This window comes from Pseudoliparis swirei, chromosome 23 (assembly GCF_029220125.1).
Source record: "Pseudoliparis swirei isolate HS2019 ecotype Mariana Trench chromosome 23, NWPU_hadal_v1, whole genome shotgun sequence".
NCBI lineage: Eukaryota > Metazoa > Chordata > Actinopteri > Perciformes > Liparidae > Pseudoliparis > Pseudoliparis swirei.
Genome location: NC_079410.1, coordinates 3,021,197 through 3,165,375, shown reverse-complemented (window position 1 = coordinate 3,165,375; position 144,179 = coordinate 3,021,197). Strand labels below are relative to the sequence as shown.

At 44.4% G+C, this 144,179-nt stretch overlaps 1 protein-coding gene and 1 long non-coding RNA gene across 9 annotated transcripts; one reads left to right on the top strand and one right to left on the bottom strand.

Annotated features, from left to right (window-relative positions):
* Window positions 1–42,768: 42,768 nt before the first annotated feature.
* LOC130188411 (uncharacterized) lies at window positions 42,769–46,391 on the bottom strand. 3 transcript variants are annotated; one of them, XR_008830615.1, is made up of 3 exons: window positions 46,288–46,391; window positions 44,825–44,916; window positions 42,769–43,560 (listed from the first exon to the last, which is right to left on the bottom strand). It is a non-coding gene; the product is annotated as an uncharacterized LOC130188411 (long non-coding RNA). The 3 variants fall into 3 exon arrangements; XR_008830614.1 differs by lacking the exon at window positions 46,288–46,391 and adding an exon at window positions 45,557–45,578; XR_008830613.1 differs by lacking the exon at window positions 46,288–46,391 and adding an exon at window positions 45,163–45,343.
* Window positions 46,392–54,326: 7,935 nt separating this feature from the next.
* Window positions 54,327–122,633, top strand: LOC130188379 (protein shisa-6). Of its 6 annotated transcripts, none has more exons than XM_056406719.1 (8): window positions 54,327–54,889; window positions 59,073–59,230; window positions 78,533–78,571; window positions 78,649–78,674; window positions 111,792–111,939; window positions 119,038–119,126; window positions 119,157–119,269; window positions 119,303–122,633. In XM_056406719.1, the coding sequence occupies exons 1-8, from the start codon at window positions 54,327–54,329 to the stop codon at window positions 119,661–119,663; spliced, it is 1,497 nt and encodes a 498-aa protein (XP_056262694.1). In that variant the 3' UTR covers window positions 119,664–122,633. The 6 variants fall into 6 exon arrangements, with proteins under 6 accessions (XP_056262694.1, XP_056262688.1, XP_056262690.1 ...); XM_056406713.1 differs by lacking the exons at window positions 78,533–78,571; window positions 78,649–78,674 and adding exons at window positions 66,485–66,580; window positions 66,935–67,003; window positions 109,332–109,394; window positions 110,445–110,465 and having other exon boundaries at window positions 111,781–111,939; window positions 119,038–122,633; XM_056406715.1 differs by lacking the exons at window positions 78,533–78,571; window positions 78,649–78,674 and adding exons at window positions 66,485–66,591; window positions 90,391–90,405; window positions 104,152–104,187 and having other exon boundaries at window positions 119,157–122,633.
* Window positions 122,634–144,179: the final 21,546 nt, after the last annotated feature.

Genomic DNA, 144,179 nt, shown 5'->3' with positions numbered 1-144,179 from the left:
CAGCTTGAAATCAGTTAAAAAGTTGTTAATATTTCTGACTCCGCCCCCAATAACTCTAAATGCGTAAGAGTTAAAGCCAAAATATCTGCAGTGGAAAAATACAGCACACACATTTTTGCCTTGAGGATGTGTGTGTGTGTGTGTGTGTGTGCATGTGTGGGTCTGTGTGCATGTGTGTGCCTGTGTGTGTGTGCATGTGTGGGTCTGTGTGCATGTCTGTTTGTGTTTGAATGTGTGTGTGTGTGTGTGCATGCATGTGCGTGTCTGTTTGGGTGTGTATGCATGTGTGTGTGTTAAAATGTGCATGGGTGTATGTGTGTGTAATCATGTGTGTATCTGTGTGCATGTGTGAGCGTGTGTGTGTATGCATGTGTGTGAGAGTGTCTGTGTGTGTGTGTATGCATGTGTGTGTGTGTGTAATCATGTGTGTATCTGTGTGCATGTGTGAGCGTGTGTGTGTATGCATGTGTGTGAGAGTGTCTGTGTGTGTGTGTGTGCATGTGTGTGTGTTTGTGTGTGTGCGTGCAACAGGTCAAATAACCTCAGAAATGAGGTGAAGGACAACTTGTGGCTTGTGATTCATGGCTCGCCCTCACTTCATCCCTTCTTTGAGCCGGCAGAAGAAGTTTAAACCACACACACACACACACCTACAGACACATAGCTACACACACACACACACACACTCACAGACACTCAAAGCTCCACTGCCTTCCTTTGAGGAGCTCGTGTCCTACTTAGAATTCCCCGTCAGCAGCGCCGGCGTCGGGGCTCCGTGTGCAGTCGGCCGCCGCCGCCGCCGATCCGCCGCGTCAAACACACACAGTGCTGGTCATTAGTGGAACAACGGCCGGACCACTCCGCCGAGCGGAGATCTGCACTGGAAGAGGGAGAGGGAGAGAGAGAGAGAGAGAGAGAGAGAGAGAGAGAGAGAGTTTCTTTGCGTATGTTTTCAGAGAGGTGATTAAACCGCTCCAGTGGCTAACGTCAACCGCTGCAGAGCTGATTGTGATTTCTTTTTTATCTGAACTTCGACGCAGGCCGCCAGGTTCAGAGGGCGGATTTAACCATTTAAAGACTGCAGGAAACGATCACGCAAAATAAGAATAACGCAAAAATAGGAATACTGCTAAAATATTAGAATAACGGAAAAATATAAGAATAACGCAAAAATAAGAATAATGCAAAAATATACAAAGAACGCAAAAATATATGAATAACACAAAAATATGAATAACGCAAAAATATAAGAATAACGCAAAGATATGAATAACGCAAAATAAGAATAACGCACAAATATTAATAACGCAAAAAATATTAGAATAACGCAAAAATAGGAATAACGCAAGAATAGGACTCGTAACTTTCCTGTTTTTTTCTCACTGCAGCTGTTTTTAGAAAAGTGAAACACACACACCTGTACTGGAGACCGACTCCGTTAGAGACTCGCCCGGTGAACAGAGGGAGCGTTTAGCCCGATGTTTCCCTCGGGAGGTGGAGGAGACCAAAAACAGAGAGAAAGGAGAGAAAATATCGGATGATAAGCAAACACAAAAGACTCTTAACGAATTAAAACCGTGCTCCGTAACTTCAACATATCAACTCACGGTGAGAGTATGTCACGATTGTGTTTTACTTAAAAAAGTAAATAAATCAGAGATTTTGAATGTAATGTCTAACAATGCAAAATACTAAAATGGGTGTCCTCATTTTTTAACTTATTTCATTTAACAACTAATTTTAAATGCAAGAACTAAATCAACTGTTGTTGGAAGTTTATTTTGAAAAGACGCCTTAATGCATAAATTCAGATATTTCACTCTGACATGAAAATATTAAGAAGCAACCACTAGACAAACCTCAGAACTGTATTAAAGTATTTTATTTACCAAATACGGTCGTTATTCTCCTTTATATTTACAGCATCTGAGAAGAGAAGGTGACATTAAATGTGTGTTATATATATATAAATAAAAAGGCTTGAATATTTTTAGCTAAATTCCACCGCTGAGCTTATTATTCCGACAGGACAGAGAGGAGTCAGGGAGCGACTAAACTCCTTTGCGCCTCCTCCTGAGGTCTGGCCATATGTCTCCGACGCAACAATACCATGACATTTGCATCTGAGCTTCAACACACACATATACACACACACACACAATTAATTACGGTAAATTCCAGGTCTGCAGAAAAGGAGTGACTCCTAAATCGGTCTTTTCACCTCCTCAGACCTTCCTGTCGGAGAGAGCCCCCGTCCCCAGAAGTGTCAAAAGTTTTCCCAGCCGAGGAACATTAAGAACCAAACTCAGCGCTCGCCGTCTACCCGTTAGCCGGAGGAACGTCTTTGACTCCGTTGACCCTCCGGGAGGCGGAGCAGCTCCCCCTAATTAAGAAAAGGATCGCACGGCGAGGTGAAAGGAAGCAGCCGAGCGGACACACGGAAACTTTGACTTGAAAAAATTAAAGATTGCGCAGCGGAAGCATTTTTTATTCTTTATGAAACCCCAGGGGGGGGGGGGGGGGGTCGTGAGTTTACGTTTGACGGCAGAGCGTTCGGAGGACCATTAACAGACGATTAACTCCAATTGAGGACTCATTAACGTTCCTGCCGGATCATCAGATGCACCGAGTGTTGACGTAAATCAGGACTGACGGCTCCATGATTACAACAGGACACGTGTGAAATCGGTCCAGGTGACCCGAGTCCCTTTTCAGGACCGGACTCCCTCTGCAGGACCCGAGTCCCTCTGCAGGACCCGACTCCCTCTGCAGGACCCGAGTCCCTCTGCAGGACCGGACTCCCTCTGCAGGACCCGAGTCCCTCTTCAGGATGAGGATGAACAGAATAAAACTTGAGAGAAAAAGAGAGAGGACAACAACAAAAAAGACATTTGCAAACTTAGGCTCATTGATTGCTTCGTCAACATGTGGGGGATGTAAAGTGATGATGGCGTCGCAGTGGAGGGAACCTCTCTCTTCTCCTTTCCTCTCTCCTCGTCGTCTTCCTCCAGTGCCCCCCCCCCCCACACCTCAGCATGTCCCACTTTCACAATGGGCAAGATTTACCACTTTGCAGACGGAGGAGAGCACACTTTCACGGCTATTTATTCCCCCCCCCCTCCCCCAGAGCCCCGCCTCCTCCTCCCTTCCTTCCAGTGGCAGATTGAGAGCTTGATATACAGGTTATCACTGGTGTATCTAGGCTTCCTCCGCTGGGGATCGCACTCACAGCCACATACTGTACTCTAGCCCAGTTCTATGGGGGGGTGGGGGGGGGGGGCTTTGTTCTGGTGGATGTGGAGCCGGAGAAGAGAAGGAACATGGCAGATGATGAAGCCTTGAGTCACGGTGGCGGTGGGAGCGCTCCGGAGTGAGGAGGAGGAGGAGGTTTTGTTGGTTTTGGGTGAACAGATGTTTCTGGAGTCGACAGATGCCGCGGACGTCCTGATCGAATCTCGCCTCCGCTAATCGAACGCCGCACGGCGACGCCGACGGCGCCCGACACCGCTGTTAACCGCGTTCCCCAGGCGGGGGGAACACTTTGTTTACCCCGACAGAGGAACATTTAAATACATTAAAATACAGGCTGAAAAGATACGTGGATGGAACACGACTACTGTCTTCTGTCGAGGCCTTCAGGGACATCAGGCCTGAAGGAGCCATCTGGAGCTGAACACGGTTCTTCAGAGTGATGCCATAGAAGAACCATTAGGGGTTCCACAAGGAACCTTTCAAACCAGGGTTCTTTAAAGAACCTTTTCCTTAAAAAGTTCTTCAAAGAACCTATAAAGGTGTCTTAAAGAACCTTCAAAATTGGTTCTTTAAGGCACCATTTCTGGTTCCACAAAGAACCCTTCAAACCAGGGTTCTTTAAAGAACCTTTTCCTTAAATAGTTCTTCAAAGAACCTATAAAGGTGTCTTAAAGAACCTTCAAAATTTATTCTTTAAGGCACCATTTCTGGTTCCACAAAGAACCTTTCAAACCAGGGTTCTTTAAAGAACCATTTCCTGAAAGAGTTCTTTAAAGAACCTATAAAGCTGCCTTAAACTAATTAAAGTGTCCCTCAGTAGGTGATGGTTCTTCGTAGAACCACAAAGCCTTTTAAAGAACCATTTAAGAACCATAATTTTTCTGTGTGCAGGTCCTATAAATTATAAAAGATATTCATATCCTTTATATTCACTTGATTATGTTTTACACACATCTATGACACAGATCTCTGTCCTCAGTATTTCCCCAACAAAGAGTTCTTTAAAAAAAACATATTATACATTTTTGTACATATAAATATAATTAACTTGACTTTAAAGTCCTAGTCCGATCTCGTCGTATAAGTATAAATAGACATTTAACATATTGAATAAACAGGATGTGTTTTAAGTAACCACAGAGCGTCTGCATTCATCAGGGCCTCCCTGACTTCAGAGGGAATATTCTTGCTGGTTGTGTTTTCCTCCGTAACACCACTTAACAAGCAGAGGACATCGGTTTGCATGTCAAACGTAAACCTTCGGTTCAAACACCCCTGCTGGCGACACGTGGCACTGCACACGTCTGTTAACGCTTCAATTCGTGACTTTCCATCACAGTTAAGGTAGAAATGTGGAGAGGAACCCCGGGAGTGACAACGGGGAGCTCAACGTTTTTTATGGCGGCACCAGTGGCGGTCGGAAATATAAACATCGTGGTCACGTCGGCGTTGGTCGTGCAGCAGATCGCGTCAATAAAACCGCCTCCATGCATCATCCCCCCGCTCCGGGCCCTCTGGCCTGGACCGCTGCCCAGAACAAAGAGATTGAAAGTCATTTGAATCGAGGGTAGAGGGGGGGAACTTACACGGAATGAGAGCCGGCGAGCGAACCGCCGGTGAATACCAATCAGGCGGCGGAGGCCATCAGAGCGATTGGCTGGAGGCGACGGGAGGCGACTCACTCAGGTCTTTAGAAAAGAAGACGACACGCGAGTCGTCCTCCAGGTTGCTTTACGCAGAATGTTTGAATCCGGCGATCTTTAAATGCACGTTTACTTCACAGAATTCTTCTCTTTCGCGACCTTTAGGAGACGATAGTAACTCATAACATGATGCTATAGATCCGAGTTGAGTGCAGATCTACGCCAATGTCTGCAACGACCATTGCTGTATTGTGTTATTGAATTCTCCCCCCACCAGACTTCTGCACCGACTCTCAGGAGAGCGTGTCGCCGAGATCTATCGTTTTGACCAGTGGTCCCCAAACTACGGCCCGCGGGCCGAATCCGGCCCGCCTCCCCTTTTGGACCAGAGACGCGTTCCGATTTATAATTTTTTTCACCTGGCCCGCTGCCGTTGAGATTGCAGTGAGACGCGGAAAAAATGTGAAGTGGTGCTCTTCGCAATAAAACATCTTTGATGGACGTGTCGCGTCTCGGCCAATCAGCGTTCAGATAACCACAGCGTTTGGGGAGTTAGGTTAGCTTGAATGTTAGTCCGCTACATCTGCTGCTGTCACGCTGCACGGTGTAGCGATACTAACAAAGTACCCGTACGTTAAAAACGATGTGATTTAGCATATTTTTAGTATCGATACTTCATTAAAAGAGCGATCAGAGCGCACGCGCTGCTCCGCTCCGTTAAATGCTGTCTGCACGAGCAGCACTTACAGCGAGTGGCGCGCGCATCGCTCAGCCGTGATGCGCGCACACAGGTGAGCACATTCTTACTAGCCCCCCCCCCCCCCACCCCCGGCTGGCCCTCCAGCAGACAAGGCAAACGTTATGTGACCCTCTCAGGAAAAAGTTTGGGGACCCCTGGTTTTGACCCTTGGGAAGAGTGCGCTGTCTCTTTAAGAAAATAGTAAGAAAGACTTTGTGCTCGTTTTAAAACCGTGAACTGAGTTTAATGAAAGTTGCAAAAGGAAGACGGACACGTGTTTGATAAAAGCCCAAACTCACCACCTAAAATAGTGTGTGGACGGACAGCGAGGTGCACACTCACTAACACACGATGCCATTGATTCTCCTGGCAGAGACAGTAATATCGTTGACCCCCCCCCCCCCCCCCACATCTAGATTTAGTCTTATCTCTTTTTCCTGACACAATGCATGTAAACGTGAGATCGATGCTCAAAAATGTCTCATAATTTACTTTAAATGTGTGTTTGAGTTTATTCATATTACATGTAGTAACTGTGAAGAGTGCGCTGTCGCTTTAAGATAATTTCTAAGTGTGCTGTCGCTTTAAGATAACTTAAAAACGATTGTGTGCTCGTCTTAAACTGTAGATTTAGTTTAATTAAAGTTGCAAAAGGAAGACGGACGTGTTTGTGGACAGTTCATGTTTAATAAAAGCCGTAACCCCAAAATAGTGTGCGATGTGGACCGATACTCACTCACACACGAGTGACGGCATCGATTCTCCCGACAGATATTAATACGGCCGGCTCACTGGAATGACTGTCGCACTAAACAGAACACAACTGTAATTAATTTCAGAAATTGCTCTTGTGTTTACCTTCATGTTCGGTGGAAAGGGACTGCGGTCGCATGAGTGTGCAGAATACAAATAAAAATAAAAATAATTAAAAGCGTCAAATCGTCTACTGGGCACTTTTAAGTGATTCATTGATACAATCTTTTTTTATGATCTCTCTGCTTCATCGAGAGACATTTAAAGGGCCAGTGCAGCCTTTAAGTTTATTTATAAAGTCAAACATACAGTGTCACATGAGCCTGGAGACCAGTGGATTTCCATGACTTCAAACCAAATTTCCATGACCAAACATTACGTGAAATATCGTGGGAACATCTAGTATTTAAACTAACAATGACAATTTGAAAGCACACAGTATAAAACGTGTGAATCAACATTCGAATATAAACCATTACCAGGACTTTTCCAAAACTTTTTGTGGATTTTTAAATATTTTTTTGTCTTTTTCAGCCCTGGAAATCAATTTTTTTGTTTAACTCCATGACTTTTCCAGGTTTTCCATGACCGTACGCCTCCTGCGTAGATTAAGTGACTCAAATAGAAATAGAATTCAAATCCAGGGAAACAGGTTAAAAACAATGAACAGCTGTGGACCTCTAAGAAGCATCTCCCAACAGACTGAGAGCAAACCAGAGATGATGTCACCTCGCAGATCCTTCAAAAATCAAGTTATTCTTTCCTGTATACATTTTTTTATTTTATTTGGGTTTTGAATGGCTTGTGTTGAACTCTGAGTACAGTTCTTATCACCAACGACATGTGGACTCGAGATGATCCAGAGGCACCTGAGGCGAGTAAATCCTTATCAATCGTACAGGACTGTCTCAGAAAATTAGAATATTGTGATGAAGTTCTTTATTTTCTGTAAAAAACAAAATTTATTCTGATTTATAAGAAAACTCAAATATCCTAAATATTAGAATATCATGAAAAGTATTATTAAACAAATCACTTGAATTGTTAACTTAAAAACACCTGCAAGGGTTTCCTGAGCCTTGACAAACACTCAGCTGTTATAAATTTTTTTTACTTGGTCTGAGGAAATATTAAAATTTTATGAGATAGGATTTTAGAGTTTTCTTAAGCTGTAAGCCATAATCAGCAATATTAAAAGAATAAAAGGCTTGCAATATTTCAGTTGATTTGTAATGAATCCAGAATGCATGACACTTTTGTTTTTTATGCATTATAAACTTTATCACAATATTCTAATTTTCTGAGACAGTCCTGTATATTTCAGTTTTTTTCCATTTTTAATAAACTTGCAAAAAGATAATCACAACTTTGCCTTAATGGTGCCTTTACGTGTAGATGGACGAAGAGAATCCTTCATTTAAATATCTGCGACATAACGACACTTGAGAATACTTGAAGGCTCTATATACATGCTCTCATGCTTTAAAGAGCTCTTTATTGACCACTTATTCATGTCTAAATGTATGAAACACGGTTTATGGGTTTTTCAAACTAAATCGCTATTCTTGTCCCAATTAACTCAGTTTTTAAAAATCTTCTGCAGCTCTTCTCAGACTTCTACAACACACCAGTGGAGAAGATGAAGTGCACCGGTGACGGGTTTATAATCCACGAGCTCGCTGAAGAGTAAGTAAGTAAAGTCTGTGGAGCTAATTGCTCCACGAGGTCCAACCCGGATGCTAACAGCCCGTCTAGACAGAAACAAACACGCATTACTGTAGTTCCGCTTCACGGAGGTGATGAATGTGCAAGTTTTTGTCTTTTTATCCCCAAAAAAATTCCTTATTATTTTGTGTATGATTTACTTTTCGCCACCACATTTTAAAAAGTCTGCAGGTTCTTGCAGCCGCATATTTAATTTAGCAGGAAAAAACCCCTCAAAGGAGCCGTTTAAAAAGAAGAGAAACGGTGTTTGTTTAAATCTTCAGGGGGGGAGCCGACCTCGCTCGAATAAAATAAAAGAAGCAAATCACGGCGTAACGTCGATAGCTGCGCCGCTCTTCTTCAATAAGACGAGCCGCCATTTAAAAGAAAATGGAATAAAGATCAAACTAAATGAGCTTTTTTGTAACGGCCGTTCGTCACGGAGTTTAATTAGCAGACATCACATCCGCCGTTTAACAATTCATTATCAAATGATTCAATCCGCTGAAATTAAACAGACAAAAAGGAGCTCGTGCTCTCAGATATAAAAAAATAAAAAACGTTAGCATGAAACTAGAGTTTACTCGTCGGTTCCAGAGTCACGAAAACACGTTTCCGTGCAGTTAAAATGCTTCTTTTCATTTCTCTGTGCAGCCCTTCAGTTGATTGCATCTCAGTGGTTTTTGGGATGGTTTCCCGATGTCTAAGGCCGCCGCTGTGCACGCCGCTCTGATTCCTCTGAGAGAGAGAGGATCCCCAAATTACAGCTTATTCATTTATTAATCCAGCCCCTTCTTCCACACCGTTGCTTTCGGTTTTTTCTCCAAACTGATAAACGTATTACAGCTAATCGAATACGACCCGCTGAAAGCCGTGTGAAATAATGAACCCTCTTACGCCACCACCCTCACAACACTCGCATGGCCTCTCACTCCGGCACTTCAGTCCACATCAGAGTACCTCATCAGTGTGGAATCTGCAGGCTGAAGGAATTATTGATCCCACTGAGAGCCCGGGCCTCCATTTTACTGCTTCTTCTAGTGGGGGAGAGGCGGTATTACGGAGCCAGAAGCCACGCTTTCAGTCCGGAGACAATGGTTGGACACTGTGGGTTTTTGGGGGGGGGGGGGGTAATTCTACCAAAACATCAGGGTGAGTGAAAGGGTCTCTAAATGCAGCCGAAAGTGTGTGAGCGGTAATAAGATCTATTTGTGGTGCGATACGTTGGATTATCTTTAAAGTAGGCCTATAGCCCAGAGACGGGTCCCAATGTACTTCAAATTGTCTGAGTTGATTTTTAATTCGGATGAAAATTACCTGTAATCTCATTTATATAGTTATTTATTTTGGAGACTAAAGACAGCGTTCTCACCGAGTCACGCATCGACGACTCGGAGTCACTTTCCAACACGCTAGCTAGTAGTTAAAACAAAACCACGTATTTAGGTTCATAAGAACCGTTGTGTTTCAGGTGAACATTTTTATTTAAACTAAGTAGGACGTAAACAACATAACATTAAAGAAAACTTGTCTCAAACATCACCCAAAAAAAAGAAGTGATTATTCGTGATTTCCGAAGGATTATTTATTATATTTGTGTATATGCGTCTCTGCTCTCTCTCTCTTCCGTCCATCCAGCTCCTTTAAAGACCAAGCCTCACAGATACACAAAACACAGATTGTCATCAGCTGGACTAATTACCCATCAGACCAGCTGATGACAATCAGACACCGTTCCCTGAACCACTAACCCGCTCCACCACTCTGCAGCCACCTCCACGCCCGACCTTTAAATTAAAAGGCTGTAAGCCAGATACCACAGTGATTGGTATCTTTCATGCGGTGGAGCCATTCCAGAGGGTGAATGAGCGTCCCAGGAGGTAGGATGGCGAGGCACTCCTTCTCCACGGCTGATGTACAGCAGCGGTCAAACCCTCTACCTGCTGGGACAACGGCCCCAGCCCTCTGTTCATCAGTCTGCAGAGTAAAGGGAGAGATTAGGTGTGTGAGTTTCACAGAGAGCTTTTACCTCCTCAAACACCAACTGGCACCGCTCCGTCCACTGGACGGATCTGAGCAGGTCAGTCATGGGGCTGGTCAGCTCTGCAAAGTTCGGGATGAACCGCCTGTAATAGCCCTGCCTCACCTCTTAGTCTTGGGCGGGCAGGCTGCGATGGCGCCTGAGGCGCACCTGCCCGGCGCCTACCCCAGACCTCCACTGCACACTTCCGGGTTGCCCGCCTGCCTCAGGGACTGCCCACCCTCCGCCCAGGTGGTGCTGTCATCATCCAGGTATGAGGCGTTGAAGGTGGCGGGCCCGTGGTGAAACCCTGGCGACAGAGGAATCTGCCAGTAGCCTTTGGTTAAATCCAGTGGAAACACGCGGTGCCCAGTCGGTCCAGGTGACACATCGTTCACCCTGCGATAGTCGAATAGACCCATCCTTCTTGACCACAAGAACAATGTGGGACTCTTCTATTACCCCCATCTCCAGCATTGCCGCTAATTCCGCTGAACCACCTTTCTCTTGTTCAGGTAACCTGTACCGCCACGCCTGGGCGTCTCAATCTGGTGCTCTATGAGGTTTGTGCGTCCTGGAAGGAGAAAAACACATCAGCAAACTGTTTTTACCGGGCAATGTCTGTTTCTGGGTCCGGAGAGATCTTCACAAAGGAGCGAGGCGGATTGGTGGATTTTGGGACCTCAGGCCCCAGCTCCTCTCTCTCAGATACGAGGACACCAGAGAAACAGACTCCGCCTCCCTCCATGCTTTTAGGAGGTTGAGGTGGTAAATCTGTAGCTCGCCCTATCAGAACGCACCACCTCATAGTCAACATCCCCACTGTGACCACACCCTTGCCACTTGGCGAGGGAAGGAAGGTACCTTCTCTTGTCTCAGCCTGGCACCTCTGTTGTACAGCATGTTGACGCTCCTGGGCCTGGAGCAAATTCTCACGTGACAGCTGACCCAGTTTTGCGGTCCAGGACGTGTTGGATCTCGTTTTACTGGTGCTCCCAGTTTTCTTTAATGAGCACCACAAAAGGGAGAAAATCGGAGGCCTGGGGAACCTCCCGTACTGCAAACAACAGAATTATGGACTTCAAAGTTTTATTCAGGCGCTCACCAGACTGTGGGTGTCGAATAGACTTGATGCCCAGTAACCCGTAAAGTTCTCTCAGTGTTCTTGACATGAACTGGGTGCCCTGTCAGAAATTCCGACTCGGGAGATGACCTGCAGAAATGTTGCACCGCCTCCGGGTATCGTGTTCGAAGACTAACACAAAGCGATATCCGCGTGCACTTGGCCGATGAGGTCCATAGCGATCGCTCAAATGGAACCTCCATTAATGGCAGAGGGCGGTGCCTCGGAATGGCGGAGGTTACAATTGACAGTCCGGGCAGGGTTTTATCATATCCCATGTGACCAGCCATCGGGTTATAGTAAACCATTTCCAACAACTGGGTGCTTTCTGCCCTGTGTGATCAATGTGAAGTGCGGATAGGTCCTGACCACCGAGACTGGTGGAAAATCTTCCATGGAGTGAAACTCCCGTCTGCAGTGGCTGAGGCACACCCGCATGACCCTGTCTGCCGTGAACGCACGCCCCCATTAACGATTAACCTTCACGTTATGCTTTTTCCCCGTATCTAATCTCCGCTGACACTATGGATACTGTGAATGTCCCCATGCACCCACAATGCCTCCACCAATGCCCTGGTCGAACCAGGCTCTGGTGGATCATAGACTGAATCCACCATTGCCTGATGTGGAGGGTGTTGGATGTGTCCGGAACACACCTGCCCTGGTTTGAGGGACTACCCGCTGTCCACCTGCCCCCTCTGCTGTTCGGTCGGCAGCCCCTCCACGAACTGCTCACCTTCTCCACCGCCGCTAGCCATCTGGTGGCGGCGTCCTTCAGCTGGTCCCAGCGTTGCTCCGAACCTCCGCTGGTGGTCCCAGCGCCCGCTGGCCAGCCACCGCCTCCGCCGTCACCTCAAATGTCTCCAGAAATGATTGGACGTCGTCTGCCGTTGTCATACCTCCACCCGCCAAGGGGAGGGTTCTCTGCCTGGTCAAAAATTTTTTTTTTAAAAGGCTTCACGTTTGGCTCAGTGTGACAAGTTGCGTCACCAGTAGGTTCTCCCCACAGACCACTCTCTGCTCTCTCCTCTTCCGTCCATCCAGCTCCTTTAAAGACCAAGCCTCACAGATACACAAAGATTGTCATCAGCTGGACTACCCATCAGACCAGCTGATGACAATCAGCACCCCGCTCCACCCACTCTGCAGCCGAGCCTACACACCCCCCACGGCCACATTGTGTTATCAGCCTGAGGTTTTCTCCCCGTTCAGCATCTGTAACAACAATCAAAATATATCAAAATAAAAACAGACAAACCGTGACGAGGTTTACCGAACACGTGCATGCTCCCCAGAGGATGAAACCTTTCCTTTGGGAACAAAATGATACCTTTTTAAACGTGATTTTAATTTGAACAATGTGTAATCGGGGAAATGAAATTAATGTAACATACGAAGCAGTTTTATGGAGCTGTGGTCTGAGTTTAAATCTATATTGTGACCCATAATGCACCAGGTTTAAACACTGATGTGGTTCAAGGTCTCCAGTTGAACCACAGCTTCGGCTCTGTGGTTCCCCGGTATATTTATGACGATGGCTGACTGACGTTTCCATGCGTGGCGGATTCATGCGGCCCGGTGTCATTTGTTTGTAAGTGGAGATTGGCAGAAGAGGCTCTTGACATCTCACACGGTAATGAAAATGTAAATCTGCAGATGATTAGCCGTACCGCCGGCTGACAGGGTATTATAATGGCCTTCAGATTATAATGAGGTTACAGTATGTTAATAGACTGCAGCACGGCAGTGATATACCGAGTGAGGTGTATTATGTTATGGTGATATTAGACATATGCTGCAAAATATTCGAACAGCTGATGCCTCCAACAAGACCACCAGCGAGATGATTGGCTGTTTCCATGTTCTGGTCATCGGGTCCGACATCGACATCGAGGGAAATATTTTATGGCGTGCGGGTTCTTGTTTAAGATCTATTCAACATATAAGCGTGTAGGCATTACTGTTGTTATCAAACTGTTATTTTAGGTTATTTCTTCAACAATCAGGCATTACAAAAATGAACCAACATGTCAAAAGAATGCTAGCCCATAAATGTGTGAACATTTTAGACTCATTAATCAAATCACCGGTGGCTATTAAAAAAAAATTTGATTTGCATGAAACCACATTTCTGGACAAAATAACCATAAATCACATCACAGTACATAATTATAATAGTTCAGGTATGAATGTTGTCCGAGCGTGAGAGAAAACCCCTCTGCTATGTGTGCATGGCTAAGAAGCAGGGTTGGTAACAGAGAGGGTTCTGGGTAATAATAAAAAAAGCAAATAATCTCATCTCTAAAAAAGGAAGAAACTTCTGGTCAACATGATGAACATTTTGTTTCCCTGTTAATTTCATGGAAGTATTAATTAGGAAATTCAAATTTAAATGATTGCTTTCGACGTAATTATGACACGAAATTCCGCATTTCTATAAGAATAAAGGTTTTTGTGGGTTTTCTTTATCTTAATTCTTTATTATATATTCCTTTGACCTTTCGCCATCAGAATTTAATGCGAGCGGAAAAATCTCTTCCAACCCAAGGACTCGCTTTTCTTTCTCTCACTTTCTGTGGACAGAACATGTATTTGCATTTTATAATGTACATACCGACTGTTCACACAGAATTCAGGAACACTTTGGCTCTCCTACTTTCACAGTCCCAGATGTCTTTGCCCACATACTGTGTCTTTTAAGAAGGGATGAGCCCCACATTGGAAACTATGACTTCAAACCTCGGAAGCCTTGTATCGTAAAAACGCCCCAATGTCTTTAAAATCGATCCAGACAATGTCACACACCTCCTCTTACCCCCTCCTTCTATTGTGTGGAGGTGTGTTATTTATAGGCACTCTGGGCCAGAGAGAAGAAATACAACCCCATTCATTAATTGTAGATCTTGAGAAATCCCCCGAGCGGCGTCAGGATGAACGCCTTCTCAAAGCACCGCATCTTATTCCATCAATTTACAAGACGACAAATCATCAGGCAATCGACGCAACTTTCGGACGACGCCCGGACGATCCGCTCACGAATCCAGACGAACTCCAGTCCGATGAGGGGAACACGCTCTCACCGCGACACGACTGATTTCCATCTCCTTGTCTGCAAAAAACGTGTCACGGAACTTTGAAAAGTAATTTATTCAGCAGACAAGGGAAGCTGAGAAAGATTGATGTTCATATTTCATCCATCGACGGCTTTCGTGATTCACCGCCGTGGCGGACGGCTGCTCGTCGGAGCTCGTCACGGGATAGCCGCGGCGAGTACATTCTCGACTCGCCGGGCTGGTTGATAATCAAATATCGGAAGGCGAGCGTCTTCGTGGCGGAGACGGGACCGTGACCAGACGGTCTGAAGCTCCACGGACCTCGACGAACGTCTCCAGTGATCAGCCAGAAGTATAATTTGACTACGTAAATAAATAACACAGTTGGTTAAATTATTCAAATTCATGTTAAAATTTCCTAATTTTATGTCCCAGTTGCTTATATGATAATGAGAAGTTTCCAAGTGAATAAGAAGGTTTCTGATTCATCGTCGGATAATATTTGGTGAGTTCATTCACGGGTTCTTTTAATTATAAAGGTGGACTCACAGAGATTAAAAATGCTCTGCAAGAGAGGAGGTTAGACGGGGTCGAAGAAAACTCAGAACTTTAACCCAGGAGACCATTGTTCATGTCCTGGGAATCCAAGTTCACTTACTTCAGGCGTATCTAAGTTCTTTTGTTGCATATTTCTTTTATTAAATTGATAATGACGCCCAGGGACTGATTATATATTTAATATATACATCAAATATTTATATTATAATTATTATATATATATATATATATTTAAGATATGGGGCGAATGCCCTGTGCTTGGTTATGGAGATGGTGGGGACCAAAAATGGAGCTAAAAGGAGATAAATTGGACTTAAATAAAAAAGAACTCAAAATGAATAAAAGTGTTGACATTGACGCAAACTACAATAATTTAAACACACTTAAGCATTTCTCATCATTATCGTGAACAGAGAAAAAAAAATGATTTCAAAAATGTTGGTGTTTACGTAGCACATCAATTATTAAATTCCCTCTTATTACTTATTCATTTGACTATTTATTCGTCCAATTATAAGCTTGACTAATCAGACTATTAGAGTCACCTCTGGGGCGACCTCCAGAGACCAGTCATCCCCCTCGTCTCGTGGAGGTTAAGCATCGTTCTGGCTTCAGATGTAACTTTTGAGTCATAAAATCATTAATTTCAGGTAAATCATTCAGAAAAAACCATTTAATGGGTTCTTTACTTGCTTCTTTTCTCTCAATTTGCTTCAATTGAAAGGTCTTATTGACAATCTTAAGCCGCCAGACATAAATATATATATATCTTTTTAAACGATAATCAAAATACAAGCGAGCTCAGGCCTGTCAGTTAATATTTAATGAGCAATATGCAGTTTGTGAAGAGGAAAATGGAATTACTGATGGAATTGTTAACCCCCCCCCCCCCCGACCCCCTTTCTCTTAATTTCCTAAAGGGCAAAGAGTTAGGAGACGACTCTCTCCTCAGCCAAACCTGGAAGTGGAGAAAATTAGAAAACCTTGCAGGCGAAGAGGTCGACGTACATTTCATCTGTTGTTTTTATGTTCTTACTTTCCTTTACAAAAATATGTAAAAATAATATATATAAATAGTTGTTTTGCCTTATGTGAATAATTATATTATCAGATTTGAAGTATTTTTCTGTTTTTTTACTCTTTACTGTTGCTAGTTTAGTCCAGTGGCTCCCAATCTAGGAGTCGGGCCCCTCAAAAGGGTCCCCGTATAACTCCGAGGGGCCATGAGTGAGGAAAGAAAAGAAGAAGAAGAAGAAAATTCTGATGCAAATATATTAGGAATTTCATTTTGAGGGCAAATGTCTCCAACAAGTGAAATATAACATGAGGCCTCAACTAGACCATGTTTTTAAACAGAGGTCACAGACATGTTGGGAACAGCTGGTTTAATCTTTAACAAAGCATTATATTCATCTTAATATCAAATATAGTGCAGTTTAAAGGACACATTTCCCCCATGAAATGTAGAGTATAGCTAAAAATGGAATTACAAGCACCTCAAACATGTACTAAAGTGTAGTATTAAAGTAAAAATACTAATAGTCAGTGGTAAGAATGTAAGTAAAGTAATTGGTAAATAGTTATTTCACATCCGAAAGTCTTACAGACAATTGCGTGAGACGCACGGATAGATCGGAAACGTCAGAAATAAAAGGGGCGTGAAATGTTTATTTTTTACTCAAATTAAAATGCTACATTCCTCATATCTTGTCTTTTCCTGATTTCCATTTGATAACGATTTGATCAACAACAATAACACCAAGTTAAACAGTGTGTGTTGCGATAAAGGCATTTATTTAGTTAGCCGGAATCTTCTAAAGTCCTCGAAAGGTGTGATCGTCCTCTGTTACAAAGAACCCAAGACCACACTGCATCAGACCTGTGAAGGAGGCCTACAGCCACTTCTCCAAGCTTAATTTGCACATTTATTCTTGCTGACAAGCGTACAGATAGCCGGCGTGAAACGGCTCAGAAAATTAACCCAGCTGAATTTTCCTAATAGGCCCCTAGCATTTTAAAAATAATTCAAGTTAATGGAACAACGCTGCACAGCATTTGTCTCCTTCGGGCATCCTGAAACCACTTTAGTGCAAATATTAGGACACAGGTAATAGCTGTTCGTGAGTGAATGTGGAAATGGGCGCTCTAATTGTGTTTTTGTGACATAATGGACATTTGCAGGCAATCGTGTCGAGTCGACTGTGATTATAAGTTTTTAAAGGCACAAAAAAAAAAACCTGTGTTGTGGTTTAGTTTGAAAGACTCTTTGCTGAACCACAGACTGTTTGAGACCTGTCAATCACCTGTAGCCCCGCCCCTAAAGCGTCCCCTGCTTTATGGTCTGTGTGACTCTAAATTACCATAAAGTCCTAAATTATGACATCATGCTGTATAGAAGAAGACTTGAAACTAGAGACTGAGATATAAACTCATGTTTACAATGTTTACTGAGGGAATACATCAAGAGAAGTAGAGTCACTATATAGACTTCTATACAACCAGAGTCGCCCCCTGGTGGTCAGGAGAGAGAATGCAGCTTTAACACATGAAGCATAGACTTCTATACAACCAGAGTCGCCCCCTGGTGGTCAGGAGAGAGAATGCAGCTTTAACACATGAAGCATAGACTTCTTTACAACCAGAGCCGTCGCCCCTGGTGGTCAGGAGAGAGAATGCAGCTTTAACACATGAAGCATAGACTTCTTTACAACCAGAGCCGTCGCCCCTGGTGGTCAGGAGAGAGAATGCAGCTTTAACACATGAAGCGTAGCGCTTCACTCGACCCTTCTCACACATCCTTACGGTGCAATTAAGTTACTTCAAAGTCTTTTTTTCAAGTGTCTTCATTATTTTGTCCACCCGAGGTTCTGGAGCGGCGTGCCGAGTGTTTTTTTTCTCTCTGGATCTCATCTGCTCCCACGCTGAGGCCGTTCTGGTGAAAGAAAGCCCCTGAACTGGGTCACAGCTGCACACAGCGGCACCGTGGCACATTTCTCTGTGAGTGAGGACTATCTGAAGGCCTGGGGGGGGGGCTAAACTGCATCCCCCCCTCCAAGATGAGAAGAGCGAGAAGCCAGAGAATCATTAATCCACCTTAAAGGAAAGGAAGCATCGTCTCTCGGTCTTTAAATGCAGCTCGTAGCTCCGCCTCCTCGGCCCTCTGGAGATAAACAAGAGAACTCGTTCTCCAAACGAGAAAACTCGTTCTTCAAATGAGAAAGTACGTCCCCGTCAAGAGAACCCAACATAAAGTAAACCCGTCTCTCGGACCCGGCTGCAATCAGAACTCTCACGATTATGATTTGAGCTTCAATGTTAAAGTGAAACACGACAAAGTGATTCAATGTTAATCAGATGTGAAAGGTGTTAATGAGGAGTTCTAAAGGTCTTACAAAGGTCTGACCCCGCGAGGTCGTTCGTGACGCCGCGAGGTCGTTCGTGACACCGCAAGGTCGTTCGTGACAGGTCGTTCATGACACCGCGAGGTCGTTCATGACACCGCAAGGTCGTTCCCGTGGAGACCTCCAGATGTCGGCGGCTTCTTTGTGTTCACAACTTGGGTCGTCTGCGTTTTACATTTGTAAACAAGATAATCCTTAAAGACGCTTCCTCTCCGTCCTCTGCCGGCAATCGATTGCCAGCTAATTGTTGCGCAACCTCGCCCAGCTATTAGCCGTCTGCGCCATTAGCTGATTACTGCACACACACACACACACACACACACACACAGGCTTATTATTGTAAATCCCCGAGAAAGAAGAAGAAGAAAAGACATGTATTTGTGCTGCGGTGCTTTATGGAGTTTTTTTTAATGAGTCTTAACCCAACGCCAAAGACGAGGGTTTACTTTCCCACCCCGCCGCCCGAGTGGAAACAAATAAGCAAATAAATAAGATAAGAGAGAGAGAGAGGAATGTTTTCACCTCGCCTGCCGAGGTGAAGAAATGCTGCATTTTAATTTAGCGCTGGGGGAACGGAGGTAATCCATCTGCGTTCTCAACCAACACACCGCCGACCCCGTGACGTACGACCCTCTCCCCGTTGTTGACTCCTTTTTGTCGTGAATTAATCTGAGCGATCGTCCCATCTCTCATCGCCGGGCGATATTGTCTCGCCGCCACTAGACTGCGTGCTTAGCAAAATCCAAAATGATAGTTGATGGCGGGTCACCGTTACGGATGTGTACAGAAGAAGAGACAGCCGGGGACGTGTTTATACGCGTCCCTGTTTATCATTTGTGTTTCTATGAAGGCGACGCGGTCATTAATCTGCAGCGATGCAGCCACGGCAACAACCGGCAAGAATGTCTTCACCGGAGATGCGAGGCATGCGTGGGAGCCCGCCAGTACCACCAGTACCACCAGTAGGTACAGTAGGTCCAATAAAACTAGTGCGACCAGTAGGTCCAGTAGGTCCAGTTGGTCCAGTAGGTCCATTGCGTCCAGTAGGTCCAGTTGGTCCAGTACGTCCAGTAGGTCCAGTAGGTCCATTACGTCCAGTAGGTCCAGTTGGTCCAGTATGACCAGTAGGTCCAGTTGGTCCAGTACGTCCAGTAGGTCCAGTAGGTCCAGTACGACCAGTAGGTCCAGTAGGTCCATTACGTCCAGTAGGTCCAGTTGGTCCAGTACGACCAGTAGGTCCAGTAGGTCCATTACGTCCAGTAGGTCCAGTTGGTCCAGTACGACCAGTAGGTCCAGTAGATCCAGTACGTCCAGTAGGTCCAGTTGGTCCAGTACGACCAGTAGGTCCAGTAGATCCAGTACGTCCAGTAGGTCCAGTTGGTCCAGTACGACCAGTAGGTCCAGTTGGTCCAGTACGTCCACTAGGTTCAGTAGATCCAGTACGTCCAGTAGGTCCAGTTGGTCCAGTACGACCAGTAGGTCCAGTAGATCCAGTACGTTCAGTAGGTCCAGTTGGTCCAGTACGACCAGTAGGTCCAGTAGATCCAGTACGTCCAGTAGGTCCAGTTGGTCCAGTACGACCACGGTATTCCTGTGGCTCCTCGTCACAGAGGAGCTGGCAGAACCAGGACAGACCACCCCGTCCTCCAGCCACTGCTGTCACCATGACAACACAAACAAAAGGATGAATGACAGCATCTGGATTATTGAATGCATTGTGTAGGGAAACACTAAGTGCCCCCCCCCCCCCCCCCCCGGTCAAAAACGACAGGTCCTCCTTTGAAAAGGTCCAGTTGTGAGTGCGTCAGAGCACTTTGAGGCATTCTGAGGTTTATTTATATATATATTTTTTACCTGAGACACTTCAGCGGGAGAAGAGACGTGGGCTGAAGGCAGAGTGCTCCGTCGGGAGCGGAGCGACCTGCAGCGCCACGCCGCCGCTTCAGAGGGCGAGGAAACGAGATCAGTCTGGTTCAGACGGTGTGATTGGTCCGTGGCTTCGGACAGGAGGTCAACTCAATCAACAGCACAATAACAAGATAAACAACATTAAACACGTTGGATTACATCATGTGTCCCTCCACTCCTACTCTGGCATTTACAGAATGAATTTGTGTTACATTTAATCTTTTCTGATCTACATTTATTATATTTATTTTCGGTGTGAGAGGCAGATCAGAAAAGAACACGATTAAACTGCGTTGTCAATTTTTATAAAATACTCGTCTAATGAAAATATAGGTAAGTCGGCAGAGACGTCTACCTGTGTTCCCGGTTGTTCAACTAGGGTGAGGGTTAGTTAATTAAGCAGGGTTCGTACGGTCATGGAAAACCTGGAAAAGTCATGGAATTTTAAAATGGTCATTTCCAGGCCTGGAAAAGTCATGGAAAAAACTGAAATCATAAAAGTTTTGGAAAAATCATGGACATTTGTTATATTCACATGTTCATCTGAGTTTGAGTTCATGGAGTTTGAAATAATGAATATGTTATTTAAAGAAAGTCGCTCAAAATATAAGCCGGCATACGCTCTCAATACGCAACATTTTTAAATTGTTCATGTTTATACCCAGATTTCAGTTTGGTCATGGAAATTTGGTTTAAAGTCCTGGAAAAGTCCTGGAAAAGTCCTGGAAATCCATTGGTCAAAATGTGTAAGCACCCTGATTCAGGGTTAGGGTTAGGGCCCAGCTGACCTCCTGACCTCTGTACTTCATGATTATTCTCCGCGTGAGAGTGGCTGCACTCAGGACGGCCTCCGGATGCTCCTAAAGACCTTTAGTAACTAAAGGTCGTTGCTTCTCGTCAACCCCGGTTCATGGGCAGCGGTACTACACACCTACCTGTGCCACGAAGGACTCACCTGGTGAAAAGGTCCAGTACCGTCGGCTTTATGTGAGCCGAGAGGCCGTCCCACCGGCCGGTGATGCAACGGAGACGTTTCTATCATGAACTTGATGGATTTTGATGTAAAACAACTAGAATGTGGTATTCCTTTTCTTATCGGGGGGGATTCACAGCAGTGAACTAACTAGCGCTATGCTAACAGGTAAACACAGGCCTGCTTGTGGAGGTTGACGTGGGTCAGTGAACGCATCGTTACCACTCGGTCTTCTTTAGTTGGCTCTGCAGCCCAAGGTCAGGCCAGATGTTGTGGCCAGAAAGCGGCTCATCAATAGAGCTGTTTCCTCATTACTAGGCAGGCGTACACACACACACACACACACATATACACACACACACACACACACATATACACACGGACATCATCAGCGTTTGTACAATATGTGATAAACCTGCCTGGGTGGATCATCTAAATCCAATTAGCAAACTTTAGTTGTTGTTCAGAGGAAACAGCTGCTGGTATTTGTGGGCGTAAACAAAGCGAGACCAACGATGTGACGCGCTTTAATAATAAAGAATATATTTTTGCATCGTCTGCGCGACGGTAACGACGTCTGGTTTTGAGTGAGGAAAAAACACAAAATATTCCGTGTCGCTCGTGTCGGTCGGGGCGACTTCTTGTCGGGACGACGCTACGTAAAAAACTAAAGTGTTAGTGTGGCAGCTGTCTCCAATCTGCTCTGGTTGATTGGCAATCAGTCAGCAGCCGACGCCGGCCTGATAAAAGCTCTCAGTTGAGAGTGGAGAGAAGAAAGGTGTGAGCAGAGGCGCAGTCTTGCGGTCTGCTGAGCTGTGAAGCAAATAAAGTTGATTCTTGAATCGAACCATGGTGTTGGTGGCAAATCCTTGGTGCTTTAGGGGGAAACCCACGGGTGACGGCCAGAGAACTGTCACAGTTAGCCTTAAAATAACTACGTGGTGTTGTGTTGGTTCTGGTTCTGCTGGCCCATCCACGGCCACCCGGCCACCACAACTGGTCTCTATGGATGTTAAATAATACTCTGAATGTCACAAATCAGGATCCTGATCGACTTTCCGTTGGCATTGTCCCAATAATCTGGGTCCATGAACACGAAAACCAGTAGATGTTATGTCGTGTGCTGGGATCCACTGGTCCGTCCTTCCCGGCCCGGCCGTCGGGTGTTTGCCAATAGAACATGATCTCAAGTTGTAATTGGATATCCTCTAAAAGAACACAGTCCAGCTCCCTTTGAAGGGACTACGAGTTCCTCCGGTTCTTCATGAGTGAAAACCAGTTTGAAGACGATCCAGCCCGATGCCATTTTTATAGAACAACATGAAAACACCAGTACTTCAGATGTGTGGTAAATGAGTCATGGAGCTCTTCATCAACTCACTAATGAGATCATTGAGAGTCTGAGGAAGAGTTCCTGTGGGTTTGTGCTACTTAATAAGTCAGTTATTGCCGAGTCAATTCATCAAAAACACCAATAAATACACAACTGTAGTTCATGAAAGACGTTCCTCTACATCACAGGTGTCAAACACGAGGCCCGTGGGACGAATCTGGCCCGCCACGGCATTTCATGTGGCTCCCGACGGCTTGAAAGACACACGATCACCTTTTCTATAAGAAATTTAAGACAATTATCCTGTGCTTTTATTTTGAAGGTTTCACATTAAATGGATTTATGTTATAATATTAGAGATTTTTTTATTTTATGTGGCCCTCGACGGCTTGAAAGACATATGATCACCTTTTCTTCAAGAAATTTAAGACCTGTGCTTTTATTTTGAAGGTTTCACATGAAATGGATTAATGTTATAATATTAGAGAATTTTTTATTTCATGTGGCCCCCGACGGCTTGAAAGACACACGATCACTTTTTCTTCAAGATATTTAAGACCTGTGCTTTTATTTTGAAGGTTTCACATTAAATGGATTTATGTTATAATATTAGAGAATTTTTAATTTCATGTGGCCCCCGACGGCTTGAATGACACATGATCGGGTGAGCGGGTATAAATACCTGGGAGTCCACATCACCGAGGATCTGACATGGTCAACAAAAACAAACACTCGCCTTCTAAAAGGCAGCGCCTACTCTACCACCTCAGGCAGCTGAAATTTTAAAAACCCCCATCCTTCCCAGTCTCTGCTTCAGAGAGCGGTAGAGAGCATTGATAGATCACAGCCTCACAGCCTGTTTGCAACTGCTCCGCCTAGACAGGAAGAGATCAGAGAGAGAGGCTCTGCTCGGTTGACTAACCTATTGAACCACACACCCTTAATTCCTTGGAGATTTGTACACCACTAGGTGCAGAGGATCAAGCCGGTAAGGCATCCAATCCTCACCACCCTCTAATAGACTGTTTCAGCTGCTGCGGCCAGGCAGGCGCAGCGCCAGACGAGACAGAGAGGAGTTTTTGAGACGGAGTTTCAGGATTGTGAACTGTGATTGTGAACCCCCCCTCATAGACCCCCATGATAGACCTTGGCCAACTGCCCTCTTAGCACACACACACACACACACACACACACACACACAACTACTTGTGTTTGTGTTTTGTTTGTTTTTATTTACTTGTAGTACTTTTTGTTGCACACACATGAGCTGCTACCACTTTATTACTGCACACCCTGTGTGTGTATGTGACAAATAAAACATCTTGAATCTTGAATCTTGAATCTTGAATGATCACCTTTTCTTCAAGAAATTTAAGAAAAATATCCTGTGCTTTTATTTTGAAGGTTTCAAATTAAATGCCTTTATGGCTGAATTTTTAATACCGTCTTCCAGAGACGCAATGAAAAGTTAAAAAATCTGCAGAATTAATAAAAACCAACGACCCCACGACCCCACGACCCCGTCCGAAGGGACAAAAAACACAAAAGACACAAATCTAAACCCGAAGTTACCGGCGACAAAAAGGGTCCGCAGAGTTTAAGTGAAAGTAGATTTCATTAAACGTACAAAAGAGACAACTAATGAATTACTTTAACTTCTATCCACTGCAGTGCATCACAATGAAGCCCCCCCCCCCCTCATCAGACGAGTGAAGTCGAGATGCGCGAGGAACGAGAGGAGTGAGCGCTCCTGTCTTCCTCTCCACACCTCATCCGTCTTTGTCGTCCGGGATGGAGCCGTCATGGCGCCCGTCTTCTCGGCTTCAGCCTCCTGAGAGCGTTGAAGGACAGACGAGGCCCCCGGGGGCCGCTTCCCGTTCCAGCTCACGCCGTCACTCCATCACTCCATCGGTGGTATTCATGTGTGTGTGTGTGTGTGTGTGTGGGGGGGGGGGGGGGGGTAAACATCTCCTCATTGGGTTTCGCTTCAGAGAAAACACGTTGACTTACTTCAGGACATCGGCCGACAGAAGGGAGATCTCCACCACGACTCTTCTTCTTCTTTTTATTTTAATAACCGTGTGACGATTTATTCTTTTCATCTCCTCGACCCCCTCCCTTCCTTTGTCTTTTTCATTTTGTGACATTTTTAAACAGCTTAATTCTACTAGGAATGTTGAATTGTGCAAATATTAATGCGACGTAAAGAAGGAGAAGAAGTCCCGCTCAACCCCCCACACCCGTGAAGACGAGGAGAACGAACCGGAGCGATACGATACGCTTCTTCATCGTGAACGAGCTCGGCGTGGGCGTCATGAGCGTCATGAGCGGCTCACACACTGTGTGCCTCGTGTATAAATTAGAGGCAGTTTAAAAAAGGGAAACTTTCATTACGCAGCAGTAATTACAGGACGCGGCTGCAGGGCGCAGGTCGGGCGCTCTGATTGGCCGAAGGAATGAAAACAGACGTGCGGTTGAAAGGTACAGCGAGGACTCCGCGCCCCGTCGGATTAGTTTGCCGAGAAACAAACCTCGTGAATAATTATCTACGCTCGAGGACCAAAACTTTGAGACTGACATTTAAAAAGAAATAAAAAACGGTAATTCACCGTAAATTAGATTTAAATGCGGTATTCAATAAGCGATTTGTTCGACGTGTCACGGAATCAGACGCCGCTTTGAGAACCGTACCCGAGAGCGTCGGGGGGGAACGAATGCGAGCGGTTTGTTTTAGACAAAGACGGGAGCGAGCAAGTAAAAAACACATTTGCACCGCCGCGGTTATTAATACACAAACGAGGCGCCGTAGACACGAGTTAAAGCGACACGTACGGAGAGCGGCGGCGGCGACGCCGGGAGGCGGAAACGCTCCACGCCGTCTCGTGTTAAAGACGTGTGATTAGAACAAGTCATTATATGCAGAGGATGCCGTTAGAAGCCCCCCCCCCCCCCCCACACACACACGGAGATCGATAAGTGTTAACGCAACGCGAAGAGACAGAGATGACATGCTGCTGTGGAGATACGATCAACAACAGACGTTTAGTTTAATAAAAGAACAAAGACGTGCTCTAGAGAACATGTCAGGGGGCGGGCCAATCTCTTTAATGTCATGCGATCTACCGACACTCGCGCGATCGACTGGCAGGTCGCGATCGACGTGTTGAGACCCTGATCTACAGGAAGTAAAAGTCGTAACAAGGTTTCCGGAGGTGAACCTGCGGAAGGATCATTACCGATGAACAGACCGTCTGCATGAGAGCGGACAGAGTTCAGATTGAAGTGGTGTATTGGAAGCTCATTTTGCAAGTGACTTGTTTTTCGTCCCGACCAACAACAGACGGATTGAAGCTCATTCTATGACATCGTTAAATGCGTTAAAAAAAAAAACTAGTTAAACCTGTAATTGAATTAACGCGTTATTTTTCACAGCACTAATATATATATATTATTTAATATTAAATATAATATATATATATATAATATATAACTATATACGTAAATAGAATATATAACTAAATATATATATATATATTTGTATACATATAAATATATAGATATATAAATGTATAAATCGATATATATATAAATAAAAAATATAATATAGAAATATTTAAATATATATATATAATATAGAAATATAATATAGAAATATATGTATAAATGTATAATATATAAATAAATAAATATATAAATATTATATATATATATATATACATATACTTACAGCAGTGAGATGCAGAACTTGATAGAAATCTTGCTTTTTATCTTTGTTTGTGTGTTTTCTGTTCGCACACAGAGATCCTCTTGCTCCTCTTTTATCCTCTTCCTCCTCTTCCTCCCCATGACAGTGATCCATACGCAGGTCATTACAACGTGATGGATGGCGCTGTCAGAATGTACCACAATTATCCAGAGATTAGACATGTTCCAGAAAAAACTCTTACGGGGTCAGGGGAGAAGTCGGTTCTGCGGTTCCTTCAGGTTCTGCAACGTTTTTACGAGAGAGGAAGGATTCTGGACGATTTAAGGATGAAATCAAGAAGATTTTTTTTTAAATCAAAGATATTTTTTTTAAATCAAGAATAAAAAAAATCTAAATCAGAAGAAATTTTTAAACAATCAAGAAGAAATCAAGAAGAAATTTTAAAAAATCATGAAGAAATTTTAAAATATCAAGAAGATTTTTGTTGAAATCCAGGAAAAAATCAAGAAAAAAATCAAGAAAAAAACCGGAAAAATCCCGCAACCCGTATAAAGTTTTGGTCGAGTGACCTTAATTTCCCTCCGAAGTCACTTAACAACCTTGTTGGCGTGGATCTCGGCTGTGCGCCGTCCCTCTGGGCTTCTTCTCCGTCCCCGTGAGAAACAATCTGCTATAAATTGCCCTCCCTTGTTAAATAAAGGTTACGGAGAAAATGAAAACGTATTAATTAAATAAAAACATTAATGGCTGAAGGTCGGTCGGCCCTGAAAGCTTCGGCCGGTCGAGCGCCAACGAGTCTAATTGGTCTGATCGGAGCGAGGCCTGACTCAGCACTTCTGATTAATGGAGTGATGGAGGTGAAGAAGGATGAGTGGGATGAAGAAGAGGGAAGAAGAGTCTCCGGCCAGCGGGCGTGTATCTCCTCCTGGAGAGCAAAAGCATCTTCACACTTTCCTCCTCTTCTTTCTCCTTCTCCTCGTTCTGGAACAAGCCCGCTGCAATATGCACACATCAATATGTGGACTTCTACATATATCTATATATACATATATCTATATAGATATATGTATATCTATATAGATATATATCTATATCTATATAGATATATATATATCTATATAGATATATAGATATATGTATATCTATATATATATATAGATATATATCTATATAGATATCTATATATATATATAGATATATATCTATATAGATATATAGATATATATATGTATATCTATATATACATATATATTAGGGCTGTGAAACGATTAAAATTTTTAATCGGGTTAATCACAGGTTTTTGTGGATTAATCATGATTAATCACATATTACCGATATTCTCGGTATATTTTGTGAGAACATAGAGATTTATGACAAAAGACGGATATATACATTTATACATTCTTCTATAAAATGGTGCTGCAACTCAGCAGTTATTTAGCAGTTTTCTTCCATATGGAACATTAATACATCTTCATCCTAAACAGAATGTTTAACCCTCCTGTTACTTTTCGGGTCAATTTGACCCCATTCAATGTTTAATGTCGGTGTTCTTTGGGGTCAATTTGACCCCAGGCTGTTTTTCACTGTGTCAAACTTATAAGAAATATCAACTTTTTTATATTTAATGGGCTATTTAGGTAGTCAACAAACAAACATAAAGTACCTCACACTTAAACTTGGGAAACAATATTAATTCTAATAATTTTCTGGAGGTTTTAATTGCTGGGGTCAAATTGACCCCGAGGGTAAAATATGTTAGTAAATGTAAAGGTAACAGGAGGGTTAACCTCTTCCACTCCACTGAGGATGCCGACGTCCTTAAGACCCCCCCCCTTCCCTTTAAACGGCTCGCTCACGCAGACCACGTCGATAAACATGGGCATGTTTGGTATCCCAGCATTCAACACATCCTCATCTTTGCAAAGAACATATACATTTTCTTTTATTTCATAATAATTTTCACAAGAGGAGCCCTAACACACAATGTCTAAAGTCGCGATCAATGCAGCAAGTCGGGTCTTGCAACATTTCGACGGAGAAAACGTACAGAATACACTTTCTAAGTAGATGTATTAGCGGAGGTATTAGCGGAAGTACTAGCGGAAGTTAGCAAAGAGCTAGCGGAATCAGAAAAGGTAAAAAGTTTTACAAAAAAACTTTTTTTTTGGTGCGCTGTGTCTTCCCTGACAGTAACCGCGCTGTCTTTGCCCGGGCCATGAACACGGTGATTTGCTCCGTTTTTGTTTGACTACATTTTATGAGTAACAGTTAGGGGTCACGAGTGACTTTTCATGCGAGAAGACCGGCATCTGAACTCTGCGGCAACGATCGACATATTGAGCACCCTGCATTAAAACATTGGTGCAAGTGACTTTTTTTCGATGTGCGCACACGCCGGCATCCGGGCGAGACGGGATCGGAGTCGTGTTAACGTGACACGAGAGACAGAATGACATGCTGCTGGTTGAGGGCGACCAACAACAGACGGATTGGAAGCTCATTCTGGGCATCGTTAAATCGTTAAAAAATAACGAAGTTAAACCTGTAATTTAATTAACTGAGTTAACGCGTTATTTTTCACAGCACTAATATATATATATCTCCTCCAGGTTATTAAAGTAAACATTAGATATTGACGTTCTCGGCCTTGTTTCTTCTCTCGGTTCCTCTCCTTTCCTCTCCTCTCCTTTCCTCTCGGTTCCTCTCCTCTCCTTTTCTCTCGGTTCCTCTCCTTTCCTCTCGGTTTCTCTCCTTTCCTCTCCATTCCTCTCGGTTCCTCTCCTTTCCTCTCCTTTCCTCTCGGTTCCTCTCCTTTCCTCTCGGTTCCTCTCCTATCCTCTGGTTCTCTTTCCTCTTGGTTCTATATATACATTTTCTTTTATTTCATAATAATTTTCACAAGAGGAGCCCTAACACACAATGTCTAAAGTCGCGATTACATTACATTACATTACATGTCATTTAGCAGACGCTTTTATCCAAAGCGACTTACAATAAGTGCATTTCAACCTAGAGTACAAACTAAGAACAACAAGAATACAGGAAGTAACATTTCCTCAACATAGTCGAACTACAAAAGTACCATAAGTAAGTGCTATCTAAGTGCCACTGAAGTGCTAATCTGTATTTTTAATCCAGATATAGTCGGAAAAGGTGTGTTTCAGTCTCCCGAGGAAGATGTAGAGACTTTCTGCTGTCCTGATGTCAGTGGGGAGCCTGTTCCACCACTGAGGAGCCAGGACAGCAACAGTCTGATTTCGATGATTAGCTCGAGGTGCAGTAGTCACAAGTCGATTGGCTGTTGCAGAGCGGAGCGAACGTGCGGGGTGTGCGGTGTGGCCATGACCATATCCCGGATGTAGACGGGGCCCGATCCGTCTAGGAAACGCACGCCAGGACCAGTGTTTTGAAGCGGATGCGAGCAGCCACCGGTAACCAGTGGAGAGAGCGGAGGAGCGGAGTGGTGTGGGTGAATTTCGGGAGGCTGAAGACCAGTCGAGCTGCTGCATTCTGGATGAGCTGCAGGGGTCGGATGGCCTCAGCAGGTAGACCAGCCAGGAGGGAGTTGCAGTAGTCGAGCCGCGAAATGACCAGAGCCTGGATCAGAACCTGCGCCGCCTTCTGAGTAAGAAGAGGACGTATTCTCCTGATGTTGTGCAGCATGTACCTACAGGAACGTCGTCGCAGCGATGTTGGCCGTCAGAGTTGACTGTCGAGGTCACCCGAGGTTCCTGGCAGTCCGGTAGGGGCCAACACAGAGCTGTTGAAGGTGATAGTCAGGTCGTGGGTGGGGAGCCTTTCCTGGAAGTGACTCAGTCTTGTCAGGGCTACTTTGGTGGTGAGCAGACATCCACTGAGAGATGTCAGTCAGACAGGCAGAGATTCGTACGCCACCTGTGTTTCGGACGGTGGAAACGAGAAGATCAGTTGTGTCATCAGCATAGCTATGGTAGGAGAAGCCATGCAACGAATGACAGAGCCGAGAGAATTTGTATACAGAGAGAAGAGGAGGGACCCAGGACGGAGCCTTGAGGAACCCCAGTAGTGAGAGGACAAGGATCAGACACAGATCCTCTCCAAGTTACCCGGTAGGTGCGGTCTTTAAGGTAGGAAGAGAAAAGAGCGAGTGCAGTGCCTGAGATCCCCAGGTCCTGAAGAGAAGAGATCAGGATCTGGTGGTTCACGGTGTCAAATGCTGCAGAAAGGTCGAGAAGGATAAGGACAGAGGAGAGAGCTGCTCTAGCAGTGTGAAGCTGCTCAGAGACAAGTGAGGGCCGCCCTGTCGAGTGGCCGACCTTGAACCAGACTGGTGAGGGTCAAGAAGGTTGTTACTGTGGAGATAGGAGGACACTTGGCTCAAGATAGCTCGCTCCAGAGTTTTGAGAGAAAGGAAGAAGAGAGACCGGTCTGTAGTTGCTGACTTCAGACGGGTCGAGCGGGTTTCTTCAGGAGAGGGTTGACTCTCGCCTCCTTCAGAGAGTTAGAAACAGCCAGTTGAGAGGGAGCTGTTAATAAGATGGGTGAGGAAGGTCAGAAGGTCAGGAGCAATAGCCTGGAGAATGGGAGACGGACGGGTCAAGGGCGAGGTGGTCGGGCGGAGGTCACCAAGCTAAGAACTTGATTGGGAGACAAGGGGTGAAAGAGGAAAGAGAGGGGATGAAGAAGTTAGTGTTGGTGAGGTGATAGAAGATGGATTTGTAAAGGAGGAGCGTATGTCGCCTATCTTGTTTGTAAAGTAGTCGACAAAGTGGCTCGGCAAAAGGGTGGAAGGAGGAGGGGACAGGGGGATCAAGGAGGTTGGAAAAGATAGAGAAGAGTTTTTGGGGTTAGAGAAGGAAGACTGAATTTTTGGTCAGGTAGAACGAGCTTTTGGCTGCAGAGATAGAGGAAGAGAAGGAGGAGGAGAGATTGATAGAAGAGCAAGTCTTCCGCTTGATTCGATTTGAGCCATTTTCTTTCCGGGCCGGGAGGGTGGCTCTCTCGTGCCAAGACCGAGTCCGACAACCACGGAGCCGGAGAGGATTTCGAACCGGTCGTGTCTTAAAAGGACAAAGAGAATCAAGAGATGGAGACAGGATGAGAGGAGAGTGTCTGCGGCAGAGTTAGGATGCATGAGTGAGAAGCAGTCAGGTGAGGGAGAGCAGATAGGACAGAGGAGGCCAGAGAGGAGGGCAGAGGGTGCGAATGTTGCGTACAGGTGCAGAGTCTGTAGATATGGGTGGGTTGTCAGTACCAGAGAGCGAGAGAGAGTAAGAGATGAAGAAGTGGTCAGAGACATGGAGAGGAGTCACAGTGAGGTTAGAGGTAGAGCAGTTTCTTGTGAAAATGTAGTCAAGGTGGTTGCCGGCTTTGTGAGTAGGAGGAGGGACTGAGTGAGAGGTTAAAGGAAGACAGTAAGAGTAAGAGATCACATGACTTCTCTGTCTGGATGTTAAAGTCACCCAGAAGGATGAGCGGGGCGTGGTTCATGTAAGTTCGATAGGAGGACGTCTAGCTCGTCCAAGAAATCTCCCAAAGAACCAGGGGACGGTAGAGAACAACAATGTGAAGTTGAACCGGATGAGTAACGGTCACCCATGAAACTCAAAAGTCAGTGGGATAAAGAGTGGAAGCGGGTAGGGACAGAAACACCATGTGGGTGAGATGAGTAAACCTGTACCTCCACCCCACCAGAGGGTCTGGGTGTGTGGCTAAAGGAGAAGGCAGAGGAGAGAGCAGCCGGGTAGACGTGTTGTCTGCTGTGATCCAGGTCTCAGTGAGAGCCAGGAAGTCAAGCGACTGCTCCACAGCAAAGCCAGAGATGAAGTCGGCCTTGCGGTTGGCTGACTGACAGTTCCAGAGGCCTCCTGTGACCAGGTGCTGGGTGTGAGTAGACGGGTAGGAAGGATAACAGAGGAGGGGTTCCGCACATGAATGAGCGAGTCCTATAGTAACTACGAGTAGAGATACGCACAGGTATGGAAAAGACACATATTTAAAAAATGGGGAAATACTCAGCCACCCCCGAAGACTCCAACGGAAGACTCCTATGTCTTTGTCCTCCGAGTCTTCGTCCGATGAGTCACGCTGACGCTACAGCTGACGCGAAAAAACCCACCCGGTTATGAGCCCAAGTTAGTGCCAATTACCTCCAGCCGCGTTGACACCGCCCCTTGGCTTTTGGTATTCAAATGACACTCAATAGAAACCAGGTGACGATCGCTCGTCCAATCAGTGAAGATTCAGGTGTCGGAACACAGGACACACCTCTCTACCAAAACAACTCCTTAAAACAGGACAGACTAACAATCTAGCAGCTTTAAACAACAAATACAACAGTAACTTTAGCAGATAAAACTAGTTTAGATCAATGCAGCAAGTCGGGTCAATGCAGCAAGTCGGGTCTTGCAACATTTCGACGGAGAAAACGTACAGAATACACTTTCTAAGTAGATGTATTAGCGGAGGTATTAGCGGAAGTACTAGCGGAAGTTAGCAAAGAGCTAGCGGAATCAGAAAAGGTAAAAAGTTTTACAAAAAAACATTTTTTTGGTGCGCTGTGTCTTCCTGACAGTAACGTGTTGAAGCCAGGAGGCTGTCTTTGCCCGGCCATGAACACGGTGATTTGCTCCGTTTTGTTTGACTACATTTTATGAGTAACAGTTAGGGGGGTGCTAGTGACTTTTCATGCGCGAGGACCAGCATCTGAACTCTGCGGCAACCGCGATCGACATATTGAGTACCAGCACCCCTGCATTAAAACATTGGTGCAAGGGACTTTTTTCGTCCCGATGTGCGCACACGCCGGCATCCGGCGAGACGGGGATCGGAGTCGTGTTAACGTGACACGTAGAGACAGAATGACATGCTGCTGGTTCGAGACGACCAACAACAGACGGATTGGAAGCTCATTCTGCGCATGCGTTAAATGCGTTTAAAAAAATAACGAAGTTAAACCTGTAATTTAATTAACTGAGTTAACGCGTTATTTTTCACAGCACTAATATATATATATCTCCTCCAGGTTATTAAAGTAAACATTAGATATTGACGTTCTCGGCCTTGTTTCTTCTCTCGGTTCCTCTCCTTTCCTCTCCTCTCCTTTCCTCTCGGTTCCTCTCCTCTCCTTTTCTCTCGGTTCCTCTCCTTTCCTCTCGGTTTCTCTCCTTTCCTCTCCATTCCTCTCGGTTCCTCTCCTTTCCTCTCCTTTCCTCTCGGTTCCTCTCCTTTCCTCTCGGTTCCTCTCCTATCCTCTCGGTTCCTCTCCTTTCCTCTTGGTTCCTATCCTTTCCTCTCCTTTCCTCTCGGTTCCTCTCGGTTCCTCTCCTTTCCTCTCGGTTCCTCTCGGTTCCTCTCCTTTACTCTCGGTTCCTCTCTTTTCCTCTCCATTCCTCTCGGTTCCTCTCCTTTCCTCTCCTTTCCTCTCCATTCCTCTCGGTTCCTCTCCTTTCCTCTCCTTTCCTCTCGGTTCCTCTCGGTTCCTCTCCTTTCCTCTCGGTTCCTCTCCTATCCTCTCGGTTCCTCTCCTTTCCTCTCGGTTCCTTTCCTTTCCTCTCCTTTCCTCTCGGTTCCTCTCCTTTCCTCTCCATTCCTCTCGGTTCCTCTCCTTTCCTCTCCTTTCCTCTCGGTTCCTCTCCTTTCCTCTCGGTTCCTCTCCTATCCTCTCGGTTCCTCTCCTTTCCTCTCGGTTCCTATCCTTTCCTCTCCTTTCCTCTCGGTTCCTCTCGGTTCCTCTCCTTTACTCTCGGTTCCTCTCTTTTCCTCTCCATTCCTCTCGGTTCCTCTCCTTTCCTCTCCATTCCTCTCGGTTCCTCTCCTTTCCTCTCCTTTCCTCTCGGTTCCTCTCGGTCCTCTCCTTTCCTCTCGGTTCCTCTCCTATCCTCTCGGTTCCTCTCCTTTCCTCTCGGTTCCTTTCCTTTCCTCTCCTTTCCTCTCGGTTCCTCTCGGTTCCTCTCCTTTCCTCTCGGTTCCTCTCGGTTCCTCTCCTTTACTCTCGGTTCCTCTCTTTTCCTCTCCATTCCTCTCGGTTCCTCTCCTTTCCTCTCGGTTCCTCTAGGTTCCTCTCCTTTCCTCTCCATTCCTCTCGGTTCCTCTCCTTTCCTCTCCTTTCCTCTCAGTTCCTCTAGGTTCCTCTCCTTTCCTCTCCTTTCCTCTCGGTTCCTCTCCTTTCCTCTCGGTTCATTTCCTCTCCTTTCCTCTCGGTTCTTCTCCTTTCCTCTCGGTTCCGAAACAAGATTTTTGTATTTCGTTGCTGTTGTTGTTGTTTTCTGTGTTTTGGGTGAGAAAAGATTTGGAAAAGAGAAGTGGCTTGTTTTTCCATGTTGCGCTTCCCTGCTCCACACACACACACACACACACACACACTTACACACACACCTACGCACACACACACACTTACACACACACCTACGCACACACACACGCACACATACACACACAGAGTTATTGATTGGAAGCCACTGACAGAATGGACTTTGTGTTTGCTGGTGCGTCCCGCCTGTGAAGTCGAGCCACCAATACCCGACGGGACGAAAACAACAACAACAACAACAACAACAACACGAGGGACCGACAGGCAGCAGTGATCTTTCACCGAAGAAGAAGAAGAAGTTTGAAAGTTCCTTTAAAGACGTTGACACATACAGCGATCGCCTGGGTGAAAGTCTGTGTTTGTGTTTTGGGTCGAGAGCAAAATAAAGTTAATTTATGTTTGTGTGCTGTGATAAATCAAAGAAACACACAGTTCAGTTTCATGTTGATACAGTGTGTGTGTGTGTGTGTGTGTGTGTGTGTGCGTGTGTGTGTGTGTGTGTGCGTGTGTGTGAGTGTGTGTTTATGCGTCAATACTCGCAAGAAAACTTGGCCATTAATTCTCTGAACTCCACGTCTCCCTGTCGGCGGCGGTTCTCCTCGTTTGCATATTATTTGCTAAATGATTCATCCGCCCGTCGTCATGGGGATGGACGCCGTGGTGACAGGTGAGCTGGTAGAGTCGAACGAGTCGCGGTGCTCCGGCGCCCCGATGTCACTTTACATTTGATCTGTTCGCTGAAATATTTTGTTCTGCCTCGAGGGAATCTCGCAATTAATAAATAACATGTTTGCAAGTAAAATTGTCAGTTAAAACTTTTTCTTTTTCTTTTTTCTTTTTGCCTCACACCACTGAATACAAATCTGTTGAATATATTTCATGGGAGAAGCCGTCACTGACACTGTTTAGAAAATTAATTGTGAGGTAAATATATGTGTATAAATTGTATGACATTAACAGTTCAATAATTAGTTGAAAGTCATGTCAACTTTTATTTATTTGTCACTTTTCATTTGACATAATGTTATAATAACATCAGGTTTTACTCACTTTTCAAGTTGTCCCGCCCTCCTACCTCTCAGCCAATCACACGCTCCGTATCAGCTAGCAAGCTCAACAATTGTTAAATGTAGCCCGTTAGCTAGTGCTACCTACAATGCTAAACATACTCTAAATGAACCGACTAGATTCTGCTGCTGTAAACAAACACAGTAAGTAAATATATTAACCTTTAATCCGTAGCTTAACAACGCTACTGATGCTAGGCTATCTACCGTTAGCTGGCCAACTACCGTTAGCTGGCTACCTACTGTTAGCTGGCCAACTACCGTTAGCTGGCTAACTAGCGAGGCTGGTAGGTAGAGTGTGTGTTTTGTTATTTTGGAGGATTTCAATTGAAAATGACTATAAAATACTTCATAATAATAAATATATACCTTTTAGCAACGTACAAATCACATGGTTGCGAATAATACTTCAAAACATTTGATCAAGCAATATTTTTGCCTCTCTTTGACCTTTAAATAGTTGAAAACATGTCCGACTTCGACCCGGCTTCTAATCATTGTTACACAACTTTCAACAACATACTCAATAAACTCCAAACACATTTGAGTAATATCCTAATGTTGATGTAATTTGAGTAAAACATCTTTCCATCCAGTTCTCACAAACATTTCCAAAACTCCAATTGGAAGAGATGCATCTTGGGAAGGCAGCCAACGCCATCAATAATCTGATTGACTGGCATCAACGTGATAAACGGTCTGAGCTCATTAGGAAAGTCAAATCAGGTTTTTGCAAATAACTCATTGGAGTTTATTGGAGAATTATCAAAACTCTGCTTTGCATATCAGCCACAAACCAAATATGCGTGAAGCGTTTAATCATCATTTAATTTCAGTTCCACGACTTCTATAAGAGCCGGCATCTGCTGGTTCTCTACCAAATATTAATCTCCCTCTTCATGTCAGTGAGTGAGGTTACAGTCAGAGACAGTGTCTCTATGTTTTATGAATAAACATAACAACACAAACACAGTTATCTCTCATTACATGCTTTGAGAATTGTCGTATTCTTTTTTTGTGAAGTTCATTTCTTGTTATATGTACCAAATCAAGACCAAATAACAATTGGTTCTGGGAAGAAAACGCTCTAACTAAAATTACATTTGGTTTTGAGAGGACCGATTCATCGGAATATTGGGACATTTCTTTTTAAGTGGGAACAGCACAATTTTTTTTGCATTTTTAATTATCACAACTGGCCGAAAAACACACATATATACCCACCAAATAAATCAAAAGTACCCAAATTGGGTTGAAAACCAGGTCGCAGCGTATGATTGTCTGAGAGGCGTAACAAATAAACGATATTACAAAATACAAAGTGGCATAAATACACAATTTATCCAAGAGTTATTATATTAACTTGTATTTACACTTGTGGGCGCCATAGCTTTAATGCTCCTCTCACTCAACGTCCTCTTCATCCGTTATAAACCACACGGTACGCTCCGTACGCCGATACTTTTGTCTTCAGGTGCGCTCGGCGTAAAGTTGAGATTTAAATGGTACCACTTAAAAAGTCAACGGGGGGCCCTGAATGCAGCGTCAGACACCTGCAAGGTCGATGCGAGCGGCGCCGGGCGGCCCCTTCAGGGACGCACATCCACAACCCGAAAAGCGGTGTTAAAATTCACTTATGCGTCGAGCGTCCAGGTCTCCGACACACGACGAGACTGAGACTGCCTGGCTCATTAACGGAGGCGGCGGAGCGGACCCCTCAAACAGAGTGGGGGGGGGGTGTCAGAGGAGAGCAATTCCCCTCTGGACCAGATCTGGGGCAGACATTTCGAAATTGGTGCTCTGAGCGAAGCCAAATCAAGACCTGCGTGGAGAAAAAAAAGAGATCCCTGATTGAAAGACAGAATATAGACGACTGGATGCCGGAGAGAGAACGTGGGCCGAATATCGGCGTCGCTAATCAAGCGGACGATCAGGAGGCGTTCGAGAGCCTTCCCGCGGCGAGCGTAAAGCGCTGCGTTACTTTCACCGTGCGGTAACAACAGAAAACGCCTCGCTTCAAGACGTTCGTTATTTGATCGTTCCGGCCTCGCCGTCACCGTCAGAGGAGACGCTCGCCAGGAACCACGGCGCCCATCTTCAGGACTCCGTGTCACGTCGTCTGTTCGCTGCTGTGGGGGGAGGTCATCACACTTCATCCCTGAAGGCCGCGGTCGAGTCGCTCGCTGGTGACTTAGTCCACTTCCTCTTCTCTCTGGGATGTGGACTTATCGCCGTGAGGTAAAGAAGTCGAGAAGTAAAAGTCAGAAATCATGTGAAATTACTTTTGAAGAAATGTCGCCCGCAAACTACAAGAAATACGCAGAAGTGCGAAGGTTCTGAAGCGGAAACACATTTCATATCGGCTCTCCTAGCACGGGTCTACAAGTTAGAAATAATATCATGGTGTGTGTTCAAATAGTAACCAAACACAGCAACGTCACAATGTGACAACGTCACAACGTAATAACGTAACAATGTGACAACGTAACAATGTAATAATGTAACAATGTGACAACGTAACAATGTAACAACGTAACAATGTAACAATGTGACAACGTAACAATGTAACACCGTAACAATGTGATAACGTAACAACGGGACAATGTAACAACGTAACAATGTGACAACTGTAACAACGTGACAACGTAACAATGTGACAACGTAACAACGTGACAACGTAACAATGTGACAACGTAACAATGTAACACCGTAAAAATGTGACAACGTAACAACGTGACAATGTAACAACGTAACAACTGTAACAACGTGACAACGTAACAATGTAACAACGTAACAACGTAACAATGTGAGAACGTAACAACGTGACACCGTAACAACGTAACAATGTGACAACGTAACAATGTAACAACGTAACAATGTGACAATGTCACAACATAACAATGTGACAACGTGACAATGGAACAATGTAACAACGTAACAATGTGACAATGTAACAACGTAACAACGTAACAATGTGACAATGTGACAACGTAACAATGTGACAGCGTAACCACGTAACAATGTGACAATGTAACAACGTAACAACGTAACAATGTGACAACGTAACAATGTAACAACGTAACAATGTGACAATGTAACAATGTGACAACGTAACAACGTGACAATGTAACAACGTAACAATGTGACAACGTAACAACGTAACAATGTGACAACGTAACAATGTAACAATGTGACAATGTAACAACGTAACAACATAAGAACATGACAATGTAACAACACAACAACACAATTTAGGAATCCCCCCTCCCTTCCTCCCACCATGACACCTCACCCTTTTGTGATTATTTAATGATACGTCTATTTCCTCTGATCGTTGCATGGATGCCTTTAATGTGTTGGTCCACCATGAAACAGACCCTACTAACATACCATAATAACAGACTGTACTAACAGACCATTCTCTACGATCCTTTGGCTTTGTGTTCTTCCTGGTGAAGAGAAAAGAAATGACACGTTGTGTCCCTGCTCACTCAAAAACAAGAGCTCTCCTCTTGTGGCAACTTTCCTCAATGAGAAGCCGACGCCGGTGTTATCGGTGTTTCCATCGCCGCCCTCCGTCTCCAGAGTTTTATCTACCGACACATGAGGTATGCAGAGAGGAAGAAGGTCCTCCACACAAAGGATGCACCATCAGAAAGGCCACGTGTTATTGATTATTTTAATGGGTTTCTAGACACGGGAGGAGCTGAAACTAAAAGAGCTCCAAAGATAAATAAATGGTATTCCCTTGTTCTTTTCTCCTCCCCTAATGTATTCATCCTCGGCGTGATTGATCGTCGTCGTCAGCGCTCCGTAATGATCGTCTCCGTGAGCGTCGTCACCCGTCATCGCCGATAAAAAGGCAGAATTAACGTCTTCTAGTTTTTTCCGGAACTTTTTTTTCAACGCGACTCGTGAGCGAATGAGAACCATCTGTCTTCCAGGTGCGGCGCTCACTTCCTGTGATCACAGCGGGTCGTTAACGGGCTGCGACACGCCCCGCGCCGGCAGATGTAACGTCGAGCCGGAGCTGCAGACGACGTGAGGAACAACATTATTCTGGATTACAGGGGATTATAAATATTTTTTTCTGGGGGGTCTAAAACACGAAGACGTGCCGACGCTTTGTCGGCGCCGAAAGAAGCATGGCGTCTCCCTTTGAATGTTTCCCTCAGCGTAAACATCACGCAGCTGAAACACGATCAAATGAACGTTTCATCCTTTAGGGCAGAGGTCCCCAGCCTTTTTTGAGCCACGGACCGGTTCCGTATCAGGAATTATTTTCACGGACCGGCAATATAAATGACGTAATAAATATGACACACAGCAGCGACTTTATCGGCCAACTTGAAAACAGTTGTCATTTCCCCAGCAGAGGGTTCGGCGCGTGAGACTCGCCTGCAGCGATAAACCCGAACTTTAAGACTCCTGAACGCGGCTCAGACGTACACACGTGTGTATCCGGTCCTTTTTCAAAATAATATATTTTTCCGACTGATAAAAAAAAAAAAAATTTCAAACTTTATTTATTCACTTCTTTTCTCCAGAATACGATTAACCCTCCGTCAAAATACCGGATCAATAACTCGTCTTCCTTGTGTACCCGAGAGGAACCGATGGCTTAATTGATCTGTTAATTAAAGGAAGACTGATGCTGATTGGCTGGTTTAATGGGCTGAAAGGCAACATGAAACACAGAGGGGTGACTTCTGTCAGCTGGAAGAACAAATGTCAGAAATGAGAATAAAGAGCCAAACAGAGAGAACCGCAAACCAGAAGAGTGAAAACATTACGTTTACTTTTATGAGAATAAAACATCAGAAAATACAGTTATTGTTCCTATATTAAAGTTTTTTTTAAAATTTAAAGTGAAATTTCAGAATTATGTTGGTAAAGTTCTTTTGATGCATAAATACATTTATAATATTTAAGTCACGTTTCAGATTAGTCAGAATAAAAGTAATTTACAGATGTTAAGGTCCGAAATGGGAGAATTATAATAAGTAGGTTTTCTTTAGTGTATAATCATCGAAATATAATAATGATGTCACCGTTACCCCGATGAGCTGTTTACATGTACACAGGCTCTTCTTCACGGAGGCCGCCATTTTGTCTACAGGAGCCCAGAAGGGACAAACTGGAAGAGTTGAGCTGTTGAACGTTGACGCTTAGATAAATGTTTCCATAAACTGTGAAAACCATTCAAAGGGAGACAAAAATATATGTTAAATTCCAAAAACGGAGAAAATCACGTTGCCTCCGCGTCGCCGTCGTCATGGCGACGGCGGCTTGCAGCTAACAGCGCCGCGGTGTCGCCGGCTCAGAGACAACGGTGATTCAGAATCTAATAATGTTCTGAATATCGTGGAGAGAAACTTTAAAGTCAGACTTCAGACACACACACACACACACACACACACATGTTTAATAAGCAACTAAATCCTTTCCCACCTCCTCCTCAGCACTTGCGTGGCATTTCATTTATTATTCTGAAGTAAACCGGCTTTGGCAGGTTTTCACATTCCCCTGAACACACACACACACACACACACACACACACACACACACACACACACACACACACATCCTTGCGTACCTCCTTTGTGGGGCCTGAACTTGTTTTACCCAATTGTGGGGCCCACCCTTTCTAGTGGTTCTACAACTCTGTAAAAAATCAGGCAGCATAACAAAAAAATCTATTAAATTAATATCTATTCCATTTATCAAATTTCCAAACTATTTTCTTTGCGCTAGTTTTTTGGTTACTTCGTGGGGTCCGTTTCTAGCATTCACAACTTGTGGGGCCCATTCTCACACACACATTTACATGTCAAGGTTTTATATCTTTGCTGGTCCCGCATTTCTCGTTTATATATCTTAGCAAGACACATTAATACTATCTGGAAGCAACCATGTTATCCATTGTTTTTCCTTGCTTACCAAAGGCATAGCAGGACTAACCAAAGAGTGACTCTTAGATAGACAAGGCATTAACATTGTATTCATAGAATTACCTTATGCTCAACACTTTAAGCCATGAAACCTTCTCCAAATCGATTGAGCAGGTTTTTAATAACACACACACATGAACAAACGTCTATTGGTACATGTTAACAAACATATTTAACAGAAAACTTAATTCGGACAAAGAAAACATGAACATGTGTCTATTGACACGTTAACCAACATGTTGTCGTCGAAAAGACATAACTTGGGAGCACTTTATACAGTACACACTATTTAGCATTAGTAAAGCATGAACAATCACTGAATTAATCATTTATAAAGCATTATTCAAACATGAATCCTCATTAGTAACTCATTAGTATGCAATTCATAAACAGTTATAAATGTTTCATTCTTGTTTAATAAGATTGGGGTTGCATTCTTTATAAATGATGGATTCCATTTGTAAATTAAAGTGTAAGGGCAAAGTGAGTAAATGATTTTAAAAGCAGCAATTCAAAATTAATTCAGGTAGTTACTACTCGTTAGTAAAGTATTAGTTAAGTATGTTCTGTGATCTAATCCAAAGTGAAGACTATCTATGCTTTGCAAAGCATTTCTAAGCAGTGCCTCAAAGCTAGCAGAACTCTTATATTTTCAACAGAAAAGGAGATACACACAAGACAAAGTTATAAAACATTAATATGATGGTGCTGGGAGGTCATGCCCGTCTGCACGAGTGTTCCATAGTGTGTTTGCACATAGCTACAAACTCACCAGCTAGCAAGCTTGTCACTGGTCCAGAGAGAGGCACTGGCACCTCGGTTGTCAGTAGACCAATCCAGGTGATAGCGAGATACTCATTATCAATAATTTTACCAGCAGACTGATGTGCATTGGTCGCGAAGGACCCGCTGTGTCCCATCATAGTGCCTGATCAAAATAAATCTGGCCAGATGATGGGCCTGAGACTTTCTGAACAGGCAACGTGGGACTCATCGGGTCCTCCTAGAGTGCACACGCAGTGGCCCACGTAGTGCCGAACAGTTGATGTTAGCTGATGCACATCAGTAGCATGTTTCATAGTTTGTTCGCACAAATGATTGATGAGTATCTCGCCATCACCTGGGTTGGCCTACTTAGAACTAAGGTGGCGCGTGCCGATGCCTCTCTGGACCAGTGACGGCTTGTTAGCTGGCGAGCTAGCAGGCTAGCCAGAACTGGGGCCAGCCATAGCTAGCATAATCAATAATATGTAGCTATGTGCCAACAAACTATGGAACACTGTGCCACTGACGGGCATGGCATCCCAGCACCATCATATTTACGTAAATATGTGAATGCATATTCACATATTTGTCTTGTGTCTATTTCCTTTTTCTGTTAAGAAGATAACTGAGACTTATGCTAGCTTTGAGACTGCTTATAAGTGCTTTGTAAAGCATAAATAGTCTTCACTTTAAATTAGTCCACAGAACATGCTTAACTAATACTTAACTAATGAGTAGTAACTACCTGAATTAATCATGAATTGCTGCTTTTTAAAATAATTTACTAACACTTTACAAATTATTTCGTAATCATCTATAAGTCCTTAATACTTCATTTACAAATGACAAATCCATCATTTATAAAGTGTGAAACCCTACTCTTATTAATCAAGAATTAAACATTTATAACTGTGAATGAATGAATTGCATACCGAGTTACTAATGAGGATTCATGTTTGAATAATGCTTTATAAATGATGAACTCAATGTGTATTCATGCTTTAATAATGTTAAATAGTGTGTTCTTATTATAAAGTGCCACCCACAACTTTAATAGGATTTCCTCAAAGAAAATATCAACATTAGTCTACTTTTCACTTTTTACAACATTTTGTTTTCAGAGATGTTATTCTATTTTTAATGAAATACTTGACTGCTCTCCAGTCTCTGTCACTCAGGGCTTGAGGCTCGGCTGAAATGCAGCGCTGACAGTCCATTTTCCCAGGAACTTTGTTAAGTACAATAAATCTCCTTGAATGTCGTTCAACAGCTGCACACTCCTGTGGTCTCCAGTTTCTTTTTACAGCAGTGGGTTTCTCTAAGTAGGCACAAAAAAAAGGTTATAGGTTTAAGAATTGTACATCTTAATTAGAGCTGAAACACTATTGCATCGAACACAAAGATTATCCAATGGAGTACTGACATCGTTCAGAGAACATAAAAGACTCCCAGTCACTGAGAAATATAAATAGTATTATTCTCCACAACAGTTTTTTGTTTAAAACTTAATACATTCTCAACAGCATATTATGGCTTGCAAAATGGGGCATGTTCAAAATACCTCTTTGAAAATGAGTACAGCTCATTAAGTATACATTTATACCTGTATTAACTTGAGGTTAGATCCTAAAGTGTTTTGTTAAAATTATATTAAGTCACTTATAGTTCAAATAAAACGCCAGGGCCCCACAAGGATAGGAAAGCAAGGATGTGTGTGAGGTTGTTTGTCTCAACAGCATATTATGGCCTGCAAAATGGAGCATGTTCAAAATACCTCTTTGAAAATGAGGACAGCTCATTAAGTATACATTTATACCTGTATTAACTTGAGGTTAGATCCTAAAGTGTTTTGTTAAAATTATATTAAGTCACTTATAGTTCAAATAAAACGCCAGGGCCCCACAAGGATAGGAAAGCAAGGATGTGTGTGAGGTTGTTTTGTCTCAACAGCATATTATGGCCTGCAAAATGGAGCATGTTCAAAATACCTCTTTGAAAATGAGGACAGCTCATTAAGTATACATTTATACCTGTATTAACTTGAGGTTAGATCCTAAAGTGTTTTGTTAAAATTATATTAAGTCACTTATAGTTCAAATAAAACGCCAGGGCCCCACAAGGATAGGAAAGCAAGGATGTGTGTGAGGTTGTTTTGTCTCAACAGCATATTATGGCCTGCAAAATGGAGCATGTTCAAAATACCTCTTTGAAAATGAGGACAGCTCATTAAGTATACATTTACACATATATATCTAGTGTTGCAGCCAGAGAGACAGTTAATTTCACATACACACACACATGTTTGTTTCTAGTCTATCCTTATGGGGCCCTGGGGTTTTATTCAAACTATAAGTGACTTTATATCTTTTTAACAAAACATTTTAGGATCTAACCTCAAGTTAATACTTGTTTTAACTTGTTTTAGATTAAGACGAAACCCTCAATCTGAAGTCCATCGAATAACTCCATGAGTTAGCTGACTGACATGCTGCATCAGAAAAGCAATGAGAACACATCTCTATCTTGATAGAGCTACATTGTGTACATATATAGAGACATCAGTGTGTACCTTACTCCCTTACCTGGTCTGTAGCTGCATTTGAGAGACATTCGCCAAGGAAGTCATATCTGAAGAGTTGTCCACTGCGACAGCAGGAGCCTGATTGTTGACCACCTGGGATTCAGATTGAAAAAGACTGCATTTAGAACTTATAGTAATGATGCATGTTGAGATACTCACAAGTTACCAAAATGACTTTATTTGAAAACAGTTTCTTAAACGGCACATAACTTAAAGCAGAGTGCATGGCATGCTCTAGAGGTCCAACAAGAACAAATAGGGAGCTGCACTGGTCCATATTCAAGATATACTTTAAAACATATAACAGCTCAGAGTATAACAATATATGCATGTAATAACCTGAGGTTAGATGCTGAAATGTGTTGTACAAATGATGTGAAGTCACTCAAAGTGTGAATGAGACGAGAGGGCCCTATAAGGATAAACAAGAAAAGTGTGTGTGCATGTGTGAGGTTAACCATGAAATCAGTTTATGTGAGATAGAAATCCCAGGACCCCATAAGGATGGACCAGAAACAAATGTGTGTGTGAGGTTAACTGGCTCTCTGGCTGCAAGACTAGATATACGAGTCTAAGATTAAGACGAAACCCTCAATCTGAAGTTCATCGAATAACTCCATGAGTTAGCTGACTGACATGCTGCATCAGAAAAGCAATGAGAACACATCCCTATCTTGATAGAGCTACATCGTGTACATATATAGAGACATCAGTGTGTACCTTACTCCCTTACCTGGTCTGTAGCTGCATTTGAGAGACATTCACCAAGGAAGTCATATCTGAAGAGTTGTCCACTGCGACAGCAGCAGCCTGATTGTTGGACACCTGGGATTCAGATTGAAAAAGACTGCATTTAGAACTTATAGTAATGATGCATGTTGAGATACTCACAAGTTACCAAAATGACTTTATTTGAAAACAGTTTCTTAAACGGCACATAACTTAAAGCAGAGTGCATGGCATGCTCTAGAGGTCCAACAAGAACAAATAGGAGCTGCACTGGTCCATATTCAAGATATACTTTAAAACATATAACAGCTCAGAGTATAACAATATATGCATGTAATAACCTGAGGTTAGATGCTGAAATGTGTTGTACAAATGATGTGAAGTCACTCAAAGTGTGAATGAGACGAGAGGGCCCTATAAGGATAAACAAGAAAAGTGTGTGTGCATGTGAGGTTAACCATGAAATCAGTTTATGTGAGATAGAAATCCCAGGACCCCATAAGGATGGACCAGAAACAAATGTGTGTGTGTGAGGTTAACTGGCTCTCTGGCTGCAAGACTAGATATACGAGTCTAAGATTAAGACGAAACCCTCAATCTGAAGTTCATCGAATAACTCCATGAGTTAGCTGACTGACATGCTGCATCAGAAAAGCAATGAGAACACATCCCTATCTTGATAGAGCTACATCGTGTACATATATAGAGACATCAGTGTGTACCTTACTCCCTTACCTGGTCTGTAGCTGCATTTGAGAGACATTCACCAAGGGAAGTCATATCTGAAGAGTTGTCCACTGCGACAGCAGCAGCCTGATTGTTGGTCACCTGGGATTCAGATTGAAAAAAAGACTGCATTTAGAAATTATAGTTATGATGCTTGTTGAGATACTCACAAGTTACCGAATTGACTTTATTTGAAAAGTCTATTCAATGGCAAATAACTTAAAGCAGTGTGCATGGCCTATTCTAAAGTCTAACAATAACATATAGGGGGCTACACTGATTCATATTCAAAATACACTTTAAAACCTAAAACAGCTCACAAAGTAGAACTATATATATATATAATAACCGGAGGTTTAATGCTAAAATGTGTTGTACAAATGATGTGAAGTCACTTAAAGCGAGAATGAGATGACAGGGCCCCATAAGGATACACTAGAAAAGTGTGTGTGTGTGAGGTTAAATATGAAATCCTTTAAAGTGAGATAGAAATCCAGGGCGGCCCATAAGGATGGACTATGAACTGTGTGTGTGAGGTTGTTATCTTTAACAACATATTACGGCCTGCAATGGAGCATGTTCAAAATACCTCTTTGACAAATACAACAGCTCATTAAGTATACATTTACACCTGTTTTAACTTGAGGTTAGATCCTGAAATGTTTTGTCGAAATGATATAAAGTCACTTATAGTTTGACTAAAATACCAGAGCTACATAAGGATAGACTAGTTCAGACTAGTGTATATTCTTTAAACACAGGTCAATGTATAGTACTGAGAAATGCAATTGAGTAAAACACTGGCCCTTAAGGGACCTGAAACCCCCATACCTTTGTTGATATTAATGAAGCTTTCAATCAACTATGGCTTGGCTTAGGGTTACAAACGTGCGTGTATGTGAAATTAAATGTCTCTCTGGCTGCCACACTAGATATATATGCGTTTTAGATTAAGACTCATCCCTGAATCTGAAGTCCATCAAATAACTCCATGAGTAAGCTGACTGACATGCTGCATCAGAAAAGCAATGAGAACACATCGCTATCTTGATAGAGCTACATCGTGTACAGGTCAACATATATAGAGACAACAGTGTTTACAATACACCCTTACCTGACTGTAGCTCTATTTGGGTCACATCCATCATAGCTAGTCCAGTCTAAAGGCGTCTCCGTGTCCACTGCCACAGCAGGAGCCTGATTGTGTGTCACCTGGAATTCAGATTGAAAAAGACTGCATTTAGAAATTATAGTTATGATGTATGTTGAGATACTCACAAGTTAACAAAGTGACATTATTTGAAAAGTCTATTAAATGTTTATTCAATGGCAAATAACTTAAAGCAGTGTGCATGGCCTATTCTAAAGTCTAACAAGAACATATAGGAGGCTGCACTGATTCATATTCAAAATACACTTTAAAACCTATAACAGCTCACAAAGTAGAACTATATATATATATAATAACCGGAGGTTATATGCTAAAATGTGTTGTACAAATGATGTGAAGTCATTTAAAGCGAGAATGAGATGACAGGGCCCCATAAGGATACACTAGAAAAGTGTGTGTGTGTGAGGTTAAATATGAAATCCTTTAAAGTGAGATAGAAATCCAGGGCGGGCCCCATAAGGATGGACCATGAACTGTGTGTGTGAGGTTGTTATCTTTTAACAACATATTACGGCCTGCAATGGAGCATGTTTAAAATACCTCTTTGACAAATACAACAGCTCATTAAGTATACATTTACACCTGTTTTCACTTGAGGTTAGATCCTGAAATGTTTTGTTGAAGTGATATAAAGTCACTTATAGTTTGACTAAAACACCAGGGCTGCATAAGGATAGACTAGTTTAGACTAGTGTATATTCTACATACACAAGTCAATGTATAGTACTGAGAAATGCAATTGAGTAAAACACTGGCCCTTAAGGGACCTGAAACCCCCAAACCTTTGTTGATATCAATGAAGCTTTCAATCAACTATGGCTTGGCTTAGGGTTACAAACGTGTGTGTGTGTGTGAAATTAACTGTCTCTCTGGCTGCAACACTAGATATATATGCGTTTTAGATTAAGACTCATCCCTGAATCTGAAGTCCATCGAATAACTCCATGAGTTAGCTGACTGACATGCTGCATCAGAAAAGCAATGAGAACACATCCCTATCTTGATAGAGCTACATCATGTACAGGTCAACATATATAGAGACAACAGTGTTTACAATACTCCCTTACCTGACTGTAGCTCTATTTGGGTCACATCCATCATATGTAGTCCAGTCTAAAGGCGTCTCCGTGTCCACTGCCACAGCAGGAGCCTGATTGTGTGTCACCTGGAATTCAGATTGAAAATAAGACTGCATTTAGAAATTATAGTTATGATGTTTGTTGAGATACTCACAAGTTACCTAATTGACTTTATTTGAAAAGTCTATTCAATGGCAAATAACTTAAAGCAGTGTGCATGGCCTATTCTAAAGTCTGACAAGAACATATAGGGGCTGCACTGATTCATATTCAAAATACACTTTAAAACCTAAAACAGCTCACAAAGTAGAACTATATATGATATGATATATACCTTTATTCGTCCCACAGTGGGGAAATTTCAAAAATCACAGCAGCGGTGCACATCAGAGCATTAATAGAAATAATTATAAAACACAAAACTAAATACTAAAAAACTAAATACTAATACTAAATATACAAGGGGAAAACAAAGTAAAGTGCTGAGTCAAGTGTTGAGTTTGCCATGATCTCCTGCAGTGTGTTGTGCAGCCTGACAGCAGCAGGAAGGAAGGACTTGTGGTTCCTCTCCTCAGACACGGGGAGGAATCAGCCGGTGGCTGAAGGAGCTGCAGAGCTGCGAGAGTGTCCTGCATGGGGTGGGAGGTTCATCAGAGACGAGAGCTTTGCCATCATCCTCCCGTCCCCCACCACCTCCACAGCATCCACAGGACACCCAGCACGCTGCTGGCCTTCTTTAGCAGCTTGTTCAGCCTCTTTCTGTCAGCCGCTGCCATGCTGCTGCTCCAGGACACCACTCCATCAAAGATGGCTGATGCCACCACAGAGTCCAAGAAGGTCTTCAGGACCTCAGTCTCCTCAGCAGAAAGAGTCTGCTCTGTCCCTTTTTATAGAGTGTGTGCGTGGTCAGCCCAGTCCAGTTTGTTGTTCAGGTGAACACCCAGGTACTTATAAGATTTTACAATCTCAATGTCCAGTCCCTGGATGCTCACTGGTACCGGAGGAGAGCATTTACCACGGCGGAAGTCCACCACCAGCTCCTTGGTCTTACTGGAGTTGACGTGGAGGCGGTTCCGCTGGCACCATTCCAAAAAGTCCTGGTTCAGTTCTCTGTACTCCCTATCATCGCCGGCAGAGACGAGGCCGACGATGACAGAGCCATCAGAGAACTTTTGCAGGTAGACGTGGTCGGAGTTGTGATTGAAGTCCGAGGTGTAGATGGTGAAGAGGAATGGAGCCAGAACGGTTCCTTGTGGAGCCCGTGCTGCAGGAGACCCGGTCTGACTCACATCCCCCTATCCTCACATACTGTGGACGGTTGGTGAGGTAGTCCAGGATCCATGTGGTGAGGTGGTGGTCCACCCGGACTGCTCCAGCTGGTCCTCAGAAGCAAAGGCTGGATGGTGTTGAAGGCACTGGAGAAGAACATGACTCTCACAGTGTTTCCAGCCTCTTCCAGGTGAGAGCGGCATCGCTGCAGCAGGAAGATGACGGCGTCATCCACCCCGATGCCAGGTTGGTAGGCGAACTGAAGTGGGTCCAGCGATGAGCTCACCAGGGGGCGAAGCTGGACAAGGACCAACCTCTCCATCAGGTGTGATGTTAATGCCACCGGCCTGAAGCTGTTGAGGTCCTTGGGCCGCGGGGTCTTCGGTACTGGTACCACACAGGAGGTCTTCCACAGCTGTGGTACTTTCCCCAGCCTCAAGCTCAAGTTGAAGACGTGCTCCACTATCCCGCACAGCTGGTCTGCACAGGATTTGAGGAGCCTTGAGCTGATGCCGTCTGGACCCGTGGCCTTCCTCATATATATATATATATAATAACCGGAGGTTAGATGCTAAAATGTGTTATACAAATGATGTGAAGTCACTTAAAGTGAGAATGAGATGACTTGAAACCCCCATACCTTTGTTGATATTAATGAAGCTTTCAATCAACTATGGCTTGGCTTAGGGATACAAACGTGCGTGTATGTGAAATTAAATGTCTCTCTGGCTGCAACACTAGATACATATGCGTTTTAGATTAAGACTCATCCCTGAATCTGAAGTCCATCGAATAACTCCATGAGTTAGCTGACTGACATGCTGCATCAGAAAAGCAATGAGAACACATCCCTATCTTGATAGAGCTACATGGTGTACAGGTCAACATATATAGAGACAACAGTGTTTACAATACTCCCTTACCTGACGGTAGCTCTATTTGGGTCACATCCATCATAGCTAGTCCAGTCTAAAGGCGTCTCCGTGTCCACTGCCACAGCAGGAGCCTGATTGTGTGTCACCTGGAATGCAGATTGAAAAAAAGACTGCATTTAGAAATTATAGTAATGATGTTTGTTGAGATACTCACAAGTTACCAAAGTGACTTTATTTGAAAAGTCTATTAAACGTTTATTAAATGGCAAATAACTTACAGCAGTGTGCATGGCCTATTCTAAAGTCTAACAAGAACATATAGGGGCTGCACTGATTCATATTCAAAATACACTTTAAAACCTCTGAACCCCAGCTTTAGATCACATAATTCTAAGCATAAATAAGGGTTCCTTTCATAGCGTATAGTAATCACAACATTAAACAAGTAACCAGAGCAAGTAACACTGCGTCCTGCCCGTGACTGTAAGACAACTCCGACAGGTCACACTGCAACAAGGATCAAAGAGCTGACGCAGTGAATCACTGAATATATGCTAAAAATATATTGTGATATATTGTTCCATTTGCACCCCAAGTCTATTTTACATTGTGAGAGTTACAGCTGAACAAATAAGGCTAAAATGCTGTCAGACCAGCAACAGATTATTTTAATGAGAATACTCAATGCATTGATCAGCACACACTGCTCATTGAATGACTTCAACTCAAAACAACAGACCAGTAACCTTCCATAACTGCATGAGAAGGATGACCAGCCTCTTAGTGTATTCACGATTTAGACATAGAATATAGTGTTACACTAGCTATTTGAGTCATGTTAGCTGGGGAACATCACGGCACGTTTAGCGTCACGTGCTCTTTGTTTACATCTCGCAGAACTCAAACCGAATAGAGACAGCGGCAGTTACGGAAACAGAGCCATAGTTTCACAGATATAACCCGCCGAATTAAAACGGGTAACGCGTGAACAACACACAGCTTTCTTACGTGTAACACGAAGGTTTGGGACGCGAGTCAGCTCGTTATATCCGCTCTTCTTCGCCGATCACAAACCGGAAGTCAAATGCCGCCGGAAGACAGCGTCAGTTATGTAAACAGAGCTAGTTTCAGATACAACCCGCCGAATTAAAATGATTAACACGTTAACAACACACAGCTTTACGTGTATCGCGGAGGTTTGGGACGCGAGTCAGCTCGTGATATCCGCTCTTTCTCGCCGAGCTCAACCCGGAAGTAAATTGCCGCCGTGAGACCGCAGCAGAGTTACATAAACAGAGCTAGTTTCACAGATACAACCCGCCGACATAAACGGGAAACACGTTAACAATATACAGCTTTCTTACGTGTATCGTGGAGGTTTGGGGACACGAGGGAGCTTCTGATCTCGTCTGTACATGGGACAGCCCGAGAGCTCAACTGATAGCTACTATAGCTAGCATGAGCAGCTAGCGATCTTGTCATATAAAGTAGTACCATCTGAATAACGGAGAAACGGTTTTTGCTACTGTTGCAACACACGTGTGTTTAGAGTAAAAACACATATAATGAACTAAGTCATATTTAATAAAGTAAACCTACCTTGGAGAAGAAGTTCATGAGTTAGACAGATCCACACGGCTTGGGGAATCAGATCCAGATCTCGAACCACTGCATGGGACTTTGCCTTACATCTCGCGAGATTCGTGGACACATGGCGAGATCTCAGGCAAATCCCGCGAGAAGTTATACACACACACGGGAGTGTGTGTGCACACCAGCACCATTCAAACATAGTAGTGAGTAGAAATTCTACACACACATTACACACACTTTTCCAGTTTTTGTTACTTTATGGGACTTTAGTTAAAAAGCAACAGGAGTATCAGGGGAGGCTTCTGAGCCCATATACATCAAAAACGGTGTGGGGCCCTGATTTTAGGGCCCCACGAGGTAGGTGGGCCCCATACCGCTGGTGTGCTCCCTGTTTCGGGGCCCTACAACGTAATAAATGCAAGTACACACACACACACACACACACACACACACACGGAGGACGTGTCTGGTGGCTGGATGCAGCTTGTGCGCTCACTGATGCTTGAACGTGCACCAACAGCAGACAACTTCTGCACTGTTATCTTTCTGTTCCTCTTTTTCTCTTCCTCATCCTCCTCTTCCTCATCCTCCTCTTCCTCGAGCTATCGAGTGAAGCCTGGAGGCATATGCAGGAGGGGGGGGGGATACCGATTGATAATGAACTGAGGTACCTGAATCGGTGACATGTGTGGAGGGTAGGGGTGACGAGAGAGAGAGGGGGGGTGGAGGGAAGGAGGCGGGCCGGAGAGAGAGAGAGGGAGGGGGGGGGGTGGAGGGAAGGAGGTGGGCCGGAGAGGAGAGAGAGGGGGTGGAGGGAAGGAGGGGCCGGAGAGAGAGAGAGAGGGGGGTGGAGGGAAGGAGGGGGCCGGAGAGAGAGAGAGAGGGGGGGTGGAGGGAAGGAGGCGGGCGAGAGGAGAGAGAGAGGGGTGGAGGAAGGAGGCGGGCCGAGAGAGAGAGAGAGAGGGGGTGGAGGGAAGGAGGCGGGCCGGAGAGGAGAGAGAGAGGGGGGGGGGGGTGGAGGGAAGGAGGCCGGCCGGAGAGAGAGAGAGGGGGGGGGGGGTGGAGGGAAGGAGGCGGGCCGGAGAGGAGAGAGGTCTCTTTCCTCTCGCGGAGGCTCTTTGATTCGGTGGCAGTGGCTGAGACAACCTCCCGTTACCGGCCACCGTGTCCCCGGTAAGTCCTCCTCATCTTCTCTCTGTTGGTTATTAGTTTTAATATCTTTTATTATTATTAGTGTTCATTCATTCTGAAAGTAAAACATTTGTGAGGTATAAAAGAAAGTTGATAGTATTATTAGTATTTTTATTTATTTTTTTACTTCCACTGCGTTTATTCTTCTTTATGCAATTCAGGAACTATTCTTAGTTTAATAACTGTTCATGTTGTAAAGTAAAGATGTGACTCTGTGACTCTGTGGTTCTGTGGTTCTGTGACTCTGTGTTTCTGTGGTTCTGTGACTCTATGGTTCTGTGACTCTGTGTTTCTGTGGTTCTGTGACTCTGTGTTTCTGTGGTTCTGTGACTCTGTGGTTCTGTGACTCTGTGGTTCTGTGACTCTGTGGTTCTGTGGTTCTGTGACTCTGTGTCTCTATTACTCTGTGACTCTGTGGTTCTGACGCTGTCCGTGGTGCTGAGCGGCGGCTCGGGTCCAACAATCCAGTTTCCCCCAAAACATGATTATTATTCTGAAAGCTGCTCGTGACCGACCGACTGACCCTCTGCTCCCTCCCAGCGCCGCGCTCACCGGGAGAGAAATCCCCCCCGGAGGACACCGCGCGCCTCCACCGCGTCTCCACCGCGCCTCCACCGCCGCGTCTCTGCAGACGAAATCAAAGAGGACAAAAAGCAGAACCTTTTTTTATTAGAAGAAGAAGAACAACAACAACAACAACCAGCTTCGTTCACGCTGGACAGAAGATGCTGTGCGTGTCCGCCGCGCGCCCCTCCGAGAGCTCGGCGCAGCCCCGAGGAGTGAGCATCCCCCCCGCCATGAAGAGCCGCGCCAGAAGCTGCCCGCGGTAAAGAAAGTGGAGAACACAACAACCCCGCGCGTCCTCAAACGATGGGGATAACGCACCTCCTGCTTCTGCTGATGTACCTGGACCCGCTGAACGTGCTGCGCGCCGCCGCCGACCACCCCAAGAGGAGCCGCAGCCCGCCGCCGCGCAGGAGCCCCCCGAAGGTGAAGGAGGTCAACGGCAGCAGCACCGCGGCGCCGCCGGCCGCGCCGGGGCGCGTCACGCAGCTCCAGGCGCCCCCCGCCGTGCAGCACAACACCTGCCTGGGCTACTACGACGTGAGCGGCCAGTACGACAAAGAGTTCAGCTGCAACAACACGGACCACCGCTTCTGCTGCGGCAGCTGCTTCCTGCGCTTCTGCTGCGCGGACCGGGGGAAGCGGCTGGAGCAGCGCGGCTGCACCAACTACAACACGCCGGACTGGATCAAGACGCAGCAGCCGTCCCCGGTGCCGACCGGCGACACGTACGACCCGGAGCTGGACCAGACCAACGCCACTGTGTACATCACGTGCGGCGTGGTGGCGCTCGTCATCGCCATCGGGATCTCCGCGAAGGTCGCGTACGACAAAGCCACCAAGCCCCCCCAGGAGATGAACGTGCACAGGTGAGTCCGGCGTATTGTGTACGGGATGAGAACGCTCCATGGCAACCTTAAAGGGACAGTGCACACACCCCGTGGAGGTGAGGTTGCTGCGTGTGTGGAGGATCCTCAGTAGCCGGGTCAGGGGTTCTGGAGGTTTTAGAGTGTTGAATAGTCTCGTTGTGACGTGGAGGAGGCAGGTGGGGCCAATATCTCCATAACTAGATTCATAAATATCACTTCAGCTAAAAAAAATGAACAAATGTGTTTTTTTGAGGTGAACTGTGCCTTTAAGGGTCAAACCGGGATGAACCCACTTTACAGAGTCATGTGCTTCACTGCTCTGACCTTCAGTTCACCACGAGGAGAGAGATCACCGTCAGCGTAACGCTGCTTGTCTTCTACGGTCACCACTTTTCTTTTTTTTAGCGTTCGGTCTAAAAAAAACACGTATAAGTGTGAAATCACGACGGACCCGACCGGCCCGAGGCCTCCTGAACGCACCGCCTCGATGTCACCAGGTCAAACCAGCCGGTGACCTTTGTGACCCGGCGCCGTCACACTGCTCCCCAGATTAGAAATCTCAAGATTGTACATCTTCCCGTGTCCATCTGGAGAGGAAGAGGAGGAGGAGGAGGAGGAGGAGGAGGAGGCTGCTCTTCGAGGGGTACCAGTAAATGATGATCACGTTCCTCCATGACGATATGTTTCAGTCCTGAAGAGCCCGATGACGTTAAAGCAACATAAAATCTCATCCTATGATATATATTTAAAAATAAGACTAAACTCGTTAACTCTCAATAGATTTGCACTAAATCTCATTTATTGGCCCAAAAAAAAAACGTCAAATAACTAAAGTATGGCCACGCCCCCTTGAGAGACTCAGGAGGAGTCGCTGAGCGCTTCATTCAGACGTCTTTACGTCGCTTTCACGTCACTTTCACCAAAATATGATGATGTCAAATATTTGTGACGACCGTGCAGAGATCCTTCATGACGTCATGACGACGACACATCAAACACTCACACGTCTGACTCATGATGAGCATGTGGCTCAGACGTGAGCGACGTCATCGGGTTTTTCCCCACTAAGCCCCGCCCACTTTAAACCAGTATGACATGCAATCAGAGACTTCTTTTAAATCACTTCTTAAAACACATTTTTATAGAACAGCTTTAAAGTGATCTTGTCCTTTTATGCAGAACTTTGGTTCCTCTGATTTAGTTTGTCTGTTTTTGTTTTTAATTTGTAATTTAAATTTGTATATATATTTTTTTATGTTATATTTGTTTCTTACTATTTTATTTGTTTTGCCTTGACTCTCTGTAGAGCACTTTGAAAACTTTGGTTTTAAACACTGTCACATTCATTGAATGTATTTTAACTCTAAATCTGTCCTTCTGGTCACATGACATCTATTGTTCTGTCCATCCTGGAGAGGGATCCACCTCTGTTCCTCTCCTGAAGGTTTCTTCCCTTTTTTTCCCCTGAAGGGTTATTTGGGAGTTTTTCCTGGTCCGATGTGAGGTTTTGGGGCAGGGATGTCTATGTGTACAGATTGTAAAGCACTCCGAGACAAATTTGTAATTTGTGAAATTGGGCTAGACAAATACACTGAATTGAATTGAATTAAAGGTGATATATAAATAAAATAATAATAATAATTATTATTATTATTATTTTAGTGATGCATGCTGAGATACGCTCCAGCCCCACTGAAGCAGGTGTTGTAAAAATCTCCCAAAAAAAGGTCTAAATGGGAGTTTTAATTGGGTTTGAATGTGACTCAAATTGTCCGTTTCCCACCCACTCGTTGAGAACACTCCGTCAGCGAGGCGGCGAAGCGGAGGACGACGTGTTGCGCTGACGATACGCGGACGAGTCACCATTGTTCCGCTTCGGCGAGGATTACTCAGCTTTCTGAGAAGTTCTTATTGATAAAGAAAAGAGAAAGAAAAGGGTGGTCGCCCTGAAGGCCTCACCGAGCGGCTCCGTGAGGGTCTTTTATGCAAAGTCGGCGAGGTCAGCGTTTAATATCCAGATGGACTCGTGAGACGGAGGAACGCCACGATTCATCTGAAACCAAACAATAGAAGAACAACAAAAGCTTTCCTTCCCCCCTCCCCCATCCTGGGAGAAATGGAAGCGATTGTGTGCGTGTGCGTCTCCTGTTTGTGAGAGAGAGAGAGAGAGAGGGAGAGAGGGAGAGAGGAAGAGGGGGAGATTTTTCCAAAACTTTGGGATTTTTCCCAGGACTTTTCCAGACCTGGAAATACCCATTTGAAATTCCAGAACTTTTCCAGGTTTTCCATGAGCGTACGAACCTGTCAATCACCTTTAGCCCCGCCCCCAAAGCAGGGGATGTGAGTGTGCGTCTCCTCTTTGTGCTTCTACCCTCGTGGCTCTGCTTCAGAGAGAGAGAGAGAGAGAGAGAGGTCGATGTGATGGGCGAGCTCGGCTGGCTGAGGTTTCTGCTCGTCGGGTGTTATTCTTTTATATTTTTAATCTTTTTATGAATTGTTTATTTTCACCGACCGCCGCTAGCCGTCGGAGGCCTGGCGCTGGAACACGGGGTTAGCCGGGTAGTTCTCCAACGCACCTCCGCCTCTTTCCCGCCGCCTGTGAGCAGAACGCCGAGCCGCCGGCCGGCCGACCTTCGCCCGCTCGGTCCGCGACCTTCACGGAAACGCGATGAAAGCAGAGCGAGCCGAGCCGAAGCCGGCGGTTTGAACGCGGCCGTATCGATCGCGCGCCGCGGGCACGACCGCCGAGTGTGAAAGGAAAGACGAGCGAACGGGCACAAATAGCTGCAGGTGGGCCGAAAGTTCAGAGCGGGAGGCACAGAGGAGGCTGAAAGTCAGAGGAATACGCTGAGTCAGCAAAACAAGGGATGGACGATAAATCACGAGAGGCCAAAAGATCTGATCCAGACCGTCAACGTCCTCAGGAGGATGACGACGATGACGATGATGATGACGATGACGATGATGGTGTTTTGGACGTGGTAGAATGGAGAAATCTCAAGGAAAGAACAAAACCAGTGCCTTGCTCAAGGACACTTCGACATGCCACTATAGCGGGGATCGAACCGACCGCTCTCCCTCCTGAGCTACAGCCGCCCCAGGAACAAGTAGACGTTCGGCTTTGGAAACACTCGAGACTCGTCAGAAGGGTCGACTCGTCGCCGGCGTCGTCTTTTCATTCGCTTCGTCGATACGATGTGAAAACGGCTTCAGGGTTCGACTCCGGCGCTCTTGACTAGGTCGTCTCAGACGTTGCGGCCCCATAGTTGTTTTTAGCTAACGCACTGTTTTGGCTAAAGTGGTTTCAGGATCTAAAAGTGTGGATAAAAGAAAGAATTGGCTGTATTGTCGAAAGACGTTCTCACTCCCAAAATATCGATATGAGTGTAAAACCCCCAGAATGCAGTATTGATCCGACTCCATTGGCATTATAAACAGTCTCAGCGTTTCTGAGAAAACACTCCTGAAGTTTCCCATGCGACTTGAAAACAATAAAAAAGTCTCTTTTCACGAGGCTAGATGTTTATCTCTCTCATTAAAAAACAATAAAGAGTCGGGCGTGCCGGAGCGCCGGCTGCACACGGCCCGACGGCGGCCAACTGGGACGACGCGGGAAAACCAGGTCGCCTCCGCTCCGCGGAAAAGAAAACGGCGAAAGTGTTTCTCATCCTGGAAGGGAAACTATTAATATAAATATATATATATATATATATACGGAGTATCTCCCAAAGTCACACAGGGTCTGGAGAAGTGGGATGTGCGGCGGCTCTGCGTTGACATTGACACGGTTAAATCGCCCTTTTCATCCCCTTCAAGGAAAGAAAACGCCGAACCGTCTTTCTGTCTTTGACTTTGTCATTTCGTCCGCTGCCATTTCCAAACTTTTGGGGGAAATATAGCCATTTATTTGTATGACTTCAAAGAAGAGACAATGGCTTCTAACTCCTCCATAAATGTGCCTCGAGCTCGACGCCGGCCACAACAAGAGGACGGGTCTGTACTTTGTGGCTCTGGGTGTAATTAGGATTTCCTCTCTGCCTTCTTGTACCTCTACGACTCAGATTGGAAGCTGTAGCTAAATAAATTATGAAAAACCTTCGGGGGGAAAAGGTGGGGGGGGGGGGGGGCGGGTGACGAGGAGTAAAACAACAATGCTGGTAATTTCTCTTTTTCCTTTCTCCAGAGCCCTGGCAGACATTCTGAGGCAACAAGGACCGGTTCCAATATCGCAGTACGAACACGAGAACCTTGGGGCCATTGACGGATCGCCCAAAGACGAGACGCCGGTCAGAACCTTGAAGAACCACTACACGCCCGTCCACGCCAAGGCGTCCAACCACGGTAAGGGACACCACTCAGCTTTTATACAGATCCCCCCCCCCCACCCTTCGCTTCCCTTAATCTGCCACGACATTGTTTGATTGACATCCACTGAAATAGACGGACCTCGACTCTTAAGCTCTTCCCCTCCATCTCCTTCTGAAGATGAAGGAAATATATAGAGAATTTAAAAAAGAGTCCGCGGCTCCTTTACGCTGCTTTATGGCTCCCATAAGCCTCCTCAGCGCCGCCTTAACATTGAGATGCAAATTACCATCTTGTGCGAGAGAGACGCAAGCTTTCTATTTTTTTTCTTCTTCTTTCTGTCCGGAGATAATTCGGTCGCGCGGTCTCCAGATCCCGCCTCCGGGGATCAGCTCTGGTATGGTGTCCCAGATTCGATAGTGTTGTGTTTCACTCTCGTGTCACCCACCCGGCCTCCGCCCTCCTCCACAGCATACATCTTCCCCCTGATGTTCTCAGACTTCACGCTTCGCCTAGTTTTACAAAAAATCAATGAAATCTGGGAGGAAACGTAGAGAATGGTTCGTGCTATGAGGCGTTATATATATCCAAACCTCCAACTGATCTTCATCAAACCACCACGTCTTCATCGAGGCTCAGGGCATCCATCACTCCTTCATATAATCGTCATGTCGCCTTAAATATACAGCGTTGAAGGGATTTAAGATGGTTTAGAAAGTCCAGGAATGTGAAGCAAAAGAAGGAAATCAAAAGGAGATCATCGAGCGGCGAGTCAGACCTCTCGCTGCACCGATTGCTTTAAGTTGGCGTGTTAATTTAATTTAAGTAATTGCAAATCTGTTTAATAATCCTGCGCCACTGAAGCACGTTAGGAATGAAGATGATATGCAACACCTGCGGTGATACTGGTAGGGGAGTTATAAATGGTTTTGAAATTGTACGTCTCACTAAATACAACGAGGAAAATCAATCTCACGGCAAATGATGCAAAACGTCATCGACATTGTAATATGGCGTCCAGTGATTTTCAGAGTAGCTCGGATCGGCTTCATGACTCAGACTCATCACACGGCCATCTTGACTTGATCATTCCCGTGACGTATTGGGTCTTTATTGAAGGTACGCAAGTCTCTGATTCACAAAACCACACGTGGTTATTATTCTCTATGCAGCGCCCACAGAAAAGATGTCTCCAGTGTCCAACCTGTGTCACATGAGCCGGCTATTGTTCTTCATGTGCGAGTGGGACGCCGCTCGGGGTAAGTGCTCCTGAAGGGTGGGCGTCCGAGTGGGGAGGCCGAGGCCCGCGGGGAAGACGTGACTCACACTGGTGACAGCGATGGGAATAAGACGGCTTTGTTCTGTTCCCAGTGATGAAGTGGTCAAAGGTCATCGTATTTATAGAGCTATTTCTGGATATCGTTCATCTCGAGCTCGTTGATGGACTTCGTGGGTTTCAGTGAGACTTCTGACATTTTACAGGATGAGGGAACGTTTTTACGTTTTTATTTTTGACGTTTCGTCCGGTTCTGACTCCTTAAACGTTTCTCTGAGGGGTTACATGTTGGGTTTTGAACGACATTTTGGTTTTAGGTCGATGATAAAAGAAACAGAACAAGGTTTTTTATGTATGGAAACATTTTCTATACTTATAAATGTTCCAGTAACTGGGCACCTCGCAGACGATGGAAATCAGGCTCCGGATGCGCTGAATTAAGTTTACCGATATTTAATGGCAAGAAGTTTAATAAACCAAAGTTTAACAAACAATCAAAGCTCACGATGGTGGGCTGGTCGTGATCCAGGCTCCACAGCTACGAGCTAAAGCTAGCGAGTGTTGCTGGCTAACGGAGGTCAAGATGAAAGAGATTTCTCCCAACACAAAGAGGTATTAGTCATCAGCCAATCAGCTGTCCTCAAAAGTTAGTCCTTTGTTATCTCTGTTTATATATTCAAGTGAGTTGATTGTAAAGAAGAACATTTAAGATGATTAGCCTAATTCAGGCTTTTTAGGATTAAGTGTATACTTGTTCTACTTTATTCTACAGAGTTTATTATTTGGTTTTCAGCTACATACATGCCACTCTGCTGGCTATGAGCACAACATGACGTGATCATTTACAGCACTTTTATTTATTTATGGAGCTGTCTCTTAATTTGACACGACACTGACCAACACATATTTCAGAATAAAAGCCTTGAGGTACAATTTAAAGAGATTCAGCCCTCATTAAAATGGCCGACGGCTTCTTTTTGTTCACCAAACCGTTGAAAGAGTTGAGATTAAAGATGGTTTTTGCCACCTCTGTGACATATTCTACTAATGGAGACATCAACGCTGTTATATTGTGTCTGGAATTATGGAATAGAAAGGTTGGGCGAGTAAAAGAGGTTTTTAAAAAACACATTTGCATGTTCAATCTAATTGTAAGTTCCCTAAATGGAAAACAACTCATATTTTCTTCATAAATTCTCCTGTATTGAAGTCGACAAAGACCAAGTGTCTCCTCTCCACGTTTGATTCACGAGACGACCTTCGTGAGGGAAGAGATGCTCCGGTCTGGACCGTCTCCCGGGTCACAGGTTAGCGTTAATGATGGAAGAGCATAATGATGGATATGAATAGTCGTGTTTTTTAAGGAGCATCAATAACTGGCGCTGTCAGGAGCCACACTCGTTTGATTGTGTCCTATATGACGTGCAGCTCATTCCCTCTTTTCAATCCTTTTCACGATTTCTTTTATATACCCTCGGTGATAAAAAAATAAAATAGTGTCCTTAAAATAATAATTCAACAAAGAGAAGACTTTTATGGCGTTTGTTCCACATAGGAAGGTATTCACCTGGAGAGGGGGTGGGCCATAAAGAGAAGCGGATGACTATGCAGTGGTGGATATCTGGATGTAATATAGAAAACAACACCGTGATGTGAACTCTCCCCGCTTGGTATGTTCCAGAAGAGTTATTATAGACGAGGTGGTACTTCTCCAGGACTTTCCTTGAGTGGGCATTATCGCTTCAATCTCCCAGAGTTCTGTTCTCTCGCTTTTATTTTTTATTTGTTCCGCTCTAAAGTTTCTTTGGTGCCGTGAGGAGTGATATTTTGGAGTGATGTCATCTTGTCTGGGAGTCTGGAGTACTCGTGACTCTCGAGGAAGACTGTGAGCTGGTATTTTATTCCGGGTCACGGTTAGTTTTGTTCTCGGTGCAGCAAACAGAAATTATAATAATTACAACATTTATTTCATTAAAAAAAGTGAAGGAATATATTTTTTTAAACCACGATGCGTGTCTTCATGGACGTGGCTTCACCCATAGATGCAGGAAATGGGAAAGTAACTTCCCCAAAATGTTGCCACGAAGTTGGAAGAACACTTTGATGTAAATATTAGTGCATACTTTATTATTAAAGAGAATCGTTCCAACATGCTGCACAGATGATCCATTACAACGTGTTCCCATTGGTCAGAGCCAGGCGTGTTTTGTTTTTAAAACTATTTGTGGGAGACTGGTACCGATGCTGACTTGATTTGATGATGTCACCTTAAAGATGTACTTATGTCAGACTGGTGATGTGTGAATGTGTTTGTGGTTTTTCAAATTATTTTGTATTTATTTTTTGCTGTTTTTTGTTGTTCTATACCTTTTTCCTTCTCTTTTCCCTTTGTATTGTATCTTTAAAGTCCTGTCTTGTTAATTTGTAAAATCGAAATAAATATATATACAAAATAACAAAAATGTACCAGCAAAGAATTAAAGGCACAGGATGAGAAAAATGAATAAAATAAATACATTTTAAAATGTTAAAAAAGATATATAATATATATATAATCTTTTTTTAAATAAAATAAAAGTTTTATAAATATAAATATATATATTTGTGATTCGTCAAAACCAAATGTGAAATGTGTCTTGTTGATTTGTAAAAATCTAAATAAATATACTGTATATCTAAAAAAAAAAAAAAAGTACTAGCAAAGAATTAAAGGCACAGGATGAGAAAAAAACACTAAATATATATATTTGTGATTTGTCAAAACCAAATGTGAACTTACAACACAAATATATATATATATATTGCCCATACAACACAACTGCAAAGTTGTTGTATGGGCTCAAATATGCTCCAAAACAACATGAGCCGTGTGCAAAAGATGTGCACACTTCAGCCACTAACTGACTCATTTCTCTCACAGTTCATAAATGTAACTTGTATCCAGAGATTTGAAGTGTTCATCTCTAAAATAAAGCACTTTGCCCCTTTCCTTCGTCTATAAATACGTGATGAAAACTTTAATAGAACGGTTATACACGAACAGAAAAGGTTAGCTCTGTTCTCATTATGCAACGGTGGAGAAAAAAAGCCAATTTTGTGAACATTCCAGAGATAATAAGGGGCTATAGGTGCGGGAGCAATCCGTATCACAGTCGGCGTCTCCGTCCGATCCCGGCTCCACGGCGGGGTCCTGGGCGCATATGGAGGTTATGAATCATCATCGTCTCACCTTCCAGGGCGACGTCACACAGACATATATGCCACGGTGTCATCGGCATAGCAATAATCACAAGATCCAAGGAAATGCGTTTATTCCTTTTCTTCTCCTAATTACGGATGTCTTTGGAGGGCCCTCATTAGCAGAGAGTGCATCACAACCAGTTCACATTCTATGTATATTTATTAGGGCTGTCAATCAATTAAAAACATTTAACTAATTAATCACACATTTTGAAATTCATTAATCGCGATTAAAAGCTATTTTTTCATTTTTTTCTTTTTAAAGAAAAAACTTCACACAGAGCTCTGTTTTCAAAGAGGCTTCTACCTATAAAGTGCAGCAAGGTATTTAATATTGTGGATGATGAATTGTTTCTTCAGTGAAACATCCAGATTAGTTTAAAAAAAGAAGTATATTGAGACCCTTCACATATGTCACGTTAACCCTCTGGAGTCTGAGCTCATGTTCTCCATTCTACAAAAAAATGTAAATTACCCCCCCCCCCCAGTCTCTGTGAATCGGAGCAGCAGAGCGGAGGAGGAAACCCGACTGATTCATCCACGAGTTTAAACTGATTTCTGCTCCGTATTTTCGCGGAGAAATAATTGTTTTAAAAACGGAAACAGTGTTAAACCACACTACCGCGGCTTGACACTCAGAGGAGTGTAAAAACTTCAACGCACACCGGAAGTAAACAAAGTTGCGTTAATTGCGTTAAAATATTTTAGTGCGTTAATCGCGGCCAAATTAATCGCATTAACGCGTTAACGCTGACAGCCCTAATATTTATATTGATATATTCTGGAAAGGTAACAAACGAGCCGCGGCGCCGGTGTGATGAAGACCGGGCCTAAAGGTCTCAGGTGTTTCTTTTCATTATAATAATTTGAACCGCCGTTCGATATCGGCTTCCCGAGGCCCGAAGCTCTGAGTGATGTTATTGACTTTGAAGTGGTCCCCTCTGGAGGAGGAGGAGGAGGAGGAGGAGGAGGAGGAGAAGGAGGAGGAGGAGGCATTTAAACCGCTCGCCAGTTAATGTAGAAAAGGTGGCGTTGGGGTGGAGGGGAGGTTTGATGAACCCACTCTTTTTTTCGGTCGGTACGTTTTTCTTTTCTTTTTTCGCCGTTCCAGTCGACACTACCTTCTTTTCTTCCTCGCCTAAAGACCCGGCCGTGATTGACGGGACAATTGAGCGCTGTCGGGGGCGCCGGCCAGCACCTTGTCCGGGCCGCTTTGTGCTCAGGCCGCTCTCTCAATTACAGCGCAGGAGAGAGAACGGCGCTGAGGTACAAATTGCATTACGGAGTGGTCTCCTAACACATGGGAAATCCAAAAAGGGTTTCTACCTGAGGGGTGTCGGGGGCACTGGGAGGCGTAAAACCTTCCAAAATCCGACTGTATCCAACTCCTGTAGTCAAAAGCAGTGCAATTACATGTTTTAATTCTGTTAAAAGTTACTGTGAAGGAGTGTTCGAGACGGGCAGACGTCTCTCGCCTCTTCGCTGACGAGCCGATGATCCCACCCGAGAGTCGGGTCTGTCAGTTTTGCCATTTTATCCCCGCTTAGTATTCTCGTGGTGGACAGCCGGTCCGTCGTGTGTTGGGCGGATGTGTTTCTGGGGGATTGAGTGCAGACACTCGTCAGTATTAAGGCTGCGATCGATGGAGTCGCTCCTCGGAACGCCGTCCTGCTAAAATCCATCTTTTCACGACGGAGTCGCCGCAGTGAAATGTTGGGGTTGCACGTTTCTGCAGAAATCCCGTGTCACGGCAACTTATAGGCGTGTTTGTGATACGTGAGATGCAAAAATAATCCGTGAGAGAATTTTTTTTCTTAAAATCTTAATTGACAATGCCGTTGTATTGTATGCACGATTCATTCTGAGGAGACGTCCCCTCATCACCATGGAGACGATGCCAGGCTGGACGCGATTGCATCAGCGTTACCAAACTCCCGTTTCTCTGTTGAACTTGTGAACAAAACGTTGTCCTGAAGTTAATGAATTCATTTCGAAATCCACCCAGAATACAAAATCGAACTATTTCCATGTTTTTTTATCAAACGCCAGAAATCTTTAAGCGTTGAAATGTAACTTGTATCTAGAGATTTGAAGCCTTCATCTCTAAAATGAAGCACTTTGCCCCTTCCCTTCCTCTATAAATACGTGATTAAGACTTTTGTGAGATACAAAAATAATCTGGGAGAAAATTGTTTTTCCTAAAATCTTAATTGACAATGCTGTTCTATTGTATTCACGATTCATTCTGAGGAGACGTCCCCGTCCCCTCATCGCCATGGAGACGATGCCAGGCTGGACGCGGTTGCATCAGCGTTACCAAACTCCCGTTTCTCTGTTGAACTTGTGAACAAAACATTGTCCTAAAGTTTATGAACTCATTACGAAATCCACCCAGAATACAAAATCTATCTATTTTCATGTTTTTTTATCGGCAGAAATCTTTAAGCGTTGAAACCCCCGTTAGCCAAAAGTCAAAGAATGTTAAACTCAGTGACTGGATGTGTGTGATGTGCAGAAATGCACCTTGGGAGTTGTAGTTAATATCAGAACACTACAAAGAAAACGCAAACAATTTCAAGGCTTTCTGACCAACTAGTGCCGACATAATTCCTGCTGCTAGCTGGTTAGCCATTAGCTCGCTAGCTAACGTAGTTCAGTAAATAGCCCGTGCTAGTAGTGACATCTCTATCAGGACGAATTCCACCGCACCACTTTCTGATGGGACCTTTTTTGCTGTAAAAATATTAAATCCCCACAACTCTTTACCCCCCCAGGGCATTATGGGAAAGAGAACCTGCGCGGCGGAGGCCCCGACATGCACAACTTCATCTCTTCTGGGTTTGTGACACTCGGACGAGGCCACTTGAAAGGTAAAGAGTCCGTCCGCGTCACCTCCGAGAACAACACCGAGCCGCCGTGTCATGCTGTCGCTCTCTTTCTGCCAGATAATAAAGTGACTTTTGGTGGAAGTTGGACATGACAACACATAAATTGGCTTGAAAAGTACACACACACACACACACACACACACACATTTACGATCCGTGATTAAATCCACACTGCCAACCACAAACTAACACTTCCTGCCAGTGTGAACGCAGCGTGGCACGGTAGTAGATTTTTCCAGCTATTGTCCTCCTTTTGGAGTTGTAATGAATCCGGGGAGAGAATGAGCTGTAAACAAGCAGCCTTGTTGTTGTTGTTGTTGTTGTTGTTTTTTACAGCGCAGCACTCCATAGACGAATCGGGGCAGATGCCCTGGCAAGGCGACCTGGACATCCCCCTCTCCTACGGTACGTTCCACAAACGTTTGGTGTAATATTTTGTATTTGCGGGGTTTTGTGAGCCAATTAATTTCCACCGCTGCCGGTTTGACAGCCGGTCCGAACGCTTCTGTTTCTGGCAACGGTCGATAACGGTGTAAATCCGGACAGCTGATGAACCTTCATTAGGCGTGTCGAAGGTAAGTGAATGTTTGATTTAAACGCGACTTGACGCACGTTAATTCTGATTGAGTGACCGGTTCGTTATTTATTCATTCGTGGTGGTTTTTGTATTTATTTAGCGTAAATCATCAATCCCGGTAATGGCTTGATGTTGCTGTCTTATTTCCTTGATGATGTTGGAGCTTGAATGGTTTCTGCTACGTGTTTCCGTCTGTTGTCGAGGTTCTTACTCTCTGGTTTGAAATCATTTTGATTAAAAGTGAAGACATGAGACGGTTTATGTAACTGCTGGAGGTCCTGCTTCACCGCTATGGGCTGCGTGGGGGAAGCGGACGTCGGTCCGTCGATTTGTCGACCACCGGTTTTGAAGCCTTGAGTTCGTAATTTTTTGCTGTTGCCGTCTTGGTTTATGGGCGCCGCCAACCAGAAGAGAGGGTGGAGCTAAGTACGACCGAACTCTGAATGCAAGTTTTAGGCGAGCAAAATGTAACATTTAACTTTAGATAAAAAACAGACAACTCTCCGACCGGACAATCTCGTGGTAAAAACCTGTCAATCAAAAAGGAAGCCACGCCTTAAAATTGTTCTCGGCATTTAATGAACTATTTGACCCTAAATAGACCTTAAACTGACGTTTACAATGTTTACTGAGGGAAGACATCAAGAGAGAAGAAGCCCCATTTGTTATAGACTTCGAAACAACCAGAGGAGTCGCCCCCTGGTGGTCAGCAGAGAGAATGCAGCTTTAACACATGAAGCATAGACTTCTATACAACCAGAGGAGTCAGGAGAGAGAATGCAGCTTGTTAGGCTCTTAGTACCGTACCATGAATACGTCTGACTGGTTCTGACTTCTCATATTGGAAAATAAATCTTCTTTTAATTTTCTTGTGGCGTCTCCAGCGGTCGGTTCCAGATCCGGTCCGATGCTCTGGACCCGGTTTCACACCTGGAGTTTTCTTGAATGTCCTGTAGTTGCTGTAAGTGACATAAATACCCGGAGAACGGCGTTCCATGAAGAGTTTCTCCTCCAGAGAGCGATTTCATTGAACCGCTGAGCTTTATTTCAGAGCGTGTGTGATTTACAGCGGCGAGTGGCGGTGGAAACGGGTCGACGGGACCGCTAAATATACGAAGAGGAGCGCGTGTGATCAACTTTGAATAATTATCCATTTGTCAAGACGTAGAGTTTCCTAAGCGGCCCTTTGAGGCTGTTATGAGGCAATGAAGACACCTCTCCCTTAGAAACACCCGCTCTGCTGCCGCTGAGGAGGGGAGTGACGGTTGCCGCCGGCGACGCGTTAAATTGACTCAACCCTGAAGTGACTACCACACGCCGAAGACAATAGAAACACGGAAACTCTTCTTCTAATCGCCGGATTAATCTCAACAATACAAATTAACACGATTGACCATTTTCCAAAAGCAGCGAGTCGACGTCTCTGGGTTGCCACGCGGGACACATGTTCCCACGCCGGCGCCTCGAGCCGCGGCCATCTTGTGACGGCACCTAGTGGGTGGCACGCACGTCGTCTGTGTGTTTTATTTGAACACACACACACACACACATAGCGTTGATACCTGCACAGGTCATGTGACTCTGCTTGTGCGTCCGAAGAGAAGGAAACGGGAGCGAATGTCTCTATTTGAAGGGGAAATATTTCTATCTATTTTTTGGTCTGTTTTTTGTTGTTCTTTACTCTTTTATTTCTCTTTTCCCTTTATATTGTATCCTTAAAGTCCTGTCTTGTAAATTTGTAAAATCTAAATATATATAAAAAATGTAAAAAATGTACCAGCAACAAATGAAAGGCACAGGATGAGAAAAAAAATGAACACATATATATACTGTATATACATACTGTATATATATATACATATACACACATATATATAAATACACACATATATATATACTGTATACATATATATATATATACATACTGTATATATACATACATATATATATACATATATACTGTATATATACATATATATACACATATATATATATATACACATATATATGTGTGTGTGTATATACACATATACACATATATATACACATATATATATTTGTGATTTGTCAAAACCAAATGTGAAATGTGTCTTGTTGATTTGTAAAATCAAAATAAATATATACAAAATGTAAAAAAATCCCAGCAAAGAATTAAAGGCACAGGATGAGAAAAAAAAAATATATAGTGAAATATTTCCCTTTGTTCCATCTTTCTTTTCCTTCCTCTATTCTTCCTTCATTCCTGTGAAATTGTTTCCACTCCCTGCATCCATCTGACGGACGATAACTTCCCATCTGGCTTTCTCCCCTCTTTTATCCTTTTGCTTCCTCCTCTCCTTTCTTTCCCTCCCTTTTGTATCCTCCTCTCCTTTAATGTGCTTCATCACTTCTTCCTTCTCTCTCTCTCTCCCTTCTCTTTTTATCTTTCCTCACTTTGTCTATGGATTCCTATACTCCTTTCCTCCCTTCCTTCCCTCCCTTCACTTCATCCTTCATCACTACTGTCCGCCCTACTTTCTTTATAGTCTCTTTTCTTTGTCTTTCCTTTATCTGAAGAACCCCCCAAACTGAAGACGCGCTTCTTCTTTTTTAAACAGGAACACCAGAATACCCTCTGAATAAATCTGCTCTTTAATTTGATGCAGAAGTGTCTTTCACTTCTCACGTTGGTTGATTAAATATTGGAATTCATGACCTGGATTCGTACAAAAAAAAGAGGTTATTTTCCTATAGTGGCTCGTGTACTCACGTTAAAAGCTTCGAGTAGCAGCTCCATCCGGATGCTCTGATTTGCATTTTTCAGATGTTTGGGGCGCTTTAGACGAATGAAACAGATCTCGCCGACAGAAGGAAGAATTATTTCTCCACGAACCCCCAGAGGTTTGTTTTTGTCCTCAAAACAAGTCAAACCCAGAAAATAACCTGATAACTGTTTCTCTTTATGATGAAATAGTAATTACACATACAACTTTAAATAACAAGAGGACCGTTGGTTTATGGATGTTTTGAAGCCTCGAGTTCTGGGCCGTAACAGGAAGTGACCATATCTGGACTGAGGAGGGACCTGTCAATCATCGTGTAGCCCCGCCCCTAAAGCGTCCCCTCCTTTACGGTCTGTGTGACTCTAAATGACCATAAAGTATAAATGATGACATCATGCTGTATAGAAGACTTGAAACTAGAGACTGAGACATGAACTCATGTTTACTATGTTTACTGAGGGAATACATCAAGAAAAGTAGAGTCACGATATAGACACACTGATCTGGACTTCAGGCTAATTTCGGTCAAGTACACACTCGTGTGTGTGTGTGTGTGTTCATTCTTAAAACCCCTCCGCTGCATGAAGGAAAACCAATTCACACATAGAAGTTGATATTGTGAAATATTTAGTTGATAAGGGCAAAAAAACAAACACAATGGAGGTTACGCAATCCCGTCGTGTCTATTTAGCGACTATCTCCCGGATAAATTGTGTGCAACCCCCCCCCCCCCCCCCCCATCCTCGGGGCTTATTCCTCTCCCCACTCGCCTCCTCCGCCCGTGGCCTCCACTGATGTGCATCCTGCTTAATTACTTTTTCACGAGTTGCTCCCTGTTTTGCGTCCTGAGGGAATCGCTGCCCCCCACCCCCCCCCCCCCACCATCACCCCTACCACCCCCGCCCCAATTCACTTAAGGTGACCTTGCCTTTTTGGGACACGTTGCTGCAGTGTAATCCCTGCAGGCCGACAGTGTGTCTGTGCACACGGAGGGGGAGTTACGACACGCAGACGAGGCATCACTGGCCGAGTGTGCCTCCATTACCGGGTCCTTATGCGCCCCCCCCCTTATGTTGGTGTGGTAGGAAAGAGCATGTAGTCAACTTCTCTCTGGGCCAAGACTCTGAACCCTCGTCTGGTGTGTGTCTTTGTCTGTAAAGATTTATGCTGTTTTACTTGATTTAAAAAAGCTAATGTACAGTTCATGTGTTGAGCTAACGTGCAGTTCACGTGTTGAGCTAACGTACAGTTCACGTGTTGAGCTAACATGCATTCACGTGTTGAGCTAACGTACAGTTCACATGTTGAGCTAACGTGCATTCACGTGTTGAGCTAACGTACAGTTGACATGTTGAGCTAACGTGCAGTTAGGGTTAGGGGTTAGGGTTTGCAGACACAATATTATTATTATTATTATATTTATTAGATATCTGGTCGCTTAAATACCTGGGTCACCCATAACCTTGTGTCCTGAGTTGGTTGCAAAAAGCTTGTTTTCCTCAGTAAAAACACCGTGCAGCACGACAACAAACAACAAAGAGAAACGCCGTTGTGTCTTCATGCGATCGAAGACCAGGATTCGGACTGGGGGAACCAGCGGTGACGGCTTCTCCCCGTCAGCCTCCCGTCACCACACCGCCAACTTTCCATCCTGGGGATTAGTGTGCCGGGTGGCAGCTCGTCTCGGCCCACGCCGGTGTCGGACATGAAGCCCGGCTAACGAAACTCTCGTGAAGCTGGTGCATCTTGACCAACGCGACATCCCTTTGGGCCCAGAAGGCTTCTCTAAACATACGAGTCTCTATAGACCCGATTAAAAAAGAAAATGAAGGTTAAATTAAGCACTTTTTTGAGCCTCTTTACTTAAAATGCATGTATATTTATTCCAAACACTAATTGACGGATTTACATGAAGTCTTTTGGGTAAACGTGGAATTATATTTACATAAAAGAAGCCCATTAAAAAACACGTGTCTCTAAATTAGCAGCATTCTCACCACCGCGCCAACATTTACCCAGAAACCACTTGAAACAGTGAATTAAGTTTAACTGAATAAAAGCATCCGTTCAGGAATATTTTAATATTCTGAAGGTCGTGTTGATGATGCAGGACTTTTCCATACTCCTCAAAAACGATCCCTTCTTAATATGAATATTTTATATAAAAATATTGGCAGAGATTACTTTTAGAATAATGCTCAGTTTTATAAACTCTGCAGAAGAAAATAGTCAAATTTGAAGTTATTTTTGTTCCACGTGTGAAGTTTCTGTTGATAAAATCTTAAATCAAGTCTCTTATTTTTGTTATCTTTTTTTAATTTAGTCTTAGTCCAATGTCCTTTTTCTACATTGAATGTTTCAGTCAAACTAGTCGAGCCAGAAAAACTCAAATGTTGTCATTTCAATCAAACGTATTTTCCGCTGTCGCCGGGCGGTTTCCAGGCAGCCGAGGCTCTGATTGGTCTTTATCAGGTCATTCTAAGTCGGCCCGGCGTTCGAATGCACAATAGGATTTGATTCCTCTCGGTATCTCGCCGGTCCGTTAAATGGGCGGCTAACGTACCTGATTAGGTGAAACTCACACAATCCTACAGGCCTTCGTACCACATGGCCCTGACACACAAACACACACACAGATATCCTCTCGACACCTCTTCTGGTCCTCATGCATTATGGAGTGCGTGTTCGTACATCTGAAGCGCTGACCGGATGGAACGTCAGCCGGGCGCTATCGCACATCTCAAGGTGTCACTCGACCCTCGCCAAACAGTCTATCTCAAATTGGAAATAAATATCTCGTTTTCATATCACGAGGCTGCGCCACATACACACGCATAGAAAGTGTCCGTGTGTATTTGCGTTTTCTTTTCTCAGAATATATTACAATATTCCCGTAAAATTGGAAAACATGACTTGAATCTGGACCGAAGTGGACGATTACTCGGAGGAATGCGCGACGCCTCTTTGGAGATCGCCGGTCGGCCCGGACGGCAGAGCGGCATCGCCGCCTTTTAGACTTTTTAAGCGTTAATTTATTGTGTTTATGTTGCACAAGCATTGTGGTGTTGGCAGCTGGGAGAACTGTCGCCGATTGGTTCGTAATAGTGGGAGAAGCTACGTGGAAATTAGCTCAAGAGACCATCCTGTGTATTTCTGCTGGAAAGTTGGACATGTCGTTTAAAATGGGGCTCTAGTGGCCGTTTGAGGAACTACGGTTTGTGCCTGTTTTTTAGAGGTCGTCACGGCGGACGAGCAACAAAAAGCACAAACGTCTAGAACTAATGACGTGTAGCTGTAGAGGAGACGCATATAACCCTTCAGCTCCTCCACACGGGAGACTACACTTCCCAGAATGCACTCATTCATCTGAGGCTTGTTGTTAGAGCCTGGCAGCAATTATAATGATCATATCTATAAATATGATCATTATATATAGATATGTATATATGAATCCATGCCCCCAGTCTCCAAGAGACCTTTAGTAATGTCGCCTCCTAACTGTAAATATGTCTCAATGTTCCGCAACATGAACGTGTTCAGCTTCCTCGCCTGTTCACCAAATCCTTCCCGAACGCATTTCCTGTGATATTGTCAGGCCGAGATTCCAATCAGGACTCAAATGCGGAGGTGTCAGTGAGCAGTTTAATAATTCCAAACAACAACTCTCCTAAGAGGTGGAGGCTAAACAAGGTACTAAGAAATAAAAAGCTGGACTATGAAAACTACAACAAAAATCACTCTTTCGAGGTTTGGTTTACAAAAAGGCTTGGCGGCTATGAACGTGGCTTTGGTTTAACGACCATGAGACGAAACACTTTGGCACAGGACAGAGGGAAGACGCAGACTATAAGCACATGAGGGTAATGGGGAACAGGTGGAAACAATCAGGGATCAGGGGAGACAATCAGACCGGTGACACATGAGGAAGGGCAAGTGACCTGAAACGAGAGGAGAGTTAGACTTCAAAATAAAACAGGAAGTTACGAGACAAAAACCCAAGAGAAGACAAGCTTCACCACGGTGTGACAGTACCCCCCCCCTAAGGGCCGACTCCTGACGGCCCAGGCAGTTCAGGATGGTCCTTCACAAAGTCTTCTATGAGGGACCGATCCAGTATAAACCGGGATGGGACCCATTGACGCTCCTCCGGGCCGTACCCCTGCCAGTCCACCAGGTACTGCTTGCCCCAACCACGGTTGCGCACAGCTAATAACTTCTTGACATTGTAGACAGGACCCCCGTCTACCACTTCAGGAGGAGGAGGGGGCGGGAGGGGCGGGACCATGGAGCTCTCCCTGACTGGCTTGACCTGACTGACATGGAATGTCGGGTGGACCCGGAGAGCCCGGGGCAGACGAAGGCGAACCGCTGCAGGCCCGATAATCTTGGTGATGGGGAATGGCCCCACGAAGCGCGGTGCCAGTTTCTTCGAGAGGCCTTTGAGGGAGAGGTTATTGGCTGAGAGCCACACTTTCTGGCCCGGCTGGTACGCAGGGGCGGGTCGTCTTCTCCGGTCGGCGGCCCTTTTGACTCGGTCTCCTTGGCGGATGAGGAGCTGCCGGGCGGCCGCCCAGATACGTCAGCAACGGCGGACCATGGCGTGGGCGGAGGGCACCGATACTTCCGGTTCCTGGTCCGCGAAGACAGGAGGCTCGTAACCATACACACATTTGAAGGGTGAGAACCCTGTGGCCGAGGTGGGCAGGGAATAATGGGCATACTCGACCCAGACCAGGTGCCGGCTCCAGGTTGAGGGGTTCTGGGACACCAGACAGCGGAGACCGGTCTCCAGCTGCTGGTTGAGGCGTTCGGCCTGGCCGTTGGCCTCCGGGTGATAGCCTGACGTGAGACTCGCCGTGGCTCCGATAAGCCGACAAAACTCCTTCCAGAAGCGTGACACGAACTGGGGCCCCCGGTCGGAAACGATGTCCCTAGGGAAACCGTGGACTCTGAAGACATTGTTAATCATAATCTCAGCTGTCTCTTTGGCTGACGGCAGTCTGGGCAAGGCTATAAATCTCGTCATTTTGGAAAACCTGTCCACCACTGTAAGAACCGTGGTGTTACCTTCGGAGACCGGGAGGCCCGTGACAAAGTCCATGGAGATGTTAGCCCATGGTCTGGAGGGGATGGGGAGCGGTTGTAGTAGTCCCATACGCGGCCCAGAGGACGTCTTATTCCTGGCACAGACCGAACAAGCCCCGACGTACTCCTGGACCTCCCGTTCCATGGACCGCCACCAGAACCTCCGAGAGATGGCAAACATGGTCCGCCGAACCCCCGGATGACAGGAAAGTAGCGAGGTGTGAGCCCAGTGGATCACCTGTGGGCGCAGCTCAGCCGGGACAAACAACCGATTCTCAGGGCACCCACTAGGTGGCGGACTCTCACCGTTTGCCTGCTTGACCTGTGTTTCTATTTGCCAAGTCACCGCTCCAACCACACAGGTTTGTGGAAGGATTGGCTCTGGTTCCTTGGCAACAGGCTCGGGGTCGTAGAGACGTGACAAGGCATCGGGCTTGACATTCTGGGAGCCCGGCCTGTACGAGAGGGCGAAAGAGAAGCGGTTAAAAAAGAGCCCCCACCTTGCCTGGCGAGAATTCAGTCTCTTGGCTTTACGTATATATTCCAGGTTCTTATGGTCGGTCCAGACGATAAACGGGTGTTCTGCTCCCTCAAGCCAGTGCCTCCATTCTTCCAAGGCCAGCTTGACCGCCAACAGCTCCCGGTTGCCGACATCATAGTTCCGCTCCGCCCGCGACAGATATGAGTCCACCTGCTCACCTCAAGGCCTCGAACCTGTGAACACGAGCCCCCCCCCCCCCCACCCCACGCAGGGTAACAGGAGTTGCGGCGTGGGGTGGGGGGCGAGAAGAAAGCACGACATGACTCGTGGAATCCTGTTAGGGAGCAGATTAGCGTTTTCAGCGCCGCAACATGTCGATATCTATGAGGAGGAGGAGGGGGGGGGAGGCACAGTCGCCTCGAACCAGAGGCACTTAAAATAAAAAGAGGGCGGAGGGTATTGGTATGCCGGAGGCAGTGTTGTTTCATCACAGGCAAAGTATTCTCCCTTTACAGTGTGTGTGTGTGTGGGGGGGGGGGGAGGGCATTCAAGCTGGAGAATAATTCCCGAAAAAGAAGCTGACACCCAAGGACGCAAGAAGAAGAAAAAAAAGAAAACGGCCTCGGGATGGAGAGGAGGAGAGGAGAGGAGAGGCCGAGTGTCGATGGCCGTGAAGGACGAGCTCCTCATTTGGAAAACAGAAGGAGGGATGAGACTCTCAGAAGAGAGAGGTTACCATGCACACGAGGAATGATCATCGTTATCCGAGCGAGGCCTCGGGAGAGGAGAAGAGGAGAAGAGAGGTAGGAGAGGATGGAAGAGTAGAAGAGGAGAGAGGTAGGAGAGGAGAGGTAGAAGAGGAGAAAGGTGGAGAGGTAGAAGAGGAGAAAGGTGAAAGGAGAGGTAGAAGAGGAGAGAGGTAGGAGAGGAGAGAGGAAGAAGAGGAGAGGTAGAAGAGGAGAGGAAGAAGAGGAGAGGTAGGAGAGGAGAGAGGAAGAAGAGGAGAGGTAGGATAGGAGAGAGGAAGAAGAGGAGAGAGGTAGTGTAACGTAATTCAGAATTGGCCGCCTGGAAGAGCTTCTACAATAATAGGATCCACAGTCTGCTGTAGTTCTCTCCTTCAGGGAGACGTTTATTCTCTGATCAAAAGCAAAGTACAAACGCTCACCAGCGATTGCAATCACACGGGAGCTCTCCTCAACATGCAAGTCGAGGCCCAAAAACCACACTTCCCCCTCCTCACATTAAGATTCAGTCTTTTATACCCAGATCCCGTCACAGGTGCATATCCCACCCCCCTGAGATCTCCTTGACTCTTGTCTTCACATGAGAATTCCCTCGTACCCCCGGGTGGGGGCTGTCTGTTGGCCGTGCCTCTTGGTATGTGTAAATACTGATAACAAGTGTGAATGTTGAATACTGTCAGGCGTGTAGCTGCCCTTGAGCTGCAGACACAATATCTCTGTCTCCTCACAGGCAAAGTGCCGTCTCTTCTGATGTTTTGCCGGAACCTAGACATTACGGTCCCTTCAATAAATCAGATTAATATTAACAGTAGGGAGGAGAGAAAGAAGAGGAGAGGTAGGATAGGAGAGAGGAAGAAGAGGAAGAAGCTCGGATGTGAAGAGTCCTCAGCGCTGTGGAGCGATCCTCGCTCAGAGACTGAATGGAGGCGTGTCGGTTTGTTTCTCTCCGCTCAGCAACAAACGAAGGTCCAGATCAGAGAGGAAGTCACAGAGAGGAAGTCACACTTGAAGTCGTAGGCGAGCAAAAAAACGCCTGAAAAACAAAACTTATATTCTGCAAAAAAAATAAAAATTGGCAAAAATATCCCCTTTCATAAAATAAACTCGCGGCAGCGTTCTCTTTTCATCGTCATGGGAGACGAATAGTTGGACCTATTTTTCGGGGAATGAGAGCGACGTCACACAAAGCAGCCCGGAGAAATAATAAAAGCTAAACATGGAATCAGAAAAGAGACAATATAAAAAAAATATTAATCACTATATTTTCTAAATAATAATAACTTTATTTATATAGCACCTTTAAAAACAAAGTTTGCAAAGTGCTCTCCAGAGAGTCAAGGAAAAACAAATAGAATAGTCAGAAACAAATGTAACATTTAAAAAATATATCATTATATTAAAATAAACATTTTAAACAGACAAACTAAATTTGGGGAACCAAAGTTCTGCATAAAAGGACGAGATCACTTAAAGATGTTCTATAAAAATATGTTTTAAGTAGTGATTTAAAAGAAGTCTCTGTAAATGCATCCATATACTGTCAACCTACGTATTTGATCTCCTACTGCAGGGATTTATTTTTCATTATTTTTCTTTCATCTTTTTGTGAGGTTATTTTGTCATCATATTGTTGTGTTTTATGTGAATATCCTCCATTCAATTGGATGTTTTTTTAAAGGAAGTAGAAAGCGAGTGAGAAACAACCTCCATCAGAGGTTCAATACCTCTCTGTTTATGGTCGACTTCTGTGAAGAAAACTGAAAAGAAAAGAGTTGTCGTGAGTCGGCGCCTCAGCCCGGCGGCTGATTGGCTAATCAGAGGGCGACGGCGCCCCCTGTGGCGTCCGCCGTCTTCTCTCAGGAAAATAGAGCGAACGCGTCTGAAACGGCGAGCCGAGGCCAGAGAGCCGAGTCGTTCCCGAGGCGTTCCGGAGCGCTGCCGCTCCGATGTGTTTGAACAGCTCGGAGCCGAAGACCCGGAGAGACGAGTATCGATTTCACTCGGCCGGACTCGACCTATTAGCATTCAGGACGGCGTCCGCCCGCCGCGTCCATCGGCGCCGGACGCTTTCGTGAATTCCGATTGAATCGTCAAATCTTCTGTTGGAGCGAGATGGAGAAACAGACGTCTCCACGGAGCCCTTTATCGTCGCCATGCGAGATTTAATACGCCCAATCGGATCGGATGTGGCTCGGGGAGACCGGAGTGGAAAAAAGTGGGAAAAAGAGCGTCTCGGCTCTCCGGTGAATATTCTTCCCATTTCGCTCCAGTTCCAGCCAACAGGACCGCGGCAAAAGAATTGGCCGCGGCTGTCGGCCAACTGTGAAATTAATTGAACTAGTGATCCGAGGGGCGCCGTCCGGCCCGAGGAGGCGAGCGTGTGTCCGCTCTGACGTTAGCCGAAACCCCCGCGAGGCGCCGGCCGGTTTCCCCTCGACAAGATGTCCACGGCGAGCCGCCGGCGCTCCTCAGAGGACATCGCTTCGGGAGGAGAGCGCTCACAGGTCCGACTTGTCGGGGCTGGTAATCGTTCCGGTGATAATGATTCGGCGTTTCCCGGACAGGTTTGGGGATTAAGAGTTCGAGTCCGTCCGCCAAGATCCAATGTGGGTTTTAAAAGGATTGTCAAGCATCTTTGAGTATTTTGAAAAGCGCTATAGAAATGTAATGTATTATTACCTTCGCATTGAAAATGCGGAAGGTTATGTTTTGATCGCCGTGTATTTATTTATTCATTTGTATGCGTGTTACTCGCATAACACAAAAAGTATTAAACCGAATCGCATGCAATTTGATGGGATGATTGATTATTATCCGGGGACCATTTGATTAGATTTTGGGATCAATCGGGTCAAAGGTCAAGGTCATGAAAAGGTCAAAATATTCTTTTTAACATAGCACGGTCAATTGTTATCCAATTGGCATGCAACTAATGCCAAAATGTTCATAATTCAATGCCCAATCTTGTGATATGCGAAGGTATGCGCTCTACCGAGTGCCCATTCTCGTTATTATTATCTCATTATTTTAGGAGCCGGTAATTCAGGCTGTCATTTCTACCTTGAACGATGGCGTCGCAACTCGTTGACGGCAAGAAACAATTAGAGCGGTAAGACCAACGCCATCTCACGGGGGAGGGGTTTGAACAGCACGCCACTCTTAAAAGGACATTTATGATGTCATAATGAGAAAAGAAATCATGTTTTTTTGCATTAAAATAAGGATGTTATGTGAAGTAAGTTAGGTTGAGTAGTCAACATAAGAAAAACTGTTGACTTTTGGTTCCACATGGGACAGGAACACGGTCTCCTGGGTGAAAGTCGTGCGTGCGGCACACTTATGGAAAAGTTGAGTAGCGACAACAAGCGACACGACTTAATAAATTACAGTTAGAAAACGTAAATGTAAATGAGTAAAGCCACACAGTAAACAGTGTATTACTGGCAGGTTCAAATGCAACACAATTAACGGTAATTTACTGATGAATTAAATGACAGTGATGCTGTAAAGTAGGATGATGCCATCACTTCCTGTTTTACCCCACACAAAAAAAAATCTAGATAATCCCTCATTGATCTTTTTACAAACTCCAAAATAAAAGCACATGTTTTTTTATTCATCCTTTGAAGCCGGTAACTCATGTCGACTTGCTCACACGTCTGAGTCCAGAGACACAGAATCCATCAAATCACACCAAACTGCGACTGGCCAAGTGTGTCGAGGTGTGGAAGCATGGGAGGGTATTCGCTCCTCTCTCTCTCCCTCTCTTTCTCTCTCTCTCTCTCATGTTCTCCTTTGTCATCATGCACACAATCAAACTTCTGTCACTTCCTTTAACAACACGCTCGGCTTCAAGGACGGACTAACGGGACCGAGTGCGGCCCCGTTCGCCTTCATCCGAGTCTGGAGCGCACTGAACCGCCTCCTGGCTGGCCGGGCAAACTCAGATTAATGCTGAGTCATCGTGGATTATTTGGGTTATATTCTAACGTAGTCTTTAAAAAAAGTAAATCGGACATTCAAAGACAAATCGTGGAGGTCATTCTCCTGGAGCGCACGCTTGCTTTAACACTTTCTTCTTTCTTGCTCATTATGTGAAGGTACTGTTATTTGTACGCTTCTAATTCCACCTAATTTATATTTCATTTTTTTCTCCCGCCCTTCGTCTTGAATCGCTGGCCTCGAGGACGAACACAGGTGGAGGGAACGAATCTCGTTAAACTGAGTTTGGCACGAGAAATAGCAAATACAAAAAGATCACTTTTATCCAACACGTTTAAGATGCTTTTAAAGTCCTTAGTTACTGTTGAAGCGTGATTTTAACTTGCTCCCAGTTAATGCCAAAACAAGGTCAAAGTAAAACAACGAAAAAAGTGACAAACATCGGCCTCCGAGCTCCGAACCGTCGTCACCCACGAAGAGTCTTTCTGATGAAACGTAATCCGTGGGGAGTAAACGAATCAATTACCTTCCTCTGATTGTCCCTCTCGACCCGAGAGCCGAGCACGAAGCAGACCGGAGGCTGTCAGAGAACGGTGAGTCAGCCGTCCTCTATCTGCTGTGAGCAGATCGGGTCCCTGAGGTTTCCCCGGCTGCTGCCCTCCTCGGACCCCGCGGACAAGACGCAATCTGCGCTGCCCCACATTAGATGAAGCGTCCTCCAGCTCTGATCCAGGTCACATCGCGCGGGGCGGCGAAGGCTTCCAGGACTCAGGTGGAGACGAGCGGCCTGTTGGCGGAAGAGTTCCTTCACTTTTACAAAGCTGGAAACCGGCTGAGCGGTGACGCTTTTAAAAAGGTCCAGAATCAGCATCACGTGCGACCGAGTCACAAAGTAAAGTCTCAAGTCCTTGAAGAAAGACGTAAATCATGTCCAAAAGTCAGAAGTCCTTTCAAACAAAGTCCAAATCGAGTCACAAGTCCTTGGAAAAAATTAATTTCAAGTCTCAAGTCATTGAAGAAAGATGCTGTAAGGGGTTTGATGCCGTCACCTGTGGGTTCCCCCCCCAAAGCACCAAAGATTAGCCACACAAGGGATATGTGGCAGCATCTTTATTTGCTCTTTAACGCACACTGCAGACTGCGCTTCGCCTCTGCTCACTCTCAACTCCTCTCCCCGGTCCCTACTGATCCTTTATAGCAGGGATTCCCAAAGTGTGGTGCGCGCACCCCTGGGGGTGCGCGAGCTGCCTCTAGGGGGTGCGCGAGAGGAAAAATGTAATGGTGGTCTAATGGTGTAATAATTAATATTAAACATTCTCAGGGCTCTCAAACCCTAGTGGAAAAAAACATCCGGGTTAAAGCCCGGATGTTTTTTGAATGTTAATTTAAAAATTAAAAAATAAGATTTGGCACACAAGTGGTTAACACCTCCAGACGTCATTCACCCAAACTGGCAGCAGGCAGCAGCGTAACAGCAAGCTGCTGTCTGAGAGTGTTTCTATGTCTACAAATTTCACGCTTTCACTAAGCCCAGCCATAACGCCCCCCGTCAACAACTCTTCTTGGCTCGGCGCCGCGCCCGTGCGCGCACAGGTGAGCACACTCACTAGCACCCCACCAACAACTCTTGCATTCTGTTGCGGTTTTTTAAGGTGTGGGGGATTGGGGGTGCGTGAACCCGGTCGGGATGTAGAAGGGGGTGCGTGGTCTAAAAAGTTTGGGAACCCCTGCTTTATAGGGACAGGTACACGCACACCGATTGGCGTCAGCTGCTGGCTGATTACCAAACACCAATCAGCCAGCAGCCAAGGCCAATCAGACACCCTCACACACCTCCACAGCTGCCACGGATGCAAATCATGTTCAACAAAATCCAAATCAAGTCTGAAGTCCTTGAAAAAAAGTAATTTCAAGTCTCAAGTCATTGAAGAAAGAAGCATATCATGTTCAACACAGTTCAAATCAAGTCTCAAGTCCTTGGAAAGAAGTAATTTCTAGTCAAGTTTCAAGTCCTTTCAAAAAAGTCAAAATCAAGTCCCACATTTTTGGGAACAAGTCATTTCCAGTCAAGTCTCAAGTCTTTGGAACAAGTCCTGTTCATTAGGTTTAAATTGAGTCGTTTGAGGGAAGTCACAAGTAATTTCCAACCAGGTCCAAGGTCATGTCCAAAGTCTGAAGTCCAACAAAGCCAAAATCAAGTCCCTGCAGACGTCCAATGAAGTCTCAAGTCTTGTCCAGCGAAGTCTGAATCAAGTTTCAAGTCCTTTAGCAAGTCATGTCCAAGTCCTTTCAAACAACTCAACATTTGAACATTTTGCTTGTGAAGCTTTGCAAACATCGTCCATTAAAAACTAAAATGCGTCACATGTTAACCTGCGAGTCCCTGAAGTACTCCGTGTTGACTCGAGTCCGACTGGACTTCGAGTCTCCGGTCGTCGGCTCTGCGGCTCAGAAATCCCCAAAGATCCAAAAGCATCTCGACCATGTTCCAAAAGCTCGTGGAGAAACTTCCACTTTTAATTGTTTCTTCTTTCCCGGCTGAATCTCGGCGTGACGTTCATTTATTTATAGAGAGAGTCTCAGTATTTGGATATTTAATTAGAAGTCTTTGTCGTTGGGGTGTCACACCAACAGCCAGAGCCTAATGGCTGCCTGCTCACCTGAATCAATTAGACGCGTAAGCTTTTAAGCTCATTCCTCTTGATATCTGTGATATGCATAATAATGACCTCATTACTGGAGGCGCATTGTGCTGGAGAGATTGGATGCAAACACAGTGTGTGTTATTTCGTTTTTTTTAATCATTTGTAATCCACCCTACAGCTGAGGGGGTGAAAAAAATAATAAAAAGATGGCGAGAGCCGACCGGAAGAAACAACGACACACGGTGTGAAATGTGAAACCCCCCCCACCACCAACACCCCCGCATGTGGCATCTGTGCCGTGTAACGGTGGCCCGGCCGACCGCGAGGTGGTCGAGAAGTCACTTTTCTATCGTAAAAAACATGTCGCTGTCAAAGCCAGCTGCCAGAGGGGAGAAGAAAAGAAAGGATGACCTTTGTTCAATAGAGGTCGGGGCCTTGGTCGTGTTCCCTTTCATCACGAAAAGACGGCGAAAAGAGCGAGAGAGAGAGACCTTGTTTCAGCGGGAGGTTTATCCGTTAAAGGATAACATTCCCGTTTGGATTGGATGATTGAAAGGCATTCTGTCCTGAGCCTTGAACAAAGTGCAGGCCTTTTCTTTTTCTTTTTTAAGAAATGCATCCAGATTTCAGCTCGAATAGCTTCATTACATATGAGCTCTTCTCCACCGCGTCATGAAATAATTACTTTTCGAAATCTACGGAGGCATTCGGAGGCTTTTTGCAGATAAATAATTCATGATTTTTGTTGTTTTTCTTATTTTTTTTCTCATGCCAACAGACCGTCTGAATGTCAAACAGGGGTGTGAAAAGCACCGCGAACAGAGTGGAGATGCAGAGGGAAAATAACCGAGCTCTTTATTCGCTCTCCAGTTATCACGAAGAGACGTTAACTTCAGGCCTCGGCTGCCCTTTAAAAACTCATTTTCACAGACATGGAAATGTTGCGAATGCATTTGAGTTACATTCGGAGTAATGCTGTGTGTCAGCACGGAAACATGGATTATTTAGACACTTAAATTTAACATTACGATGATGATTCGCCATTGTTTTTCTCAACAAATAACATTTCGTGGCATAATTAGCTAAATATTCTTGTGGAAATGGCCTCATGGATGAGAGAAAATGTTCATACTTGTATATACTTACATCTCAGCAAACGGATCGCATGAAACACACATCCGCAGAGTATAAATTATTCTTTATAATCTTCTCGCGTTAACCGAATCCACCCTGATTAACTTGGTGGAAACACGGCGAAGTTCCAGAGTGAGAAGTTGGTTTTATTTTTCTATAAGAAACAGACAAAAAGTAAACATAAATTAACATACATGTGCCTTCTATATGCATAACCTATAAATAAAAATAACTATGCAAAAATAGAGTATTGATGAACATGCATATCTTTTACCAAATAAAATAATTATTTCAAACAAGTGGTTAAAATGCGACATTTCTTTTATTTTTCTTGCATTATCTGCAACAAAAAGGAACTGCAGAAGTTCCCCAGCTAAACATCCTCTTATTGGCACATTAAAAAAGACCTCTTGAAGGATTCCATGTTGTTTGTAATGTTTTCCCAGGGTCAATATGTGGAAATACCCTCCAGCTTCCAGCCTTTCTGAAGTTATATACCCTCAAAATTGCTGCCAGAGACGTTTATTCTTGGCGTACACATTAATATGTCCATAAAGGCTGAATGGATGGATCCTCTCCATTCTAACTGCGTTTGAGACTTCCGTGTCCCGTTGTTCGCTCGCTACGTGTCTCCAAACTCCTACAATGGTACCGTATTTTTTGCACTATAGGGCGCACTTAAAAGCCTTTAATTTTCTCAAAAAACGACAGTGCGCCTTATAATCCGAAGCGCCGTATATATGGATTAATTCTGGTTTTGCTTACTGACCTCTAAGCGATTTTAGTGTGTACAACGCCACACGGCGCTAAGTCAAAATGTTTTACGACTTACTTGGTAAAAACTAAAGCGCTTTGCTGCATTACTACGGCTACAGCCAGAGGCGTCGCGGAGTAATACATAGTGTGCTTCACCATAATATTACAGTGTGTGTATAAGGATCCCAAAATGGCACCTGTCAAAAGACACGCTTACGACGCGGACTTCAAACTCAAGGCTATCAGTCACGCAGTAGAACATGGGAAGAGAGCAGCTGCGAGAGAAATCAACATCAATGAATCAATGGTACGGAAGTGGAGGAAGCAAGAAGATGACCTGCGCCAAGTAAAGAAGACCACACAGAGTTTCCGCGGGAACAAAGCGAGATGGCCAGTTAGAGGACAAAATTGAACAGTGGGTTATTGAACAGAGAGCAGCAGGTAGAAGCGTCTCTACAGTCTCTATTCGACTGAAGGCAACAGCGTTAGCACGGGACATGAATATCAATGACTTTCGAGGCGGTCCTTCTTGGTGCTTTCGTTTTATGAAAAGATGTAATCTCTCTATCCGCACACAAACTACCGTCTCGCAGCAACCGCCAAAAGATTACAAAGAAAAGTTGGTCATTTTCCGCGCATACTGCAAAAACAAGATCACTGAAAAGAAGATCCAGCCAGAGCACATCACCAACATGGACGAGGTTCCCCTCACCTTTGATATCCCCGTGAACCGCACTGTGGAGAAAACAGGGACCAGAACGGTGTCTATACGCACCACAGGAACGAAGTCATCCTTCACTGTAGTTCTCAGTTGCCAGGCTGATGGCCAGAAACTTCCACCCATGGTCATTTTCAAGAGAAAGACTTTGCCAAAAGAAACGTTTCCAGCCGGCCTCATCATCAAAGCTACCCTAAAGGGCTGGATGGACGAGGAAAAGATGATTGAGTGGCTGAGAGAAATTTACGTCAGGAGACCGGATGGCTTTTTTCACAAATCTCTGTCCCTATTGATCTGCGACTCCATGCGCGCCCATCTCACCGATGCTGTCAAAAACCAAGTGAAGCAAACTAATTCGGAGCTTGCCATCATTCCAGGTGGATTAACCAAAGAACTCCAGCCGCTAGATATTGGTGTCAACAGGGCGTTCAAAGTTAAACTGCGAGCTGCGTGGGAGCAGTGGATGACAGAAGGCGAACACACATTCACCAAGACAGGGAGACAGCGCCGGGCGACTTACGCCACTATATGCCAATGGATCGTGGATGCCTGGGCTAAGGTATCAGTCTCAACTGTGGTCCTTAAAAAGGCGAGCTCACAAAGGCTGGAATCATCACTGAACTGTTAGCTAACAGCAACGACACTGACTTGGATAATGGAGAGGGGAATCCGGCATGTTGGCCGTAATCCCCAACTGTTAAACTCGGACACTGAAGATGAAGAATTTGAAGGATTTGTGGACGAGGAATAAACTGAAAAAGTGAGTGTATTGTGTTGTATTTTACGTGTTACAACTGAATAAGGTTGGTAGTTATTGTGAATACGCTCATTAACGTTTGAATAATGTTGAGAATTATTGTGAACGCGTTTAACAAAGTTTGATCGACTGACTTATCTGACTGGTTTTTTTCCACTTAATGCGCCTTATAGTCCGGTGCGCTTTAATATATGAAAAAAGATCGAAAATAGACCATTCATTGACAGTGCGCCTTATAATCTAGTGCGCCCTATAGTGCAAAAAATACGGTACTTTATACTGATGATACCACAGTATATAACAAAAGCCGTCACCTTTTATCTCCATAACTCGAGGCATAAAACCAGCTGCTCACATTTTTTATGAAGCTTAATTTGTCATCCCTCCTTTTCATTTTCTGCACGTTTTGAGGAAGAAACCACATTATTGGTGCGAGACAACACGATTAATCCTTAAACCCCTTTTCTGACAGGTTTCTGATTATTTCGGTCCATAAAACTTATGTTAAAATGCGACTTCTTTTATTTTTCTTGCATTATTTGCAACAAAAAGGAACTACAGAAGTTCCCCAGCTAAACATCCTCCTATTGGCACATTAAAAAGACCTCTCGAAGGATTCCATGTTGTTTGTAATGTTTTCCCTGGGTCAATATGTGGAAATCCCCTCCAGCTTCAAGCCTTTCTGAAGTTATATACCCTCAAAATTGCTGCCAGAGACGTTTATTCTTGGCGTACACATTAATATGTCCACCAAGGCTGAATGGATGGATCCTCTCCATTCTAACTGCGTTTGAGACTTCCGTGTCCCGTTGTTCGCTCGCTACGTGTCTCCAATCTCTTACAATGGTACTTTATATTGAGAGAAGAGGCATTTTTTACTGATGATATCACAGTACATAATAAAAGCCGTCACCTTTTCTCTCCATAACTCGAGGCTTAAAACCAGCTTCTCACATATTTTATGAAACTTAATTTGTCATCCCTCCTTTTCATTTTCTGCACGTTTTGAGAAAGAAACCACATTATTGGTGCGAGACAACACGATCAATCCTTAAACCCCTTTTTCTGACAGGTTTCTGATTATTGTGGCTCATAAAACTTTGTAATTCATCTCGAAAACTGTCCCGGCAGCACATTAAATCGTATTTTCTCTTCCCAACAGCATCAATTACACCTTTCGATATCTCAGCTGTGAGGTTAAAAATCTGATTTGTGCTTTTGAAAAATATATTTGTTGTTGTTGTGCATCTCGTGTCTATGAAAAAGTGATTCATACTTAACCACCGTACATCCTCGCCTTCCACCACCCGACGAGCGCCACCGCTGTGCACAGATGTCGTTTCCTCTCGTTCGCTCATCAGGTTTCTTTTGTTCGCTTAAAACAAGTGAAAGATTATGAGTCCCACCTGGTTCCTCTGCTGCAGCCGGACGGCTGGGGAATAGAGGCCTGATGAGGGTCAGCGCGCCGCTATTGAGGCGGAGTATCGCCAACGCTCTGCCGGTGGCCAGTGGGAACTTTTAAGTTTAAAACGGTGAGGGCTGAAAACAATAAACAATCATGGATGGATGGATCCTCTCTGTTCTCACTGCGTTTGAAACTTCCGTGTCCTGTTGTTCGCACGCCACGTGTCTCCAATTACTCAAATAAGGCGATTTATGTGCGAGATTCTCTTTCAGATATTTAATTTCCTTCAGGTATTCATCAAAAGTAAGGGATGATTTTCTTTTGTTTGGCCTGTTGAAGACTCCTTTCCCCGTTGTACTTAATATAAGACGTGGACGTAGTCATCGAGACGTCGCCATCGAGACGTCGCCATCGAGACGTAGCCATCGAGACGTAGTCATCGAGACGTCGCCATCGAGACGTAGCCATCTAGACGTAGCCATCTAGACGTAGCCATCGAGACGTAGCCATCGAGACGTCGCCATCGAGACGTATTCATCGAGACGTAGCCATCGAGACGTAGCCATCGAGACGTCGCCATCGAGACGTAGCCATCGAGACGTAGTCATCTAGACGTCGCCATCGAGACGTAGCCATCGAGACGTAGCCATCGAGACGTAGTCATCGAGACGTAGTCATCTAGACGTAGTCATCTAGACGTAGTCATCGAGACGTAGCCATCGAAACGTAGTCATCTAGACGTAGTCATCTAGACGTATTCATCGAGACGTAGTCATCGAGACGTATTCATCGAGACGTATTCATCGAGACGTAGTCATCTAGACGTATTCATCGAGACGTATTCATCGAGACGTAGTCATCTAGACGTAGTCATCTAGACGTAGTCATCTAGACGTATTCATCGAGACGTAGTCATCTAGACGTATTCATCGAGACGTAGCCATCGAGACGTAGCCATCGAGACGTAGTCATCGAGACGTAGTCATCGAGACGTAGTCATCTAGACGTAGTCATCTAGACGTAGTCATCTAGACGTAGTCATCGAGACGTATTCATCGAGACGTAGCCATCGAGACGTAGCCATCGAGACGTAGTCATCTAGACGTAGTCATCGAGACGTAGTCATCTAGACGTAGTCATCGAGACGTAGTCATCGAGACGTAGCCATCGAGACGTAGCCATCGAGACGTAGCCATCTAGACGTAGTCATCTAGACGTAGTCATCTAGACGTATTCATCGAGACGTAGTCATCGAGACGTATTCATCGAGACGTAGTCATCGAGACGTAGTCATCTAGACGTAGTCATCTAGACGTAGTCATCTAGACGTATTCATCGAGACGTAGTCATCGAGACGTATTCATCGAGACGTAGTCATCTAGACGTATTCATCTAGACGTAGTCATCTAGACGTAGTCATCTAGACGTAGTCATCAAGTTTCAAGTTTCAAGTTTTTTTATTGTCACATCCCCTTTTATACAAGTATAATCGGTTTGTGAAATTCTTATGTGCAAAACACCCGACAGCAGTAGCAGACGAAAAAAAGAATAAGAATGAGAATAAACTATACAATATCCACACACACAAAAAGAAGAAAGTATTAACAATATATTTATATAAAACAATGCAATAGAATATACATCATGACAATATATATATATATAAAACAATGTAATAAAATATACACTTTTTTGAGACAATATATATATATATATATGTATATACATACAATATATATATATATAAAACAATGTAATAAAATATACACCATGGCCATAGATATTCACAGAATATGTTCTGGTGTATAGTGTTAATGAGGGTCTCAGTCCTTGTTCAGCAGCCTGATGGCCTGACTGAAGAAGCTGTCCCTCAGTCTGTTTGTGCGGCACTTGATACTGCGGTATCGCCTGCCTGACGGTAGAAGGGTGAACAGTTTGTGGCCGGGGTGGTTATTGTCTAGACGTAGTCATCTAGACGTATTCATCGAGACGTAGTCATCTAGACGTATTCATCGAGACGTATTCATCGAGACGTAGTCATCTAGACGTATTCATCGAGACGTATTCATCGAGACGTAGTCATCTAGACGTATTCATCGAGACGTAGCCATCTAGTTGTAGCCATCGAGACGTAGCCATCGAGGCGTCGCCATCGAGACGTAGTCATCTAGACGTATTCATCGAGACGTAGCCATCTAGTTGTAGCCATCGAGACGTCACCCGTTGGTTGGTGGACTGACGCTGTGAAGCCTCGAGCTCGTCATCTTGCCTCATTGCAACCAATTAACAGAAGTGACTGTATACGTCTCTGGTAGAGAGAGCTGTCAATCATCTGATAGCCCCGCCCCTAAAGCGTCCACGACACGAAGTGACCATATCTGGACTGAGGATTGACGTAGAGACGTCATATACGTCAATGGTAGAGACCTGTCAATCACCTGTAGCTCCGCCCCTAAAGCGTCCCCTGCTTTATGGTCTGTGTGACTCTAAATGACCATAAAGTATAAATGATGACATCATGCTGTATAGAAGAAGACTTGAAACTAGAGACTGAGACATAAACTCATGTTTACAATGTTTATTGAGGGAATACATCAAGAGAGAAGTAGAGTCATTCTCTAGACTTCTATACAACCAGAGGAGTCGCCCCCTGGTGGTCAGGAGAGAGAATGCAGCTTTAACACATGAAGCATAGACTTCTATACAACCTGAGGAGTCATCGCCTGGTCGTCAGGAGAGAGAATGCAGCTTTAACACACAAAGCATAGACTTCTATACAACCAGAGGAGTCACCCCCTGGTTGTCAGCAGAGAAAATGCATTTTCTTTTGTTCATTTCTCTTTCTAGTTTGTCTTATGTCCTATTATTTGTTATTTATTTGTCCCATATATAATATAACTCCGAGAGATTTAGTGTTTTTTTTGCAGGAGACGTGTTTTCTTGGCGGGAAATGCAATTAGCCGAGCAGTCAGCGGGGATCTCGAATGAAAAGTCACATTTTTTGATGAGTTCATTAGTTTTCGGGAGAAGGCGCCGCGGCGACGGGAGGAACCCTTCCGACAAACAACACATGCAGCTTAACAGGGGAAAACCGTCTCCTGAGTGATTAAAATATGTTGTGGGAGGGATTAGAGGAGGTGAGCAGACGCTCCGCTGGCTCCACCAGATCCGCCAAACACTTCGGTCTCTCAGAGACTCACGTGTGAGCGCTTGTGAGACTTTTTAATTGTCTGTTACCGTTCCGAGGATAAAACCAACCGCTGCCGTAACGTCAATATTCATTCACATTTAGTCTGCAGATCACTCCGATGCCGTCGCGGCGAGGTTTAAAATGAGTTGCGATGTCGCACCTGCGATTTATATTTCAGCCGTTAAAGTGTCACAGAGGAGAATAAAAAGGCTTCTCCAGGATGTTGATCAGATCTGAGGGGAAGGAAGTGAGATTCACTCCGAGAGGAGACATGTTTAACACTTGACCTCCTCGACGCGTCGGAGACGGCAAAGAGGAGCGTCTCCGTTTCGCCAGTTTAGAAAATGCCGTGACGCTCTGTCGGGATTGGTGGCCTACTTTCTGCTCTGATATCCACGGAATTAATAACTCAAATACTCATTACGTCGCTTCTCTCCGCTTCCTCCCATATTAGACACGTTCTTTTCTAGCGTCATTATGTAAGATCGTTTCCAAAAAACGCAGCCTTCGACTCGAGAGTCTCCATCCACGCTCTGAACCAGGGGTGGGCAAACTACGGCCCGCGGTCCGGATACGGCCTTAAAGAGCGCTGAGCAATACATAACCATTAAGAAACATGGTCTGATGCCGTCATCGTGCTTCAGGAACAACTTCCTTCAACCAGAGGAGTCGCTCCCTGGTGGTCAGGAGAGAGAATGCAGCTTTAACACATGAAGCATAGACTTCTATACAACCAGAGGAGTCGCCCCCTGGTGGTCAGGAGAGAGAATGCAGCTTTAACACATGAAGCATAGACTTCTATACAACCAGAGGAGTCGCCCCATGGTGGTCAGGAGAGAATGCAGCTTTAACACATGAAGCATAGACTTCTATACAACCAGAGGAGTCGCCTTCTTTCCACTCACTCCTTCTGAACTCAATTTTTATTCTAAATGTGCTGAGAACATTTGTCGCACAATACCAACAACATTAATTCACATTTTGTTCAGCTCCACTTCGTTCAGCAGATCGTCTCTTAGCGTTTCACATGAGGGCGCTGAGGAAGAACCAATACAGTAAAGATTTGGGGGGGGGAGCTGAATAACACAAGCCAGCTTTAATGAAAGAGGTTGGCTGTATGGGTCTGTATGCGGTAACCATGGCAACACCTGCAGTGTGCGGGGCTGGAGGGAGGTTAGATTTGATGTGCACATATGTGGACGCCGCCAGCCTCGTGCATGTTAATGCGCCGGAGACGGCGTGCGGCCCTCGGGCGTTCCCACGTCAGCCCGTTGACAAGCTTCCTGTCGGGAGTGGCTGTCAGAATAAACAAAAACATGGCGGGGGGGTTGGGAGGTTAGGACCGCTCCTCTCAACACCGCCGGAGAAAATAAATCCTTCACGGTCAGATGGCTTGAGGTGGTTTGTGGGTTTACCTGAGCAGGAGGGCGGGGAGCAGGGAAACAACTCAAAAAGCTTAGAGTGAGAATCGCTGAGCCGGCAGTTCTCCTCTGAGGAGTTTTAAGCGTTCCCATTACGTCTGGGGTAAAGGGGCGTTCAAGGACCGGGACTCTTAAGACCCAGGTGCATTTGATTCAGTACCACTCAGAAATCTGGTGTTCGGTTGCCAGACCGGTGATGAACGACCAAAGATCTGAGCTGATCCGTATGATGATGGACCTGGTCCAGACCTGGTCTCAGTGCTGCTGGGCTGGGTCCTGAACTGGACCAGGTCGGCCTCCTCAATGGCAAAGCCAGATGGGGCATTGGGGCAAAAAATATAAACAAGCAGAGGAGTCTCCCCCTGGTGGTCACTAGAGAGAATGCAGCTGTAACACATGACTTATAGACTTCTATACAACCATAGGAGTCGACCCCTGGTGGTCAGGAGAGAGAATGCATCTTTAACACATGAAGGAAAGACTTCTATACAACCAAAGGAGTCGCCCCCTGGTGGTCAGTAGAGAGAATGAAGCTTGAACACATGCAGCATTGACTTCTATACAACCAGGGGAGTCGCCCCCTGGTGGTCAGGAAGGAGAATGCATCTTTAACACATGAAGGAAGACTTCTATACAACCAGAGGAGTCGCCCCCAGGTGGTCAGTAGAGAAAATGCAGTTGTAACACATGAAGGAAATACTTCTATACAACCAGAGGAGTCGCCCCCTGGTGGTCACTAGAGAGAATGCAGCTTTAACACATGATGCATTGACTTCTATACAACCAGAGGAGTCCTTTTTAGAGGACTGACATCCCAAAAAATAAAACGTTGGATTGAGGTGGATGCCGATGTTCTCCTCACTTGGAGAACCGGAGTTACGACGTTCCCTCACGTTCTCCTGGATGGAGACACTTCATCGGCCGAACCGTAACGAGGTAATCAGACGTAAACATCGTTCGTCTCCGGTTCGTTGAGCCGAGTCACATGAGACAAGCGGCAGCCATTGTTCCTGGATCTCCAGCTCTAACCACGTTTCTTTGGCTCATTGCCGTTTCCTTTGATCTGTCATCATCCTCATTCGGCTCCGTCGCCACGGCAGCGAGCGGCGCCGCTTCGTGAATCACGCCGAGCTCCGTGACTCACGTGAGATTACACCGGGGCTTCCTCCATTGTCCCCCGGGCCCCATCCGTCCGATGGCCGTCGCCACATAGTGAGCCAATGGTGACGGGTGGGTCGGCGCGGCTCGCTTTGTGCCGGGCCGGTTCATTACAGGAAGTCGTTCTACGAGCCGCGGAGGAATCGAAACGCAACAATTTACTTTTTAACAATCTGCAGCGGCGCCGCTCGGATCCCTCGCCGCAGACGGCCATGAAGGAACCTCACCGCCGGCGCTCCACGGCCGCAGGTTATATTCAGATTATATTCAGTTTATATTCAGATTATATTCAGTTCATATTCAGATTATATTCAGATTATATTCAGTTTATATTCAGATTATATTCAGTTTATATTCAGATTATATTCAGTTTATATTCAGATTATATTCAGATTATATTCAGTTCATATTCAGATTATATTCAGATTATATTCAGTTTATATTCAGATTATATTCAGTTTATATTCAGATTATATTCAGTTTATATTCAGATTATATTCAGTTTATATTCAGATTATATTCAGTTTATATTCAGATTATATTCTGTACTCCAGACGGAGAAGTCGCTTCTAATGACGGCACGCAGACATTTAAAGGGAAGAGCTTCACGGTCGATCAACATCGCAGGATTCTTCTCATTCTTCATCCTCTTCTTCTTCCTTTTCTTCGTCGTCTTCTTCTTTTTCTTCTTCTTCATCCTCTTCTTCTTCATCCTCCTCTTCTTCTCCTTCTTGTTCTTCTTCTTCCTCTTCTTCTCCTTTTTCACTTATGTTTTCCTCTTCCTTCTTTTTCTTCTTCTCCTCCTTTACTACTTTTTTCCTCTTCCTTATTCTTCATCTTCCTTACTCATTCCTTCCTCTTCTTCTTTCTTCCTCTTCCTTCTTCTTCCTCTTTCTTTTTCCTTCTTCCTCTTTCTTCTTTTTCTGTCCTTCTTCTTCCTTCCTCTTCTTTTTCTTCTTCTTCTTCTTCTCCTTCTTCTTCTTTTTCTTCGTCCTTCTTCTTCTCCTTCTTCTTCTTCTTCATCACATGTCGGTTTATGTAACTCGGGTTTCTCCGCGTGCCACCCTGAGCCGAGCGCTGCCCTAGTTTAAGGATATTTTAAGAGTCCCCACTCGGGTTCCTTTGCCCTCGTCTCCTCCAGTTCAGCCTTTTTACTTTTTTGCATCTTCTTCGGAGGAAGAGAAGAGAAGCAGCTCAGGACCTTCGTCACGCCTTCGCCCTGTTGCGTGTGGATAAACACACGCGTGTACCAGCAAGCCGCCAGTGGACGACCTTGCCCAGCTGAGGTCGCCCACTGGACGCACGGCCTTCTGCATCCTTGATTCTCACTCAGTGCATTATAAAATATTAAAGGTACAACACGGTTTCCAATAAGGCGAGCACTTCCCCTCGTTAAGCGGCGAGGAGCGCATCTGGTCTCTGACCGTTCGGACTGACGGCGGCGCCGCGCGGCCCGAGGTCACGGCTGGCTGCACAGCACTTTCCTTTTTCATTGTTTTTCGGGGACATTCGAGATTTCAGACGAGATGGAGAGGTGAACACCTCGGTGACGTCGGCGTCTGGAACCTTTTATTGTTTGCATGAGACGCCCGTCCACGTCTTTAGGAGACGATCAGAGCAACGGACGTGGAATAAAGGAGGTGGCGGTTTATGGACGGGTCAAACCAACACAGGACTTTCACCCAGGAGGCCGCTGGTCGAGTCATTTCATCCTTCTTTTGTGATGTAACTTATGCATTTAAAGCAACCAAGAGAAACTTTCACTGTGTGTTGGTTATGGCGCCCCCTGTGGACTAAAGTGGTAGTGTCTCTGAGCACGAGGGTCCGACAGTCTGCCCCTCCCAGTCCTGGTTCTGGTTCTCCCGTGTCCCCCCTCCCTTCAGAGGGTCCAGCAGTACGATCTGGTTCTCCAACGTTCTCCGTGAGACGGTTCTGTGTAATAATCTCCGACCCAGCGGCGGCTCACAGTTCAAACTTTGTACTTGCTATCTCCCGATGTGACTCCAGACGAACGCAGTTTCAATAACGCTGCCGTCAAACCGGCGCCGGCGTCACTTTAATGACTTCCAGACACTTCTGGAGACTTTTCGTTAGGAGGACATTATTTATTTCTTTTCCCGCTGCGTCGCGTTCTTTCTGCTCCTCTCTCTCTTTTTGTGTGTCTGGTTTTGTTTACCGCGCTGGAGATGATATGTTTTGTGCTCCGTCTGCCACGGTGATGTCATCAGTGGAGGAGGAGCCGGCCAGCTCATCACCACAGACTCCAGATCAGCTTTTTCTTTTGTAATCAAACTTAAAATCTCCTCCTTTCAATTATTTGAAGAGCTTTGATCTCTGTGGTTTGTTAACCAGATAATTATAAAAAAAGTTCCTCTATGACCTCTGTTGACCTCTAGGATACTGATATCTTACCAGCGTAGAAGTGTGAATTAACTGTTTGTTGTACCCACAAATTTTGAAGCAAAGACTATAAATATAGATTTTATTTTACATGTATTAATTGTTCCCTCTTTGCTCGTTTATCTGCAACTCGCCAGTCGTTTGTGAGAACGGCTTCAAGAGCCGTCTGTTGGCTCATGTGAACTTTAGTGTTAGTTCATCTTTACGGCTGAAATAAAGCACCGTGTCTGAAACGGCGAGCCGTCGGCGGGGATTCATTTTATTTATATATCTATATATATATTTATAAATATATATTATGCTCCGTGGAGCAGCTCATTGGTGCCTCCTGTCCAATTTTTTAAAAAATAAACAGCGAGCTCATCTTCGCAATTCTCAATCCTGGAGAAAAGCTCCCGTTTCCACGGCAGACGGCGGCTGCATCGCTCCACGGGGCCCAATCACGCGGCCGGGATCTCGTCTCCGAGCGGTCGTCAGCCGCTCGACCCCCGCGGACGGATGCGTCTGGCGCCCGGAGGCGAGGAGGGAGGGAGGAGGGAGGAGAGGAGGGCTTGTTAGTGCATCACTCCGTCTCGTGGGTGTTGTTTGCTCCGGCACATCTCAGAGGTGTGTGTGTGTGTGTGTGTGTGTGTTGTTTTTAAACTCCCTTGCACACCGATTCCTCCGGCATTCTCATCTCTCACTTCTTTTTGGGGCTCAGTTTTTATTGACTTTTCATCTCTCAGATCCAAGAAGTGCAATTTCCGGGGTTTTTTCTTCATATATATATATATAATATAAATATGAAGAAATATATATCTATAGTTCTGTGTGTGGCCTCAACCCGGAGGCTCGTATGTGCAGCAGGTACACAGAGATCTTATTATCTGTCACGTTGAATAATGTATTTCAGGTTGAAGTCAAAAGTGACGCGTTCTCTTCTCGGCTCTAATTAAAAGAAGCGAGCGGTTCGGTCGGAGGCCGGAACGCCGAGGAGAGAGAGAGACATGAAAGCAAAGATCAAGATGGCGGCTGTCAGCAGGAGTCTGCAGGAGGTGGCGGGGAACTTCTCTCAGCCAATCAAACATCTGCGTTTCTTCTCCGACTGTAAATGAAACGGCCGGAGGTCTCCGGGGTTCATCACAGAGCTTTCTTCTTGTTCTTCTTCTTCTTCTTCTTCTACTCCTTTTTTCCGGTGCAGCAGCTTTTTATTAAAATGTGAGGCTGTTGTGATGGTGGTGGTGGAGGGGGGGTAGGTAGGGGGGGGGGGGTTTGTTTGGGCTTTTTAAAAAGGCTGAAGCTTTTTGCCTTTGAAGCGACGCATCGGGCGCCCGAATGGGAGAAAGGAAGCGGCTTCGGGAGGCGGAGGTGGCGGGAGGCGGTTAATGGAGCTACAAATGTCATCGCAGCAGGAGGCGGCCATGTTGCCCGGGAGGAACCCCCGGCAGTCGGGGGGGGGGATCGATTGGGCTAACAGTGGGTAAAGGTATCGGGGGAGCAAACAGTTTAATTTGTTTGGAAGGAACAAAAACAAACGAGTTCTAAGGAAGAAGTTCTTTGGGTTTCATATTCTTTGAAAATCTTTATCGGACCTCAGAAATTGTTGTAGTTTTCTTCTTTTTTATGTCTATATTTTGCAATTGCATATCTTTGAGTTTGGAAAATCAACAGATTTCAAAAAAAATATTGAGTAACAATTGTTACATAATGACATATTTCAGGAGGGCGAGGGAGTGCAGCTGCAGTTCCACCGCGGGCCACCAGGGAATCGATCAGGAAGGTTTTTTATTTAAAGTAAAAAAGGGGTAAAACACATTCACAGCAGTTAACAAACCAAGTGTAAAGTCTGTTTAAGACTACACCTCGTCTTCTAGAAGAGGTTTGAGGTATCTGCTCATCCTCATCCCATCTGAAGTCTCTTCACCTCCGTTCCTCTCTCTCTTTGTTTGTCCTCCGAGCGTCGGACCACCTTTCCCTCCTTATCTCTTGGCCGACGTCCTTTTGTTCGACCCAGACGCTCTTCAAAACTGACTGTTCCACCCTCCTCCTCCTCCTCTTTCATCCCCTGCTTCTTATCGGCTCCTTTCCTTTGAATCAGAACACTTTAGAAATCGGATCTGACAACAATCAGGTTGTTTATTATTTCTTTTCTATTCAGGAAATTCTGCGAAACATTTTGTCAATCGATCGCGATCGTGGTAATCTGATCTTGCGTCGCCTCTTTGCCAATGGGCGGCGGCATCAGATCATTACCTTCATCTCTGCAACGCACACCCGTGAGTCAATACAGTATTTGATGCAGAGGATCGTGCATGAGAAGAAATTAATTGGAAGGGGAGTGCTTCACGAAGAAGTTCTCTCTAACGTATCTCTGAACACTTTATAATAAGACACGCCCTTAGCTAACGTATCTCTGAACACTTTATAATAAGACACACTGTTAGCTAACGTATCTCTGAACACTTTATAATAAGACACGCCCTTAGCTAACGTATCTCTGAACACTTTATAATACGACACGCCATTAGTTAACGTATCTCTGAACACTTTATAATAAGACACGCTGTTAGCTAACGTATCTCTGAACACTTTATAATAAAGCATGCCGTTAGCTAACGTATCTCTGAAGAGTCCACGTATTAAAAACAACAGTTTGTTGTTGTTTTTGGAGGTTTCGTCCTAATTAATGCCGTGAAACCTCAAACCGTTGATTTGTTTCGGTCATGCCAGGACATTTATTATCACGTCGTGTTTTGGTGAAACCGTTTAGTATCGTCACTTCTAGGAGGCCCCGTGACATATGGGCCTCTCGGGGGTCTCGGGTCCTCGTGAAAGTGTGTCAGGGTCCCAGGAGACGGCCAGAGAGCCTCCCACCGGCTCCAACAAAGAACCCCGAAGGTTTGTTTGGGCTCGACGACGACGACGTTTGTTAATAAGCCGACTGTGGAGCCGCGACCCGACTGGGGGGAGCGTTGTGACTTCAGGGGGCCTTCAGGCACGGACGATTAGACGATTAGACATTTTAAAAGCACAGCGGGGGGGGGAAACAAACACTTGATTGTATTCAGAATGTCTGAATACACAATGAAGACATTTGTTGTTTTTTCCTCTGACATTTTGCAGACGTCCCGCTGCGCTCGGATTGTAATGAGGTCATCTGAGAGTCTTCTGGTGGAGGCTCCACCTCGTCCATGAGCTCCTTCTACTCCGCGTTCGTCTTAACGTCTCACAACGAACGTCGTTAATACATCTCGCGTACCGCCTCTCGGTGTTCCAGCCACCGTTAATTAGCGCCATCGCCCCCCCACGCACCCCTCCCCCGATTGTTTACTCGTGCCGAATGATCACTTAATTAGGCGACTTCAGACGGAGGATTCAAAATATTATGGATGGATCGGTAGCGAGATCGGCAGCGAGCGGCTCCCGCGGCGGCTTAAGGAAGCTTAACGCCGTGGGGACGAGTATCAATCACATTTATATCTAAATAGATGTAATTATCTCTTCTCATCATCACGCGTTACTCACGAGGGCAGAAGGGAGAGGATCGCTGCTCTGACTCTGTGACAGTGCGAAGGAGGCGAAGCTCCAGAAAGGCTGTAAAGTAACACCCGGCGGTTAGAACCCCTCCTGGGGGAAGAGTCGCCGAGCGGGCGAGACACCGAACACCAAGGTTAGTCTGTTGTTGTGGCTTCTCTTAAAGCAGAAGCTGTCCAATCGGCAGAGAAAGTCTCCGGCTCGGATTTCACGAGTCGCCGGCTCAGCCAGCAGCTCCCGATATCGTGTTTCCAGTATTTTTATCGGCCGCACGTGTAACCGATCCCCGCGCGGCGCAAATGCGTCATCTCAACGGCCTTCTGGTCGTAATGGGAGATTTTTTTATGTGTTTTTGTTTTTTTGTTCACGGTGCAGTGATTCGTTTTTTGGCGGCATCTAGTGGTGAGGTTGCAGATCGCAACCAACTGAAAGGGAACGGAAATGTGTATCTGTAGCCAGTGTGTTTTTTGGTTTGTCACCTCCGGGCCACGGTAGAAACGCGGCTCGATCTACATCACAGGCGTCAAACACAAGGCCCGTGGGCCGAATCCGGCCCGCGACATCGTTTTATGTGGCCCCTGACGGCTTGAAAGACACATGATCACCTTTTCTTAAAGAAATTGAAGAATATCCTGTTCTTTTATTTTGAAGGTTTCAAATTAAATGGATTTATGTTATAATATTAGAGTAATTTTCTCATGTACAATATTTCTACACTCAAATAAACAATAATCAAATGCAAAGAGAGTTATTTGACAATAAGTTTGAGTAGTTTATAAAGTTACACCGGCCCTTTAAGAGGGCAGCCATGATACTGATGTGGCCCACGGTGGAAATGAGTTTGACGCCCCTGATCTACATCAATGATTTTTAGGATCAGGTGATTTATACACTTTACATATTAGCAATATATTAACATATTGCTTTCTTTTTTGGTGTCACTACATCTCCAACATGTTTTGGTTTTGTGATATTTGGCATTAAGTCTAAAACAAACAAACTTCAATAAATATACAGAGAAAACTATCACGTTACATCTCTGCTCTGTTTACAGCCTTTATTTCGACTTTGTCTCGAGTGTTTTTACACGTGAAATTGTCTTTTTTCAGAATTTCTCACGGCAACAACATTGTTTTCTTTTATTTGGTTGTATTTCTATTCGAAACGGTTCTAAATATTATTTGTGCATAAGCACTTGTAAGTAATGGGACTCAAACCTCGCAGAAAACGTAATAAACCGACAGATGGGAGATGCTGGGGGATGGAAATGGAAACGAGTTACAATTTCAAGTCAAATTTGAATTCACAGTGAAAGGATTGTTCTTCGTTCTGCGGCTGAACCCCCGGCTGAGAGGGAAATGAACCTTTGACCGTCAACGTGGTAACGGACCGCTGGCTCTGAACTCCAGACCCTTCCTCTGCTCATGAGCCTCGTTGTGGATCACAGTTGAGGTCACCGGCGTCTCCGGAGAGTCCAACTGAAGCTCTTCAGACGCCTTCGGTTCTGGACGTTACGAGTCCAATTAACGGAAAATGAGCTTATCATGCAAACAAATAAACTAATTAATTTTCCTCTCCCTGCGGTTTAAAAAAAAAAAGGGCAAATTGCTCTCTGCTGCAAAAACCCGATGACCGCATCATTAGTGAAATGCATTCTGGGAATAACCCTGGAGGTTTAACTGGAGGATCTGAACTTCCTCCAAGGTCTCCAGAACCCTCCAGAATACAAAAGGAGACTGAGGGTCAGAGGTCAGCGGGTACGTCCTTCAACCAGAGGGTTGTTGGTTCCATCCCCGCCCTGGTCCGTGTGTTCTGGGCGAGACTTCCCCCTGATGCTCCCTGTAGCCGTGTCTCGTGTATGAACGTAACATGTAAAGTGTCATGGAGTACCCAAAAAGCACTATATAAATGAAATGGATTATTATTATTATTATTATTATTAAAAGCCGGTGGACGTTCGTCTCGCTGCGTATCTTGGGGGGGAAAAAACATGGCGCCTCTCGCTCGTTTATCGGCGCTTCGCTTCTTGTGTCCCGAAGTTCGAGAGTCTGCAGGAATCTGAAGTCACAAGGTCAGCGGCGTGGGGTCGGGGCGTGTGTGTGTGTGTGTGTGGGGGGGGGGGGGGTGACGACAGGCGGGAAAAAAATAAACAAACATGTCGGGAGCGCTGCACGCTGCACTCAGGAGCTGCGAAACCCGATCCCCGATCGATGGAGGAGGAACCGAGATCCTCCAGACCCCCCCCCCACCCCACCACGCCCCCTCGAGTGGGACGTCGTCATGCCGACTGTCTGGACCGCACAGCCACACACTGCTCGGTCAGAACTCTAGACGGGACTGGAAGCAGTCCGACGGAGGAGCGGACCATCCATTCCACTTAGACCACGTGAAACTGAGACAATCTGAATCTTAGACCGCGTGGTTTCAGTGAAGCGGGACGCGCTGGTTGTTAATTAATCTGCAGGTATGGAAGTCGATTCTACACGGGGAAGAATTTGATGCACCAATTCATGATAGAAATATATTTATTTTTGAAAAATAATATTACAGAATATTATGCTCATTTTATTATGTTATTGCTGCTGAGGCCACACACACACACACACACACTTTTAATTCCTCTTTGTTTTGATTAAATGTGCACGTGGCAATTATTCACGTCCATACATTGATCTATTTTTCAATTAATTTATAAACCCGCTGGACTTTGAGAGGACACATTTCAGCAATAACAATGTGTGTCATCAGATCTTTCCACACATTTGAAACATGTCACACTTACCAGAGGTTTCCTGTCATGATATATAAAAGTCATAATATCCTAAGGGAATAAAGATGTGATATAAAAAAAATATAAACAGATTTAATGAGAATAAATTCAGATTTTGAGCGTCACTATAATACCGTGAATGTAAAATACATAAATCATAGAAACCGTTGCATGAGAATAAGTTTCACTGTGAGAGGAAAGAAAATGGACCTCCTTTAATATTTCAATACATTTTCATCATCAATGTTGCCGCCAGTCGGTTCAGTCCCAGTTCATCCCAAACTGTGTTGATGAAAACAATTCACTCATGTTGCATCATCACGCTCCTCCATATTTCTGTGCAGATGTTTTATGTGTAACGATGTGCAGGTTTCCCCCCTCCGGACCCGAAGAACCGCTCCGGCCTCGGCGGTCCCGGTGGAGCCTCCGGTCCCACGTTCCTCGGCGAGGATAACGGCAGCTTTGTATGATGTTACTTCTGACATATCGGAGAAGACATCAGATAAATCTGTGCTTATCCTCGTCGGTAATTCACAGGTTCCGCCTCCTCTTCCCCCCGGGACGCCGCGAGGGTGAGACGGAACAATAAAACGGTTAGTCAGCGGCGAAGGAGACGGTTTCAGAGTTCCCCTGGAGACGGAATTAAATGCAGATAGGAAACACCATAATTGTGCATAATAATAAGTGGAAAATGTTTCGTTGATGAAGAAGACGAGTTAAAGATGAGCAGATTAAAGCGTGAGCTGCATGAGTGACAGATGCTCACGCCTCTTGGAGTTTTGCTTCCTCGGAAGAAAAATATCTGCATTAAACACCAGAGGAAATACAACCGAAACCCTCTGTAATGTTGTGTATAATTACCATTTTGTTCCCTTCATTAAAGACTCGTCTTGTTTCTGTTCCATCTGCAGACATCTCCATTTCTCACCAATGTAACTTTTGCTTTATTCTATATTTTTTAACACAGACGACTTTCCTGCTCTCAATTCTACCTGCAATAAGTGAATAATACAATGTTAATAAAAGATTTTAAAAAGCCAATAAAACTTTAACCGCCGTTAGCCGGAGGCCTTTCGTTCTCCAGTTCGTCCGTCGGCGTAATCGTGATCGCGATCGTGATCGTCGGCTTCGGGGAATCTCCTCTAACTCGGCACAATCGTCCACTTCGACCAAAATGTCACAATTAGCATATTAATTAGTTACGGCACATTTTAATGTTGTGGTCAGAGATGAACGTAACGAGGCTCACGGCTGGGAGGCGTGATTCTTCTAAACTATTTATCGTGAAGATATCCCTCGTTGCTTTAGATCCGTTGAAATGAGACAAACAGTACGCGACCAATCAGAGGACAGGACACATGTGGACGGACTCTGGACGAAACGAGACGGGGTCTTTCTTGTTTCTTGTTTGCGCCTCCTCGATTCTTCGCTCCTCTGACCTGGGACCTTGACATCAGTCTCAGAGTTTGAAGGACTTGAAGTTTAAAGGACTTGAAGCTTGAAGTACTTAAAGTTTAAAGGACTTGAAGTTTAAAGGACTTGAAGCTTGAAGGACTTGAAGCTCGAAGGACTTGAAGCTTGAAGGACTTGAAATACTTAAAGCTCGAAGGACTTGAAGCTTGAAGGACTGGAAGAAACACCGGCATTATCCCCTTTGAGGGAGACAACATCAACAAAGAGAAGATTTAGACGCAAGGAAGCGAGGAAAGGACTTAAGGAGGCACAAAATGAGAAAGATAGGGAACAAGGCTGACAAGACAAATGATGCACAGAAGAACGTAAGAAACCCAAGAGTAATGACAACATGGAAGTTGTTGCCTGAACTGATTAAACTTCTTCTTTTGTCCGATAACAAAACCATTTCTTCCGATCTTTCGCCCGTCAAAGATTCTGATCCTCGAGGCGGACATTTCTCCGTCAGAGGTTAAAAGCCTGAGTAGCTGGAAGGAGAAATCTCTCTCTCTCTATCTCTCTCTCTCTCTCCGTCACATAATGAGCACAAGGGCAAAGCGAGGTGATGCGACCCACCGGGTCCTCATGGCGCCCTCGCCCCCTCTCTCTCTCTCTCTCGCCCCCTCTCTCTCTCCACACAGCCGGCGTCTGTCCGTCAGCTTCCCCCAGAGCGAGCCGTTTAAAATGGATCTGGGTCACAGCGGGACCTCCGTCTGCCCGCTGGGACCCTGGAAGCGTTCGAACCATTTGTGACGGGCGGCACGACGGCCAATCCATGTGACACACTCCACCGGCAGCGAGGGCTGCTGCATTATGCATTAACTGTGAGCGGGTTGACGTTCACCTCCTCCTCCTCCTCTGCACACCTCACACATGAGGCTGATATCGAGAGGAGGCGGAGGAATAAATCCCCCACGTCATTTGCTCCATTTTCTCGGGGACAGTTGTGTTTTGTTTTTTACCGCGGCAGCAACAGTTTGGACTCATTTTCAGGCGCTGGAAAGAATAAAATATAAAGTCGTGATGCGCGATGATGCTCATTATTAAAAAATGTTTAAAGATGGCTGGCAACGATTTCTAATGCACTTAAATCATTTAAAACATTATTTATTATCGTCAACAAATAGAGAAGACCAAAACATCATCGTTGTCCCAGACCAGTTAAAAACAGATCAGTGCTGTTGCTTCATCACCATCAACACACTGTAGTTGATTTTAACTAAAACTCTGGTTGTATAGAAGTATCTCCTTCATGTGTTAAAGCTACATTCTCTCTCCTGACCACCAGGGGGCGACTCCTCTGGTTGCGTAGAAGTATATGCTTCATATCTTAAAGCTGAATTCTCTTTACTTACAACCAGGGGCCGACTCCTCTGGTTGTATAGAAGTCTATGCTTCATCTGTTACAGCTGCATTCTCTCTCCTGACCACCAGAGGGCGACTACTCTGGTTGTATAGAAGTCTATAGCATGACTCTACTTCTCTCTTGATGAAAACCCTCAGTAAACATTGTAAACATGAGTTTATGTCTCAGTCTCTAGTTTCAAGTCTTCTATACAGCATGATGTCATCATTTATACTTTATGGTCATTTAGAGTCAAACAGACCATAAAGCAGGCGACGCTTTAGGGGCGGGGCTACAGGGTGATTGACAGGTCACTACCATTGGCGTATGTGACGTCTCTACGTCAATCCTGAGTCCAGATCTGGATCCAGCCTGTAGATGTAATCCAACTCAAAGCTTCAAAGCGGCATCCACAATGTAACTATATATTTCCAACGTTTCCAAAGATCCCAAGGGATGTGGCTCTTTTTTTTATGTTTGGGCTATACTAGATATTTCAAAATCACACACTGTTATTTTAAATCACAGTTGGCTTCAAACAGTTGACAAAGTTTCTGAGCTCAAAGCCGGTCTCTAGAGAGAAGGTTTTCCTGGTCGCTGCACGTCCTTCCTCGCCTCCCCGTCCCTGTGCGCCTCTCTACCGTCAACCATCCAATACAAGGTGGAAAATATCACCCCCAGAAAACAGAAATACAGGTTTTTCCCAGCCTGAAATTGTCTGGCTTCCACAGAGCCCTGAGCTCAACCCAATCCAACACCTCTGGGATGAACCGCATCGCCGCCGGAGAGCCAGACCCGATTGCCCGGCGTCGGCGTCGGACCCCGCTGGTTTCTCTCTCTTGGCTGAACGGAAAAGCAAATCCCTGCAGCCGGGGTTCAAACATCTGGTGGGGAAAAAACAACCGATGAAAGCAATAAAGCAGCAGATTAACACCTTTTGTTTTTCGAACGGCACAATGTTCAATAATGGCGGCAATCTTTCAGCGTCCACATGTATCTTGCACACCTCACTTTGTTTGCAGAAAAAGTGACAAAACAACAGTGGGAACCAGGCTGTTGCAACAGCCTGCAGTTTATTGCACCAGCGGTGGACTGAATTTCATTATCCAGCCGAGTCTCTTCTACGTCTGTACAGATCAGATTCTGGTGTTTTTCGGTTTTTCCGTCTATCGGTAGTTATAATCCTGATAATGCCGTTTAGTTTTCAAATAACTAAGACTGGTCCCAGCAGATGATGGATGATAAAAGACGAGTTCAACCCATCCTCACAAACAAAATGATACATGTATCGTGTTTTTTTTGGTCTCGTGTTTAACCCGTGTTTTAGCTAACGTTTTTGTGGCGTTGGCTCTGAACCTCCGGTACACGGGAGGTTCGATCGCTCAATAGCACCAATACTATTCCACATAAAGGAGATAATTGGATCGCACATGTGTGAAGCGGAGCTGGAGATTATCATGAAGAAAAGAAGGAATGAAATAATAAATGAAACATTGGGTGATACATTTTTGACCGTTACTTATTAAACTCTCGCTGTACATTTTAATGTGTGGAATCTTATACGTGGCAGATTCTCAGCTGTGTAAAAAAAAAAAAAAAAAGATGAGACAGTTTCTGAAATTACACAGATAGTAAAAGGTTGTTATTTATTTGGTGCACACAAAAAAAGCTTTCATTTCATAGCAGAGTAATTTAGCTGAGCTTTCGTTAGCCACTTTTAATTGGTCCCTTGATCAAACCTGAGTGATTGGAACCAACAGCTGCAGGGAAAAAACGGACCAAAGCCGTGTTTTATAATTACGGTACACGGCTACTTAAATCCACTCAACCAGTCTTTACAATCCCCCCTTTTTCCTGAACTGAATATCGCTTTCAGTCGAGATTGGCACACAATTCCTACACCACGTTTTTAAAACTTTAAGTTTATCTTCACGCTGGCTTTTGGATCTCGGCAAAAAGTCAGATAACATTTGTCAGAAATGTCACATCCAGCTGTCAGGGGGTTGGGGGGGGGTTCGGTATCATTGAATAACAGGCGCTGATCTTTTAGAAAAGCAGAAGACAAACCCCCTGTAGTCAGTTGAAAGCTAAAGAGCTCGTATGTGTAGATTTTAGGTACCAAAGACGTGTTTTTATCATCTTTAGCTCCCTAATCGGATGATAAATGATCACATTTAAATGCAAATAAGGCACAACTATCGCACATCCATGTTTGGTTTGCTCCGCCGTTCCGAAACACGAAGCTTAAACGAATAAAGGCAATATTTTCCCTCTGAAATTATTCAAACTCCCAGAGCTGCGTGATGTCGCCTTGTTCTTTAACCACTCAAAGCGAACACGTAATGATATCAGCGCGGCATCAAATGACTCACTTAAGAGCCGAAAGATGGATCACCGCGAGGATCGGCTGCCTCCGCGTTACCGGATAAAGAGGCTGTGATCAATCACTTTGGGGCGAGGCGGCGACACTCGGTGGATTTTGTCAAATGAAGAAACGCTCGCCAGTCCCTCAACGGGGACGTGGCGGGGTTTTATTTTTTATTTTTCCTGCTTTGCAAATTAAAGCTCTCGTATCTGGCAAACACGGACCAGGCCAGGAGGGTGGCGTTCGGCAGGCTGTTGGTTGGCGAGAGGTTCTCCACAGCCCCAGAAAAAGGTGTTTGTATCACGGAATAACTGTTAAATAACGCTCCTAATGCAACCGCCCAGCAACCGTCCATCAATCACAGGATCGGCTGTGTGTCGATGTGTCCTCGGGCGAGACACTTAGCCCCAAATGGTCCAGTTGGTTGTGCCATTCAGTTTATGAATGCATGAATGATGAGTAATGTGGTCGTAAGACTAGAAAAGAGCGATACAAATACAAGTCTCCATTGGTTGTGCTCTTCTTTCTACTTTATTTTTTTTTAAAGCGATCTTAATCAAATCCCAGAACATGTTTTTCTTGTCCGTGGTGCCACTGTATCGAGAGCATGAGGGGGTCTGACCTCCCTTCTTAAAGACCCCGAGAGAGAGAAAAACAAGTTGGGGAGGTTGAAGTGTTTATATTCGTCAAACATACACTACCGTTCAAAAGTGTGGGGTCATCCAGACAATTTTGTGTCTTCCATGAAAACCCACTTTTATTTATCAAATGAATTGCAAATTGAATAGAAAATGAAGTCAAGACATTGACAAGGTTAGAAAAAATGATTAATATTTGAAGTATTAATTTTGTTCTTCAAACTTCAAGCTCAAAGGAAGGCCAGTTGTATGGCTTATATCACCAGCATAACTGTTTTCAGCTGTGCTATTGCACAAGGGTTTTCTAACCCTCCATTAGTCTTCTAAGGCGATTAGCAAACACAATGTACCATTAGAACACTGGAGTGATAGTTGATGGAAATGGGCCTCTATACACCTCTGGAGATATTTCATTAGAAACCAGACGTTTCCACCTAGAATAGTCATTTACCACATTAACAATGTATAGTGTGTATTTTTGATTATTGTTATCTTTATTGAAAAAACAGTGCTTTTCTTTGAAAAATAAAGACATTTCTAAGTGACCCCAAACTTTTGAACGGTAGTGTATTTCCCATTTTTAAGACTGGAAGAATTTAGTAGTCCAATGGGAGCTAACAAGTCCCAGTGGAATGGAAGTTAGAGTCTTTCAGGACGTATTCCCCAGTGACCATGAATATTTGATGCTGTATTCTGGTTTGATCAATAGATATAATTAAGTATCATCGGCTTAGCAATGAACATTTATGGTGTTTTCTGATAATATTGTCAAAAAGGAAGCATATATAAGGGAAATAACATTGGTCCGAGCACAGAACCTTGTGGAACTCCTACATTTGCATATTACATATAGTGTCATTCATTTGATATCATCGAGTTATTTATTTGTCTTGACCTTCCATCATGTAAACTCACTATAATACACAACCACAATGGCTAGGAGCGCTATTAAACATATTTTTTCCACACTTTACCTTCAGAGTTGCTGAATGTAATTGTGTCTGCAATGGATTTGATTTATCATCATCTCCAGACTGCAGACATTCGCTCGAACAAGCAAAGTACCCCCAGATTGTAAAGGCTTTTCTCATTTGCTGTTTTGTACATCCTTGTTTCCTTTCCTCACGAGGAAAGAGGAGTCGAGGCAACTGCCTCTCTTTTACGTCACAGGTGGCAATTAAGACTTCCTCTAGCGTTCCCTCGCTTTTAGCTCCTGACTTCTAGAGATGCAATTTTTTGAGAGGGCGTCGGTCATCCTTTAAGATCGATCGCTCGAATCGACGTCCAGGTCGGAAGTCGGAGGAGCGAGGAGACAAGGAGGCAAATCTTAAAGACAGAAGAAAAGGTCAACTGGGGAAAATCAAAGTCCTTGAGTGGACCCTTTACCATCAACCGTAGTCTGATGACGCGTCCGATGTTCTTCTCGTCATCTTGAGGGGAAGCGTTAACTTTACTCTGTTCTTCTTACAATAGGAAACCATCACCACGACTACCAGCACAGCCACCTGGACCTGACCGCACTCACACCTAAACTGGGTAAGAAACCACAGTGAAGCCGTGTAGTTTACATGTGAAGCCGTGTAGTTTACATGTGAAGCCGTGTAGTTTACATGTGAAGCTGTGTAGTTTACATATGTAGCCGTGTAGTTTACATGTGTAGTCGTGTAGTTTACATGTGAAGCTGTGTAGTTAACATGTGAAGCCGTGTAGTTTACATGTGAAGCCGCAAAAAAGCGATAAGTTTGAGACGCATGCAGAAAAGTTCTATCTTTTAAAAGCTGAAATAAAATCGCAGGCTGCTCTTACTTTTAAGTGGCGGTGATAAACCCGACTTGACTTTCCCCAAACGGTCCGCCTCATCATCCATCTCGAATAAAGGAAAGTGAGCCAAACTTTCCTTTGGATAGACTTTTCTTTTTCCCCAATTTCAAGGACAGAACAAATATATTTCACGGAGAAATTAAAACCTGAAAGAGCTCAAAAACTCCTCGTAGTTGGAGGGGGAATGAAAAGCTAAACTTGTGAGATAATCAAAGGATCGTTCGGGCGATTTGATGCAGTTATTGAAAACTCAATTACGGGTTATTGCGTCCCATCTATTTGTCTAAATGCGATTTTGTGTGAAGGGAGTTCAGCTTTTAGTCACCCAACGCTCCAAAAGAAACACTGTGGGATAAAAGTTATACTCAGTATATATATATATACTGTATATATATAAAAATCTGATATTCTAAAAACTGCAGAGGCCGCAGTGTCGTTGAGTCATTAGAGCAACTTTTCCCGCCGCTAATGGAGCGCCGCGGTCCACATCCCGCCTCTTACAGAGGAAATGGGTTTGGAAAGTGCTTCCAGCTCTAAATCAAACTCTTCACACGGCGCTCCTGAAGTGTATTTAGCTCCTGATGAGCGACGGTTGCCGCTCGGCATAATTCCACACTCTTTTTTTGGACTCGTGGTTAACCCGTGTTTTAGCTAACGCTCTTGTGGCGTTAGCGCTGAACCTCCGGTACACGGGGGGTTTGGTTGAAACACGCTGTGGTAAATTGATTGTCATTGATCCTTTCTTTCTCACTTTTCATTGGTTAGCCCACAGACAAATGAGACACGGTAAGTCATACTGTGTTTGTGTGTATTTATGTATTCCACATGTATCATGTAGATAAAAAAAGAAGTAAAAAAAGTCCTTACCTGCACACTGAAGGTCTCTTTTTATTATCTTTTATTTTAAGTTGCTTGTGTATCTACTTCTTCTTTGCTGTCACAACAATTCATGCAGCTCCATGACCTTTCAGACCCTCTCCTTCACACTTTATTTTGTACTCTTTCACTCCACCTAACCGGCTCCATCCCCCCTCCCCCCCCCCACCACACACACACACACACACATCGACATGCTCAGTGGATGTCTCCCCTCTGCACCATATGTTCCTCGGTGTTGTGTGTCCCTGTCCTCCTGCAGTAGTCACCCTCCTCGTCCTATTTTTAAATCCAGCATCGCCCCCCCCTGACCCCCGATGTCTAGGCGGTCCACGTACCGAAGCCACCGGATCTCGGTCAGAACCGTTAGAAGCACGACGAAGCGACATCGAGCCGCTCGGACGGCGTGACCAGCTTCCAGTTCAGAACGGGTGACGGCCAAGAGGGAAAGATTAGTTCTTTTTATTGATCAGTAAACAATAACCTTGAAAAAGCTCGAAGGAAAGTCAGAGACACTTCAGATTTTAGTTTAGAGGAGAAAGCCGACACAGTTGTTAATGGTTCTCGCCTCTTCCGTCACGTCATCCAACCTTTTTATTATTATTGCGTAGAAGCAGTTATCAAGCTGTCGGATGATCTGAAGCCGTTTCTCGTCCTTTATTGGGGTCGTTGGGGTCGTCGTGTTAGATAAACATTATTGGTTGTTGGCTCAGTGTTATGCAGAATGACTTTTCATGACATTGTATTTGTGCAGTGTAGCTTTTCTATACTTTTAATAATTATTCCCTCCGCGAAAAGAAGAAAAAAAACATGCCGTAGGGGTTTTACAAGAAAACCCCCGAGAAATGAGACTTTTTAAAATCTCGTTGCACATTTTTCAGAGGACATCAAAGAAGAGATAAGGGCCAGCGTCTGCATTGAAGCAACAGAAGAAAAAAACAAGATTTCCGTATTTGTTAAATATTTAAATGAGTCATAATGTACAGTCACCGCCAGCGTCTGTCACGGGCGAGAAAGTTTGTGAAATAAATTGAGGCGAAACCTTTTCCTGTTTAAAAGTAGCCGATACGAAGAGGACCTGCGGCCGCCGCTTTAATAAACCCCAAAGCACGAGTCCTTCCCCACATCCCCGCTCGCTCTCCGCCTCCCTTTCCTCCAGAGACCCCCATCCCCCCCAGTGTGTGACCCATCTCTCTGACTACCGCCCCCTGCTGTGCCCCTGTAGAGAGACCCCAGCGGATGAACAACATCCTGACCTCATCCACGGAGCCCTACGACCTGTCCCTGTCCAGGTCCTTCCAGAACCTCAGCCACCTGCCGCCCTCCTACGAGCTGGCCCTCAAGTCTGACTTAAGTAAATACTCCTCCTCTCTGCACAAATTGAGTAGGTGGTCCTTCATTCGTCCTCCGCCGCCGTGTCTTTTTGCTTGATGAACACAAATTATCATTTATTTTTCCCTGGGAATGACGTCACCCTCGTTGCCCCCCCCCCCCCCCCCCCCCTGAAGCATTAAAGGGTCGCCACGCTTAATGTCCATTACGGAGACGCGAGCATCTCCAGATGTTTCGGCGGCGTCGTCATGCAGATCATCTTCACACCTTTTTAGGGAAATGAACTCCTTAAAATGCATGACGGAGCCTCCGCTCTCATTCCCATCCGCGCTCATCCATCGGCCCATCGACTAACATCTTAATTGGCGTGTAATTTGGCTCCATCTGCAGCCCGTATCGTGTTGCTAATGTCTCTTAATGACGCATTAAGAGCTATTCGCCAACAAGATGGCACTTTAATGATTCAGCGATGCCACACTTCATTATCTCGTTCTGCTGGATGACGACGCAACCTCAGTGCACGCCCAGTGTCCGTCACATCGATGGCATGTTGTTGATCTTCTGTCCCTCCTTTCCACGAGTCCTCTTTGATTAAAGCAGGCAGTCTGTCGAGATGCATTTCCAACAACTACAATAACCATCAAACCAAGTTCACAACACACAGGGCCAACCACTTCCAGGATGTTATTCAATTCAGTTTATTTTATAGAGCCAAATATCACAAATTATGAATTTGTAGTAGGCATGGTCCACGATCCAGACCTCCACAATCCATGAGACAGGAGGTAGAGAGGATGAGGGGCATCAGTCACAGCCAGGTCCAATGAGACGAGAAGTTACAAGGACTCCGGGAAGAAGAAGAGTTAGTAATGTGTGATGGAGGGATGTAAATTCATCAATAAGGAGAGAGAGAAGAGGAGAGAGGTGCTCAGTGTATCCTAAAACGTCCATAAGGAGATAGGAGCTCAGTGTATCCTAAAACGTCCAGAAGGATATAGGAGCTCAGTGTATCCTAAAACTATACGCCTTATGATTTTATATATGTGATCTAAGCATGGATTAAAATGTGAACAATCAAGAAAGCCGTCTGTATTAGCATACATATTGATGCAATATGAAAGAATTGGTAGCCATGGTAAGGATTAGCTTGTTAGTTTTTTTAGCTAGTTAGTTGTGTGCATCCCACTTTGTCCGTTCCAAAGGTTTTAGCTTTCGCTCAAAGGAAGATATTTTCAAATTAAGCGACAAGAAAGTCCACAAAGGTTCTGGTGGGAGTGGCTCAGACAAACACAGGACTTTCACCCAGGTGATCGTTGTTTCAGGAGTAACTAACATTCATACACAACTATGGGAGACATTCGGGATTAAGTTTCTTACCCAAGGACACATCAACGTGGTCTAGCGGAGCCGGGGATCGAACTGCCGATCCTCTGATAGCAAGAAGAAAACCAAGAGTTTCACAACATTAACGAAGAGGAATTGTGCATTTCTACAAGCGCGGTACGAGGCTGATATGAAAAATCGTTTTCGGGGCGTTCAGAAACATTTAACGTATTTTTTTGTACCTGGTTTGTTAAAAAGTGAGTGAACACACAATAACTATCAAACTAAATATTGTAGAATATTTTTTATGAATTATCTTTTAGGATTGTCATGCTGCATTTGGGCAGATTTAGAAGGTTGTGAATTGCATTTCAGGTTCAGTTTCAAATGATAACTGAAGTTTTGCAGTCTGCCTGACAGTGTTCCTTTAACCTGAATGTTCTTTTGGAAGATACCAAGGTTTATAAAAAGCAGATGTGTGTGTTTATGTCTCTCCTGCTTCAAACTGATGCTCTGGAGGATTTTAACAAACGTGGTTGAAAAACAAATCTTTATTAAAGCACCGGCAACAAAAATATTTTTCATAAACTCTACTATTTTTAGTTGACTACCTGCACTCCAGATCCTCCGCTGGAGGCCGATAACATTTTACACGCGTCCGTTTTTGGAGATTTTTATTTCGATTCAGAGCGATGAGCTAATCGACGGGGGGGGGGGGGCGGAGCTTTTCACCACAAGACTTCCTGTTCTCAAGTAATCAGACGTGGAACGCGTAGCGCTATTTGTCAGGCGATTTTGGCTGAAGCGCGACGGTGTAAAGACACGCTTGGCGTAGTTACGTGTCTCGTGATTTATCGCATCGAAACCCATTTGTTCACGTAAAATCTTTTTCGGGAAAAAAGAAAACATTTCCCCTTTCCGCCCGAAGAATTTCCATTCTGCGTTGTCACGGTGATGTGTCGGTAGATAACAAAACGCTGGCGCGTGACGGAGTGTGCGTTCTTCTCTTTAAAGCATTTTCTTTTTTTTGAAGAATTCGACGCGCAGCGTATTTTCCAAATTGCTCCGAGCGCGCCTGAATGCACCGTTCACCGTACCTGAATCTCACTGGCCGAGCGAAAGACGTTTAAATGTGTCGTTGGTTCTGCGACAGAAAGAAAGAAAAAACACACGCCTCTCTCTCTCTCTCCCTCTCTCTCCCTTATCAACTCCGGGCTTTGCTGTTATCTCTCTCTCGCCTTGTACACACACGGTAAAAACCAGAGATGAATCGCGCTGCAACTACAAAGAGGATTAGAAAAATCATTTGAGACAGGATTTGTTAAACGAGCAAAAGCAAAAGTCGTCCCTTAACAAAGGACTTCCACTGGGGAAGAAAGAAAAAAGAAGGGGGGGGGGGGGGGTGGTACGAGCATGAGTGGCGTCTTTGGAAGCGGGCCTAAAAGTAATATAATTAGTCATTATTTTAATTAAACCATCTGGGGAAACGGTGATGACTAAACTGAATTAGCATGGTGCATTTGTGCGACTGCTCGTCCTCCGGTGACGTCAACGAGGCCGAGATGGAGGCGGCGAAACATCGTGTTCACCGTACTCACCGTCAAAAGGGATTTAAAAACACCTTTTTGAGAACAAACACAGCCACCTCTGAGGCCACATTTACACATAGCCGGGTATTTACAGAAACGAATATTTCTGCCCCTCCGTTTTCAAAAATAACGTCGTAGACACAAGGTTGTTTTCAAAAAAGTTTCTGTTTATATGAACCCGCATAAATACGCCCCCGGGCGCCATCATAACTATGCCAGACCTGTAGTCGGCAGTGTAACAAGAAGGATAAAGACATGCAAACCAATCAGAATTGTCATACTGTGACGTTTGACAACCTAAAACTCTGTTTGACTTAGTTCACACGCAAACACAAAAACTGAGTTTTCAAAAATCTCCACTTTGGCCGGAGTTTTTAGAAATGATCGTTTTCCGTGATAAAACCTCCGTTTTTGTGTAAATGAAAGGCCAAAACGCATGAAAATATATGCGTTTTCCCATCGTGTAAACGGGGTCTGAGTCCTCTCCCCAAAAAGAAAAACGATTAAATGAAATTGCTGCCTTTACTCCGAACCTCGCCAAAGATCACTTTATAATTGATGTTCCGCCCGTTCCAGGAGTGTTGGTGCATTACATGATTACAGGCCCGTGTGATCAATAGCTGACACATAAATATACCGTTTATATTGAATGTAATCTAGCGGAGTGGGAGCTGGGGTTTAATTAGCCGCTTCCTGTGTTTCTCGCGGCGCCGCCCCACGTTCGGGACCTTTGGGCCTCTCGCAATCACGTTAATTGTAAAGTGCTGAATTTTTTTATCGGCGCCGCGGAGATGAGACGGAGTGTTAAGGCACCGGCCCTCTTAAATCTCCCCTGTCACTTAAAGTGTAAACGGCATAACATGTGTACACTCATAAAAAAGCTGGTGTTAAAATCAAGTGGTGGGGGGAAAAAGGCGGTTATAGAGGAAGAGGAAGTGGATTTGTAGTTCAGGTAGCAGAGGAACTTTAAGTCGTAAGACTTAAAGTTACCGTATTTTCCGCACTAAAAGGCGCACTTAAAAGCCTTTAATTTTCTCAAAAAACAACAGTTCGCTTTATAATCCGGAGCGCCTTGTATATGGATTAATTCTGTTTGTGCTTACTGACCTCGAAGCGATTTTGTGTGGTTCACGGCGCGCTGTCAACATGTTTTAGTACGACTTCGGTAAACTCCAAAGCCGCACCGCTTGCAGCATCACGGCTACCGCAGTTAGGAGCATCGCGGAGTAATACTGCAAAAACCAGATCACTGAAAAGAAGATCCGGTCAGAGCACGTCACCAACATGGACACGGTTCCCCTCACCTCTGATACCCCCGTGAACCGCACCGTGCAGGAAACAGGGACCAGAACGATGTCACCCTTCACTGTAGTTCTCGCTTGCGGTTGTAAGTGTATTGTGTTGTATTTTACGTGTTATAACTGAACAATGTTGAGAGTTATTGTGAACACGTTTCATAAAATTTGACTGGCTGACTGTTTTGTTTCGCTTAATGCGCCTTATAGTCCGGTGCACTATATACATGAAAAAAGATGGAAAATAGACCATTCATTGACAGTGCGCCTTATAATCCAGTGCGCCCTATAGTGCGGAAAATACGGTATAATGTGATTTGATGGGTTTTAAAGACACCAAGCATACAGCTGCTGTAGTCAAACGTGTCAGTCAACAACTAAATTACGTTATTTCATCGCTTGGTCCTCAAATTAAATATCATTCTCTCCCAGGCTTGAGGAACAAAATATGCTTCAACAAAGGATCCTTTTTTATAAATATCTTAGTCAAAAAGGCCAAAAGAAATCCACATAAATCGAGGTTGTCCCCAACGTCCTTGTAGATGCTACAGGGAAACAAAAAGTTCTGTACTTTAGTGTGTTATATATAAACAATTAAAACCAACCACAATACATTTTCATTCCGTCAAATACGATGCCTCTAATATATTCTAATAGAAGTTTACTTGCAACAATAAAACCTCAAAAAAGGTTGCATTTGGGTTAACATGATCACGTAACTACGTGTGTTACGTAGCCTCCGTTAGCAAAGTACAGAAGTTATGTAATAAAACTAAGATTTAAATAACGCCGACTTTTAGATTCACTCGGGACATGGACAGCGGCCTCCTGGGTTAAAGTCCTGTGTTTGTTTGACCCATCCGTTCCTACGCCGTCTTTCTTACTCTTTATTCTACATCGGTTGCTTTGACGGTCTAATAATTTACAATAGTTAATTGAAAACGCGACTGCATCCCCTACAGACGCTCACTTCCAGGCGCATCACCACAGAAGGTTTACATTCAAGGTTTTCCAAGAAATCAATAAAGCATATTCCCTCCGGTTCCTGCTAAAGTTTCTAAACTATTTGAATCCTTCTTTGACCTGCAGAAGTACCCAACTTGGGGTAAATTTGATTTGCACAGGATCCACCAGCTAAAAGCTGGGGGGAAATATGGGAATATAGAAGTGATAGGAAATTATTCCATTTCAATTAAAGAGTCAGAGCTGAAGGTGGCATGACCCACCTCCTGGGTGCTTAAAAATAAGAAGTTTATGTCATTTATCTAAGACTTGCTTTCTTATTTGAGATGCTAGGTGTCTTTTTCTATCATATCAGGACACGATACATCAACATATGAGTGTCTAATCACCACAGATCTCTCCCACTGACCTATGGGCCACGGCGTCTCCATTGCCTGGAGACTTGTAGCCTCCGGTTGAGTGTGGTTGACATTTTCCGCCATAATGTCACATCTAATCTGAGCCCTCAGGGGGGAAACGCTGCAGCACATCGCTACGGGCCAAAAGTTGAGTGTTCTTCATTAGGAATGCACAGATTAGTGGACATGAAACCTCTCATGGATGGATAAGAGCGCCTCCAGAGACTCTCCCAGAGAGACGAGCATCCGCGCAAACAATTCCCACCGTCCCATTTCTCCGCAACGCGGTGCTTTCAGAACGGGCGTTCGACCTCTGTGTTGTGCAATATTTAACTAATGCCGAGGTAATGACCCTCAGCCGCCACGGTTAGTCACAGCCCCCCCTTCCCCCCAGAGCTGATACCACCTGTGGTTCATAGGACTTAACCATTAGGAGCCTTTCTGGCAGAGGAAGGAAGCGGCAGGTTGACCGTTGAGGCACAACAGGAAGTGTCCTCTTGACGCTGAAGGACTTCTACACTGAGGAAACTATTAAAAACAGGTGGAAGAGGAAACTCCAGAGACTGTATGTTGCGTACCGTTGTCAACAAGAGCCCGAAAGTACAGGAGAGACGTAACCGGGACGCAACCTGTCGATTAATTCCTCCCTCCAGGTCCGTTTAACGAAATACATTTTTTGCAGGACTCTTGCATGCATCGGCATGGGTTGCAGTAATATTTATTATTAGAGTACCTCCGATACCAGTATTGTAAACGCATCTGACGTCTTACAACACACCTGTAGGTTAAACACTCTCGTGCACTCTTATTTTTTCCCTGATAGTGCATGAGAGCTACTTATAGTTAACGTTAGCTGCTAATGGTTGGCAGCTAACGTTAACAGACAGCTGATGTAAAAACGGAGGTAGCGCTCTGATGCGATCATGCTTCGTTCAGTAAAAATGAGTATTGCGTGAAGGTAAATTATAACTTTTATCACGATGTGTTTAAATGTAATCTTGTTCAATTTAGTTATATAATTTTAATACATTCGAGAAGAATATGTTTTCACGGCAATATGAAATAGATATTAGAGAGAGAATTATTTCCTGCTTCACTTGAGCTCGGAGGAGCTTAAACTAAATGCATTTGTTTGAACACACATTGCATCACTACTCCACATCGGCCAATCAGGAAGGAAACAAATTGTATCTGTAATAATAATAATATTTCGATTTTTGACCTGTCAAAATATACAGCGCAGGAAATTACCTCCATGGTGCACATTGCAACTAGCATGTTGTAAGAAGTGGTGACCCGGGCCGAGGTGTTTCATGACATGTGGTCTTGCGTTGTGGTCTTGCTGCCCCACCGAGACAAAAAGACTTCTCCAGGCGTGCATGACACTGGATACTGTGAGTATAGATTAGAGTCCTCGTGCAGCATGCTCGTGGTGCTCGCTCCTGGATGGCCTTCTCGGAAATGTCGGACTCCGTAGAGTAGAACGTAATTCATATCGTACAAGTGTCCAAGAGTGTATTTACCCCGGCGGTCTTGCTGCTGTCATTTCCCCCCCGATGACCTTGGTCTTCTTGCTCCTCAGGTGATAAGGACGTAGACGAGTACTACGCCAGGAAGCATCACCATCCGGAGTTTGGCGGCCGCGGTCCGACCCACATGGTGAAGCTGAACGTGGATCCCCCGCAGCAGCACCAGCAGCAGCACCAGCACCACGAGCAGCGGCAGCGGCCCCGCCGGGTCCAGAGGGCCATGTCCCAGGACCACGTCCTGTCCCCTCCCAGGACGCCGCGGCGCGGAGACGACGGCCTGTCCTCGTACGGCGTCATGGCGGCCGCCGCGTACGGCAGCAGCCGCCACCTCTCGGAGGAGCAGCTGCTGTCGGCGGACCGCCTCCGCTCCCAGGATCCGCTGCTGTCGCCGGCGATGAGGCGCGACAAGTTCCGGGAGAAGGCGATGGTGCGGGCCATGTCGCACGCCGACATGCTGATGCCGGTGACGCCCGTCATGGACGGCCACAAGATGACCAAGATGCACTCTCAACCCACCGCCTCGACCGACTACAACACGCTGACGGTCAACCACCAGGGGACCACGTCCAAGAGGCAGGCGTTTGCCTCCCGACGAACACACACGGTGGACCACCTTCAGTACATTCCCGGTCACCACCACACATACCGCACTGCCAGTAAGAACGAGGTAACTGTTTGACGGCCGAAGGGTTCCCGAGACACGGCGAGGACGTCGAGAGAAAATCTACATTCCGTCTTCGTAGATAAACCTCCAACATAAAAAAAAAATACAGAAACTCTTCCTGCTTTTTCGCACAAGCTACCCGTGTCGTCCAGAACCGAGCCCGGCAAAGACTTCTCTCTTAGAGCATCTTAAGGGCTTAGCGCGTTGACACAAAGACGTTTCACAGCCCGAAGAAAATATTTTTTAAACTCGACATGGGACTGGCAGGGAATTGTATCGACTTTATAAATATATAAATATACTATATTTACTATTTGTATTTTCAGTCCTTGTTATAGCGTTAGACATTGACTGATGTAAGCGCCTCGAGGAGGTGCCCCTTAAAACGGTCCCACTTCAGCCATGAAGTGGATTTGTGGGTTAAAAAGCACAATTTATGAATTCCCTTCTTCCGTTTGGTTTATTTTACTCTTCTTTTGGTGAACGGCCAGATTCAGCTTATTAGTGAAAACAGGTTATTTCTGTTGCATACAATAGAAGATTGTAAATAGGCTAAGTTAGCAGCGTTAAAACAAGAAGAACTGGCCATTTTTGACATTATCGTTTTGTTCGGTTTCCTCCCACCGGGAATCTTATCATGGGTTCCCAATTAATAATTTTACTTTTTAGATAAGACAAAAATCGAAAGACAATTATTTCCACAGATGTCTGCAAAATATTTGGATGTAAATGTATGTGGGTCGTATTTGTTTTAGTTTTTTTTTAACCTGTGCTTGTAGCATAGAATGACGAGAAAAAAACCCACAGGAATAGAATAGAAGTAGAATGGACATTACACTTATTTCATCAGTCATTTGACAAAATAAATAGGCAATTGTTGTTACGGTAACCGGTCAAATGGATGGCTAGTTAGCTAGTTAGCTCATGCTTAGACTACCGGGGACCTAGCACACCGGGGCTGAAAGCATGGTGGAATTAGTACAGCTATCTAACTAGCCAGCCTACCGTTAGCTTAATTCCACCATGTTTTAATGTGCTGACTTTCCCTCGTGTGTTCTCTAAGCTTTACTTCCCTGCTGCTGGTTTAGCAATGATACACATCAAAATTGCTGCCGCCCACCCCCGCAAACATGTTTTGCAGGGGAATGTCTGTTCTACTCTATTCTATTTCTATGGAAACAACCTTTCACTGTCGCCGACCGGCAGCTCCAGTCTGCAGACGTCACTCCACGTGTGAAAAATCGAGCCCTGGAAATGGTTGTTGGAATTAAGATAAATTTCTGTCGACACGTTTCTTTCGCTTCGTCAGCCACGAGGATGCCCCTCCTCCTTTCCCGCGAACTCTGCTCGTTTTTTGTGATTGGCCAGCTGCTCCCATCCCTACAGATCAGGTACCCGTTGTGTCGGAGCTCGTAGTTTTGTGCCGCTGTGTCGACTGAAACAATCAAATGACGTCATAACCGCTAGTCAGTCGAGCATTAATTAAAACTGTGAACTGTTTGTCCAGATGTTTCCATTAAAGCAATGCCTTATTGTTTGGAATCGTATGTGCTCTTAATTGAACAATCAGGCTTTTATCGCGAGTCTCGTTGTTTTAGCTTTTCTCTGATTATCGTCTACCGGCAGTAAAAATGCAAGAAAAATGTGCAACTGCGAGATAATTACTTTCATGCGACTGTTTTGAAAGACACAAGTCTAATGTCTCTAAATCCAGATGTAAAGCTACGCTAGGTAGTGAACTGGTTATAAAGCATCTTTACAGGAGTCAAATCTAATGCTCTGACGGAAAACCAGAAAAGTTCTACCTTTCTGTTAATCACGTTCGTCGTGTTCATAAAGATCCTTTTGGGGGAGTGGCTCTGGAGGAAGGCCTGAGGGGCAGACGGTCAGAGAAAAGCCCCGCACCTTGACATAGGAACCAAATGATGAAATTACTTCCCGGTCAGTCACTATTGTGCCCCCCCAAAAAAAATTTACATTGGTAAATATGTCTATAAAATGCCCTTTTTAAAATCTATAAGTCCTAAAAGTTCTAATGTGCACAGATAGCTGAGAGGCGGGGTTAAAGGAAACAGTGGTGCGCTAATCACTGGAACATCACCAGACGATCCGGGATATTTTAATCCCGGAAATCATTTTTTTTAATTATTCAATTGAAAAGCGTCGTCAACACTATTTAAAAACTAGCGTACCCTTGTAGGTTTCACCAACGGTACGTACCCAAGCTTTCAGGTCCCAAATTAAGACAGAGTCCAGAACGTGGACCCGTGAAGACCTCTCCAAAGAGTCCAAAGGCCGTGACAACATCTTTGTCTTTTGCAGCGTCTCATTACACATAAATCCAAAACTGTGTTGCAATGGTCTCATGTATGTCCAGGTTGTGTTTTTTATGACCTGTTAGGGATGTGGAAGGTTGGCCAAATGAATTCAACACATTTAAGTTTTCTTTAATTCTTCTTAACTTTAATATGCTGATTTCCTTTTCTTTTTAATGCCATGACTGTTTTAAATTATGTCAATTAGAGGGTTGGCCCCCAAATCATTGTCTTTGTGCATATATTGTGTTTTTGTTCCTTGGAGGTGATGAAGTACATGAACAGTGAGCTTCAGACACACGTCTGTCCCCGTTCACCTCTCTCAACCAACCTCCTCTAACTTCTTTCCCCTTAATTAATAATGATGTCATCCCAAGAGCTTTTTGTCTTTTCTTTTTCAATCTATGTGCAATATTTGCTCGTCATGCAGCATATCTCTATAGCTACTTCTAAAATGTAGTGAGGTTCATTCGCTGCCATAAAGGCCTTGTTGTCCTTCGTTGCCCATGTCGGGCTGTTGTCTTCATAGTCAGAGGTTTGTTTTATAATAAACTCAATGTGGTGTGAATGCAACCGGTGTAACTGGAGACGGATTTAAAGGCTTCACAACAACTAAACACTACTGTTCTTGTGCATTTCCTGTTTGTTTACAAACTATTAAAGCACATCATGTGTGTTGTATACATCGATTTCATCTCTTACTTCAGTCACCATTGTGCCCACAGAAAAATTGTCTTACATTGGGAAATATGTCTATAAAATGCCCTTTTTTAAATCTTTAGGTCCTAAAAGTTCGAATGTGCACAGATAGTTGAGAGGTGGGGTTAAAGGAAACAGTGGTGCGCTAATCACCGGAAAATCACCAGAGGATCCGGGATATTTTCAGGGTTCGTACGGTCTTGGAAAACCTGGAAAAGTCATGGAATTTTAAAATGGCCATTTCCAAGCCTGGAAAAGTCATGGAAAAAACTTAAATCACAAAAGTTTGAATGCAACCGGTGTAACTGGAGACGAATTTAAAGACTTCACAACAACTAAACACGACTGTTCTTGTGCATTTCCTGTTTCTTTACAAACTATTACAGCACATCATGTGTGTTGTATACATCGATTCCATCTCTTACAGCGTCATGTGAGCGACTTCCCCGCATTGTGTGAAAAGTAATGTAAAAAAATCCAGTTTTGAGGGCGGCTTTAGCTCAGTGGGGTAAGAGGGCCGTCCTGCAACCGCAAGATTGTGGGTTCGATCCCTGCTCTCCCCATTAGTTGCAAGTCGAAGTGTCCTTGAGCAAGGCACTGAACCCCCAGTTGCTTCCCGGGTGCTTCACCGCAGCCCACTGCTCCTTAATAACTAAGGATGGGTTAAATGCAGAGAACTAATTTCCCCTTGGGGATTAATAAAAGTGTATATTCTATATCCTGATGTTTATCACTGTCGATCAAATTAATTACATTTCGGACAAGAGTCCGGTTAAACGGTAAAGCGCTTCATCCGGAACAAGCGAGACGTATTAATATTCAAGCCATTGCACTCTACTATACACGTGTTAAATAATCTAGACGAGCTGTCGGCCGTATAGTTATGGAGAGTTCTGGCTTTCTGTTCCAACGGCTCATGAAAATCACTCCACACTCCGAATTTCTTCCATCTGTCTTCCTTCACTTTTTTATAAGCAAGATGATTCTACATCCACTGCAGCAGAAAAATAAAACCCGTGATGATGTTAACAAAGTTCAACAATGATTAGCTTGTACTAGCTTGTGTTAGCTATACTTGTTCGTTATTAGAGAGTTCTCCGGATACCGATCAGAAATCTCTCCGATACGGCTTAAAATGCTCATCGGCTGCTGGCGATGTGTGAAAACCTTTGCACTGATTCGCCATCCCCATGTAATATGCATCAGCTCATTGAAGCTACACAACAACAACAACAACACGTGTCTGCAATCGATGATGGAAGTATCTGAGGAATGAACCGTCTCGCTTCTTTCTCGTCTCCGATATATAGAAATATATTTGTGTTCTTAACGACTTGGTATCAGATCGTTATCAAGAAGGACAAAATGGTATCAGAACATGTCTACGAGCTGCAAGGTTTTCCTCCCAGAAGTTTGTTTATGTTAAATATCTCTAATGTGGTCATTTCTTGTTGGGTTTTTTAATCCATAAAGGGATTCCCGGTGGTCTCTCGCTCTTCCCGTTGCTCTGCCGCCTCCATCACAGGTTTCTTTTTTTGTATTTCATCAAAAGAGAGCACAGGTGTTTGGTTCACGGGTCGATGGCGGTGCGACCGTAACCGTAATGGATTGTGGCGCCGGAGAGAAAGTGATGCGCACCGTCGAAAGGAGAACGCAGTGGAAGCAATCTGGGGGTGTGATTGAACAAGCGTTTACTTAAAGGCGGTCTCGTGAGCTTTTTATCCCCGATCCATTTATCTTCTCGCGTGTTAAAAAGATGTGGTCAACAGGGCACTCCTGTTTGACGTTGCGTTGGTGTTGGTGTTGTTGTTCCGGACACACAGCGCCATCTGTGATGATTATGTCCAAGAATGCGAGGCGATACCTGTGACCTTGAGGATAAAGTTTCTCCCCAAGTCGCTTTGCAAAATGAACGACTTTTGACTTTACCTTTCATTTAGCTGACACTTCAATCCAAATCATACGCCGTGGACACAGTTACGGGGTTAAGTGTCTCTCTCAAGGACACATGGACGAGGGACGTGAGCGGGGATTGAACCGCCGATCCGAAGCCGGACCTGCTAACCGCTGACCCACGGACTTTCTTACCTTTAATAGACCGACTGTGTGTTTGACATTGTGCACAATCAATACAAAAAGACAATCAAAAGACGCAGCTCTTTAGTTTCCTAGATGGTCACAATAGAACCGGTCCCAAAGGATAAGTCATCCATGTAGTGACTATTAAGACTTAACTAGCATTTATTAGGTTTGGCTTTTTAATGCAGCATATTTCCTTGATTGCATGGAGCAGTTTTTTTTAACCTTAAAATAAAATCCCCAAAGGATGATCAGGTCCATGTTTAACACTTCATAAAAGGCTTGTGCTGCATTCTTTATTTAGTGGAACATAAATCATATTATTCTCTTTCTTCTAGAAATACAACAATATTTTCAAAACCGCACAATAGACCACATTAAAGACTCTCTCTGAACTGAAATCAATAACCGGGCTCTGTAAAACCTTGCTTCAGTCCGCAGAGCCCTGTAGCTCCGCCCCCCCGGTGCGACACAGAACTCACAATTCAGTCAAAGTACATTAATATTGAGTGTGACCAAATTCGACACAGCTCTCCATGGGATCTCCAGCAAAACACCCGCCGAGTGTGACGTAGATCGGATGGGTGGTTGTCCAGTTATGCAAAGGACAGACGGACAGACCTTCGTTGCTTCATCGTTAGATATCCAAACCTCCTTTTCACTTGACAAGCTCAAACTGTTGTCGTACAACTGGTCAACAACAACAAAAAGCATAGAGAATCCTATTCCATCGATGACGCATGTATTAATACCCACCGTTCCCATCTGAAACCTCCTTGAGATTCATAGAGGAGCGAGCGCAAGAAAAGGTCCGCTTACAACAGCAGAGACAAATGGAGGTGCTTTCCACTTCCTTCAACACACCTCACATTTGCATTTAGATGGGAAGAAAAGGACCAAGGCTATTTGGACGGTCAAATGTTTGTCCGTTAAGCAATTTAGTTCAGTCCTCAGCGTGGACTTGTGAGTGGAATTAATTCACTTCAATGATCCCGATCGTCGGAAACGACCAATTCTTTATCCAGCTAACCATCCAAAAAGGGGAGCTTGTGCACTCTTATTATCATTATTTTAACCATCAGAGGGGTTTGTCTGTGCCTCCAGGTCTATTCAAACTAAATGCCACTGACAACAATGAAAAATATCCACATTTGTCCAGAACTCTTCCCGTTCGGTCGTCGTGTTTCTCTGAAGTCTTGCTCTGATGGGATGACCTTTCCATCTTATATGGAAAGAAAACACATGCAGAGCTCCGGGATGAAGTCTGAACTTTACGCCTTTATTTCACTTTCATTCTATTATTCTGGCCGCCTGGTAGCCGAGTTGACTGGCAGAGTGAAAGATTAATAATAAAAAAAGGCTGATGTTGACCTTATATATCACCGCCGACCTGATCCGATCAGAAGCCGCCGCGTGGCGAGGGACGAGTTCTCCTCCGAGTGATTGATGTGCCAAACAAAGTGAAGGAGGAACCGAGCCGGCTCGACGCTAACAAACGTTACGTTAAAGTTACTGCAATTAACTTTTAACTGGTTATGAAATAATCTAAACGTCACTCTATTTATTTGTAGTTATATAGCTGAAACTATTTGAGACGTTCAGGATCACCGGAACCCCCGTGAGGTCCAGACCCAGCTCCTCAAGTCGACGTCGGTCCGGATTGAACCGGTCGGTGACAATGTGGTGGTTATGAGGATTGATTTCTAAAAAAGGGAGTTCTTGGTCCTCGGAAACAATACCACCTTCATCCACAGGGGTCGCTAGAATCCAAACAAAATGAAAGTAACGTGCGATGACCAAACCTAAATGTTACGCGGTTCCCCTCAGGGATTCATGTTTTCAGCCGGTTTTGGTTTCAAACCCGCCATATTGCCAGTTTTGGTTCACTGTCTGCTCTCAGAGTGTTTATTAAAATCACATGCACATAGAAATCAACAGTGATGTACATTCGACTGTCTATAATGGTTGTCAATGCATCTTCTTTGTCTTTCATCTCTAAATCCACATGTATTTTGTATTGCACATTATCAGAATTAAAGATTCTTACCCATTCAATATCACCTGATTTGTTTCCATTTTCACATTAATGATTCATAAATAAAAGACATGTTCTAAGCACCGGTTTGGAAAGGCTCAATCTATAACAATGCATGATGTGTTGTACTGTAAACCCATGACTCTATCAAATAAAAAGTATCTAGCACCTAAACGTACACTATGGACTGAAAAGCAGAACATGTTCTGCATTAAAAAAAGGGAAATGCTCACATAATAAATGTACTTTTGGTTTACTCCCCCGTTGCTGACCAACCACCGGGGCACAAACACAAACCATTAACCCAGCTGCAATTAAAACCAAACAGTGGAAATTGACCAGTTCCCGTTAGTTATGGTCCACAGCCGAGCTCCTCCTTTCCCCTGGGGAGAAACCAGTGGATGTGGGCATCGCACATGTGGGGGGGGGGGCTTTAATAGAGCCGGTTGCTTGAAGAGTGCGTAAACAGCAGGGGGGGGGGGGCATTCACGTGGCCGTGCATGCCACCATGGGAGTCTGATGATGAATGCAGCTAATAGGCCGAGGCAGTTCGCCACACACACACATACCTGGTGCTCATAGGCGGCTGGTATTGATTCCTCCGCCCCTCAACACACTGCTTCACCACTGCTTAAATGAGAGCAGTCAATAGCAGAGCTGTCTGCCAGACGCCCCGAGTGTCTCTGCAGTGGAATGGATAGTTGTTGAATGAGGAAGGAAAGATTTATCAAAACTACGACCTGGGGAGGAAAAATCCACACACTAATCAAAATCTATATACCGGTCTTTTCTGCAAACCCAGACGATCTGAATGTCTCAATGTTTTTTTGGTTTGTTCTCCTTTTGGTTTCATGAGCTCCCGGAAGTGTTTTCCACGGAAGGAGCTGGACCTTCATCATGGTCGTGATAGAGATTGTTTCCGGTCATAGATTTATCCATCACCAGGCTAAAGGAAGATTTCTCGAGAATAAATCATACGTCGTGTTTCAAAAGGTATTCTCTTGACATTGAGGAGTCTCCCCAATATAAATCAGGGTTCGTACGGTCATGGAAAACCTGTAAAAGTTATGGAATTTTAAAATGGTAATTTCCAGGCCTGAAAAAGTCATGGAAAAAACTTAAATCATAAAAGTTTTGGAAAAGTCATGGACATTTGTTATAATCACATGTTCATCTGAGTTTGAGTTCATGGAGTTTGAAATAATAAAGATGCTCAAAATATAAGCCGGCATACGCTCTCAATACGCTCAATTTTCTAAATGTTTCATGTTTATACTGAGATTTCAGTTTGATCATGGAAATTTGGTTTAAAGTCATGGAAAAATCATGGAAAAGTCATGGAAATCCATTAGTCAAAATGTGTAAGAATTAGAATTAGAATTTCCACTTAGTACCATTGATCAGGGATCAATGGTACTAAGTGGAAATTGTAGTGTGCCTCTTATTTATTGTCTCGTTGTCCTTCTTTTTTCTACTCCTTTTAAAATGGCTAATTGCAGAAACTCCACGTTCACATCGACACTGATTTCTTAATTATTTTAAAAACCCAGATATTTTACAAATGAAGATGTTAATGACCACGAAGAGGCCACATCCAGGTGATAATCCATGACGTGGATATGATTTGAGCGGTTTCCTAATGAGGCTCGGCAAAGCACCGGCGGTTCAGCTCGGTCACTTTCTACCCACCGAGGGAAGTTACCGGCCACCGGAACTTCGGGGGGGAGGAGGACTCTGATGGTGACGATTAGCGGCATAGTTGCATTCACAATAATTATGGGATTCATTATAAAATCCCTCCTCAATTGTCATGAAAATCTCCTCTTCAGTGAACAAAGGAGTATTGTGTTTACTGCAGCTGCTGAAGCGCCGGATTTCTATTAAAACGTTCATGTCTGGTAAAACAAGAGGAAAAATAACAAGTTGATTTGAGCACATTTGTTCCACTAAAGCCGAAATATTGGAGAAAGTTCCTGGAAAAGAAAGATAGGCCTGTTATGTGCAGAACATGTCCTCAATTGAATAACAAAAAACTTATTTTGTTGCCCTCAAACTTATTCAATTCAGTTTATTTGATATAGCCCGATATAAAAAATAACGAATTTGCCTCAGAGCACTTTACAATCTGAACCCATACGACATCCCTGTCCCAGGACCTCACATCGGATCAGGAAAAACTCCCAATAAATAGAAGAAAATAAACTTTTCACAGGGAAAAAAAGGCAAGAAACCTTCAGGAGAGCCACAGAGGAGGATCCTCTCCCAGATAGACAGAAGTCATGGCCATCAGCAGGGCCATGGAGGCCGGACCACCAGGCAGGAGGCATCAGATACAGCCAGGTCCAATGGACCCTACGAGACGAGAAGTCACAAAGACTCTGGGGAGGAAGCTGAGTTAATAATATGTGATGGAGAGATGAAAATTCATTCATAAGGAGAGAGAGACGAGGAGAGAGGTGCTCAGTGTATCCTAAAACATCCACAAGTAGAAAGAGAAGAGGAGATAAGAGCTCAGTGTATCCTAAAACATCCATTAGGAGAGAAAGAAGGAGAGAGGTGCTCAGAGTATCCTAAACGTCCAGAAGGAGAGGAGAGGAGATAGGTGCTCAGTGTATCACAAAAACATCCCTCAGCAGCCTATCAGCCTACAGCAGCATATCGAGGGATAGGAAAATAAAAACAAAACTATCCAAAAGGTCTACATTGTGAAAAGTTACTTCTTTTTTTTGCTTTTTTATTCGTAATTTAAATTTGAATGCTACGTTTCACTTTTGTAAACATACTTATTTTAAGCCCGGCCATTATGTTTTTTCCACACAACACAACGAGGTGATTGAATTCACACGGTGAACCACACACCGACGAGGAGAGGTTCAACTAACTCCTGTCTCTCGGATTTGTTTCTGTAACAAGTCATATTTCTACACCAGAAAAATATTCTTTAATTATAGCCGCAGCCTCCTGCCAGACTGATGAATTAATATCCCGCCTGCTTCGTCTTATTGACAAGCGCCGTCATTAATCACAGAATATGCACACAGTTCAGTCTCGTCTGCTGCCAAGATAACAACGGCAGCGCTTTTCTAAATTCTCCACACACCGGTGTATTACTCCTCTGTCATTCTGCACCTCCTTCCTTCTGACGTTTTTCCTTCTTCTTTTTTTTCATCTGCTGGTCAATGTCACGTTGAGGTTGTTGTTTTTCCTTCCCGCTCCGGTCCAGGCCATGAAGCCGAGCAGAGATCCCAGACTTCAGACACCGAGCGGATCAATGAGCAGAGATCAGGGCCCTCTCCGACCGACTCATATATAAATCATATGTCCATTTGATCAAATGCAGGCAGAATATATAAATATATATATATAAATATATAGAGCAATCTGATAGAACACCTGGATGGACGAGTTTATCAACTACTCACAGTTTACCGGCTGTGAGAACACCAGCTCTATGTTCTCAGCTAGAAAGACTCTCGACTCGTTGAATCTTCACTCAAACTTCTCCGATGAGGGAATGCTGCAAAAAACGTGTTGAATTGTAACGGGAACAAAATTATCTCCAAATGTGCAGCTGTTTTCGGCAAATAAACGTGTCTCCTGACATTTATGGACGAGCAAGGAGAAGATAGTGGCAGCCGGAGAGTCGGATCGTTTCCCGGAGCTGGTGGAGACCAAAGCAGAGCTCGAAGGAGGGGGAATGGTGGACTTCCACCGCAGTGACTCCGATGATAATGTCAGCCGACGTTAGCCAAACTCTCATTTTGGTCGTCACCATCTTGGATTACCGACTTCCCCATTTTAGCTTTTTGAGACCAGTTTAAGGAAGTGACCATATTTGGTCTGTGGATGAGTGAAGTAGAGACGCCGCGTACGCATCTGTCAATCAGCTAGTAGCCCCGCCCTAAAGTATCCCGCTTTATGGTCTATTTGACTCTAAATGGAGGTTTGTGGACCTTAAGGAACCACTTTTGGATCAATTTGATCCAGTGCCTTTTGTGAGAATCCAAAATCTGATTAAAGACTGTGACAGGTTCGTTGCTGTCACCGGTGGGTTTCTTCCCCCAAGCACCGAGGGATGTGCATTCGAGGATGGATATTTGGGAATATCGTTTATTGTTGTTGCAGACTGTACCCCGCTCCTCAGTCCCTACTGCTCCTTTACACACACTGATTGCCCTCAGCTGGGCTGATTACCAATCACAGCCACACCTGAGGACAATCAGACACTGTTCCCTGAACCTCATCCCCGCTCCACCCACTTTGCAGCAACCTAACACACCCCACTGCCACAAGGACCTATTGAGTCCTCTCTCTTGCTCATCCTTCATTCACCTGGTCAACAATAACGTAGACCTCAAGGACTTGAAAAACTAAACATTTTGTAGGGTATAAACTTAATTAAAGTAGTTGACAACATATTTAATGTTACATATATAATATAACCTTTCTGTTTCTTAGTCGACATGTTTGGATTTGACTACTTATACCGGTTCCCGGTGCTAACACGGCAACATGATGGGGCACCTCCTGTTTCCTGTGAGTGAGGGAGGGGTGAGGCGTGATGGTGTGAAGGCTTCCTACTGTTTGAACATGATGAAACGAGGATGTTCGCGACGAGATGCCGATGATCAGACCGCGTCCCGCTGAGAACTATCTGACAGAGGAGCCACCAGCCGAGACCAACGCTTGTTTGTGTGAGTTCACCGGCGCTCATTCGTCTGTATAAGTGTGTCAAGGTGTTTTTCACGCGATAGTTCCTATTCTTTGTGTCTGGATGTATGAGACCTTTGTAAGTGAGGGGGTTTAAAAACATCTTTTTATGCCGCCTGGACATTTTTTAAGATGTATTTGCAGTGAGGCAAACCAACTGTTCTACAGTAGAAAGTTGCATGCCAGCTCAAACCGGCAGAGATATTTAATCTGGGCAACTAGGCTGAAGTCTCTCAAAGGAATTTACTGGAGGGGCCAGAGAGCAGAGCACACAAAAGAAATCACCGCGGCCCATACGTTTCACCGGCAGTAAACAGCTCCAAAAGGCCTCCGGCAGGTTGGCTTTTCACATCACAAATTCATCAATCAACACCGCGGCACCCGGTGGATCACCAGATCCGGTTAGTGCGGAGACCGGCGCATTTTACACTGGTGCAAAAGGACTGGAGTGAGATATTCACTTGATGTGGGTTTTTTTGTGTTGCCGTTTTGTTCGCTTCCCAGTCGCCGTGCCACCCTAATGTGAGATGGATGAACAGCTCGTCTCATGAGGAGAACTGTCCTAGATTTTAAAAAGACACCCGTGTGACCTTGATTTCTCCAGGAGAGAAACCTACGGAGCATCGTTTTATTTCCTTAAGCCTGAAGGAGAAAGCTGCACCTTGCGTGATGGGTTGCAGCCCTACTTTAGCGAAGGACAGATTTTGAACATGGCAAAAAAACTCAATCAAGTATTCTAGTTTTGGCCCGTATTCCAAAACAAGACAATAGTCCTATGAAGCTGTTTACATGGCTAGAGACTATTAATAATCCACTGATATTCCTGTTTATATGTCCGTTTAATGTAAAACGACCTCCACGTGAATACCATTCGTAGCTGTGTTTCTAGGGTCAATGCCGTTTTTATCACATAAGAATTTGGAAAAGTGGACCAACAGGAGCTTCTTGTGCCATTTTGCTCCTTTGCATCAACATATATTGTTGGATTTGTGTTCAACACAACCTGCCGTAATAATCCTATTCATACTCATATTCTAAATGTGTTTTGTTGCACACAAGTCCACAGAATGCTCAAAAAACCTTGAACATAACATATCGCACACGTCTCAATTGTAAAATGCCACATTCGTAACATATGTTGTTCAAATGAGCCAAATTAAATTCAGAATATTGTCATTTTTTGATTAATAGTGGAATATCTGGTGCATGTAAACGTTCTAGCAGTGGAGTAAGTCATTCATTTCTCATCTAGTTAGTTTCCGGCATACAGAACAGTTTCTTTGCCGTCTTTCCTTTTTATTGTGGTACACGTTGAAAGACGTGAAGTGCCACCGATCGCCTGTTAATGTCTCTGGATATTTTTTCCGCCTAAAAAAACGAGGTCACGTGCCATAAAAGCTGTGTTTCAATCAATGACTTTGTGAAATGCAAAATGAAAAGTGTCACATTCGATTCGCGGGATGTGGGAAACCAGGCTTACGTCTAACCTAATTAACGTGTCTTCCTGTGATTTGCCAAACCGCAGAGTGCTAATTTCACCCAGCGCTGCACAAGCTGCCGAAAGCCGGGAGGAAAGTGTGCGTCTCGCTTCTTTATCCAGCGACTGCTGTGTGTCTGTGGACGTGTTCCGCTGTTACGAAATGTCCGACTTAACAAGAAGCAAGATGGAGATAAGAATTCATTTCAGGGGTGTAAAGTTGTTTTTGGTTTATTATCCGACACAAGAGCACACAAAGCTTTTAAAGATTACGTTCACACATTAAGCAGTTTAGTGAGATAATTCAGAGGCCTGTAAACCATAATCTGCCTTGTTAATCCAATATTTACAATTTACATATGTTGAGATTTGTTGATTTAACCCAGTTTGAGGTTGTAGTTGTTTTGGTTATTTTCCCAATTACAGACTAAAATAAGTGCACTCAGTATAGTGCAGATGTCTACCATTGTGGGTCTGCGACCGCTGCTGTAATATGTGATTAAATCAATACAAACAATTCAAGATGCGTTTTTCTCATGCACGACGCATCATGGAACATACGCTTTTATTTCAATCTATGCAGATGGCTGCAAGGGCTAACGGTGGACGTGAAGACGGTGAACAGCGGTGTGTTTAGTTCCATTAGCTGGTAACTCCATTAGCCGGTATTTCCATTGGCTGCTAGCTCCGTTAGCTGGTAGTTCCATTGGCTGCTAGCTCCGTTAGCTGGTAGTTCCATTGGCTGCTAGCTCCGTTAGCTGGTAGCTCTCTTAGCTGGTAGTTCCATTGGCTGCTAGCTCCGTTAGCTGGTAGTTCCATTGGCTGATAGCTCCGTTAGCTGGCAGCTCTCTTAGCTGGTAGTTCCATTGGCTGCTAACTCCTTTAGCTGGTGGCTCCATTAGCCGGTAGTTCCATTGGCTGCTAGCTCCATTAGCTGGTAGCTCCGTTCGCTGGTCGCTCTGTTAGCTGGTAGTTCCATTGGCTGCTAGCTCCGTTAGCTGGTAGCTCTCTTAGCTGGTAGTTCCATTGGCTGCTAGCTCCGTTAGCTGGTAGTTCCATTGGCTGCTAGCTCCGTTAGCTGGTAGCTCTCTTAGCTGGTAGTTCCATTGGCTGCTAGCTCCGTTAGCTGGTAGTTCCATTGGCTGCTAGCTCCGTTAGCTGGTAGCTCTCTTAGCTGGTAGTTCCATTGGCTGCTAGCTCCGTTAGCTGGTAGTTCCATTGGCTGCTAGCTCCGTTAGCTGGCAGCTCTCTTAGCTGGTAGTTCCATTGGCTGCTAACTCCTTTAGCTGGTCGCTCCATTAGCCGGTAGTTCCATTGGCTGCTAGCTCCGTTAGCTGGTAGCTCCGTTCGCTGGTAGCTCTGTTAGCTGGTAGTTCCATTAGCCGGTAGTTCCAGTGGCTGCTAGCTTCGTTAGCTGGTAGATCCATTGACTGCTAGCTCCGTTAGCTGGTAGCTCTGTTAGCTGGTAGTTGTACATACAAGTACAGCAATATTAAAATGCCCAATATGTAAATAAAAAAATACAATACATCATTAAATTAAGTAACACAACAATAGTGCAAAGATGTCCACAAACAAACAACAGTGTAAAAGTGTTATGAATTAGTTGCAATGAAAACAGGACTAAATAGTCTTCTGATGCCAATATATTGATCACAAAACATTGCGATGTAGTTCATTCGTCTCATCGTATATTACATTAAAAGTATCACGTTTATATAAACTCTTTGTGACTGTTGTTTTTTTATGTTTGGCAGGTTTTTCTTCTTCTGCTTTATTCTTTTGTTGTCAGCTGCACTCACATCTGCGGAAAAATAACCCAGGAAGCTCCCCACCTCACCTCCACTATATCTTTTCTAATTCCCCGAGTAAGCGCCGGCTGCAGGCGCTCTTCACCCGATCCTATCTCCACTCCGAGTCTCTGGTTTCTGGCTTTCTTCAGTCACTTGTAGTGATTTTGAGCGTACGATATTGCGAGAAAATCATCGAGAACTTCTTAACCTTCCTCTTGTGTTAGGGTCGGCACCGACCCGTTTTAGGTTTTAAATGCAAAAAAGAACCACATACATTTGTTTATTTTCATCAAGGCTTTTTGACTTTGTCAGGAACCTCTATTTCAACAAAATAAAACAAAAACATTTTGTTTCACTAAATTATAAAATGCTCTGGTTGAAATTATGACCTTTGTGTTGTTAGGGTCGGTTTCGACCCGGTTATAAAAATAAGATTATAAAGCAATAATTACAGCCAAAACTGAAATCATAAGTGCACTGTCAGCCAACACAGTTTCAGCCAGCTCCTCCCCCAATCATGGGAGCTTTAGGGGATTCTCATTTTGCATTGTTCTCTACAGAATCTACAGATTTACACAGGCAAAGCTGCGAGTGGCATCCCTGAGAAAAACCAAGGAAAACGTGTGGTCCTCGATATGACTACTGGACTGCAGGGTCACAATATCACCTGTGACAATTTCCTTACCAGCCATGACTCAGGCCACCTGATTCTAAAAGAAAGAGGTGTGAGGTCTGCCCAAGCAAGACACACGTATTGTGCTTCAACTGCAAGAAATATCTCTGCAAAGAACACAATAAAAGTGTCACTTTTTGCCACACATGCATCTAAACACACACATACACATGCAAGTTCTTGCACACAGAGACTTTTACTCTGATTGAGTTTTTTTGTTTGTTTTGGAACTAGTAATTGATTTCTATTGGTTTGATTTGCTTGATTGGTTGTTTGTTTGACCTTGCAAATCTATATTTCGTGTTATGACTTGTTCTGCTTTTTATTTTGTGTTTGTATTGAAGTTCTATTGCTGAAAAAAATACTTTTTAGCCTTTTTCTTGAAGTAAATATATATGGGTCGAAATTGACCCTAACACCATAAATGTTACTATCGTTAATAATATTAAAATAAAAAAATAAATATAACAAATTTATTTCAGAGATGTGTTCTAATACCCCTCAGTAATAGTCAAGTAACACAACAACCCTTTATTTATTTAAATGATTCTCTTGAGGTTCATTTTACCAATTTTTTTATTGAAATATGATATACTGACAAAGAAAAGGCCCAGAAGCCCACACCAAAAATATTAAAACCAATATTTTCATGGATAAGCCTAACAAGGTAACCAAGAGATGAGAAACAAATTGGATGATAGATCATTGTTGTTGGTGTATTTTACAGCTGATTTAAGACACGGGTCGGCACCGACCCGCTAACATAAGAGATGGTAACAGAAAGCTAACACAGGAGGAAGGTTAAATGTGGATTCATGGGTCAGCTCTCAGCCTTGTGCAAAAATGGAGAAAGAGAAAATCTGTTTCATGTATTAACTTCATCCGGCATTTCAACTGTCCTGCCAACCACTGCGATTAATCTGCTACAGAAAAAGAAAGAAATTCTTAAATGTTTTGATCTCAAATGGCAAAAAGATCTCCCCGTTAAGGTCAAACCTCTTTGTGTTTCCTCCGGTAGTCGGTGGAGGCTGACGGGATAATTAAAATGCGGCGTGACAGTTTGGAGTGGAAAATAAATAAAGAATAACAGATTCGGGAGAAGAAGAAAAAAAGAGAACGCGCTCATGAATAATTAAAAAAACTCATCTTTCTGCAAACACCACTTTATAATGAACTGTGAGTATAAGAAAATAAAAGCTGCCAAGAACTTGTTGATACTGACAATGTATGAGAAAATTAGGAAACACAAGCATGCAGAAAGGTGGTGGCGGATACGATCACACGTACACTTTGAGTATAACTTTACACGAAAAACATTTTCAACTCGTTTGTTGTGGATCTTCAGACACGCTGTAATCATCCGCCCGTTCCTCTTTGAAACGCAGCGAGCGAAGAAGAAGAACAAAATCTATGTTTTTGTCTCGCTAGAGATGAAAATGAAGGAGGATGGGTGGAGGGAATCAATTGTTTCGATGTAATCTGGGGGAGTTAGCGTCGCTCCGTTTGTTCGCGTTGAACCGAATCTTTAAACCTGAATGAAGACTTTAAAAAATGCTTAAACGGCCAAGAGGAAGCAAGACTTTCATCATCACAGAGGAAGTCCATCGAACAATAAGTTGCATAATCATCGGACGGGGTATAGTCTCGATGGCGCCGGCCACCGCACGCTGTTTGGAAATGGACAAAAGTCCATCGAGGCTTTCTTGTGAAGACGTTTCAGCTCCGATGTGAAAGGAGAAAAGTTTCTTTGTTAGTTTTAAATGTAAAAAGACATTTCACCGAACTGCTCCAACAGCAGGGGAGAAGGCAGATTGACTTCTACCCCAACACCTGAATAGTTTATATATTTATTGAATTCACTTTTTTGGAGGGCTTTTGTTCTTATTGTGTTTCATGTATTGTAATATTTAATCAGCGTTGACCTTTAACCTTTGGGTTCTCTCTATTTTTGCTGGACCTCACAGTTTTTATAATACTCTGCTTTTTCTTCGTCTGTCGAAAAACACTTTGTTAAGTTATTCATATTATTAAAGAAGTTACAAACAGCTGACACGTCACATCACGCCCAGCACAGAATCATTTAAAGGGTTTTCGTGCCACAGAGTTATTTATGAAATGTTCAGAAAATGTTAAAACTAAATCATCTACAGCGGAACAGTTTACCAGCTGTGTGTGCGTGTTTAGGAAAGTAGATATTCACAAACACACTGTCTTTCCATAAAGTAAATGTAGGCACTCAAGCTTCACTGACCTGATTTCTATCTTTTTAGTTTATTTAAAATATATTCACAAAATATTAAGTGACACTTTAGTTGTGATTTGTATTAATTTGTTCATTTCTAAGGCCGAAAGGAACATTCAGAAGCTGTCATAATCACATCCGTGCATTTTATTTTATTGCATTTTTTAAATTTTTTATTCTCTCGTGGCATTGTTGGTTTTGGAGGATCAGGAACACACCCACCCGGACGGCACTGACTGAACAGCGGTAGACTTCTACTTTACATTTATTAGCGTTTTATTCAGAAATAAGGATACAAGTAGACATCATGCATGGACCCCCCTCCGGCTGGTACCTAGAGTATTCAGACCAGAGAGAGGCGCCTTAGAAGAGGGCGCGACGGTTTAAATAGTCATCATGACCAGTTCTGATTGGCCCAGCGAAGAGAGGGCGGTGTCTTCTCATTGGTTCTTCGTCTCTCTGCCTCCATCGCTGTCGCTCATTCATTGGTCCTTCTCGGCCCGCCAATGAGAGCATATGTTGTGAAAAAGTGTGGGAAGAGAAGAGAGTTCACATGTAGCTTCCTTTGTCTGAGCTCGGGAGTTTCCTAAGATAATCTTATCTCTTCTGAGGTGGGATGCGCTGCATCTAGAAAGTCGTTTATCAAAAGGGCCCCTTCGTGTGTATGTGTGTGTGTGTGTGTGTGGGTCGGAGAGAGGGCATGTGTGTGTGTGTGTGTGAATCCGGAGAATAATGGCCCTAGCTTGGACCGTTCCTTATCTTATCTGCGCTCAGTAAATGTCTCTGTTGCCTTCTCCTGCTCTGAGAGTATATAGAGCTCTTTGTATGTGATCACCTCCGGAATGTACGTGATGCGGGGGAGGGGGGCTCACAAAACTTCCCCAAGTGTCACTGTTATCTTTCTTTAGATCAGTCAGGCGCCAGATGCCCTGCTAAAGATTTTAACTTTCATTCAGCGTTTTCCATCTTACACATAATCTTCATGCAAACAATACTAGGCTATGCTAAGCTATAATATATATTCTTTACAGCATTTAAAGCAAAGTTATGAGTCCTCGATGGATATTATAATATGTTCACAACCTCAAAAAGGAAACGAGGGCTTCCCGAGTGTGTGTGATTCCGATCATGCGCACTTGCCGGACTCCTCAAAGTGACTGGATTCCTCCTCGCTCCGCCTCCACGCCGCGCCGCATCACAAGCGACGCCGATGTACACAACGCAATCAGCAAAAGAGCATAAAATCAATGCGTGTTTCCTTCAGACCGACGGTGAAATTAATAAGATGTCCTCCCGAGGGGGGGGGGGGGGTCCTCAAACTGAGAGCCGGTTCTCCGTGTTCACGCTAACCGATGAGTTGTTGTGAGGCAACGGGATATCTCTTCCCCCAAGAATACAGTGATATTCTGTCAAATATCCCGTTTCTCTGTTGCTTTGGTCTGAGTTGCTTCAAAAGGTTTTACAGCTTTTTATCTGCTGGAATCAAGAATACATTTTTTCTTCTATTTTGCCAAAACAAAAAGTCAGTTTTGATGAAAATGAACTTCCATCAGAAGTGAAATTGGGGTTCTCTTCAATAAACGTATGGATTCTTTCCACGGCGTTAGATGAAAATAATAAAAAGCATAAAATAAAAGGTTAAGCTATTCAGAAGCAGAATATACGCAGAATCATCAATGGGTTTTTAATAGTGGACCAACTCAATTTTTTCATTATCAATTATAAAACATAATAGATTTGATAATATTCATAAATTTGGGATTTTAATTTTACATATTTGTTCCTTTTTAGTTGGAAAAACCGTTTCGTGGACTTAAAAAGCAATGTCTTTTATTGTCTTGGTAACATTAATATAAAAATGTAATAAAACATTTGGTGAATCCCAGAGATCGACGTGTTCTAACAGCTGTCGCTCAATGGTGCCGCCCTATTGGCTCGTGCAGCACGCAACCAAAAGGCTCCCGTTCATCTCGATGAGGCACCGAACATCTGCCTGGTCTCAGGCGTCGTTGAGCGTTCCTCCCGGCGAGGATGTAAAGCCCTCCGAGGAATCCTCTTCTTCTCTGCCGACGGCAACGTGGCATCGATTGGCTGCTTTTGGTGTGTGGGGTGGGGGGGGGGGGGGGGGATTAGCATTTTAAAAGGTAACTCCAGCCACGACTGTGGATAGACATTGACCGCTGTTTTTTTTTTACCCTGACCGGGGAAATCTCCATCATCACAGCACCGCCTTCGTCCCTTTGAACCCCGACTGCTCTTATTTCCCATGGTTCAGGAAGCCCTCTCGATATGTGAAATTAGATGTCGGAGTCTCTCTCGTGAAGTGGAGTCATAACTCGCCGGTATATTGCTTCACCGGGGGTTTGTAACCTCGAACCGAAAGCCCTCCACTCCGATTCGAAGGCGCAGACACCATTAGAGCTTAATTGCTTCCGAGAGGATCGCACAGAAGTGGAGAGTTAGATTTTAATTCGGAGACTTTTGTTTGAGAGCTTTTCTTTTTCCTCACACTTTCTTTAGTGACTGAATCTTCTTCGGTGGGTGGTTTCGATTCCCTTCCCCTGCTCAAAGATTTGAAACTACGTTAGCCCTTCCTTGCCGAGAGAAAACGAGCTTTCACAGTCTTCTATACACACTGGAACATCTTCAGATACGCCTCATCGCTTCACAGGTCACTATCGATTACAGGTCAATATTTTAGAGTTTTTCCGTTGTGAGAACCAATCGAGTTGATAAGTCGCATCTATATTTATAAATCAATCACCATGAAGGGTCCATAATCCAGATCAAGATTGAAAACTTTTAATTACTCGTTTCAACCTTGAAAAATAACATTAAAATGCCCTATTTTTGTGTGCTTTTGCAGAGACGTAATAGCCCTCGAGTGAAAAGTATTGTTTCTGTTGTTTGCTTCTCTATTTCTGAGGTACATTATTTCGCTGCTTTTTTTGTTTTCTTTTTTACTCCAATGTTAAGTTTAGTTATATTTAGAAATAAAACAAACAAGGATGGAAAATGGACAGGCTCAGTTATCAATAAGTAGAAACGGTGTGAACTCAACACTGTGTCTCACCTTTTACGTTGATACCACAAACTTCCGAGCAAACGGAGCGACACCGTCATTCTTTAGAAAAATGAATGTCCAATATTCAATCTTTTAGCTCTGTTTTTGGTCCCCACCACCTCCTTTAGCTTCTTAATGCTCCACTATGCTCACCAGTATGTCTTTCTCTCTCTCTCTCGCTCTCATATATATATATATATATATTATGGCTGTTTAAGCCTTAATTCAGAGCAACAACACAATTCAAACCACACTTGTATTAGACAGTGTTCAGGCTGTATGCATTAACAGGAGCACCAGAGAAACCCTTTCACGCGGCTCTTATTCCCCTTAAGTGCACTCAATACTCTACAGTCTTTTCTATATTTCGGACTAGTACTTAAAGTATGCGCTCCATCCAAACATAAAACACCTCTGAAGTTCTTTGATGAAAGTTGTATTGAGTTCATCATTAAAGCCAGAATAGAGATGGGAGCTGTTATTCATAGGGAGGTTCTTTTTATCATGAAGTCATCTGTTGGCTAGTTCAAAGACTAACTAACCTGCATATGCCTTCAATAAAATAATGCATAACAAAACCCACCTCCCAAACCTTCAGTAATTAACATTTTGTTTGTTTAATCTTGCAAAAAATGAATAAACGTAAAGACTGTTGTGGAATTTACAGGGATTATGTATTTCCTGACCGTAGCAGTAACTTCCTGAAGTCACGGGCCACAAAATTATTTAATTTTCTCTCATTGTCAGAAACGTGGCCAATAAACTCTCCACCCTCTTGAGGAAGTATAGGAAACGAAACTCCTCTAAAAGCATTTAAAACAGGCGCCGTGTGAGCAGCGGCCTCCTCAAGCTTCCCACAGACATTTTATGTAAATCATGGAGAAAAAACTAAATGTTTTTGGGGATTCCAACTGAAGGTTTTCCTCTGTTGTGTTTCTGCTGGCCCAGAATCATGACTAATCAGACTCATTATTAGATAACGTTTTGAGGGGGTAAAAACGCATTAAATTATTAATTTTGAGTGTGAAAACCACCCTTTGCTTGTCTTCTTCCGGCCGGTGTGGATCTCCGTCATCGCTGGCAGGTTAATTCGGTTGATTTCTCACCAAAAAGCAGACGGGCGGTGACGCTCCTGTGAGCCGACACCTCGGGGTCACCTGCCCCCAACCCCCGGTTTATCTTCTCAAATCTCTTCTTTTGGCTCAATACAAATATATATATTTTTTAAGATTCCTATTTGTGATTTTCATTAGGATTCATGTCTCGCTGCAGTATTTTTTTAAAGGGAAGAAAAACCCGTCCAGTGGGTCAGATATGCAGGACAATGTTAATGCACTTTGCTTAAAAGCTGCACCGCATCGTTGCACCTCGGAGTCTGCAGGTGATCGCCAGATTTGTGTGTTTTGAGTTATTCTAAAGAGGTGAGGCCTCTAGATGCTTCTTCGATGATAAGACAAAGATTTTAGGAAAAAAGCTTTCTACCCTGGAGTTACATGAAGATAAATATCATAATAAATAAGGCTCCCAGCAGAAGCCGGTTAGCTTAGCTTAGCACAAAGACCGGTCCAGATACGGTTTGACTCACCATCGATAATAAGCATTTTCTTTCTTCTGATATTGTTGTTGTGGTTGTTTTTCTCCCAAATAGCAGACGGATGAGAGATAAAATACTGACCCTAAAACAAGCACAGGATTTCTACTTCGGGTAACGTGTTTTTATTTAATGGCGCTCTTAGCTTAACATTTTTAATCATAACCCTTAGTTTTATTTATTCATGATTAATCATAAGTATCCTCACACTGACGGCTTCCTCCACCATTATTAATCATCATCGTCAATCGACATATGATTGATCACGTTTCTTCTGTCTCAAATCTCTGAACCTCAGTGAAGTATACGGAGGTCAATATGAACGCCTCAATCGAGATGTTAAACTTTTATTCTTTGAAGGTTTTCTGTTTGGCTACAGTTAAAATATTTAGAAATTTAAAACGTCAAAAAAACTACCAATCAACATCCTACAGGGTTCATACGGTCATTGAAAACCTGGAAAAACCTTGAATTAAAAAATAATAATTCCATGTCATTGAACAAAATAAAATCCCAAAAGTTTTGGAAAAGTCATGGACGTTTGTTATGTTCATATATTAATTTACACGGTATGTACTGTATGTTTTGGAATACTCAGTTTAAATACGACATTTCCTCACTATTTCATGTCTACATCGAGATTTCACGAAATGTTTGGTCATGGAAATTTGGTTTAAAGTCCTGGAAAAGTCCTGAACCCTGATCCTAAACTACACACTTAAATTACTTAAATCCACCTCCCAAAACCTCTGAAGCTCACTAATTATCACGTTTTATCTAGTTTTACTAAGACTATTATTATGTATTATCATGTAATTCTAGAAGTTGTGGAGTCAAGTTGCCTGACGACCTCGACGAGATCCCGGCTAACGGAGAGTTTATCGTCCGGATCTCATCGTCGTGAACGTGGCCGAGCCGACCCTCTTCGGGAAATTTGGGAAACAAAAAATATATCTATAAATATCCCAGGAGAGCGGTACAAGACTCCCCGAAGTTTTCTAAATAAACCTTCAATTTCTCAAAACAGAAATATCCTCAGATTGAGTTATTTTGGGGATCAATTAAACGCGTATATCTACATGCTGGATGTGTTGACGCAGAGAAAGAGAGGTTATTGGAAAAAGGGGCAGCTGGACGATCGTGAGTCATTTCTCTTTCATATATTTATTCTAATCGTGGTTCACAGACGGAGGAGCCACAACAACAAGTGGATGAAGGGAAGACGGAGAACGGAGGCGGAGATTCTCCTCGTGTACGATGTTTTACGGCGGATGAGTGCAAAGTTACCGTGCACCGTCAGAGCGTCCGATATTATGAACGTTGGGGGAAAGAGGAGCAACGATACGGTTTCTCTGTGCATAAATGTGTGTTATAGGATAATAAACGCGTATATTCATGTGTGTGTGTGTGTGTGTGGTCAGCTCCACTCCATCATCCCCACCTCGACAAGAGTACAGCAGCGAGCCCCAGACGATCCGTCAGATCCACAGGAGCGTGGCCCACTTTGTTATTTGCCCAATTACCAGTACGGGGGGAAGCAAATGTGTCAGAAGTGAGACGTGGCTGAGCTATTGATCTGTTTATACAGTCCACATCTTTTTCCTCCGCAGCAGCATCAATTAGCGCCGCCTTTCTTTCGGCAGGAGGGCGGAGCGGCACGTGACGTCGCGGAAGCGTTTCGTCTCCTGGCAGGATCCACCGTGAGCTTCACTTTCATTCCAGTGTGGCCCCCGTGGGCTCAGATCTGATCTGCAGAGCGGGATAATTGCACCAATCGTCACTTTTTTTTCTCCCTTGGAAAATAAAGGATCCGCCTTAAGAGCTTGAATACACATTTGATTCACGTGGAGGAT

Excerpts from the sequence above, each read along its gene's own strand:
- LOC130188379 (XM_056406713.1), top strand. The coding sequence starts at position 54,327 with ATGGGGATAACGCACCTCCTGCTTCTGCTGATGTACCTGGACCCGCTG. Across the intron at positions 66,581-66,934 it reads CGGACGAGGCCACTTGAAAG|CGCAGCACTCCATAGACGAA; the intron begins GTAAAGAGTCCG and ends TGTTTTTTACAG. Across the intron at positions 111,940-119,037 it reads CTCCTCTCTGCACAAATTGA|GTGATAAGGACGTAGACGAG; the intron begins GTAGGTGGTCCT and ends CTTGCTCCTCAG.